Genomic DNA, 144,179 nt, shown 5'->3' on the forward strand with positions numbered 1-144,179 from the left:
TAATTGGACCCACTTTCATTTATTTTAATATTTTAGGCCATATTGGGCCTAGAATGAAACAAAATATTTAAATGAACCTCATTTGGCCATAACTAACCTAATTAGCCCTAATGGGCCATAAAAATCATTACTTGATTTATTTTGGGCCAATAGTTATCTAAATTGGCTATGATTTGGACTTAGGCATTTAAGGGCCCAATTCCTTCCTTTTTCTCTCCAAATCTCATCCCAAGCCCAAGATAAAGGGAAGAGTTGTCTTCTTGCATGCCACATCATTTTTGTATGGGGGATAACTAGGCATTACACTTCAAACATCCATGCATTTCTCATCTTTCCATGCAAGCTCACTCTCTCTTCTTCTCCCTCTCTCCCTCTCGGCCAAATCCAAACAAACAAACACACACACACACACACACACTTCACTCACAAATTTCTCAAGAAAACTCTCTCCACTCCTCTCCATATTTTCGAGATTAAGGAAGCTTTCAAGGAGATTTAACCCATAAACACATCATCTAAGGTAAGCTAATGTTAGATCTATAATCTAGCTATTTCGTTTCATTCAAGAATCATCTCTTAATTCATTCAAGAAAGGTTGCTATGATCGAATTCTTCTTCATCTTTTCCTTCCAAAACCGAAACCACACCTAAGGTGAGTTTCATACCCCTTTCCTTTTCGGTTTTTATGAGTTTTATGGGGAAGAATACAAGAAAATGTGTAGATCTATGTGTAAATGTATGCTATGTGTGATTTGATGCATGTATGTGTGTGATATCATGTGTTTTGTGATGAATATGTTATCAAAAAGTGTGTAAAAACTGAGATCTAAGGCATGAGAAAGGAAATAAACATATCTTAAGTTATTAGACACTAATCAAGTCAACAAAAATAGTTTATGAGGTTAGGATGAACATATCCTAACATAAAACACACTTTAGGGCTTAAAATGTCAAAAATACAAAACTTAGGATACAAAATGACAAATTTATAGTTTCTGGAGGGTCAAAAGGTTCCAAACAGTTTCTATAATATTTTTTCTGAACAACAACATTTTTAAGGGACTTAAAGTGTAAATTTTGAACCTAATGTGCTGGATTTGGGCTTTTCGGCCCAATAAGCCTCAAAATGCGAGATTTCTAAGTTTGACGGGCTGAAAATGCAATTTTCTATAAAACAAGGGATTTGAAGTGTATTAAAACTATTTCAAATGTCAAAAATGCTTTTCAAATTCAAAAAGGATCAAAAATGTAAAAATTTTCTATTTTGGGCCAAAACTGTAAAAGTTGCGAAACTGAGGGTTTTATCCGAGAAAACATCATTCTGGAAGGGCTAAAGTTGTTTACAAAATAAATTTGGGTTAAAAATGTCTTTTCAACAAGTTTATAATACAAAAGTGTCAAAATAATGTTTTAAGGACTAAAATGAAATTCTTTTATATAAAGGACTAAAAGTGCTATTTTTATAAAAGAAAGGTTGTGAAAAGGTAAAAATCTTACTTTTAAACAAATTAATTCACTAAGACAAAATACAAGATCCACGAATACCGACTGTAACACCGAGAATTTCAACATAATTTTTCACAAATTATAAAAACATTTTTCATTTAAATTTCATAAAACATCAAGTTTAAATCTCTAATTCACATCATACAAAATCCCAAGATCACATATAAAAAAAAATCCCATGCTTGTGTACAGATAAAGCCGACGCCTTCCCACAGTCATCACTAGTACCTGAAACAAACAACACTAACACTGTAAGCACCAAGCTCAGTGAGTTCCCCAAAATACCACATATAAGCCACTCGAGGCTATAACTCTGTGGGTCCGTGCACCCAAACTCTGTGAACCCTCAGGTTCTAACTCTGGGAACCTTCCGGTTCCAACTCTATAAACATGCACAGCATAAATCACATAGACATCATGCAATACAACACATATCATACATATAGCATACACATACTCTATCACATGACTCTGATTACCTACTCAAGGTAAAGTATAGTGAGAAGACTCACCTCGTATATCTCGATAACTCACGAATCCTGGAAATCACTCGTGCTCAATCCTCCGAGCTATAATCCTCCTATAACATCATATATCTCTAATTAACACTTTTACCACTAAGGTTGACTACCCTTAACAAGTCAACTCTGGTCAACAATCAACGGTCAACTTTGACCGGACTCGGCGAGTGCACTTAAGCGACTCGGTGAGTCTAAGCGTTTTCACCAACTCCCTAGGATTCCCCTTTGGACACGTCGAGTACTCCCATGACTCGACGAGTTCCACCTGGCATGAATCGTGGGGCCACCACGACTCAACTCGCCGAGTCTCAAGAACAACTCGGTGAGTTCCAGCTCGACTCAGTCCACCTGTCAACCCTCTCTAACTCGCCCTGACTCACTGAGTCAACCCATAACTCGGCAGAACTACTCGCTGAGTGGTTAAGGGCAATCTTCATGCTACTCGCCGAGTCTGTTCTTCAGACTCGGCGAGTCCATGCCATGCATTAACTCAAACTAGCTTCTGAGGTCAGATCCGCTCCATCCATTCATAGATCTGGCCCTATTAAGCTCATTCATCACGTAAAGTTCATATCTTGGTTACCATGCAACACTTACAAGGCTCTATTTGGAGAAATGACCTCTAAGATGGCAACCCTAGTCTCCAACCCAAAAGGAAGGACATAAAGCATGACATTAGGGACTCTCTGGACCTACTAAGGTCCAGATCTAAGCACCATATCCCCATGGGACCTCTCACACTTCAAATACAAAGAAATTAAGGCATGAAGAAACCCTAGATTTAACCATATCAACAAAAACACGAGAATAAGCTCTGAATGATACCTGAAGAAGCCTCCTGTGATGAAATGAAAGTAGATCCAAGCTCCCCAACTCTTCTAGCTTGACTTTCCTCTTCCTTTCTTGCAAAAACACACAAATTTGGTGAACAATGGCCTCTTAGCTCACTCACAAGAACCCTTATCTGCTTTGGTGCTCTCAAGATAAAGGTAGCTGCAATGAAGGGCCATAAGGTCCTTTAAATAGGGCTTAGGACCGGGAAATTAGGGTTTCATTAAACAGCGAGGACTCGCCGAGTCCATTCCTTAGACTCGCCGAGTCCAGGCGCGAACCCGCGTCCTGAATCGCAATCCTACTCGGCGAGTTTGAGCTCCAAATCGCCGAGTCCCCTCACAAAATTCCAATAATATAAGCAAAAAAGATACCTGGAAATCCGGGCTGTTACAATTCTCCCCCACTAGAACTAGACTTCGCCCTCGAAGTCTCGCTCTGCAAAAAGCTCCAGATGCTGCTCACGGATCTCACGCTCCGGCTCCCAGGTCATCTCCGATCCCTTTCGATGCTGCCACTGAACCAACACCAGGGGTACCTCCTTGTTCCTCAAAACCTTGATCTTCCGATCTCTGATGGACACTGGTCTCTCGGCATAATTCAGGCTCGCATCCACCTGAATATTCTCTAATGGAACCACTGCCGACTTGTTGGCAATACACCTCAGCTGCGACACATGAAAAGTGTCGTGAATCTGCCCCAACTCTGCTGGCAAATCCAAGCGATAGGCTACCCGGCCTACCCTCGCGGTCACACGGAAAGGACCAATATATCGGGGTCCCAACTTGCCCCTCTTCCTGAATCGAATCACTCCCTTCCAAGGAGAGACCTTCAGGAGTACAAGATCGCCAACCTGAAACTCAAGCTCGGACCGGCGTCTGTCTGCATAACTCTTCTGTCGGCTCTGAGCGATCATCAACCTCTGTCTGACCTGTTGAATCTGCTCTGTCGTACGCAGCACGATCTCTGTACTGCCCATCACCCTCTGACCAACCTCTCCCCAACAAATGGGGGTTCGACACCTCCTCCCATACGGTGGCATACCAATGCTCGAATGATGGCTGTTGTTGTAGGAAAACTCTGCCAAGGGCAAATATGCATCCCAACTACCCCTGAAATCCAACACACATGCTCGGAGCATGTCCTCGAGCTTCTGAATCGTCCGCTCACTCTGACCGTCTGTCTGGGGATGATATGCAGTACTAAAATGCAGTCTAGTACCTAACTCCTCATGAAACTTCTTCCAGAATCTGGAAGTGAAGCGCACATCACGGTCTGAAACAATCGAGATCGGCACCCCATGCCGAGATACCACTTCCCTCACATACACCTCCGCCAATTTCTCTACTGAAGAACTCTCACTGATGGCAAGGAAGTGAGCGCTCTTCGTCAATCTGTCCACAATCACCCAAATTGCATCAACTCCCCTGGCAGTCCTTGGCAATTTGGTGATGAAATCCATAGTGATCTGTTCCCACTTCCATTCGGGAACCTCCAATGGCTGCAACATACCATGCGGCCTCTAGTGCTCGGCCTTAAGCCTACGGCAGGTCAAGCACCTCTCAACAAACCACGCAACATCCCTCTTCATACAGGGCCACCAATACTCCTTCCTCATATCCAAATACATCTTAGTGGCCCCCGGATGGATCGAAAATTTCGACTGATGAGCCTCCTCCATCAAAATGGTACGCGTTCCTCCCACAAACGGCACCCAGATATGCCCCTGAAATGTCATAAGCCCCCGACCATCGGTAACGAACTCTGAAACCAAACCAACAACTCGCTCCCTCTTCTGCATCTCGGGTTGCACAGCCTCGGTCTGTGCCCCACGAATGGCGTCCAACACTGGAGCTATCATGGTCAGTCTCAAACATACATCCCGCAACGGGGCACTCTCCGCCCTACGGCTCAATGCATCGGCTACCACATTAGCCTTGCCTGGGTGGTACAGGATCTCACAATCATAATCCTTGACCACATCCAACCACCTTCTCTAGACGCATATTTAGGTTGGGCTGATCCATCAAATACTTCAAACTCTTATGGTCCGTGTATATCGTACACCGAACCCCATACAAGTAGTGACGCCAAATCTTGAGGGCGAACACCACTGCCCCCAACTCTAAATCATGGGTGGGATATCTCGTCTCATGAGGCTTCAACTGCCTCGATGCATATGCTATCACATGCCCTCTCTGCATCAGCACCGCTCCCAACCCCAAGATCGATGCATCACAGTATACCACAAAGTCCTCCATCCCTTCCGGGAGAGCTAACACCGGGGCTTCGCACAACCTTTGGCGAAGTGTCTCAAAGGAGGCCTGCTGCTCGGGGCCCCATGAAAAAAAAACACCCTTCCGGGTCAATCTGGTGAATGGCACTGCGATCTTAGAGAAATCCCTGATAAACCTCCGATAATACCCTGCCAATCCTAGGAAACTCCTGATCTCGGAGGGTGACTTCGGCACCTCCCAACTCATCACCGCCTCAACCTTGGCCGGATCGACCAATATCCCTTCCTGGTTAACGAGATGTCCTAAGAACTGGACCTCCCGCAACCAGAAATCACACTTGGAGAATTTGGCATAAAGCCTCTCCGATCTCAGAACTCCGAGAACCTCTCTCAAATGCTCCTCATGCTGCTCTCTAGATCTCGAATATACCAGAATGTCATCGATAAATACAATCACCAACCGATCCAGCATCGGCCTACACACTCGGTTCATGAGATCCATGAATACTGTCGGGGCATTGGTGAGCCCGAAAGGCATCACCATAAACTCGTAATGCCCATAACGCGTCCTGAACGCTGTCTTCTGGACGTCCTCATCCCGCACCCTCACCTAATGATATCTAGACCTCAAATCGATCTTGGAGAACCAAGATGCTCCCTGCAACTGATCGAACAAATCGTCGATCCTCGGCAACGGGTAACGGTTCTTGACCGTCAGCTTATTCAACTCCCGGTAATCAATGCACATCCGGTGTGAACCATCCTTCTTCTTGACGAACAGGATAGGCGCTCCCACGGCGAGCTGATCGGCCGAATAAACCCCTTCCCCAGTAGCTCCTGAAGTTGTGAGGATAACTCTTGCATCTCTGGAGGTGCAAGGCGATAAGGCACCTTAGCGATAGGCGCGGCCCCCGGAACCAAATCGATACTGAACTCAACTTGCCTCACAGGAGGCACTCCCGGAAACTCCTCGGGAAATACATCCGGGAACTCACGCACCACCGGAACCTCCTCAACTGAACTCGGCCTCTCGGAAACCACCCGTGTATCCATCACATACGCCACAAAACCCTTACAGCCCTGCTGTAGACACTGCCTCGCCCTAGCAGCCGAACAAAATGTTGATCCTGAACGTGTACCCTCGCCGTACACCGAAAGAACTCCCCCACTAGGGTCTCGTATGGTCACCAGCTGACGCTCGCAGTCGATAACCGCACCGAATCTGCTCAACCAGTCCATGCCCACAATGACACAGACATCACCTATCGCAATAGGAACCAGATAAATCGGGAACTCAACACCGAAAATCTCGACTACGCAACCTGGGAGAACCTCCATGGCATATATCACCCTCTCATCAGCTATGGAAACTCTCAGATGCCGACTCAAACTCCTCACGACTAACACTGATACGCTGACTAAAAGCCAAAGATACAAAAGACCGACTCGCACCCGAGTCAAATAACACCAAGGCAGGTACAAACTTCACAAGAAAAGTACCTACGCATAACATAACATAAGCATAATATCTCAACATCAAAATAAATACATGAAAGAATACATACCAGCCACGACATCGGGCGCTGCGCGGACCTCCTCCGCGGTCAGTTGAAAAGCTCTCCCTCGTGCCCTCGGCGCCTCAGCCTTCACTGGCCGACTCTCTGTAGCTCTGATGGAGGCAGGGGCGGATCCCTGAGGTGCTCCCTGAGCTGATCCCCACAACTGCGGACACTACGCCTTCCGGTGTCCGGTCTGGTTGCAGTGAAAACACACCGCAAACCCCTTGGGGCAGTCCTTGGCCATATGCCCCTCCTTGCCACACTTGTAGCAAGATCCCGCTCTGTTGACTCCATCATGACCCTTGCCACACTTCCTATAAGTGCGGCCCTTCTGGCTCCCTGGTTTGGGATCAGCGGGTTTGGCCCGCTTGGCTGCCGGCTGAGACTGTGCCGGTCGCCGATCCCTCCCCTGAGACTCCGCGTCCTCCCTGGCCTGAGTCTCTAGCTAAATCTCCCTCTTCCGGGCATTTGCCTGAAGCTCAGCAAATGTCCGGTACGAGGAGTTCGCCGCGAACTCCCGAATATCTCGCCTCAAAATTCCCAAATATCGGCTCATACGTGTCTGCTCAGTGGACACGTGCTCAGGGCAGAACATCACCCTCTCATGGAACATCCTGGTGATCGCTGTAGCTGACTTAGTACCCTGCTTGAGGGTCAGAAACTCCTGGGCCAAACGCTCCCTCTCCACCTGGGGAACGTACTCATCTCGGAACATGGCAGTGAACCTCTCCCAGGTCATTGCCGCAAGCTCAACAGGCGTAAAATGCGCCGTCACAAACTTCCACCAGTCCTTCGCTCCCAAGCGAAGCTGGTTCAGCGTGAACCGAACCTTCAAATGCTCAGGAGATGAGCAAGTGAAGAAACACCCCTCTATATCAGAAATCCACCTCATAGATGCCACCGGATCCTGGGTCCCATCAAACTCTGGTGGTTTTGTGTTGCTGAACTCCCGGAACAGCAACGCATCACCACCTTGCGGCCTCGTGGCAGCAATAGCCGCGGTGGCCGCTGCAACAGCAGCCTCAGAAAGAGCGGTATAACGCTCGTCAAAGGTCTCAATCAGCGTGGTCTTAATAGACCCGAACATCTCTGGTATCTCTGCCCTGATGGCCGCAGCCACCTCCTCATGGATGATCTAGCGGATCTCCTCATCACTGGTATAACTACTCTCAGGCATCAAACGTGTCCTCACCATGATCTACCTCTGAAATACAACATACGATTAATTAGAACCCATTCGAGCATACTCACACTCGACAACTCATTCCTCCTTGATCCTTGGTATTCCAAAGATTCTTACTTGGGCTGTACACCGCTCCGGTGCTTTCAGTAGTACGGGCCCAATACTACTGTCTGCACCGTATCAGAATACACCCCAAGTCCTCCTCTTCGGATCCCAAATTCCAAGTACTCTATCATGCATAGACCACTCTCTAATAGATCTCTCATAATCCCTTCACTGCTACCTACTCACTCTCAAGCATCTCATAGCAGCTCACCTCTTCCTAGGCTAAGGCATCACAAATCAGGCCACTCTAGTCCTAATAGGAATACCTAGCCTACTCTAGCATGCAAATACATCATATCAGTAACAATATCACATAACATGAGGGTATTTTGGGAAATCACCGTTCGGGCGCGGACTGATCGTACACACAACTCTGCTCTGCGTTTTTCAAAAATCTTTTATTCTTTTTGAAAATACTTCTCAAATCCTCAGTTTGAGTTCAAATACGCCCGAAGGTGTACTCGAATCCCTCAAACCAAGGCTCTGATACCAAATTGTAACACCGAGAATTTCAACATAATTTTTCACAAATTATAAAAACATTTTTCATTTAAATTTCATAAAATATCAAGTTTAAATCTCCAATTCACATCATACAAAATCCCAAGATCACATATAAAAAAAATCCAATGCGTGTGTACAGATCAAGCCGGCGCCTTCCCACGGTCATCACTAGTACCTGAAACAAACAACACTAACACTGTAAGCACAAAGCATAGTGAGTTCCCCAAAATACCAAATATAACACATATAAGCCACTCGAGGCTATAACTCTGTGGGTCCGTGCACCCAAACTCTGTGAACCCTCAGGTTCTAACTCTGGGAACCTTCCGGTTCCAACTCTATAAACATGCACAGCATAAATCACATAGACATCATGCAGTACAACACATATCATACATATAGCATACACATACTCTATCACATGACTCTGATTACCTACTCAAGGTAAAGTATAGTGAGAAGACTCACCTCGTATATCTCGATAACTCACGAATCCTGGAAATCACTCGTGCTCAATCCTCCGAGCTATAATCCTCCTATAACATCATATATCTCTAATTAACACTTTTACCAGTAAGGTTGACTACCCTTAACAAGTCAACTTTGGTCAACGGTCAACGATCAACGGTCAACGGTCAACTTTGACCGGACTCGGTGAGTGCACTTAAGCGACTCGGCGAGTCTAAGCGTTTTCACCAACTCCCTAGGATTCCCCTTTGGACACTTCGAGTACTCCCATGACTCGACGAGTTCCACCTGGCATGAATCGCGGGGCCACCACGACTCAACTCGCCGAGTCTCAAGAACAACTCGGTGAGTTCCAGCTCGACTCAGTCCACCTGTCAACCCTCTCTAACTCGCCGTGACTCACTGAGTCAACCCATAACTTGGCAGAACCACTCGCTGAGTGGTTAAGGGCAATCTTCATGCTACTCGCCGAGTCTGTTCTTCAGACTCGGCGAGTCCATTTCATGCATCAACTCAAACTAGCTTCTGATGTCAGATCCGCTCCATCCATTCATAGATCTGGCCCTCCTAAGCTCATTCATCATGTAAAGTTCATATCTTGGTTACCATGCAACACTTACAAGGCTCTATTTGGAGAAATGACCTCTAAGATGGCAACCCTAGTCTCCAACCCAAAAGGAAGGACATAAAGCATGACATTAGGGACTCTCTGGACCTACTAAGGTCCAGATCTAAGCACCATATCCCCATGGGACCTCTCACACTTCAAATACAAAGCAATTAAGGCATGAAGAAACCCTAGATTTAACCATATCAACAAAAACACAAGAATAAGCTCTGAATGATACCTCAAGAAGCCTCCTCTAATGAAATGAAAGTAGATCCAAGCTCCCCAACTCTTCTAGCTTGACTTTCCTCTTCCTTTCTTGCAAAAACACACAAATTTGGTGAACAATGGCCTCTTAGCTCACTCACAAGAACCCTCAGCTGCTTTGGTGCTCTCAAGATCAAGGTAGCCGCAATGAAGGGCCATAAGGTCCTTTAAATAGGGCTTAGGACCGGGAAATTAGGGTTTCATTAAACAACGAGGACTTGCCGAGTCCATTCCTTGGACTCGCCGAGTCCAGGCGCGAACCCGCGTCCTGAATCGCGATCCTACTCAGCGAGTTTGAGCTCCAACTCGCCGAGTCCCCTCACAAAATTTCAATAATATAAGCATAAAAGATACCTGGAAATCCGGGCTGTTACACCGACGAAACGGAAAAACAAATACACTCTCAACAACAAATATCGTTACAAAACGAATTGATTCAGTCTCGAATCAATAACAAAACAAAAATCAATAAACCAAAGTATTTCAATAAACACGCGATAACTATGATGAGTCAACATTCAAACTTTGGGCTTGAAAGTTTCAAATCATGCTTGTTGGGCCTTGCTAGCCCAATAACATGATCTTTGGGCCCGAAGGGAACGCGCTTACATGTTAATGGGCCTTCTATGACCCAATTCCATGTAAAAGGACTTTCAATAGCTCTATTGTGCTATTGGGCCCTAATGGACCATTAGTACTGCTAGTGAGGTCGAGAAGTCAAATGCGAGTTGGGCCAAGTGCCTTTCGCATTCCCGATAGCCTTGAATAACTTATGGTAATAAAGGGGGGCTTTGTACCCTCCTTTCTCCTCGATTGACCGGCTTATGAGAATTCAAGTAAACAGATTCGTGGCGTTAATCAAGAGAAGTCAGGGTAGTTGGATTATGTGAGTAGTACGGACGACGCCTTAAGATCATTCGTAACCTGTAGTTATAAACTAATCATTTTCATTAATGCGTGATTGTAACAACTCACAAACCCTAGTTAATCCAATTTCACCTAGGTAATCAAAAACATTCGTCGTATCGGTATAACAATAAACAAGTCATGTAATTTGCGTATTGGGAAAACATCGGGTTTTCCCGGAAAGTTTAACATTTTCACCTAAGTGATGTATACAAAGTTCAACAATTATACATGTTTTCAAAATCGACAAGCATATTTACGGATCTTCACACTTTTTATAAACAAATACTCTTTTCAGAAAATATCGGATTTTCGGAGTTTTTCAAACTTCACAAAAATCATTTCTCCATAACATTACTTATGAACTCACCAACATTTCATATGTTGACGTTTTTCCAAAATAACTTGTATTCTCAGGTAACAGGTAAGCCGAAGAATAAGTATCAGGAAATGTCATGGTGTTTTGCATGAATTATCTATCAGACAGTCTATGTTATGGAATTGTAATGTTTAAAACAATGTATTGAATGTAAACAATATCAGTTGTAATATTCCAATGCATGGTGATGATTTGTGTTATGATTCATGTATATTCATTGTGATGGTATTCAATTTGAGTCAGAAGAGCCCTCGGATGTTTCCGTCGTTCGATTTGGGGGTGTGACAGATATCATTCCTAGAAATTTGGCCCTTAAATGGGAAGGCCATATCTCATAGATTCTGAAGCTAGAAAAAGGGCATACTAACTCCCCACAATGGAATGAGGCATTCTTCCAAGATCTTGTAATGCAATCCACCTCAAGATCTACCTCATGTAAATCTATAACTATAACCTGATCAACCCAAAGGAAAAGGTACACATCCCTTTACTCTTATTAATCAATGTATTTTTATTCAATAAAACATCGTATTAATTTAAGCATCCGAGAGGCGTTGGCTAAGTCAACGTCCACCTCTCACAAAATTTCCATTTTATAGAAAATTAAATCTAGATTTTTCGACTGGTCACATATCTTATGGTTAAGGTATCAAAATCCCTTCTAAGGTTTACATTTTCTTCTGAATTGAGTTTAAACACCTTGCTTGAACGCACGTTGTCTAAGAATGGATATAGAATGAATGGACCAATATTTTGAAAGGTGTATTGAAAATCTTCTTGTGATTAGCCATATCCTAGATCTAAGAATAACTTCAATGGCATAACATTTTCATGTTATATACCCGTTTGGGCATGACCCTAGTAAATTTTGGAAAAATCCCTAGAGAATGTCGAAAATATCCCCCGCAAATCTTGGGAAGAACTACAATGAATCCTATAAATATTCTCAGTAAATTTTGGGAATATCAACAGAAGACCTTATATAATTTCCTGAGAAATTTTATGGGGAACATTTACTCTCTTTGCAAGACTGTGGGAACTATTACGACTATTCGTAGAATATTGATCAAATCCTCAAAGAATTTTAACGAACTTCGAGAAAGCTTCAAGATTTGATTGAAGATCCAAGTAGGGTTACAAAAAGAATCTAAAGAGAAAAGCATATGAAAATCATGACAAGAATCAACGACTAATATTTTTTTAGGATTCGATCGAAAATCCAATCAGGTTCTATCTATCCAAAGCTTATTATGATTCTGTCCCATATGATCATTCCTTAATATCCATACTGTATGATGTTACTTGCTTGTTGGTTTTTTAAACCAAATATCTCTCAAATAACTAAACTCATTCATAAAGTCTATCTAAATTCCTTATCAAAACTTATAATAATGGTTTTAAAATTTTCCCGATCTAAAAGAAATTATTAAACCATAATGCACTATGAAATCATAAGATTATCTAAGAATCTTTAACAAATTTTTCCTTCATCCATTCTTGTTATTAAAATCTTATATTAATTTAAGAAGTTAGACAAAATATATATCTAAAACATCATCTCCCCTCCCCCCCCCCCCCCCCCCCCCCCCCGGATTTATCTTACAACTAATACCAAAACTTTGTTAAATCCTTGTTTAGTTTGTTAAAAGTGTTTTTACCATTAAGATTCTCAAAATCTTTAGCCAAATTTTATCAAAATTCCTGAGATCTATGATGTGTATTACTTAACGCATTAGGCTTTTATTTATAATTCCTAGTTTATCGCATCTAAACCACACCTTTCATGCAGTGAATACGATCGAGTATAGTATAGTTTTGATAAACAATAATGTCAAACTCAAGGGGAACGGTGGTGAATTAATTTGGAGTTTTTGATTATAGGTTACACTAAACACACAAAAAACAGTAAAAAGGGGTTTTATGAAATTAAATCTTAAATAAAAAAGTTAAACATCAATTTTCGATAAACTGATCGAAGATAAATCTCTTTAGGTACTTTGATTTAGACTGGATTTCATCTCAAAATATTGGCTAACTACTAAGTGCAATGGATATTTATTCATTATTCAGCGATTCCTAATATGACTAGTGTCATGATTAGACTACTAATCCTTTGATTTCAACACAACTATTAATTCATTGATCAAGTGAACAAACAATCATGTAAATCAATATTTGATTCGTATTAAGCAACCTTTGATCTTTATTAACCCTAATGATCATAGGATTTAAATCATGCATAAAATGATCATCTACTCATGCACATACATTTAAGTTTATCACTTTATTTCTTAACCCTAAGTTTTGGTCCAACACTAGTCATAATTACCAATGGTCATGGACAACTATGATTCAAACTAACACAATCCAAATGATCATCTAAACTCTATTAATTCATCAATAGGGAATAAAGTAAAAAACTTTAACATATATGGATCTTTCAGTTTAGTATGACAAAATAAATTAAATAAGAATAAATAATCCAAAAAGCAATTAATCTGTAATCTCAAAATTCATGAAATCATAAACATAAGGCAACGGGTATAACAACTAAATCAGAAAGTAAACACATATGCAATCACATTGGAATGATAACCATGATCATAACAACAAACCAAATGATATACGTCATGAATCTACTCTCGAATCCTTCATATCTTCGTTCCATATCAGCTTAACGACCCTCCAGCCGCATTCTAGACCCTCAAAACAGCTTCTAGGGGGTTTATAATCATAGGGAACGAATTAGGGCTGAATATGTGCCATTAGGGGTAATTTTAGGTTCTATTTATAGCTTTTAACATCGCCACGACGTGGTGAAATAGTTGCCACACTATGGTAGATTGTTTCTTCCCATCCATGAAATTTTTCCAAATTGACACGTCATGGTAAGCTTTGCCACACTATGGTCACTGAGAATCAGCATTTTCTAAAAATATGAAAGTTATCATAGATTTTGTCTAGTTTTCAAAACCTTTTAAATCTCATAAATCGGAGGTGCGAGTCATGAGATATGGTCAAAACACTAACGAGGGTCAAGCTGTCCAACAATATCATTTTTGCTTCTTTTAGCTCTTTCTCCCCCTTTCGCTCTAGCAACATGTTATATCTGTAAAATATAATTCAAATCATTATAAGTACCTTTTAGTTCTAAATAGCATAAAAAAATAGTATAAAACAATAAGAAAATGCCATAAATATATGTATAAAATAGATGTGAAAACTTGTTGTGTATATTTAAAATAGTCATTGTAGTATTGTGGTAAGTATTCCCGCCTGTCATGCGGGTTACCCTGCTTCAATCGTTGGCAATGACGCCAAAAACTAGATGTGTGTATTTAATGCACTAGTTTTTTTAGTTATAATTCTTAGTTTATCGCATTTAAACCACACCTTACAGGCAGTGAACCCGATCGAGTATAGTATAGTTTCGATAAGCAATGGTGTTGAACTCATGGGGAACAATGGTGAATTAATTTGGAGCTTTTTTATTATAGTTTACGCTAAACACATGAAAATAGTAAAAATGGATTTTGGAATTAAATCTCAAATAAACAATTAAACTATAAAATCTTGATAAACTGTTTGAAAACAAATATATTTACATACTTTGGTTTACACTAGAATTCATCTCAAAATACTGGCTAACTACTACGTGTAATGGATATTTATTCATTATTCACCAATTCCTAATATGACTAGCATCACGATTAGACTACTAATCCTTTGACTTTAACAGAACTCTTAATTCAGTGATCAAGTGAACAAATAATCATGTAAATCCCTATTTGAGTAAAAATGTTATATTTTAAGATAAAAGATACATAATATATTTTGATAATGGTATAAAATATATAGCTAAATATGGTCATATCAAACTACTTTCAAAATCCTTAATTAAATTCCTATTTAGATTTTTAAGCATTGTTAGCAATGATATAAAACATTTTTAATCTACTACATATAAACATATAACAAGTGCATAAATATCTAAATCATCATCACATTAAGCCTAAACCAGGCACCGAAACATTAAACAAAATAAAATGTCTTATGCTCTAATGCCATAAACCATAAACAAAAGACTAAAAATGTTTCAAAACGAAACCCACTAGAGGTAAAATATCAAACATAAACATGTTTTAAACTTTCTCCACTAGTTGCTTCACCATTATCACCCTTTTCCACCATATTCTCCTAAACCTCTTTACCACATCCACACTCACATTCTCCATAATTTTTGGTACATCCTCTTATCTTTTCTTCTTCTCTACCTTCTTTATCTTTGTCTTTTTGTCAACCTTTTCCAAATAAATACCTTCTCTTGTATCTTCAACAAGATTTTCCAGAGATTCCTATCATACCTCCACATCCCAATCTTTTTACTTCCCTGGCTCAAGGTCTTCCACCATTTTAAGGCTAGCTTGGAGAATAGATATTACAACAGACACCTTATCTGCATAAGGATTTCCCTTTGCTTCTTCCTCGAATCATGCCTCATAGTCAGCAAATTCCTTGCTCGGTCTAGCCACCTCCACCCATAATTTTGTTTTTCAAACTGTAACGTCCAAAATTTCAAACCAAATTACTTGATAAGAGTAAAATATTCAATTGTTTTGAAAAAAATAAATCAAAGTATTAAGATTATAATGTATAACATCTTGAAAACATAACAACAGATGCGATGTAATCACATCATGCTCTTTTAGTATTGCCAAAAGATCTATAACATTTAAACTTAAAAGCTTATAGCACATACTGAGTCCCCCAAGATACCACATACCATGCGTATCCACATACTTTACAATACGACCTATTTCAGCAAACGAGTCTGTTTCAACCCATGTGAATGCTATGGTCCTCCCATAGTATTACAATCACTCTTGTTTCTATAGTCCTCCTTTAGTCTTTCCTGAGATGGTCTTCCCTTAGTATTTCATAAAATTGTCAAGGTCCTCTCATGTTCTTTCATGAAACTGTTATGGTCCCTCCATGGTCTTTCACACAGCTCCCATGGTCCCCCCGTGGTCTTTCATACAATTGCCATGGTCATCCCATTGTCATTCATATAATTTCCATTGCCCCCATGGTCTTTCATAAAATTCCATGATCCCCCCATGGTCTTTCATGCAAGAGTCATAAGGACAATCTAGCATACTACGTAGTATAGTTAGAAGACTCACTTTAACTTACAACAAAAGCTCAACATCGATCTCGAAAACAGAAAAAGTTAACATAAGTTACCTAATGTCAAACTGAGACCAATCCTAAGTCATAGACTCAACTCCACCTAAGTTGGAAAAAAAGTCAAAATGGTCAAAAGTCAATGGTTAATGGTTAAAGTCAACCCTATAGACCACTACGTCGTGGGAAGACCCTGCCACATCATGGTCTGGCTCAAAATAAATGTGATGGATCCACCTATCGCACCATGGTTAGCACTTGGCCACACCATGGTCAAGTTGACATATTTAAAACTTTATTAAGCTCTTAATCTGTTAAGTCTACTACTACTACTTTCCAGAAAGCTTCATGGCACCCTAATTCTCCATAAAAAATGTAAATTTATGGACATGCATGTCCCAAACTAGTCTAAAATGGTGTGAAATAGAATCAAAACCCAATGCATGGCACTAAAACTACATGGGAGTCCACATATGAAAAATACAATAATCTTAGGACCTCAAAGATCAGTAATGTTGCAAACTTATTTACAACCACTCACTCAAAACCCATCAAATGAACCAAACTAGCTTGAACTCTAGATCTACAAGATTTGAACCACAAAGATTCAGCCTTGAAGACTTACAATGGTCCAAGAGATGCTCAAAAGGAATTTATTACACTTACAAGATGGTCCCTTTCACCATAGATGCCGTCATTTTCCCTTTAATGTACACCAAGAAGCAAAATGAGCTCAAGACTAATAAGGTGACACCAGGGTTTGGTTTAATGAACTTGGAGGTGATAGAGGCTGGGGGTGGAAGTAACCCTAACCATCACATCCCTTAAATAGGGCCCAAGGCTCAAGATCTAGGGTTGAACATTGGCTGCCATCGTGTCACGATGAGGGGTTGACCAAACTGTGGTCATTAAATGATGTGTCCTATGTTGTCGTCCATGTTCTACAACTTCATATGTGACATCCCCCATTTTTCAGAACCAACTAAAACATTTTTCTTTACACTTTGTAAATTTAGATGTAGAATTTCCAAGTTAAATAAAACATTTTAAAATAACGAAAGTTATTTTATAAAAACCTTGAGGCTGTTATTTGTTCATATCCAAACATACATTACAATGTAAAATATAAAAGATCATGATGCTTGTTACAGACACATCTCTTTATTCTATTTAACATCCTAACTAGACTACGACGACCTTGGTTCCACTACTTATGATGCATAAAAATTAGTGGGTCAGGTTTCAGAAAAACTTGTTGAGATACACAGGGTTTTTCATGCCCATAATAAGTTAATGATAAATAATATCATTCTTGTAACTAATGATATAAAATTATATATATATATATATATATTAAATCTTGACCTAAGACCAACTGAACAACCCAAACGATCCTCAAAGATCCTAATTTGACAATCATCTGGAAGAATCACCTTAACTGATGAATTATCTAAGTATCTGATTGACTACACAACTAGGAGTGTCCTTGGCTAGTGTAAGTAATTTGAAGGCAACCAATGTTCATAGACTTGATAAATATGGTATCCTATTTTGTCTACATGCATGGGTTATAAGTCCATGCTAGCAACACAATTCACTAGACTTCCTAAAAAAGTCAAGTGTTGTCGTCTACGCTAGTCGATGACCCAGACATACTTGCCAGTTGTCTGATCTGGACCCACCATTTCTGGTCATCCAAGAAAGAGGAGGACTTCACTCCATTCTGATCTCACATTTTATCCCAACTATGAGAACTAATCGGTATCAAGCTTAATCTGATGTAAGCAACCTTTACAATTCTTATTCGTAAACCTACTACGAGACTTATAACTAAATGCAATGAATTCCTAATACAATGTCTAATCTAATTATCATGTTTATAAAAATCGCACATAACACAGATAATACATGTAAACATTTAAATATAATTGATAGTTTTAATGATTTTTAAATTAAGATAATGTTCTTAATAATAACTACGCAGTCACCTGACAAAGTGTCTCGTGATTTGCGAATCGGGTAGAGCTTCACGTTACACCTTTTCCAAAAGACCTAGATGTACATAATGCTAAGTTTTAGTCTAATTTCATACTTTATGAAAATATTATCCTACGGGTTTAGATTCCTTAATACACTCAAAGTCTACTTCAAGATCTATCAAGTAAGGAGCAGCCACACAGGACAGTTGGGAGGCAGGACCATTTCAGCATATAACTTTTATGAAATTCAACAACCAAACTGATGTGAATACTTAATGCACTAGTTTTTTATTTATAACTCCTAATTTATCGCATCTAAACCACACCTTACAGGCAGTGAACCCGATCGAGTATAGTATAGCTTTGATAAGCAAGGGTGTCGAACACAAGGGGAACGGTAGTAAATTAATTTAAAATATTTGATTATAGCTTACACAAGGCACATAAAAGCAGTAAACAAATGGTTTATTAAATCTCAAACGAACAACTAATTAACAAATCTCGATAAACTAACAGGGAAACAAATATCTTTAGGTACTTTGGTTTAGATAAATTACACCTTAAAAGCATACACAAATTCATTTATTCATGTTCACCGATTCCTAAAATGATTAGATTCACGTTCACTATTACTAATCCTTTAGCAAACAAGTCAATTCAAACAGTGATCAGTTGATTAAACTAACATGCTTCCTAGTGTTCAGTTCGTATCAAGCAAGACTTGTAATAATAGCTAATCAAATTGGCCGTTCAATTAACCTCTTGTTGATGGTCATCAAACATGGCTCACACGTTAACTTACTTATTTCCATGTTAATCCTAGTTTCACATTCGTTATTCCTAGACTTATAATCTTGATGGTCATCAAAGTCATAAGATACAAGCAATCAAGCAAATGTTCATACAACTTAATTTACTTGACAATAACAGCAAATAATTATCATTAACACATAAGGATCTTTTAACAAGCTTGGCAAGATAAATTAAACATAAACAAACAATTTAATCTAGCAATTAATCTATAAATCAAGGTTTCATTCAATCATAAACACAAAGTAAAAGGTTTTTCACCTAAATCAGAAACTAAACACATAATAGTATCACAGTGGAATGCTAAACATGGTCACATTAACAACCCACATATTACCGACATGTATCCGCTCTCCAATTCTTCCGATCTCTGCTCCCGTTAGCTTAACGGCCTTCCGGCCACCTTCTAGACCCTCAAAATGGCTTAACAGAAGTTAATTATCGACTAAATTAGGTTAGAAGTTGAATCCCCCCTCCTGGCTGGTGAACAATCGCTTTTTATAACCTTTGGGACCGACTTACATACATTGGGCGTAGTTAGAATTGTATCGCGATAAGGAAGTCCGGATGCAAGCCGTTAAGCTGGGCGTAACCATAAACTACGTTGGGCGTAATTGCACTTTTCAACATTTATTATTTTTTTTAGCTTCAAAACCCGATTTCCGCTCCAGTCTTTTCTTTTCCGCTCTAACGACAACTAATAGCTGCAAATCATAATTTAAAGCAATATGAGTACCTTTTAGTTCTAAAAGAGAATAATAAAGGCTAAAATATTAAGATATAATGTATAAAAATGTATATAAAAATACACATATGACAAGCCGACATGACCTTTCTGGGCACTTCTCCCGTAAGTAGATCGATCAGTATAATGAACGGGTATCATTGATAAATCATACTTATAAGTTCTTTGTAACAACTTATAACTATAATTATAAATTACAAGGTAGTAGAGTAAGCGTAGCTTACTTATAAAGTACTATTGATGAGAACCAAGATCTAAGCGGGAAGAATATTGGCTCAGGATCTCCTACTTGAAGGCTATTACTAAGATGAGTACTCAGGGTGTCGCAGGGCTTCTCCGCATAATAAAAAGGAAGGAAGAAGGGGTGAGAACAGGGTAAAAGTCAAGAGAATCAGCTATAGGGGATAGGAAATGGCAGGAGGTACTGACTGGTATTTATAGGAAGAGTTCTTGGGATACACTTCATGCACCATTGTGGGACGCCACACAGTATGATGGTGTCGGTCCTCATGCCTATAGACACGTAACACGAATTGGGTGGGGCTGCGTGGCAGCTTGTAGAACCTTCTGCACGCTACGCATGTACGTGGCAAAATGGTGGGTCAAAATCAAACAACTGGCAAGCTCTTGACGAGATCTACAACTTTCATTTAAACCCTATTTGCTAATTTGAATTTATATTTTTCATATAGGCTTAGACAATTGAAACCCATATAAAAAGCATAATTCTCTCATCTGGTGTCCGTTTTCGACAGAATTTATATCTATGGACTCCAATTGATGAGATCCTTAACTCTCATTTAGATTATTTTGGCTAAAAATTGATCGATCTAAAATTTGATTTCTTAACTGAATACTATATGCTGAATCTTAGAAAAATCATAATTTCCTCTCACGAATTCAGATTTGGATGTCCTCTATATGCACACTCTCGGATTAACGACTACTACAACTTTCTTTTAGATCACTTTTGTCTAAAACTTAATTTATCAAAATTTTGTTTTTTACGATACGCAGAGTCGTGCTGGTTTCCTCATAAAACTTTGAAGAAGCATGACTTGTTCGTATGAAGTCGGATTCGAACGCTCCTTATATCTCTAGAATCCTTATAACGTATAATACAACTAGGTTGATATTATTTGTCCTAAGTAATAGTTTATCTTCAATTTGTATTTTAATCTTATTTATTACTTATTTATTACATGATTAAATACCTATACAATTGCATAAGGTATCGAGTAAAACACATAAGCATATAAGTATACAAATAATCCTTTCTTATTCATTCATATAAAGGTTACATTAGTTGACCAAAGTGATTAGAGACTATGAATAATCTAGTAGGAAACACAGGCATTACAATTATCTTCCCCTTAGCAGCAAAGAAATGATGATAGCGACTCTTCATTTCGCTCTCTGTTTCCCAGGTAAGGTTCGGCCCTATCGTGTGTTTCTATCGCCCTAGCTCCAAGTTAATCATCTTATGTTGTAATTTCTTCCTCTTATGGTCAATGATTTCTTAAGGCTCTTCAACCAGCCTTCTATCTTCATCAATCCTTAAATCTAAACGTGGGAGCATATCAACTTCATCTCCCAAGTACTTCCTTAAAAAATGTGAAAGGTATTATGGGCACTTTATAGTTAGTTGCGTAATTCAAGTTTGCATGCTTGATTCACTATCCTTTGAAGTAATTTCAATGGTCCTATAAAACAAGGACTCAACTTTCCACACTGTAACAACCCGTTATTTTTCTAGTTAATAAAAGTCAAACATTTTAAATAAAATTTCAAATTTGATTTATTTCTTGAGTTCATAAGGGTTAGAAAATGTTTTAAATTATATAAATAATGTTTATATATGTATTTTATTCTAGGGATAAAAATACATTTAAAAATCAAAAACTTGTCTTTTGGAACCGAGAACCCTCGGACCGAAAACCTCCCACATCGAAATCAGATCTCGGACTGCAAACCCTTCTTCGGCCGAGAACCTTCCTTTCCAACCGAAAACCCAACCGATATAACGGGTTTCACTCGAAAAATAAGTAATTTTCTCACTTCTTCACTCGAAATTACCCCCATTTCTCTCTCAAGTATCATACAAGGATCTTTATATCTTCAAGAAAAATACTTTAAACCTTCATAATTTACACTAAGAACAATCTTCAAATCTTCAAGCTGGCCGAAAACACCTTGGACCAAGAACTCGTTTCTGATCGAGAACACTTTAGGACTGAGAACCTGGTTCTCGGTTGAGGATTTAAGACATAAATCAAGGATTTAAGTGTTATCTAACACTTTAATTAATTGTCTCATTAATTTAAATACAATAACGTGTTTAAATAGTTCTAGGATACCATTCTTTCCACATACTCTAGCCCGATGATCATCTATCCAGTTTCGCTATCCAACTCGAATACGCACTAGAGGTGAGTTCATACCCCTACATTTCCACTGTTTTAATGTTTTTAGGGGGTGGATACAATGTCACACCCCGAAACCGATGGCGGAAACGTTTCGAGGCGGAGGACATCATGTATAGTATCACAACCAATGAATAACAACAATCATAGCAACACAACCATTACAGTGAATATTCGAATGAAAACGTTTACATCTGTTTGAAACTCAGTTTGAATTACATTCATTAGTTTTGCAAAATAAAAACTTAAAAACTCTAAATGCTTCGGTTCCTCGAAAAATCCAGCAAGTACTTGTCTACTGATTTCCTAAGAATACAAGCAGTTTGAAAAATATCAGCATACAGCTGGTGAGTTCATAAGCAGTAATTTGTAATGAAAACTTATTGATGAGCGAACCAAAATGATTATGTAGTTTCAAGAAAATCCGATATTTTCTTTAGTGAAAAACGTAGTGTGATCGATTTCGTATACAACCATGAATGTTCGTTTCTGAAAATCGTAGAGATATGCAAAATACTACTTCATGTGACTAGCTAAAGCTAATCATGAAGTATACGTATTTAAATGTAAAACCGTAGCATAAATGATTCGGTTTAGAAAACCCTGGCTTGGCCAGTATGCATAATGTGTTTAGTTCTATTTGGTATAAATAGAACTACTGAAGAAAACCAGGTTGGTAAACTATCGGTGATTTATACATAATGTGAGTCGTATAACCATGCTTGATATGACTAGTGACCTTTCCAACGTTCTTCAGGCGTTGATGTTAAATGACATTTGTATATCTCAGGCATGCCCGCCTAACTGTAGCTAGCAGTCCAGATGTGTGTGACATCCCCAATTTCACGGCCAGAAAAGACCGGTTTGTTTATGCTTTGTTTTAAAATCAGAGTTATCTTTTAAAGAAAACAGTTGCGGAATTTGTCCCAAAAACAAAATATGATAACCATTTATCAAAGCATTTCTTTTAAGAAATGTATTTTCATTAAATAACAAATTCTCGGGATGTCATGTTCCGATACAAACCAAAAGCATAAACAGTATAAAATAGACCTTGCAACAGTTCTTTATAACTACTGATCTATAATCCAAAACCTCTCGTCAAGTCCCCCAACTTATACTCTTGTGCCATTACCTGTAATGCAAAGAAAACTGAGTGGGTCAGGCTTGGGAGCCTGGTGATCATATAGGGTTTTCAACCCACAATAATATAATTATTATATTTAATCATCAAACAATCAACCCAATTACCTATCCCCGTTATCTTCTTTATTTCTTAAGGTTTTACCCTAAGAATCACCTATCCTTCATTCATTCATTCCTAAAGATTGACTTTAAGGAATAGACACAAATTCCACTGTTACTTAAGGCGCATCTACCAACTTTTTCATTTAAGCGCCTCTGCTAGGATTACAACATTCACTATTAGGCGCATCTGCCAACATTACGCTTTAAGCGCATCTACCAGGATTACGACATTCACTATTTGGCGCATCTGCCGACCTTATCCTATAAGTGCATCTGCCAGGATTATCCTATAAGCGCATCTGCTAGTATTATGACATTCTCTATTTGACGCATCTTCCGACATTATGCTTAAGCGTATCTGCTAGCATTATGACATTCTCTATTTGGCGCATCTGCCGACATTATCATACAAGTGCATCTACCAAGATTACGACATTCACTACTTGGTGCATCAACCGATATTATTCTTAAGCGCATCTGCTAGTATTATGACATTCTCTAATTGGTGCATCTGCCAATATCATTCTTAATCATCTTTCATACCTCATCATTTTATCACATACCAACTATCTCACCTACCCATGTTCTACCCAACATATTTGTAGATATAAAATACATATACAATTTAACTCATTTAAAAACTATATAAAACATCCTTTCCACACTCATCTCAAATAAGAAAACAATGTATAAACACATAGCACGTATTTCATAGCAAATACTTAATATTTATGTGTTAGAAGAAAGTAACCACACACTCACCCAAAACATACACTTAATACATTCAAACAATACTTGTATTAAAATTGTGTTTATGAAAGGGACTATACACTCACTTGATTAGACAATGCTCAGACATCACTACGGCTCTTCAAGTGGATATTCTTCAGTGAAACCGGGATATCTTCACACACCAGGTTTCTCGCGGACAGAGCTTCGGCTCGGAAACTCTTTTCTTCTAGGGATCTTCGGGTTTCGGGGTTGATATCGGGGCTTCGGGGGGTACTTCTTTGCACGTAAATCGATGCAATACATGTGAGAGATAAGAGAATGAGCAACCAAACTCGGCTGGACATTCAAATCTATTTATAGGGCAAAATCTGCCTTTGCCACATCGTGGCACCTTTTTCCACGTTGTGGGCTTGGTCGTCACTGCATGCGTCATTGCAAGTTGCATCCGCGGGACTCCCGGAGGTGTCAGAAGACTGGCCACGTCGTGGCACTGCTTGCCACGTCAAGGTATCTGACAGTTTTGGGGTTTCGCGCCCCAAACTTCAGAAATTCATAACTTTCGCATACGAACTCCGTTTTCGATGTTTGTTATATCGAAGCGAAGGTAAGATTATGCTCTATAACTCTCTTTTAGACTCTATTGGCTACTTTTGAATTTATTTTTATTATATTATAATTATATTACTTATATATTATTTTTAGTAGGCCGGGATAGGAAAACACCGTTATAAACTCATAACTCCATCGTCTGACGTCCGTTTTCGTCCGCCTTTCCGTCGTTGCACAACTATCGATGAGATCTTAAATTCTCATTTAGATTGTTTTGGATAAATATATCTCTAACGTAAATTAACTATTTACGTCGCGCTGTGTCGTGCCAATTCTGTCGCGAAACTTCGATAGGTCATTACTTCTTCGTTATAACTTGGATTTCGACGTTCTTTATATATTTGAAAACCTCGTAACATAAACTACATCTTAGTTAAGATTACTCCTTCTAAATAATATTTCCCAAAAAAGTCATTTTTGATGCTTATTGTCTCTAAATTGACTAGCCATGATCTACGGGCGTTACAATGTTGGATTGTCAGTCCCGAATAGATCTATTCACAAATCTCACGCTCTCCCTACAAGAGACTCTGGTTATATAGTGGTAGGATTTTTCCATGTACACCTAAGGGTACAGTATTGAAGTAGCGCCTCACAGTATCGTACAATCTAGTTTACAAGTGATGTAGTAGCGTTCTACCGTAGTGAGAATCCAAATGTATACCGCGTATAGTGATAAATTACAGTTATGAAAATCATGATTAAACAGTGATATAAACTGGAACCGGTTTCTGTTCCAGTGCATATGTTTAGAAGAGAAGTTCCTATGCTTGATAAGTTTTTATAGAAATCCCAAACTATACCAATTATAGTTTGCATCTATAACGTAGTGAATAGCGTATCCGTTAAAACTATGCAATTTTTGTAAAAACGTCCCTTATGCTCGACATAGTACGAAAGGGAAATAAACTATGAAATCTTGCAAAAGTTTTATGTCTATTTCAGAAAACATTTATGTTTAGCTTATAAGAAAAACATTTACGTTTAGCTTGTATCCCCCCTAAAAACCTTAAAAATACGGAAAAATGTAGGGGTATGAACTCAAAGTTGTTGCGTGGGGTTGTTGATTGAAAAGAAGATTCATGAGTTGTTGCACGCGACACTTAACGAAATCTTATTATCAAATAAATACGTATATGTATCTAAATTAGCAATTTCGATAAAAAAAAAGTGTCAGAAAACACTTGAACTTGGTTGAGGAATGTTACCGAGACTTGCTTGAATCGAAGAAATGGATTTTTCAGCCAACAACACCACCAAAAGGTGTTTACGGCCGTGAACAAGGGTTTACGGTTTCTAAATGTTGCCGAGTTTACGGTCTTTGAAGGTTGGACCGTAAAATCGGAAAATGATGTTTGGATGCTGATTTCGATGGGGATAAGTGTTTCCAGACGTTCCAAAGTGCTCCAAATGGTGTTTTTCGACGTTTCCTGAAGTTTAAATGCGTTTTTGAGTGTTTACGATTTATGTTTCTTAGAGAGAGGAGGAGAGAATGTGGCCAGAAACATCCTAATGAAGTCGGAGGCATCGTATTTATAGGGTGAAAGTGGGGTCCATTCGTCCTTGACCGTAACAGGGTTTACGGTCGTAAACGAGTTTACGGCCGTAAACACGTTTACAGTCGTAATCCCATTTATACCAAAAATGTTGTTTTCTCGAGATTTTCGGGTTTCCAAGCGATTTTTGGTTCCAATTCGAAAGTAATTTAATTAAATATAACTAGATTATTTTTATTAAACCAAAATTTTGATGGAAAAGTTAACGGATCTGAAATTTCATTAACGGAAATCACGTAACAGAAATGGACAAAGTTTCGGGTTGTCACATCATCCCCCCGTTAGAGGGAATTTCGTCCCGAAATTCGAACCTAGAATTCAAATCATGGATTAGGAAAGAGATGCGGATATGTCTGTTTCATCTGGTCCTCGCGTTCCCAAGTGAATTTAGGTCCCTGCTTGACATTCCAGCGAACCTTCACTATCGGGATGCGACTTTGTTTCGTTCTTTTGACTTCCCGATCCATGATTTCGACAGGTTCTTCCACGAAGTTGAGGTTCTCGTTGATTTCAGTCTCGTCAAGAGGAATCACAAGTATCTCATTGGACAGACACTTCTTTAGGTTCGATACGTGGAAAACAGGATGAATGTTGCTGAGTTATCGCGGTAATAGGAGCTTGTATGCTACGAGACCGATCCTAGAAAGGATCTCGAATGGTCCGATGTACCTTGGGTTTAGCTTTCCACGCTTTCTGAAGTGTATCATGCCTTTCTAGGGTGAGACCTTCAGAAGGGCGCGGTCACCAACCTGGAACTCCAAGGGTTTTCGCCTCTTATCGGTGTAGCTCTTTTGTCTGTCTCGTGAAGCTTTCAGTCGTTCTCGGATTTGTACAATCTTCTCTGTTGTCTCTCGGATGATTTCAGGACCGGTGAGAGTACTGTCGGGGATTTGACCCTTGGCTAGCTGCGTGTCGCCCACCTTAGCCCAACACAGAGGGGATATGCACTTACGGCCATAGAGGGCTTCAAACGGCGCAGCCTTGATGCTGGTATGGTAGTTGTTCTTGTAGGAAAAATCAACCAAAGGAAGATGAGTGTCCCATGACGCGCTGAAGTCAATGACGCAGGCTCTCAACATATCTTCCAATGTCTGAATTGTTCTCTCACTCTGTCCATCAGTTTGCGGATGATAAGTCGTGCTCATATCCAATTTAGTTCCTAGAGCCTTTTGCAAAGACTGCCAGAACATCGACGTAAACCTGCTATCTCGATCGGAGATAATGGATGCAGGTACACCATGAAGGCGAACTATCTCTTGAAGGTAGATCCGTGTGAGTCTCTCCATCTTGAAGCTTTCTTTGATTGGTAGGAAGTGGGCGGACTTCGTTAACCGATCGAAAATTACCTAGATGGCATCATGCCCACTCGGAGACCTGGGTATTTCTGGTTGTTGAATTAAACCTGAGGGTTTTTGATATTCAACCTTCACCTTGGCGCAAGTCAAGCACTTTCCCACGAAGGTAGCAATCTCTGCTTTCATGTTTGGCCACCAATAGAGTTGTTTGAGATCCAGGTACATCTTATCCAAACCTGGGTGAACAGAGTATTTAGTCTTGTGCGCCTCATTCATGACAACCTCTCTGTAACCACCGAACTTTGGGGTCCATATTCAGTTCATGAAATATTACACTCCGTCTCCTTTGACCTCTAAGTTCTTGTCCATTCCCCTCAAAACTTCATCCGTCACGTTCTCGGGTTTTAAGGCTTCCCGTTGAGCCTCCTTGATTTATGCGGATAGATGGGAATGGATGGTCATTGTTAGTGCCTTCACCTTACGCCCTGAATACTCCTTTCGACTGAGGGCGTCTGCTACCACGTTGGCCTTGTCGGGATGGTAGCGAATTCCGCACTCGTAGTCACTAAGTAGCTCGACCCATCATCGCTATCTCATGTTCAACTCCTTCTGCTTAAAGATGTGCTGCAAACTCTTATGGCCGGTGAAGATAGTGCACTTGGTTCCGTAAAGATAATGTCTCCAGATCTTTAGCGCAAAGACCACTGCTCCCAAATCTAAATCATGAGTTGTGTAATTGACTTCGTGTGTTTTCAATTGTCTTGAGGCATAGGCGATAACCTTTCTTCTTTGCATGAGAACACATCTTGGGCCCTGATTGGATGCATCGCAGTAGACAACGAAGTCTTCTGTCCCTTCGGGCAGGGACAAGATAGGTGCGCTGCATAGGCCCTGCTTCAATGTTTGAAATGCAGTGTCTTGCTTGACTCCCCAACTGAAGGTTACACCCTTCTGTGTCAGGGTAGTTAAAGGCTTAGCGATTCTGGAGAAGTTCTGGATGAACCTGCGATAATAGCCCGCGAGACCCATGAATTGTCAGATTTTTGTAGGTGTCTTTGGTACAGACCAATTCTCAATTGCTTTGATCTTGGAAGGGTCCATGTGTATTCCTTCCTTGCTAACCACGTGACCAAGGAAATTCACCCTCCTGATCTAGAACTCACATTTCGAAAATTTTACGTATAGCTTTTCCGCCCTTAATGTTTCCAACACCTGCCTCAAGTGTTGTTTATGATCATCTTCACTCCGCGAATAGACAAGTATATCGTCGATGAACACAATCACGAACTTGTCTAAGAAAGGGAGGCACACACGATTCATCAGGTCCATGAATGCTGTCGGTGCATTAGTTAGACCGAAGGGCATTACTAAGAACTTGTAGTGTCCATAGCGAGTTCAGAATGCTGTTTTGGGCACATCATTCTCGTGAACTCGCAACTGATGGTACCCTAATCTTAGATCGATCTTTGAGAAATAACTGGCTCCCAGAAGTTGGTTGAAGAGATCGTCAATTCTGGGTAAGGGATATCGGTTCTTGATCGTCAGCTTATTCAACGCTCGGTAGTCAATGCACATCCGAAAGGATCCATTTTTCTTTTTCACGAATAAGATCGGAGCTCCCCAGGGTGAGGAACTTGGCCTTATGAATCCTTTGCTGATCAGCTCATTGAGCTGACTGGATAATTCCTACATCTCTGCTGGCGCTAGACGGTATGGAGATTTAGCTACAGGAGTAGCTCCGGGGATCAAGTCGATACGGAACTTGACTTAGCGTTCGGGAGGGATTCCTGGGAGATCTTCAGGGAAGACGTCAGGAAAGTTGCAGACTTCGAGGATGCTCTTGAGGTCCTTAAATTTTTGCGTTTCGACGACAACATGAGCTAGGAATGCATGACACTCCTTCCGTAGATACTTCTGAGCTTTGATGCACGAAATTATACGGAGGTTCGAACTGAGCTTATCACCATAAATCATAAGGGTTTCTCCAGAAGGAAGATTGAGACGGACAACCCTCTCGAAGCAAAGAATATCAGCATGATTGGAGCTTAACCAGTCCATCCATGCCGATAATGACATCGAAGCTCTTGATGGACACAGGTATAAGATCGATAGGAAAAGAATAATTGTCTAGAGTAAGAGTGCAGCCTATGAATATGTTGTTAGTGCTCTCCTTCTTTCCGTTAGCCATCTTGATGGTAAATGTTTCGGTTAGAGGTTGGGATTTACATTTGATTATATGTTTGAATGAATGACTAACAAAACTCCTCTCCGCACCAGAATCGAAGAGAATGCATGCATAAAAGTTTTCAAGGAGGTATGTACCCGTAACAACGGTAGGATCAGCAACTACTTCATTCTGGACCATAGCCAAAACTCTCCCTGTATTGCTACCAGTTGTTGCCTTGGGGCAGTTTCTCCTATAGTGCCCCGCCTCTCCACATCCATAACAAGTTTGATCAGCGTCCGCTCCCGGAGCCTGGTTGGTTGGTTGGGTCGGTGTCCTGCAGTATCAAACTGTGTGTCCCTTCTTCCCACAGTTTTTGCAGATCAACTCACGGCAGGGCCCGTGATGATGGAAGTTTCATTTGTTGAATAGGGGTAGTTTTCCAGCATAACCACCTGTAGGGGATTGGGTGGTTAGAACAGCAGTGGGAGCAGCAGCAGGAACAGTAACGACATGAACTGCCACTATCTGTTGTTTCTTAGAGGGCTCCTGCGAAGATTGACCCTTTCGCTTGTTGCAGACTTCTTCTTCTTCCCACCGCTATCCTTTTGGGATTCAAGGACAGTTGCCACTTCATCCAGATCGATTCCATGATCGATCAAAGTCTGTGCTAGATCCTTGGCGCTTTTAAATGTAGTCGGCCTAGCAGCCAATACATTTCCTTTGGTGGGTTGCGTCAGTCCCCAGATGTACCTCTCGATTTTCTTGCTTTCTGGGGTGACCATTCCCGGACAGAGAAGCGCCAGATCACAGAATCTAGTAGTGTAAGCAGAGATGTCGGAACCCTTCATTTTCAAGTTCCAGAGTTCGTGCTCCAACTTTTGCACTTCGCCCCTTGGGCAGTACTCCGGTAGCATGAGCTCCTTAAGCCTTTCCGAACCCATGACATTAGCCACTGGTAGGGTTAGGGTTTTGACTCGTCCATTCCACCAGGTCAAGGCTCTGTCGGTGAAGGGGCAAGCGGCAAACTTCACCTTGTTTGCTTCAGAACAGACGTAGATTTCGAAGATGGATTCAATCTTCTCGAACCATCGAGTCAGGGAGATGACACCTCCATTTCCATCGAAGGACTTGGGTTCTGCAGTCATGAATTCTTTGTAGGAACACTCTTTCTGTTGTCCCTGACTTCCATGTTGTCTCCGGGGGTCGATTCCACCTCCAGCTCCACCAACGTTCACTTGTGCTATTGTCGTAGTCACGACAACGGTAACTGCTGCCTGGAACATGACAGGGTCGAACTGAGGAGGTGGTGGTGGCGGCGGAGTGTTGTTGTTCCTTCTGATGGGTCTTGGTCGGGGAGGCATCTTGTTCTAGAAACAATCAGGAGGAAGAGGATGGTAAGTCCTCGATATATATATATATATATATATATATATATATATATATATATATGTGTGTGTGTGTGTGTGTGTGACAATAGTCAAAATCGGGTCAAGTCCAAGCCGGACAAGGTCAACGAGTCAAACCGGTCAACTCAATTAAAACCTTGTACGATAGGGTTTATGTTATGTAATTACTGTATAACTCACTATTTTAATGAGAAAACACCACTTGGAAAGTTCATGTATTTAAAAAAAAAAATTCCTTAACATTAGTGCTAAACAATGAACAAAAAACAATAAAACAATGTTGCATACTCATAGGGAGTGCGTAAGATCCTAAAACATGGCACAACGGGGTCTAAGGACCTTGCATTGCGAAGCCGGACACTCGCATTCATCACACACGAAAACACTCTCAATCGTTTTCACTCTATCTCCCTGTATGTGAAATCTCTCCAAGTATGTCAAATCTCTCCCAAATCTCTCCAAGTATGTCAAATCTCTCCCAAATCTCTCCAGGTATGTCAAATCTCTCCCAAATCTCCCTAAGTATGTGAAATCTCTCTCACATATCTCTTTGTATGTGAAATCTCTCCAAGTATGTCAAATCTCTCCCAAATCTCTCTAAGTATGTGAAACCTCTCTCACATATCTCTTTGTATGTGAAATCTCTCCAAGTATGTCAAATCTCTCCCAAATCTCTCCAAGTATGTCAAATCTCTCCCAAATCTCTCTAAGTATGTGAAATCTCTCTCACATATCTCTTTGTATGTGAAATCTCTCCAAGTATGTCAAATCTCTCCAAGTATTTCAAATCTCTCCCAAATCTCTCCAAGTATGTCAAATCTCTCCCAAATCTCTCTAAGTATGTGAAATCTCTCTCACATATCTCTTTGTATGTAAAATCTCTTCAAGTATGTCAAATCTCTCCCAAATCTCTCCAAGTATGTCAAATCTCTCCCAAATCTCTCCAAGTATGTCAAATCTCTCCCAAATCTCTCTCTAAGTATGTGAAATCTCTCTTACGTATCTCTTCGTATGTGAAATCTCTCCAAGTACGTCAAATCTCTCCCAAATCTCCAAGTATGTCAAATCTCTCCCAAATCTCTCCAAGTATGTCAAATCTCTCCCAAATCTCTCCAAGTATGTCAAATCTCTCCAAGTATGTCAAATCTCTCCCAAATCTCTCTAAGTATGTGAAATCTCTCTCACGTATCTCTTCGTATGTGAAATCTCTCCAAGTACGTCAAATCTCTCCCAAATCTCTCTGAGAACGAGGAATCTCTCTCAAATCTCTCTCGAAATCTCTCCCAACTTTCTATAATCACTCGGGGCATCCCGACCCTCGAATTTGGCGAAAAATAGCCCAAGAACGGAAGTCTACGCGAAAAACGGACTTAAGGAAACGAACCCTCCGAACCGAAAGTACTATTCATGAACCGAACCGAAAGCACTATTCATGAGGGTCCGAACCGAAAGTACTGTTCATGAGCTGGACCGAAGTTACTGTTCATCCGAACCGAACCCGGCATTGAAGGAGATCCGAACCGAACCTCACATGGAAGGAAGGTCCGAACCGAAGTTACTGTTCACTACTGTTCACTACAGTTCCTTCGGTTCTGGCTTCCCTTCGGACCGAACCAACCGCCTTCACTTCTCGCCTTCGCTTCAGACAGCTACTTCTCGGACCGAGCTTCGCTTTCGCCTCCTGCCTTCTGACTCAGTCTAGCGCGTCCGAACCAAGCACCATCCGACCGAACTTCGGCCCAGAGACCGAGCCTCGGCCGAGATCTGAAGGGTCTCGCTGGGCAGCTCGGATTTCGCCCATTTTTGCATATTTTCGCGTTTTAAACCCATTTTTAATTATTTTAACATAGGATTTTCACCCGAAACTTTATTTTTAATTATAAGACCCCTAAATTAATGATTTAATCACATTTTAAGGATAAAATCTTATTTAAAAAGGAGTTGGTAGAGTACAAAAAGAAGAGTGTTGACCTTACCTTAGTTATGACGCAAGCAACCCCCACACCCACTCCATGACAACCCACACTCCTCTCCACCATACCTTGTACTTTTACTCCCTTTCACAAGTAACCCCCACAATCTAAGGGCTGATCATACACCCTCTCTCCTCATTCTCTTCAATCACTCTCAAAATTCACCAAGAATGAACTCCAACTCTTTCTCTCCAACTTCTCTCTCTAACTCACGATTTCAAGGCTAATCATCAAGTGTTCTTCCACTCTTGGTAAGTGTAATCCACCCTCCTTGTGATTCTCACACTTCATTCTACTCAAATCATTGATAGCTCATACAAACTCCATAACTATCATGCTAGATTCTCAAAATCTTCAAGACATTCCAAGTGTCCTTGAGTTAAGCACCTCCATTCTTCGTCAATCATCTACTGAAAACACTTAAGGTGAGTTCATACCCCTACCTTTTCATGTTTTCTCAAGTTTTTAGGGGGGGAATACAAGTCAAAACACCAAAAACATATCTAAATTCTTCTAACAGCTTTCATCAGAAAAGTTGGACTCCATTCACGGACTGTTTTGGACACCTTAAACATTTTAGTTTTTAAAACTGTTTTAGGTGGATGTAGTTCCACTTCTTAGCTTTAAAATGACTACTTGCACATCTCCATACGATTTTTCTACAATTTATGGTGATTTTTACAAAACTGCCTATCACTTCAAGCACCAATCCGGACCAGTCTGTGATTTTGGACTTTTTCACCTAAGTTGCAGGTCATTAAAAATCATAATAAAAATTATGAGTAAACTAGACAAATTTTGGGAACTCCCAAAATTTACGGATTTAGTTTTCGACTTCGTATGATTTTTCTATGAATTTTCAAAAACAGTGTGGAAAGGCTGAAAATTTGTTAACAGCTTGTAATTTACATAACACTTTGTATTATGTCGAGCAAAGTGTATAATGTCAAGTTCTAAGTATTGGATGTGATACGTTGTAAATTTTATCATCATAAACTGAAAATATGTCATTCATGATAAGATTATTCATCTATTTAGAGCACACATATATATAAACTATAATAAGCATAGTTTAAGGGATTTCATAATCCTAACGCTTTTTCATGAAAGAGTTCTTACATATTTCAAACATTTTGAATAAACTATAATAGGTATAGTTTATGATACATCACATGACACACACACGTACGAAAAAGGTACATTCATACAGAAAGATTTTACACACCCGCATACAACTTGTAAACTTGTTAACCTAAATTGTGAGACATTCTCTTTCCGTACGTCCGAGTGCGGAATATAAAATCATGTTCGTTATAATCAGAGTCTCCTAGAGGGAGAACGTGATAGTTGTATATAGATCTATATTGGGTTTGACACCCCACACCTTGCTGCTAGCTACAGTTGGACCTGCAGGTCTACGGGTGACAAATGTCATTTCAGTTTTTATTCGACGCCTGAGAAACGTCGTGGCAGGTTCATTTAGTCTTAAGTATGATTATAGCGGCTCACATAAGGATATAACAATACATAAAGTTTATGGGATTTTTATAAAACTAAAACGAGTTTTATGACGATTTTGAAATCACTTTTATCTCAATAAGTACGGGTATTACTGTACGTTTTCGGTTTTGGTATTTACGACTACACATCATGTGATACCACGTTTATAACTTTAAGTATGGACAATACTTGTTACTTTCTTGGTCCTAAGATTTAGGACTACACGCACAGAAAATATTAACAAATTTAAGAAATTTCGAGAGTTTCACTAATATCATAAGCGTTTAAATTGAAATAAACATACATTATTTTCCGTAAATAAGGAAGATTACTCATACATTACAGCCTTTGGATACAAGACTACATTATTCATTTTAAGAAAAATATCGGATTTTCTGGAAGAACTAGGCCATTACTTGACGAGCTTTTTCACAAAGATATACAAAAACTTATAAACTCACCAACCATTGTGTTGACACTTTTTCAAACTGCTTGTATTCTCAGGAAATCACTAAACAGGTAACAAAGTACTTTTGAGGATGGGACGTCGAGGCGTCAAACTTATTACATTTTGTCAACATATTGTAATTGAATTTGAAACATGTAATTCATACAATGATGTAACTTTTTCAATTATATATATGTTGGTTGTGTTTACTTTCCTCACTATTACCATTGTTGTTATGATACTACACATGAAGTCCTCCATCCCTGGACGTTTCCGCCATCCTTGGTTTAGGGGTGTGACAATATATATATATATATATATATATATATATATATATATATATATATATATATATATATATATATAAAGGAACAAAATATATCTTATCCTGATAATGAAAGTATTCTACCGAGCAATAATCATAGAAAGGTTACTAACACAAGTAAGTTATCGCTTAAGGAAGAAGAGGTAGCCATACTTAGAGTGAATTAGTGTACTAAGTTTGGCTCTAGCGAAAATACTCCTATAGTATTTTATGTGTGATGATTCTGGTAAGTTTTAGTGTTACTGTAGCACCACAGTCACCCCCAAACACATGTTGGTCATGTCTCAGCTGAATATAGTTGACCATGCTATATTCACCCTAGACATGATTACATAACTGCCCAGGCTTAACGGCAGCATCCCAGCATCAAAATACTTTTGTTCTGCTCTACTAGTGATACAAATTCTGTTATGTACGCATGCCCGTATACTTCTTATAAAAATACTTATATTTTGAAAGTATACTTTTAGCGTAGAGCACTTAGGCCCCTTGGTGTTTATAGTTGTATACCATGTAAGGTTCGGTATACTAGTTCGCTATAAACATGGGCTCTGATACCAATCTATCACACCCCGAAACAGATGGCGGAAATGTTCCGGGGCAGAGGACGTCATTTATAGTATCACAACTATTGAATAACAACAATCATAGCAACACAACCATTACAGTGAGTATTCGAATGAAAACGTTTACATCTGTTTGAAACTCAGTTTGAATTACATTCATTAGTTTTGCAAAATAAAAACTTATAAATGCATTGGTTCCTCGAAAAATCCAGCAAGTACCTGTCTACTGATTTCCTGAGAGTACAAGTAGTTTAAAAAATATCAGCATAAAGCTGGTGAGTTCATAAGCAGTAACTTGTAATGAAAACTTGTTGATGAGCGAGCCAAAATGATTATGTAGTTTCAAGAAAATCTAATATTTTATTTAGTGAAAAACATAGTGTGATCGATTTCGTATACAACCATGAATGTTCGTTTCTAAAAATTGTAGAGATATGCAAAATACTACTTCATGTGACTAGCTAAAGCTAATCATGAAGTATACGTATTTAAATGTAAAACCGTAGCATAAATGATTCGATTTTGAAAACCCTGGCTTAGCCAGTATGCATAATGTGTTTAGTACTATTTGGTATAAATAAAACTACTGAAGAAAACCAGGTTGGTAAACTATCGGTGATTTATACATAATGTGAGTCGTATAACCATGCTTGATCTGACTAGTGACCTTTCCAATGTTCTTCAGGCGTTGATATTAAATGACATTTGTACATCTCAGGCGTGCCCGCCTAACTGTAGCTCGCAGTCCAGATGTGGGATTGTTAGTCCCGAATTGATCTATTCACAAATATCAAGTCTCCCTCCAGGAGACTCTTGTTATACAGTGGTAGGATTTATCCCTGTACACCTAAGGGTACAGTAGTGAAGTAGCGCCTCACAGTATCGTACAATTTAGTTTACAAGTGATGCAGTAGCGTTCTACCGTAGTGAGAATCCGAATGTATACCGCGTATAGTGATAAATTACAGTTATGAAAATCACGATTAAACAGTGATATAAACTGGAACTGGTTTCTGTTCCAGTGCATATGTTTAGAAGAGAAGTTCCTATGCTTAATAAGTTTTTAGAGTAATCCCAAACTATACCGATTATAGTTTGCATGTATAATATAGTGAATAGCGTATCCATAAAAACTATGCAATTTTTGTGAAAACGTCCCTTATGCTCGACATAGTACGAAAGGGAAATAAAGTATGAAATCTTGCATAAGTTTTATGTCTATTTCAGAAAACATTTATGTTTAGCTTATAATAAAAACATTTATGTTTAGCTTGTATCCCCCCCCCCCCATGAAAACCTTAAAAATACGGAAAAATGTAGGGGTATGAACTCACAGTTGTTGCGTGGGGTTGTTGATTGAAAAGAAGATTCATGAGTTGTTGCATGTGACACTTAACGAAATTCTATTATCAAATAAATACGTATATGTATCTAAATTAGCAATTTCGATAAATAAACTGTCAGAAAACACTTGAATTTGGTTGAGGAATGTTACCGAGACTTGATTGAATCGAACAAATGGGTTTTTCAACCAACAGCACCACCAAAAGGTGTTTACGGTCGTGAACAAGGGTTTATGGTTTCTGAAGGTTGTCGAGTTTACGGCCGTAAACTCAAGAACTGAGTTTACGGTCTTTGAAGGTTGGACCGTAAACTCGTAAAATGATGTTTGGATGCTGATTTCGATGGGGATAAGTGATTCCAGACGTTCCAAAGTGCTCCAAACGGTGTTTTTCTACGTTTCCCGAAGTTTAAATGCGTTTTTGAGTGTTTACGGTTTATGTTTCTTAGAGAGAGGAGGAGAGAATGTGGCCAGAAACGTCCTAATGAAGTCCGAGGCAACGTATTTATAGGGTGAAAGTGGGGTCCATTCGTCCTTGACTGTAAACAGGGTTTACGGTCGTAAACTAGTTTACGATCGTAATCCCATTTAGACCAAAAATGTTGTTTTCTCGAGATTTTTGGGTTTCCGCACGATTTTTGGTTCCGAATCGAAAATAATTTAATTAAATATAACTAGATTATTTTTATTAAACCAAAATTTTGATGGAAAAGTTAACGGATCTGAAATTTCATTAACGGAAATCACGTAACAGAAACAGACAAAGTTTCGGGTTGTCACATACAAGTAAAACACAAGGACTCTTGTGTTAATATTCTAACATTTTCAAAACCATTTGCAATGTATTTAAACCGATATATCACTACGTTTTTATAAAAATATATAATTTTATATATTTTTAACACTTTTGTAACATGTCGAGCAAAAAGGGTGTTCATCAGGGATTTCTTACTACTACTTTATACACAGTTAAATTGCAAGGTTTTCAGTACATTACAGAACATTACATTTAAAGTGTAATTAGTATAGTTTGTGAACTACTACACTATTCAACTAAGTAAAAGAACCGATACAAGAACATACATTCAAACTATAATAGGCATAGTTTGGGAAACATTACTCTATTTTACAAATTCAAGAACACTATTCAGAAACAAGTATATAAACTATAGTTGGTATAGTTTATGGAATACTATTCTATACACTAATTCAACGATACACTACTAAATAATTATTTGAGCATAATTATTTTACATTACAAAGTACACTACTATGAGGTGATACATATAGTTTTCAAGTACAAGAGAACACTACAACACTACACGTAAACTAGTTAATACAGGGTTATGAGGCACTACTTCAATTGTACCCTTCTGGGTACAGGTCCAAATCCTATAAAGTATAACCAAAGTCTCTTGGAGGGAGAGTGTGAGTTTGTGTATAGATATATACACGGTTGACAACCCCGCACCTAAACTGTTAGCTACAGTTAGGCCGGCATGCCTGGGGTGACAAACGTCATAACATTTTGACGCATGAATAACGTTATAGAGATCACTAGTCATATTAGCATGGTTATATGAAACTCACAACAGTATAACTAAAACATTTGTTTACGGGATTAACACTACTTCAATGGTTTTACTTTAATTAATAAAACTACAGTACACTACTATACGTTACTACTGGTGTTATCCAGGGATTCATACAATGGTTTTCATACAATACGCTACTATACATTACTACTGGGGGTATCCAGGGTCCATACAAAGGTTTTCATACAGTACACTACTATACATTACTACTGGTGGTATCCAGGGATTCATATAAAGGTTTTCATACAGTACACTACTATACATTACTACTGGTGGAATCCAGGGATTCATACAAATGTTTTCATATAGTACACTACTATACATTAGTACTGGTGGTATCTAGGGATTCATGAAAAGTTTTTCATACAATACACTAGTATACATTACTACTGGTGGTATCCAGGGATTCATACAAACGTTTTCATACAATACACTACTATACATTACTACTGGTGGTATCCATGGATTCATACAAAGGTTTTCATACAGTACGCTACTATACATTACTACTGTTGGTATCCAGGGATTCATACAAATGCTTTCATACAGTACACTACTATAGAATACTACTGGTGGTATCCAGGTTTTTCATACAAAGGTTTCATAGCAAATACTACTACGATACACTATTTTCCTAGTATAGAGTACACTAGTACTACATACGATTTAGGGAAAACATACATGATATGGTCTTATTCATTAATAAGACTACATATACTATTACAGAATACAGTAACAAACATACATTTTGGACTTAAGGCCTGAGACTATTTTTCATTACTAAAGAAAATATTGGATTTTATGGAAGTACACTGTAACATTTTCAAGGAACAAAGACAATCCTTTCATCTCAAAAGCATACTTATCAACTCACCAACATAAATGTTGATACACTTTCAAAACCACTTGTATTCTCAGGGAACCGATAGGTAGGTACACCCACGGGTTTTGAGAAGACGGAGCTTTTAGAGTCGCGTGTTCTATACTTTTGTTATACACTTTTGATGTCATACAAACTATGTATCGAATAGATATAAATAATTACTTTATCAATGTAATGGTTGTGTTTGTTTGATTACTATTATACCATTGTTGTGATAGTGTACATGACGTCCTCCGCCCTCGAACGTTTCCGTCATTCTAGTTTAGGGGTGTGACACATGCTTTCCGAAGTTAATAAGTACCTTCCATGGCAATACTTTAAGTAACACTTGATTACCTACATAAGACGTTATTATTAATCTCTTGTTATCTGAGTATCTCTTTTGAAAACTTTGAGTAGTCTGATATACTAACTCAGGAACCACAAACTGTTTCTCTCCCACTTCAAAGAAACACAATGGCGTGCGACACTTCCTTCCATACAGAAATTTGTAAGGAGGCATCTTGATGATGGGGTGATAACTATTATTGTAGGTGAATTAGGCTCGTGATAGATGGTCACAACAGTTACCAGTAAACTCTAAGGCACATGCTCACAACATATTTTCCAAGGTTCGGATAGTTCTTGCACTCTGTATGTCCATTTATCGATGATAAGCAGTACTTAAGCCCAACTTCATGCCCATTGCTTCCTATAAACTCTTCCAGAATCTGGAAGTGAATTGGATGGCCCTATCTGACACACTAGATAAAGGTACACCATGTATTCTGACGATTTCCTCTACGTAGGTCTCAACCAACTTTTTCATAGATTAATTCTTCCGTGTCACTATGAAATGCACACTCTTCGTAAGTCGGTCTACTACAACCTAGATCACGTCGTGACCTCTCTTTGTCTGTGGCAACTTTTTTATAAAGTCCATGGTAACATCATCCTACTTCCCCATGGATGCCAGTAAGGGTTTGAAATTCCTATATGGCTTTTAATGTTTTTCCTTTACTCTTTCACATGTCACACACTCTACTACATAATTGCGCCGTCGATCTTCATTTCCAGCCACCAGTAATAGGGTTTTAGGTCTAAGTACATTTTGGTGTTGCATGGGTATATAGACTACATGGTCTTATGAGATTCTTCCATGAGAAGATCTTGTATACCACCCATATTTGCATCCAAATGCAATTCTTAAACATCTTCAACCCTTTCTTATCTTCTTTAAATACAAACATCTTTCCTAGACGTTTTTATTTCTTATCAACTTCTTCTAGAGCCCTTGTTTGAGCTTCCTTGATCTTTCCCACCTTCGTTGAGATTACTTCAATCTTCGAAGATCTAGTGCTTTTCCCTCTTGGAATCATCTTTCTACTGAAGGCTTCAGCTATGATATTTACTTTCACTATGTGGTAAAGTCTCTCACAAATGTAGTCCATGAGTAGTTCCGTCCATCGCCTTTGTCTCATGTTAACTTCTTTCTTAGAACAAATATATTGAAGGATTTAATGATCTGTATATAGTGTGTGTTTGGTTCCGTAAAGATAGTGTCTCCAACTCATTAGGGAAAAAACCACTGCAGCAAAGCTCTAGATCATGAGTGCGATAATTCTTCTCGTGGGGCTTCAATTGTCTCGAGGCATAATCTACTACATTGTTTCTTTGGGTAAGGACGCATCCCAATCCAATCTTATAAGCATCAAATGAAGACCACAAAGTCACTGCTTCCTTCTGGTAGGATGAGGAATGGTGCTTCATACAACCTTTTCTTCAATTCACCAAAAGCTTTTTCTTGCTTCTTGCTCCAAGTATAGGCAACTCCCTTTTTGGTCAGGGATGTCAATGGATCCACAATAGAAGAAAAGTTATGGATGAATATTCGATAGTAACCTGCCAGTACCAAAAAACTATGACTTTTAGTGGGACTCCTTAGTGTCTCCTATTTCATCACAGATTCTATCTTTTCTGGGTCGACTATAATGTCTTCCTGATTAATAATATGACCCAAGAATTGTATCTCACGTATCCAAAAGTGACACTTGGAGAACTTTTCATAAAACTTCTCCCTCTTAAGGACTTTTAGTACATCTTGGAGATGCTTACCATGATCTTGATTGTTCTTAAGGTAAATCAAAATATCATCAATGAACACTATTACTGATTTATCGAGAAAAGATTTATAAACTTGATGCATCAGATCCATGAATGTTGTTGGAGCATTTTTTAGTACAAATGACATAACAAGGAATTCATAGTTCCCATACCTTGTTCTAAAAGTTGTCTTCTTAATGTCTTGCTCTTAGTTCTTCAACTAGTGATAGCCTGACCTGAGATCAATCTAAGAGAAAATGGTTGCTCCCTGCAATTGATCGAACAAGTCATCTATCCTAGGTAAAGGATACCTATTTGTGATTGTATCTTTGTTTAACTCTATATAGTCAATGCACATTTTCATTGTATTGTCATTCTTATGTACGAACATTACTGGAGCTCCCAGGGTGATGAACTTGGTCTTATAAAACATTTGTCCAACAACTCTTGGATTTGTGTCATTAAATCCTTCATCTCTGTAGATGCTAAACGACACGGTGCTTTCGCAATTGGCACTGTGCCTAGTAGTAAGTATATCCTGAATTCTACCAGTCTCTCTGGGGGTAATCCTGGTAATTCATTTGGAAATACCTCAGGAAAATCCCGCACCATAGTTATATCAGTTATTGCCCTCTTCTCCTTCTTCACGTCTATCACGTATGCCAAGAATGTTGGACATCACATGAATAGGCATCTTCTAGCTTTCATTATTGTAATCAATCCAGATCTCACTCTAATCTTATCACTGTAAACCACAAATGGCTCTCTCCCAAGGGGATTAATACACACCAACTTTCTTCTATATAGGATGTTTGTGAAGTTTTCTCCTAACTAATCCATACTGAGAATTACATCGAACTCACTCAACTCAAAAGGAAATTGCTCTCGAATTTTTTTTTTCATTCAGGGTACTTTTACTAAGATACGATAACTTATCCTAAGTGGTGATAACTTATGTTTCCTACCAAATTCGTGTGAATGATCTGTTCTAGAATCGAATCATATCTTTGCAGGAATTTGATTAACTAAGAATGTACCTGAAGCAACATTGGTCTCTTCCTTTGCTTCATTGATGGTCATGTGATAGCTTCGGCCCTTGGATTTTGGTGGCATGATCCTTCGGGTATGTTTCTCAACCTTTGGGTACTCTGCCTTCATGTGCCCCTACTCTCCACAATTGAAACAATATTTTCCTTTGATTAGGAAATTTATAGAAATATGCATGGGCTTCTTGCACTTGAAGCAAATGACATAATCGCTTAAATGCTTCTTCTTTCACTGGTCACACTACTTCCCTTCCTGGATACTTTTAGATTTACTGCTTAACTTTGAGAACTTCTTCTTTTTATTGCCTCTATTGTTGTTGCTTACCTTAGCCATCTTCTTTTCATCAACCTCGGTCTAACGGGCAGCTCTCTTCTTCATCATACCTTCCACGGATTTTGCAGCACAGACGGCCACCTCAAAAGTAGGTGCCTACTTCACCGACACGATGTACTCCCATGAAAATCCTTTTTCACACCAATCAATTTTGGTCAGTTCGTCTAGAACAAATTGCAGGGCAAACTCCATTTTATCAGCGAAAGCATTGATGTACTCGTCCACTGAAATACTTTCCTTTGTCAAAGCCAAGGATTGATTCTCCAATTGCAGTATTTTCTCAGCTGAAAAGAACATCCTATTAAAATGGGTCAAGAATTTATCCTGTTTCAGCTATAGTGTCTTATTGGGGCTCACAATCTTCCCTAATGTTTTCCACCAACGAAGTGTTGTGCCCTTAAACTTCCTACAACATATGTGATTTGTAGCTTCGTCATGCAACGACATGTTATAAAATTTGAATCCATCTCCGATATCCAATCCGTGAATCCAATTAGATCCTCTTTTTCATTAAAGGATGATGTATTGCAAGTCGTAAAATCCTTGTACTTGAAAATGCCCTTGGTTAATCATTCCTTCGGATCTCTAATTCTACTGGAGGAAGAAGTGGTCCTTGATGACTTTCCGAGTCATCATTTCCTTCCTGGACCTTCTCTGGATGAGAAGGAATTGGCCCATTATTGGCTTGCATCATTACCCGAGCTTCATACATCAGGATTTGAATAACAGCTGCTCTGGCATTCTAAGGTGCTGGACCTCCTTTGTTGATGACGACTCTTCCGCTCCCAGTGATCGTTAGGTCGTTCTATAGACGTAGAGGTGAGAAGTTTTATGATATTGATGTATTACTTACTATTTATATATATATATATATATATATATATATATATATATATATATATATATATATATACACACATTTATCACATATTTGGCAATTAAGGCATCTTCCTATAATATACTAGTGCTAGTGTCTAAAGTAACTAAGGAATATATCCTAAAGTATTCTATCATACACCTCACCGATCATACTTAGCTTCTATGTTTAAGTCTATAATTTTCCTAAATTTCTATTTTGCTTAAACTTATGATCTGATACCAACTGTGACATCCCTTATTTTCAAAACCAATTAAAACATTTTTCTTTACGCTTTATAAACTGAGATGCGGAATTTCCCAGTTAAATAAAACATTTTAAACTAACAAAAGCTATTCTATTAAATTGTTGAGGATGTCATTCGTTCATATCTAAATATACATTACAACATAAAATATAAAGGTCCTAAAACTATTTATCACAAGCACATCTCTTTATTCCACTCATCATCGTAACTAGAAAACTGTAGCCTTGGTTCAAATTCTTGAGATGCATCAAAATGAGTTTGTCAAGTTTGGGAAAAAACTAGTGAGATACGTAGGGTTGTTCAAGCCCATAAAAATTTAATGATAAATAATATCATTCCTATAACCAATGATACCAAATTATGTATATTAAATCTTTACCAAAGAAAAACTACCCAACCTAACCGATCCTCAGAGACCCTAATTCGACAATCATCTGGAAAGATCACCTTACCTAATGAATTGTCTACGTTTTTGATTGACTACATAGTTAGGGATGTCCTTGGCCTATGTAAGTAATTTACAGGCAACCAATATTCATGGAATTGATAAATATTGTATCCCATTTTGTCTACGTCCATGGGTTACAAATCCATGCTAGTAACGTAATTCACTAGAGTTCCTAGAATAGACAAGTGTTGTCATCTACTCTGGTCGATGACCCAGACATGCTTGCCAGTTGTTTGATCTAGACCCTCCAATTTTTGTTATCCTAGAAAGAGGAGGACTTCAGTCTATTCGGATGTCACATTCTATCCTAACTATGAGACCTAATTGATATCAAGCTTAATCTGAACTAAGCAACCTTTACAAGTTTTATACTTAAACTTGATGTGAGACTTATAACTAAAGGCAATAAATTCCCAATACAATGTCTAATTCGATTATCATGTTTGTATAAATAGAACATATCATAGATAATACATGTAAACATTAAATATACTTGATAGTATTTATACTTTTTAAATTAAGATTATGTTCTTAATAATAACTACGTACTCTCCTAACAAAGTGTCTCGTGATTGGTGAATCGGGCAGAGCTTTGTCGTACACCTTTTCCAAAAGACCTAGATGTATATAATGCTAAGTGTTAGTCTAATTTCATAATTCATGGAAATACTATCCTACGGTTTTAGATTCCTCAATAATATCAAAGTCTACTCCATGATCTATCAAGTAAGGAGTAGACAGGCAGGATAGTCGGGAGGCAGGGCCATTTCAACATATAGTTTTTCTGAAATCGAACAAGCAAGCCGACATGACCATTCTAGGAACCTCTCCTGTAAGTAGATTACTTAATATAATCACTTTAGATCATTGATAAATCATAATTATAAGTTCCTAGTAACGACTTACAATTATAATTATAAATTACACGGAGGTAGAGTAAGCATAGCTCACTTCTAGAGTAATATTGATGAGAACTGGGATATAACCATATAACCATGCGTAATACTGACTCGGCATCTCCTACTTGAAGGCTACTACTAAGATGAGTATGCAGGGGTATCACAGGGCTTCACTAAAAGAAAATAATTGAAGGAAGAATGGGGTTAAAACAAGGCAAAACTTGAGAGAATCGGCTGTAGGGGTGAGGAAATGGCAAGAGGGTTTATAGGAGAAGTTATTGGGATGCATGCCATGCACCATTGCGGCTCACCATGTACTATGATGGATTGGCTCCTCAAGCCTGCAGATACGTGGCACAAATTGGGTGGGGCTGTGTGGCAGCTTCTAGAACCTTTTGTGCATCACGCATGCGCATGTCGAATTTTAGATTTTCAAAATTGCATAACTTGTTCATACGATCTTCATTTTTGACGATCTTTATATCCTCAGAAAGCTCTCAATGAGATCGAAAACTTTCATTTAGACTCCGTCGACTAATTTGACTTTATATTTATCACACAGGGTTAGATTGTTAAAGCCCGTACAAAAAGCATAACTTTCTCAACCAGTGTTCGTTTACGATAGATTTTATATCGTTGGACTCCTATTGAAGATATTTTTAACTCTAGTTTAGATTATTTTGGCCAAAAATCGACCGATCTAAAATTTAATTTACGAGTTGAATACTGTTATGTTGAATCTTAGAAAAATCATAAGTTCCTCTCACGAAATAAGATTTGGATGGTCTTTATATGCACGCTCACGGCTTAGCGACTACTACGACTTTTGTTTAGATCACTTAGGCTAAAAAGTAATATCTCAAAATTTTAAATTTTACGATACGCAGAGTCGTACGGTTTTGTAACATCCCAAAATTTAAGACCAAAAATGTATTTTTAATTAAGTAATAATAAAACTAGTAGTATAAAAACATCCATAGTGTCAACCTATAGCAAAAACCAATGTATCAATAATCAAACATGTCATAATGAAACAACATTAGAGTATAACTCCCAAAGATTTCATGTGCGGAAATCATGGTGTGATTTGCTACAATCATGCCGACTCCTTTCTTTTTGAAGAAGAGGTACCTAAAACCAATAATGAAAACGTAAGCACAAAGCTTAGTGAGTTCCCCTATCATACCACAGACCATACAATAACATATTGTCAGGCATATATGGGTGCTCGACCTACCCTGCTGAGCATATATGGGTGCTCAACCTACCCGTGTCAGGTATACCTGTGTGCCCGACCTACCCCTATCAAACATACCGGGGTGTCCGACCTACCCTTGTCAGGCATATCTAGGTGCCCAACCTACCCTGCCAGGCATGTATGGGTGCCCGACCTACCCTCCAGTTTATTTCAATTAGTTACGGGGACTATTTCGCCCCTACCACTACCACATAATAACACAACATAAACATATTGTTAGACATATTTGGGTGCCCGACCTACCCTCTGGTTTATTCCAACTGATTACAGGGTCTAATCCAGCCCTCCTACCACTATCATATAATATCATAACATACTAGCACATAAAGCATAACGAATAGTGGCATACCATAAAATTATCACAAAGACAATCATCTCTACTATAATCAACTACAAGTGTGTTGGCATTGGTGCCTTCAACCCACTTCTATAGGAAGGTAACTCACCTCGAATGTTGTAAAGTGGCTAAGAAATCTCCGGCTCTGAAATAACCCAAGTCAGTCCCTACACATGAAAGATTTCCCTAATTCCCCTTTCATACTCATAACCACGTAAGGGTCAACTTTGGTCAAAGTCAAAGTCAACATCCTAGTCAAATTCAACATTCCGAGTTGACTCAAATCATCGAGTTCCATAAATCATAAAACTATGAAACCGCGATCCAACTCATCAAGTTCTTTCATGAACCCACCGAGTTCCTCCTTATCAACATATTTGGGACTTCTCAAATCAACCCGTCAAGTCCATCCTTAAACTCATCGAGTTCTTCCATCTACAGTTGCGGGACACTTCGACCCAACTCATGGAGTTCCTCTATGAACTCCTCGATATCTTCAATTTGTTAGGCTTTCTTAATGTATTAAGCTTCTTCGAATCTAAGTCCCATATTCCAGATCTGGGTTGAATACACATCTAAGAGGGTAAAGTTTCTGACTTTACCCATTAAGACCCATCCTAGAAGAAATGAGCTCTAACCATAACTTAAAATGGCTTGGATCCAACTTCAAAAACCATCAAAACTTCAAAATAAGTCATAGGGTCACAAATTTGGACTCTAGGGACGATTTAGTCATGTAAAGTTCCAATTTTTACTTGCATGCATGACCTACTTGGCTCAAAATACCAAAAAGATGGTCTAAAAGTTGCATGGGACTTCCATGGCTATAAATTCGGCACCTTTATGCCATGAAGTCCCCTCAAGACCTTAGATCTGAAGGGTTTTCCCAAATTAGATGTCTATATCCAAAAAACCAACATACTTAGACCAAAACATGAAGGAATCATCCTAAAACTATATCTAAGCATGTTATATACAAGTTAAGATCTTTATACCTTAGATGAATCAAAAATGAAACCCAACTTTTGGATCTACTCTCCTCCTACACCTCCTTGCTCCTTCTTCAAGTACCTTTTTCTTCAAAATCACCAATAAGGCACAAAAGTTGCCTCAAACTCTCAAAATGAATTAGGGTTTCGTGGCTAGGGTATGGGGAAATGGAGGCTGGAAAAGATGCCAACTTATGGGGGTGTTTAAATAGGGTGCAAAACCCTAAAAATTAGGGTTTCATGAGGCTTCTCAAATTGTCGAGTAGACTTCTTAACCTGCGTCCAAATTTCGTCTCTACTCGATGAGTGTGGGGCCTCCAACTCGTTGAGTTTCTATATGAAAATGAATAATTATGAATTAAATACATACTAGGAAACAAGCGTTACTAATCTCCCCCACTTATCTGAGACTTCGTCCTCGAAGCCTGTTGCGGATGGAAATAGCTCTGGGTAGTGCTGCCTCGTCTCATCCTCCGGCCCCCACGACTATTCCAAGCCCTTGCGGTGTTGCCACTACACCTTCACTAACTCTACCCTCTTGTTCCTCAGATCCTTCGTCTTTCTTCCGATAGTGGCTACCAGTCTCTCGATGTAGTTCAAGCTGTCATCCACCTGAATATCCTCTAAAGGCACAACTACAGAGTCATCCACTAAGCACTTCCGTAGCTGCGAGACGTGAAAAGTGTTTTGGATCTGACTAAGCTCAGTCGGAAGATCCAACCTATACGCCACCTTGTCGACCCGGGCTATAACTCTGAAAGGACCGATATACCTGGGCCCATCTTGCCCCGACATCTAAAGCAGATGGAACCTTTCCAAGGTGACACCTTCAGAAGGACTATATCCCCGACCTGAAACTCCATGTCTGATCGGCGTCTGTCAGCGTAGCTCTTCTACTGACTCTAAGCCGTCTGGAGTCTACTCCAGACCTGTTGGATCTTCTCCGTTGTCTTGAGTACCAATTCGGTACTCCCCATGACCATATGACCAACCTCACACCAACATATTGGGGTTTAGCATTTCCTCCCATACAGCATCTCGAAGGGAGATCGGTCCATACTGGCGTGATAACTATTATTATAGGAAAACTCTGTCAAGGGAAGGTACATATCCCAGCTACCACCAAAGTCTAGAACGCACGCCCACAGCATATCCTCCAAAGTCTGAATGGTACACTCGCTCTGACCATCCGTCTGTGGGTGGAAAGTCATGTTGAAGTGCAGACGAGTATCCAGCTCATGATGAAATTTCTTCCAAAATCTAGAAGTGAACCGCACATCCCTGTCTGAAATCATAGAAACCAACACCCCATGCCGAGCTACTACCTCCCTAATGTAGATGTCATCCAGCTTCTCGGCTGAAATACTCTCCTGAATCGGTATGAAATGAGCGCTCTTGGTCAATCCATCCACGATGAACCATATCACGTCAACTCCGTGCGCCGTCTGAGGTAACTTCACAATGAAGTCCATGGTAATATCCTCCCATTTCCACATGGGAATATCTAACTACTGAGTCTTTCCATGTGGTCTCTGGTGTTCGGCCTTTACCTTCCTGGAGGTCAAGCACCTCTCGACGTAACAGGCTACATCCCGCTTTACACTGGGCCACCAATAATCAGGACGAAGATCTGTATACGTCTTTGTCGCCCCGGGATGGATGGAAAATATGGATTTGTGCACCTCCTCCATAAGAACCTAGCGCACTCCACCCCAGTAAGGAACCCAGACCCTCTGATGCAGGGTCAACAACCCATGGCTATCATAATTAAATGAGGCGACTTAGCTTATGATCCGCTCGCACTTACGGTGCTCCTCCTTCATAACCTCGACCTGCTTCTCTCAGATCTTCTCCATCAATGGAGTAATCATTCTCATCCTCAGACATATGTCCCTAACCAAGACGCGAATAGCTCCTATTACTACTCTCTTCCTAGGCTTGCCCTAGGGTTATCTCTGACCCACTCTCCACCATCAGCTTCATAAGAAGTCCCTTCTATGTTTCCTTAACTAGCTCGCAAATACCATTACATATTACTAAGACCAGATAATTCTTCAAATGAGAAGTCCTACCCTACAACGGTTGGATTCAAACGAGAGCTGCGAAATAAGACTAGACCTAACCTTCTAAAATTATTTAGTCCTTGTAATATGTAACTTAAGGTATTCATTTATTAGTTAATTATAGATAACTATAAATCCTAAAGGCACAAAGAAAGAAGCATCCGAGCATTGAGTAACCCAAACCAAGCATATCCTAATCAGGCCATCATACCACTGGCTAATCAGTACTAGCATGCAGTTCAACAAGCACATACAGTAGGCATACAAGGCATCCTTCCTATATCCTTAGCCCTAATCTAGCATGTAGTTCAAATATTCACACTTCATATCATAATATAACATGTATAGGTATCTTGGGGGAAACCTTACTTGAGCTTAGTTGATTACACGCATCACACTCCTTGTTCTTTCTAAAAAATTCCTACTTTTAATTTTAGAAAAATTATTTTTCTTGTAAAAATCTCTCAAACCCTTGATTTGAGTCCAGACATACCCAAGAGTGTGTCTGAAACTCTCAAACCAGGGCTCTGATACCAACATGTAACATCCCAAAATTTAAGACCAAAAATTTTATTTTTAATTAAGTAATAAGAAAACTAGTAGTATAAAAACATCCATAGTGTCAACCCATATCAAAAACCAATGTATCAATAATCAAACATGTCATAATGAAACAACATTAGAGTATAACTCATAAAGATCTCATGTGCGGAAATCATGGTGTGATGCACTGTGACCATGCAGGCTCCTTTCCTTTTGAAGAAGAGGCACCTTAAACCAATACTGAAAACCGTAAGCATAAAGCTTAGTGAGTTCCCCCGTCATACCACATACCATACAACAACATACTGTCAGGCATATCTGGGCGCTGGACCTGTTAGATTTTAGTATACTACAACATCCTATGGTGCACATACAACCCTAAATACCTTGGATCTATGTTTTCTCTATTATACATGCAAATATGAAGTTTCCAAGATATTACCCTATACTAGCATACAAATATCATATACTTGGGTAATAAAATAGATAGAATACATACCTTTTTTTATGTAACTTGTCTTCATGAAGATTAAGTGCCTAGTGGCCCAAGTGTGACTCCTCAAATGGTTCACACAACACCATGAACACTTGGAATAACCTTGAGAATAAGGATACTTTGGTTCTCTCTAGTGAAATCGGCATTGCCCTTTTGTGTACACACACTAGTGCCAATTTCACCAACCAAGGACATCTTTATATAGTGTGGAAATTAGGTTTAAACCCATGACCTTTCATTTCATATGATCCATGGGTTAAACACTCCATGGACTATCCATGAAGCTTAGCCCAACCTAAATGAACATGGCCCACCACACATATATCTAAGAGTCCATACTTAATTAGTTCCTTTTGATCACTTAATTAATTATAAATTTATTCTTGATCAATACTAATTGAATAATATGATTATATATCAATATATTAGAACTTATAATATATTAATATAAATCACTAGTATCCTTTTTCCTCATCTTGTCAATCCAATTGTCCCGATGCCATGCAACCTAAATGGCCCATGTCGGGTCGGGTCAAGTCTTACCAATTACAGTTATGGACTTAGACATTAATCCAATAAGACCTACCATGCTGAGCTTATTTGCATGCTCAACCTACCTGTGTCAGGTATACTAGGGTGCCCTACCTACCCCTGTCAGACATACCGGGCGTCCGACCTACCCGTGGCAGGCATATCTAGGTGCCCAACCTACCCTGCCAGGCATATCAGGGTGCCTAACCTACCCTCTGGTTTATTTCAACTAGTTACGGGGACTATTTTACCCCTTACCACTACCTCATAATAACATAGCATAAACATACTCCCAGACATATCTAGGTGCCCGACCTACCCTCCAGTTTATTCCAACCGGTTACGGGGTCTAATTCACCCCTCCTACCACTATCACATAATATCATAGCATACTAGCACATAAAGCATAACATATAGTGGCATAACAGATAATTATCAAAAAGACAATCATCTCTACTATAATCAACTACAAGTGTGCTAGCATTGGTGCCTTCAACCCACTTCTACAGGAAGGTAACTCACCTCGAATGTTGTAAAGTGGATGAGAAATCTTCGGGTCTGAAATCAACCCAACTCAATCCCTACACATGAAAGATTTCCTTAATTCCCCTTTCATACTCATAACCCCGTAAGGGTCAACTTTGGTCAAAGTCAAAGTCAACATCCTGGTCAAAGTCAACATTCCGAGTTGACTCAACTCGTCGAGTTCAATTAATCATAAAACTCTGAAATTGCGATCCAACTCATCAAGTTCTTTCATGAAATCGTCGATTTCTTCCCTATCAATAGACTCTGGACTTCTCAAATGAACCCATCAAGTCCATCCTTGAACTCATCGAGTTCTTCCTTCTATAGAATCGGGACACTTCGACCTAACTCGTCGAGTTCCTCTATGAACTCGTCGAATACACATCTAGGAGGGTAAAGTTTCCGACTTTACCCATTAAGAGCAATCCTAGAAGAAATAAGCTGTAACCTTAACTCAAAATGGCTTGGATCCAACTCCAAAATCCATCAAAACTTTAAAATAAGCCATGGGGTCACAGATCTGGACTCTAGGGACAATTTGGTCATGTAAAGTTCCTATCTTTACTTGCATGCATGACCTATTTGGCCCAAAAGACCAAAAACACGGTCTAAAAGTTGCATGGGACTCCCATGGCCATAAAGTTGGCACCTTTGTGCCATTAAGTCCCCTCAAGACCTTACATCTAAAGGGTTTTACCACATATGACGTCCAAATCCCAAAGACCAACACACTTGGACCAAAACATGAAGGAAGCATCCTAAACTATATCTAAGCATTCTATAGACAAGGTAGGAGCTTTATACCTCAGATGAGCTAGAAATGAAACCCAATTTCTAGATTTACTCTCCTCCTACACATCCTTGCTCCTTCTTCAAGTACCTTCTTCCTCAAAATCACCAAGAATGCACAAAGGTTAGCTCAAACTCTCAAAAATGAATTAGGGTTTTGTGGCTAGGGTTTGGGGCAATGGAGGCTGGAAATGAGGCCAACTTATGAGGGTTAAGGTGTTTAAATAGGGTGTAAAACCCTCAAATTTAGGGTTTCATTCTGCCAACCTACTTGTCGAGTTGAGGCTTCTCAACTTGTCGAGTAGCCTTCTTAATCCGCGTCCAAATCCGTCTCTACTCGACGAGTTTGAGGCCTCCAACTCGTCGAGTTTCAATATAAAAATGAATAACTATGAATTAAATACATAGCAAGAACTAGGCGTTACAGGTATAATTGCGAAACTTTGAAGAAGCATAACTTCTTGATATTAAGTTGGATTTGAATGCTCCATATGTGTAACGTCCATAAAATTTCAACCAATTTTAACTTTTCGAAAACAACCCATTTTTATAATGTTATTACAAAAAGGTTTTCAATACAATTATTATCAGATTCTTCCCAGAACCACATCATAAACATAATCATGAGGAGCGGTACGATCACGCCTTTGCCTTGCCACAGTCTCCTGAAGAACCTGAAAAATATTAAACCACAACTGTAAGCCCGAAAGCTTAGTGAGATACCCCCAAAATACCAACCACATATACCTTACACGCACAACATGCCATATCATATCAGAACACAGAACAACCATGCACTTCGGGTCTACTGTGTGACTGGTCCGCCGCACCGGCCAACAGTCCACCTGGTCCACCCTCCGAGTCTAGCCATATACATCGAGTTTATAGTGTGACTGGTCCGCCCGCACCGGGCCTTCAGTCGGTCTGGTCCACTTTCCGAGCCTCGACACGTCTGGTCCGCCCTCTCGGGGCTTGCAGCCTATCCGGACCGCTCGCTGGGCCTTCGGGACAACCGGTCCGCCCTGGGTATGTTGGCCTACAGCACAAAGCAAGACCTGCCTCAACCCAACCCCAGTCCAACAAACATGTGCACATAAACATTCAATCATATAACAATTCACATTTAACCAAGTAGATCTAGCAGCACATAACATATCATCATCCTAACCAGGATACCGACCTAACCGGTCACTAGCATAGCATCATCCTATATACTAGGATACCGACCTTAACCAGGTCTCTAACATATACCATCCTAACTACGGGGATGCACACATAGCAAGCAATAACATAACAACGATACCCGGATCTCGATCCAATAAAGGGCCAGCCTTGGTGCCTTAGACCCTGTTGATATAGTGAAGATAACTCACCTCGCAACTGCCGACTGAACCGATAAACCCAAGCTACTCCGACCACTGATGCGACCTCCACCACTGATCAACACCACAACACTAAACTCAAAACAAAAGCCAACAATTACCAAAATGCCCCTTGAATCAACTGGTCAACCCTAGGTCAAAGTCAAAGTCAAAGTCATCCCCTGACTGACTCTACTCGCCGAGTCAACCCGATGACTTGCCGAGTCCCCATGCACAGAACTTCCCCAATCCGCGACTCAACTCGTTGAGTTCCACAACCCTAAGTCCTTTCACACTCGACTCACCGAGTCATCCCTTGACTCACCGATTCGCAGCTCAACCAGAAAAAAGGTTAGGGCCTCACGACCAGACTCGTCGAGTCCAAGGCTATCTTCATCCAACTCGCCGAGTTGTTCTTTCAACTCGTCTAGTTCTAGCCTATCTTCAAGCAACTCGCCGAGTACACCCTTGTGACTCGCCGAGTACCCTTAGATCTGAAACCATACAGAGGCTTTCTAAGCCATGCAGAAGCTCTAAACCATAGATCTACCCTTCTATAAGCCATTCATCACGTAAAGTGGCAAACTTTACGTGAATCCAAGGAGATCCAGGAATTTTACACTCTAGGGCTAGGGTTTGGGACAAGATGACTTCACCAAACACTCAAGAACAAGGACTTTAATGCACTCTAGACCTTCTTCATTCCAGATCTAAGGTAGCAACCTCAGATCTAACCTTCTAACTCGAAATACCACAAGCCAAACTTTCCACACACTCCAAAATGATGATTCTAGATGAAAAACAGCCCAAGCAACGAAGTAATACCTCAAAAGGAAGCCCCAACAGAAGACAAATCCGAATCTTAGCAAGCCCTTTGCTCCAAGCCTATTAAGTCTCCAAGATTTCTTCCAAAATCTCTTCTCCAAGGTTCAAATGCACTCAAATCCCTCACAGACGCGTCTTAGGGTTTTCTGGACTTCAAGAGAGGGTAAAGAGGCTGGGGAGAGGGTATAATGTCCTTTATATAGGGCTCATCCTCCGAAATTAGGGTTTTCTCCACTCAGCGCCTACTCGCCGAGTCCATACTGCGACTTGCCGAGTTGGCCACTTAACACGCGACCAGAGTCGCGACCCTACTCGCCGAGTCCACCCATGGACTCGTCGAGTTACCCTTTCACATTTACACTTTAAACCCTGAACTTGCACTCCTGAACTCGGGGTGTTACAATATGTATATCTGAAATGCTTATAATGTATACTAAAACTAGGTTAAGATTATTTTTCATAAATAATGTTTTATCTTTGACACGTACTTTAATCTTATTTATTATTTATTAAATACTTATACAATTGCATAAAGTATCGAATAAAGCACATAAGCATATAAGTATATGGATAATCCGTTCTTATTCATTCATATAAACGTTACATTAGTTAACCAAAGTGATTGCAGAATATGACTAATCTAGCAGGAAAAACGGACGTTACACCGTGGTGTTGAGGAAACCCCAAAATCACAACATGCAAAAACAAAAGACTTACTCCTGGAATTCGGATGTTACACACACCCATAACTCTCTCCTTCTTTATAGAATTTTTACTAACCTTCATTTCTTCCTCAACACTGCTCATAAAGTGAGATGTAAGATCCAAGTGAATAAGAAAATGGTGAATAAGAAAGAAAAATCAATTTAAGAACAATTTAAAATAAAAAAAAAAAGTATACTTACTGATAACATCATTGCATCTGCCTTCTTCTTCACCTCACTAGGCTCCATACCATCCTAAATCTCAATGTCGATCACCTCTGTATCTACTTTCCTTTTTCCTCCTCTGAGAACCAACTAACTTGAAACATCCTTCTTTATCATGTCACCCCTTGCCTTCTTTCTTGATCATTAGAAGATCATCCACATCCTACATTTGGAAGTGTGTATTGGATCTTATAGATTTGGAAATTGTAAAATAATCATCTAAAGATCTGGGTAAAGTGAAGGATAATCGAAACTAGAGTCCTATTAACATCAAAAACACAAATCGTACTAGTTGACATCCTATTGGTGATTGAAGCTGAAGGTTTGTATCGATTGGATACACTTCAAGTATGAAAAACAACGTAAAACTAATCTAAGCAAAATAATAAACAGGAAGTAAATAATATAGAAGTTCTCCAAACTATTCTTTCACCAAGAAAGAGTTTTTCCTTCACCAAGAAGATGGGTTTGTCACAAATATGATTGACACAAAGCCACAATCACAACATTAGGGTTTTCCCTAATGTTGTTTATATACTAATCTATACATGTATATCCCTTGATTGAAGGGATGTATCTAATCTATACAAAGAACCAATCTTATCAAAAAGATATCAGATCTAATATCTATTCTAAACTTATATATATCCTTACGTAATATACAAAAGATTACAATTGGATAACTTGTAACACCCATAAATTTTACGCCAAAATTTAAACTTTTCAAGCATAAATAAAACTCAAATAGTAATTGTTTACAAAAGTGTTTTCAATTCATTATTCAATCAGAGTGTCCCAAAAGTCAGATCATAAGGATGAGGAGCGGTACGGTCACGCCTTCGCCTTGCCATGAACTCCTGAGGTACCTGAAACAATAAACTAAAAATTGTAAGCCCGAGGGCTTAGTGAGCTACCCCTAAAATACCAATACCACACTGATAAGACCATATATGTAATAACCAATTAATCAACATGTATACTGGGCCATCAGCCTGACTGGACTGCCCTACAGGGCCTACAGTCTAACTGGATCTACATCGAGCCTTCGACATGACTGGACCGCCATATGGGCCGACAGTCTTCCCGGACCGCTCCTAGGGTGTGTTGGCCTTCAGCAAAAAGCAGGACCGCCTCAACCCAACCCCCAATCAACAAACATGTGCACATACATGTCATATGCTAGCATATATAACAGTCAACCAATCTAACAAATCAAATAATATAGCAACATCCAATAACCAGGATACCGACCTAACCGGTCACTAACATAGCATCATCCTATATTCTAGGATATCGACCTAACCAGGTCACTAAGCATATCACCATCCTAACTACCAGGATGTAAATCAATAACCATAACATGCAATAAACCCGGATACCAATCCAATAAGGGTCGGCATTGGTGCCTTAGACCCTGCTGATATAGTGAGGAGAACTCACCTTGTAGATGTCGACTCAGAAGATTAGCTCCAACTCTCGGTTCACTTGACACAAGCTCCACCACCTATTACCATAGTACAATATACTCATAAGTCCTTAACCTTATACGGTACTCCATAACCCGCTAGTAAACCCCTGGCCAAGGTCAAAGTCCTCCGTCAAGGTCAACAGTCCATGTTGACCTTAACTCGCCGAGCACCCTCGGCTACTCGCCGAGTTCCTTGAAGCACTATCCAACTCGTCGAGTCATCGAGGTGACTAGTCGAGTTCCTCCGATTCTTGATTACAATTTTAAGCCACCCATCGAGTTTCCTTCATGCAACTCGACGGATACACACGCATACATATCCTGGAGAAAACTCATTCGACTTGCCGAGTTGTTCATACTACTCATCGAGTCTATGACAATCTTCATCGGACTTGCCGAGTTGCTCATCCAACTCGTCGAGTTCAAGGCCATCTTCATACGACTCGTCGAGTCAACCTTGCGAATCGCCGAGTTCCTTCAGCCCTTAAGCCATACAGACTCATTTAAGCCATGCAATGGCTCCAAATTACAGATCCAAGCTTCTAGAACATGCTTTTCACGTAAACTTGCAAACTTTATGTGTATGCATGGCTAAAAAGGCTCTTAATGGCAATTCTAAGCTCTTAATGGGGTTTCATGCACAAGGAGGGTTTCAATCACCCCCATACCCACAACTTTATGACTCTAGGACATATGAAGGGTCCAGATCTGAAGTTACAACTTCAGATCTAGCCCATAGCTCCCCATATCAACTCAAAATCAATAAAACCCTAAAACTCACCCAAAAGAAAAGAGATCTAAAAGGAAATGGAAGTAAAGATTGCAACTTGATACCTCCAAAAGATGCTAGTTGAGGTAAGTTCTGCTCCCCATAGCTCCCCACACCTTCCTTGCTTCAACTCCTTTGCTCTTCAAGCTTTTCCCTCCTAGCCAACCTTCTTTCCAAGGCTTAAATCACACCAAGAAGAGTACCACACGAATTAGGGTTTCACTGAGCTTCTCAAAGACTGTAAAGAGACCAAAGAAGGTTGAGGCTCCTTTAAATAGGGTGCGAAACCCCGGGATTTAGGGTTTCATCTGCCAGCTCCTACTCGTCGACTGCCTTCATGGACTCGATGAGTAGGTCACTAAACATGTATATCAAACCCGTTGCTACTCGACGAGTAGGGCAACCAACTCGTCGAGTAAGCCTTGAAACCAATTAAATTCATATTTAAACGATACTTGGGAATCGGGGCGTTACATAACTGAATTGTAAGCTAACGTTGATAAGTTGCATATGTTGGCGTTATAGAGGAAGTAGACGCTAACGCTGATCTATCAGTGTGTCGTGTGTTTGACTCATTAGATCATAAGGTATTATAAACATCAATATGACTGTTGAGAGTCCTCTCAGCGACCAAAATCCTTAGAATCTCCTCGATCTTGGCCTCGAAACTTATCGCAACAAGGAAGATGACCTTGAACTTAACTACAACAAAGAAATAAATAATAAATTTAATTCAATATCTTAAAATATATAAAACATAAAATCCTACTCCTCGTAACCAACTCTTGAGGAATTTATTCAAAATCTAGAAGAGAATCCTTCTTAGTTCTTAATCAAGAAGAGCATATATTTCCATTCAGTATCATGACGGGTAGCTTTAGGAATCAAATAATCTTGTTTTGGTTTGATTTGAAATAATACTCGATGAGAACCGAATTGTAAGTGGTATACAGAGGCAATTTCAAAGAGACCCCAAAACCCTAAAGAACTTAGAAATCAAAGTAAGGAAAGGATACGTCAAACCTAAGGCAAAGGGGGAATTCTAGGAAACAAAAGTGTACAAAATCAGACCTCAAACGAGGATTGAATTCCCCAGAAATAGTAGATGATGCAAAATGCTTGTTTGATCTAAGTTGAGAAATGTTATGATTGGAGAAGGTTGAAACCTTATCCTTGGGTTTTACTAGAAAATCCTCATCGACAAAGTTATTGACCACAACTGCCTTGAACGAGTATTATTGTTCACCATTTTTTTTTGTAGAAAAGGAACAAAATAAAAAATATTACAAGAAAACTTACCTAAAAGGCTTGTATAATTTGTTTAAAGAAGACTAGTTTTCTTTTGTAACGAGATCATATCTCCTATCTATAGTCGATAATCCTCCCAAATCCAAGAAGAAAAATGTTGCAAACCACATCATTTTTAATATGAAAATAAGGGCCACGTCGCATCAGTATCCCACAAGCCATATTTTTCAAAGTTTGACTTTAAATTTAAAATCCGACTTTATCTTTAAATCCATATTTTAAGCGGTAACTGTTATGGGTGTAAATTCTCACTGAAATCTTATGTAGGATTTGGAGCAACATGCTAACTAGGATCTTGACCAACATCTCTATCAATATACTAGAGATTATTAATCCTAAGGAAGGTTCACACAGGATATGCATTAACTACCGGGAGTTAAATAATCAAATTGTAAATAAGCATTACCCACTCCCAAGGATTGGCGATTTATTTGACTAGCTCCAGAACAACACGAGGAGAATTTGCGAGAGGTGTTAGAGACTCTAAGGAGGGAGATTCTATATTACAAGTTCTCCAAATGTGTGTTTTTGTTGCGCGAGGTGCAGTTCTTGGGGCACATCGTCAACCAAAAGGGAATATTGGTTGACTCGGCCAAGATAGATGCCATGATGTGATGGGAGGTTCCTAGGACCCCATTTGAGATTCAGAGCTTCCTAGGTCTCATAGGGTGTTATTGGAAATTTATCCAGGACTTCTCTAATATTGCAGCGCCTTTGACCATCTTGATGAAGAGGAATGTTACTTTTTGGTGGGGGTCAGATCAGTAATTATCTTTTGAGTCTCTGAGGCAGAGATTGTGCGAGGCCCATATTCTCACACTTCCAAAGGGTTTGGATGATTTTTTGGTTTATTATGATGCCTCTATTTCAGGTTTGGGAGTTGCTCTTATGAAGAAGGGTCACATGATTGCTTACGCATCAAGGCAGTTGAAGACTCATAGGGGGAATTACCCTACGCATGATTTGGAGTTGGGGGTTGTGGTTTTTGCCCTCAAGATTTGGAAGAATTATCTATATAGTGTTAGTTGTACTATTTACACTGACCACATGAGTTTGAGGTACCTGATGGATCAGCTGAATATGAATATGCAGCAACGAAGATGGTCGGATATGGTAAAGGACTATGATTGTGAGATCCTATACCACCTTGGAAGGCTAATGTGGTGGTTAATGCGTTTATCTGTAAGGCAGTGAGTACTTATATTAAGGATATTTGTTTGAGGATGGTTATTACTTCTCCTTTGTTGGATATGATCAAAAACGCTCAGGTGGATGGATTTAAAAAGGAGAATAGGAAGGTTGAGCGAATTAGGGGCAAATTCCTTTATTTTTCAGAGATAGTCAGGGGTTGTTGACCCAGTGTGCTAGAGTTTGGGTTCCAATTACTAGTGGAGTGAGACAAGTAGTTATGGAGGAGGCTCATTAGTCAAAATTCATAATCCATCTAGGGGACACAAAGATGTATAGGGATCTAAAGTTGAGTTATTGGTGGTCCTGTATGAAAAGGGATATAGCATAGTTTGTCGAGCGGTGTCTGACTAGTAGAAAACTCAAGGCCGAACATTAGAGACCCCATGGCAAGATGCAACGTTACCCATTCCTATGTGGAAATGGGATGAGATCACTATGGATTTTTTCACAAAGCTGCCAAGGACGAAAAGTGCAGTTGATTCTCTACGTAATTATTGATAGATTGACCAAGAGTGCACATTTCATATCGATTATCGAAAGTATATCTGCTGAGAAGTTAGTTGACATTTAGATTCAGTACGTGGTGGTTTGGCACAGGGTGCCAATTTCGGTGGTTTTAGACCAGGATGTTTGTTTCACCCCCAAGTATTGGAGGAAGTTTCATGAGGACTTGGGTACTCAGCTACATTTTAGTATAGCATATCACCCCCAGACCAATGGTCAGAGTGAGCAAATAATTCAAACGCTTGAAGATATGCTCCAGGAATGTGTATTAGATTTTTAAGGGAGTTGATATACTTCGTTCCATTGGTCAAATTCTCCTACAACAATATTTATCATGCCAGTATTGACCGGCCACCTTTTGAGATGTTATATGGGAGGAGGTGTACGACCCCGATTTACTAGGTGGATATTGGGGATCTAGTCATGGGGAGTATTGAGGTTGTACTCAAGACCACTGAGCTGATTTAGCATGTGCACGATAGGTTGCGAGCCGTGAAAAAGCCGAAAAAAGAGTTATACAAACCGAAGACGTTCCGGCCTTGAGTTTTAAGTGGGGGACTTGGTGCTTCTAAAGGTGTCACCTTGGAAAGGTGTCATCCAATATCGGAAGTGGGGAAAGCTAGGCCCTAAATTTATTGGTTCCTTCAAGATTTATGCCCGGGTTGGCAAGGTTACAGACCAGCTGGATTTTACTGCCAAGCTTAGTCAAATCCACAAAACCTTTCATGTTTCTCAGCTTCGGAAGTGTGTGGCGGATGATTCTTCGGCTGTCACATTTGATGATATTTAGGTTAATGATCATCTTAATTATATGGAGAGACAGATGGCGATCTTAGATAGGAATATGAAAGCCTTACGCAACAAAGTGGTGTAATTGGTCAAGGTCTAGTGGCAGCATCAGAGGGGTTCCGAATACACGTAGGAGCCCGAGGTGGAGATGCGAGAGCACTATCCTGATTTATTTGCGGCAAGAGACTTCAAGGACGAAACCTATTTAAAGTGGGGGAGAGTTGTAACATCTTCAATTTCCAGGTATTCCATTTTGACCCTTGGTTTGAAAAGTGTTTGCAAAATTAGTCCCGAGTGGCATTTTTCAATTTTGAGGCATGCATGTGTACGCTGGGCGTACGATGCATTCATACGGCATATATGGCCAGGGTGCAAACCCTAATTTTTAGGTTTTGGACCCTATTTAAGAATCATTATATCCCTATACCCTTTCTTAACTCCATCCCCCATCCCTCTTAGCCCCCATTTCGAAACCATAAAGTGTCTGAGTGTGTTTTCAAGCTTTGGAGTGTCATTTTGGTGCTCTTGGTAGTGAAGGAAGACTCTTGGTGTGGTGATGTTTCCCTCAAGCATTTGGATCTAACAACTACCCTCCCTTGTGCATCTTCTAGAGGTATAAAGCTCCAACCTTGATGAGTATTGCTTCAGATCTTGTTCTAGATTAAAAGTTGCACCTTTTGTCCCAAATATTGATCCTTGTGAGTATGGAATACTCCAAGACCTTTGAGTTGTCCTTTTAGATGTTTTAGGGTGTGATAAGTCAAAAAAATATGATATTGGGCATTAGTTTCCTTCTATGCATGATCTAGATTGTCTTAAAGAGTTAAGAAGTTAGGGTTTTTAGATTTGGGCACCTAAATGGACATGCTAAATCATAAACTTGGAAACTTTATGATTAAGGACATCATTTGAGGATTGTGTAGACAAAAGGGCTTAAGGGATTAAGCTCTTAATAGAAATGAGGGTTGGTAGACGCGTATGTTGGGTGTACTAAAGGGTACACTACATGTACCTGCTCAACTCTGTGATCCTTGGTCAAACGTGCAGGATGCCCCGTGTATAGTTTGAGTACGCCTAACATACTCACTGAGTTGACCCGGTTGACTTTGACTTCGATGTGGATTTTGACCAAACTTAATCTAGGGGTATTTTGGGTATTTTGAGTTATAGTTTGCGTTTTGGTCACTGTTGTTTGTAAAGGTGACCGATAGAGTTGGTTTTTGGAGCAATGTGTTGTTCAACTTTTTCATCTGAATGTCAGGTGAGTTTTCTCACAGTATCCATGGGTCGAAAGCACCAATGTCGGCCCATTATTGTGTTATGTAGGATGATAAATTTTATGTGGCTTATCTGTATTTACATGTTCTGGTTGAAACAAACCCTAGGGCGGGGACATTATCATATGTTCATGTTGAAATAAACCTCATGGTGGGGCCAACTATTTTATGATTAGGTTGAAATATACCCAGTGCAGAGACCCAGGGTAGGGCCGATATGTGTTTATCGTATTGAAATACATCCCAGGACGGGGCCCTAGGGTTAGGCCCATGTATGTGTATTGGATTGGAACACACCCCAGATTGAGCCCAACTATATGACTAGTATGTGGCACTTTACAGAACTTACTAAGATTTGGGATTACAATTTATGTTTATGGTTTCAGGAACTTCCAGTTTGAAAGGTAAGGGCCCGGCGTGATGGCACAACATCCTCCCCTCATGATTTCTGCATATTGAATAATTATAATTTGATGTTTTGATATTATACTTGCCGATGATTTTTGAAACAATTAATGAATGAAATTGTTGTTCTTTCAAATGGAAAAAAAATTGTCACTATTTTGGGTTGTTACAAATTCACAGCACTATCCATGTTTCTCAGCTTTAGAAGTGTATGGTTGATAATTCGGTACTACTTCCTTTGGATGACATTCAGGTTACCTGAATTATGTGGAGAGACCGATAACGATTCTATATAGGAAGACAAAGGCCTTATGCAACAAGTTGTTACCTTTTGTCATGGTCCAGTCACACCATCAGAATGGTTCCGAGTGGACTTGGGAACCCAAGGCGAATATGCGTACTTTAGCTAGATTTATTCACAACGTCGGACTTCGAGGATGAAGTCTGATTCAAGTGGGGGAGAATTGTAACACCCGATCCTTGCGGGTATGCCTCATTTCATTTTATTTAAAATTCTTAGGAATTGCGTGTTTTGGTCCTACGTGGGGCGTACATAGCCTTTGACGCAACGCGTAGGAGGAGTGATGGATAGGGGACTATTTTTCAGGGTTCTAAGCCCTAATTAAGGTCTCTAACCCCTTGAGGGTCATCATATCAATAGGCTCCACCCCTTGTTGCATACACCTCAAAAACGTAATTCAGTTGAGTGATATTTGAGGTCCTTGTGTGATATTTTGGTGCACTTTATAGAAGGAAGACCACAACATTGAATATTTAGAGTGCTCAAACTTGTGGATCTAGGACCTTTTGAGACTCATCCATCTGCAAAATGTATAAAGTTTGTACCTTATACTTCCTTTGTTAGGTCTAGCTAGGTTGTTAAAGTTAATGCCCTTGTTGGTCCCATTGTCTTTGTACTTTTGAGTAAGAGCTACTCTAGACATTGTAGATTGATTTTCTAGACATATTTTAGGTTGTTAAGTCATAAGAATAGGATCTTGGCCACTTCTAACTATCAATGCATGAGTTCTTGGTCCTTAGAAGTTGTCATGAGACTAGGGTCTATTTTTAAGCATTGGAAAGCCATGTAAATGCACTTAATGGGAAGTTTTGGCCTCAAAATAGTTACGCATGGCATAACTAAGGCCACGCAGCGCGTAGCCCAAAAATTTCTTATTTTTTCATTTTAGGTTCTACACAAGGCGTAGAGCTATTACACATGGCATACTTCAGCTGAATGTTGGCTTTGACTTTTTTACCGTTGACCTGTTATCGTTGTCTTCGACCAAGTTAAACTCTAGGTCATTTAGGGTATTGTGAGTAGTGGATTGAGACTTGGTCTTTATTTGTTGTATAGGTGACCTGTAGAGTCGGTGTTTGGATCAGTGATAAGTTGAGTCATCTTTTGAGCCTTGAGGTGAGTTTTCCTCACTATAATCGTGGGTCGAAGGCACCAATGTCGGCCCACTAGGTAGTGTTATGTATCCTCGTATTTAATATGTTTCCATTTCATAGTGATCTGTTATATTGGTAGAGCTGTATGATTGTTGATTATATGTTTTTCTGTTGCATAGGTCAACATAGTGCGGTTGGGTTGAGGCGACGCTACTTTGTTCAGAGGCCAACAAACTTGGGGGCAATCCAAACGTAAGTTAAAGGCCGAGAGGGAAATTTAGACTTTTACTGTGGGCTCATGGGTAATCTAATCTAATGACTGTGAACCCAATATGCATGATTTTGTATCTTTGTGTGGGTTGATTTGGGGGAAATTCACTAAGATTTTGCTTAGAATTTGCTTTCCGGTTCTTGTATATCAGATGATCGGGGCAAGGCGAAGACGTGATTGTGCACATTATCCTTGGATATTTTTTTGATAGACGATTATTGGGTACTCTAATTTATGATTATGGATTTTCAGAAACAATGTTTTGTATGACTTATGGGTTATTAAATGGTTTTGAAAATGAAAATTTTTTACTACAATTTTTGGGATGTTAAAGGCGGCCATGATTAGTAAAAGAAAATTCTTTGTTGAGTTGAAATAATGGTGCGTATTATTGATGCATGATTACCAGTAAGGATAATGTCATCGACATATACCAATAAATAAAGGATATAGGAACCACGTTTAAAGAAAAATAAGGAGGTGTCATCATGATTGTATGTGAAACCAAGGGAAATGAGAAAGGTGTTGAGATGTTAAAACCATGCAAGTAGAGCTTGCTTGAGTCCATATAACGCCTTTTTAAGATGAAACACATGACTTGGAAGCGAGGATCAAGAAAACCAGGAGGTTGTTCCAAAAACGCTGTGTTGGTCAGGTTACTATTTAAGTAGGTATTTTTAACGTCTAGCTGATGAATTTACCATTTGTTATGCATAGCAAGGGAATGAACAATATGAATTGTTGATGCTTTGACAACCGGACTGAAAGTAGCAGAATAATCAATACCGGGTCTTGAGTGAAACCTTGCGATACAAGATGTGTCTTAAACTAATCAATTGTACATCAATATGAAATTTGGTGCGAAAAACCCCTTTTATATAACATCATTAACATTTTTGGGATTGGGAACAAGTTCCCAAGTTGCATTTTAGTGTAACTTAGCCATCTCTTCAGCCATCGCATCAAATCACTTTGGATTTTTGGCTGCTGATTTGTATCAATATGGTTCTTTTTTAGAAAATAATTCTTGATGAATGGGAAATTATCAGAGGTGGGACAAATTAGCAAAGTGACGTGGTTTAAAGATGTCATGTTACAACCTAGTGATCATTATATGAATGGAAGAAGAAGAAGAAGGAGGCTGTTTTGGGGTTGATGGCATCGTCGACGATGGTGGCGGAGCGTCATGGGTGAAAATCGGTTGTACCGAAGGGGACACATGTTCAGAGCAAAGTGACACGAAGTCGGGTGAGCCTAAGTAGGCTGAGGTGACAATGGCGTCGCTGTAGCAGGGGGTGATGAAAAAGTTACAACTTGTCTCTATCCATAATTTCTGGGGTTGTGAGCCCTACTTAAGGTCTCTAACCCCTTGAGAGCCTTCTTATCATCATCCTCCACCCTTTGTTACATACCTCTCGAAAACCTAATTCCCTTAAGTGATATTTGAGGTCCCCATGTTATATTTTGGTGCACTTTATAGAAGGAAAACCCCATTGTTGAAGATTTCGAGTGCTCAAGCTTGAAGATTTAGGACCTTTTGTCTCTCATCCATCTATAGAAGGTAGAAAGTTTTTACCTTTATGCTTCCTTTTGCTAGATCTAGCTAGGTTGTTGAAGTTTATGCCCTTTTTGGTCCCATTGTTTTGGTCATTTTGAGAAGAGCTACTCTAGACCTTGTATATTGCTTTTCCAATGATGTTTGAGGTTGTTAGGTCATAAAAATGGTATCTTGTCCACTTGACCCTATCTATGCATGAGTTTTCGGTCCTTTGGATTTGTCAAGAAATTAGGGTTTGGCTTTAAGCCTTGGAAAGTCGTGCAAATACACTTAATGGGAAGTTTTGGCATCAGCGTAGTTATGCATGGGGTAACTTAGGCCACGCAACGTGTAGCCATATAAATGCTCATTTTTTCTTCTTCAGGTTCTACACAAGGCGTAGAGCTATTACCCATGGTGTAATTTAGCTTAATGTTGACTTCGGTCTTTTTGACCGTTGACCTGTTATCGTTGATTTCAACCAATTTTGACTTTAGGTCATTTGGGGTATTGTGAGTAGTAGATTGAGACTTGGTCCCTGTTTGTTGTAAAGGTGACCTGTATAGTCGGTGTTTAGAGCAATGATCAGTTCAGTCGTCTTTTGAGCTTTGGGGTAAGTTTTCCTCACTATACTCGTGGGTCAAAGTCACCAATATCAGCCCACTAAGTTCTGTTATGTATCGTGGTATATATTATGCTTCCATTTGAAAACGATTTGTTAGATTGGTAGATCTGTATGATTATATGTACTTGTTGGTTATATGTTTATTTGTTGCCAATGTCAAAATAGTATGGTTGGGTTGAGTCAATGCTGCTTTGTGCGGAGGCCAACAAACTTGGGAGCAATCCAGACATAAGCTGGGGGGGCGGAGGGCAATCCAGACTTATTTTATGGTCTCGGGAGCAATCTAGACATAAGTTGTGGGTCGAGAGGGAAATCCAGACTTTTGATGTGGGCTCATGGGTAATCTAGTCCGCTGACAATGAACCCAGTTTGCATGCTTTTATATCTTTGTGTGGGGGTGTTTTGGGGAAACTCACTAAGATTTTGCTTATAATTTGATTTCATGGTTTCTGGTACGTTAGATAATCGGGGCAAGACGAAGACGTGATTTGGTCCATTATCCTTGGATATTTTATTGATAGATGATTTTGGGATACTCTGATTTATGATTATGGCTTTTCGGAAACAATGTTTTGAATGACTTATGGGTTATTAAATGGTTTTGAAAATGAAAATTTTTTACTATGGTTTTTTGGGATGTTAAAGGCGACCAAGATTAGTAAATGAAAATTCTTTGTTAAGTTGAAAAATAAAGGTGCATCTTGTTGACGCATGATTGCCAACAATGATAATGTCATTGGCATATACCTGTAAATAAAGGACACATGAACCACATTTAAAGACAAATAAGGACGTGTCAGCACGATTGCATGTGAAACCAAGGGAAATAAGAAAGGTGTTGAGGCATGGAAACCATGCAAGTAGAGCTTGCTTCAGTCCATATAACGCCTTTTTGAGATGACACGCATGATTTGGTAAGCGAGTATCAAGAAAACCAGGAGATTGTTCCAAAAACACGGTGTTTGTCAAGTTGCTATTTAAGAAAGCATTTTTAACATCTAGTTAATGAATTTCCCATTTGTTAAGCATGGCAAGGGAATGAACAATACAAACTGTTGATGGTTTTACAATCGGACTGAAAGTAGCAGAATAATAAATACCCAGTATTGAGTGAAACCTTGTGTAACAAGGTGTGTCTTAAACCGAGCAAATATACCATCAACATGAAATTTGGTGCGAAAAACATATTTTTATTTAACATTAATAACATTTTTAGGATTGGGAACAAGTTCCCAAGTTGCATTTTGGTGTAACGTGGCCATCTCTTCAGTCATGGAATCAAACCACTTTGGATTTTTGGCTACTGATTTGTATCCACGTGGTTCTTTATTAGTAAATAATGCTTGATGAATGGGCCATGATGAGAGGTGGAACAAATCAACAAAGTGGTGTAGTTTAAAGACGTCATCTTCTGACCTAGTGATCGTTAGATGACTTGAATAAGAAGGATGTTGTGTTAGGGTTGATGGCACCTTCGGCGATGGTGGCGGAGCGTTAGGGGTGACAGTTAGTTGTACCAAAGGGGACACATATTCTGGGCAAAGTGACATGGAGCATGGTGAGCCTGTGTAGGCTGAGATGAGAATGGTGTCATTGCAGAAGAGGGTAATGAAGAAGTGATAATTGGTGGTTGTAAAGTAGTGATGTGTGTTCTTGGTTACATATAACATATTTGTACATCAGATATTTACTCATAAACTCTTATGGACACATGCAATCTAAGGATCTATGGCATTTTCACATTATAGCAATATACCATGAAAAACTAATATAATGTAGTTATAATCAAAAATACTAGATTAAAATACAAACCTTTTAGTATAATCAAATATACTAAGGATACGAGATGAAAATCAAATTTGTAAATGTCTCTAGAGTAAATTACATGAATGGTTCCTATGGTTTATGATAATTTACGCGTTTGGTCCCTAACTTATTATTTTAACTCGGAGGGTCCCTGTTGTTTGTTTTTATTACACGCTTGGTCCCTGTCTTACCTAAAAAGACTATTTTGTCCTTGACTTTTTAATTTATTTAAATAAATACGCCCACAACCCCATTCCCTCACCTTACCTTACCTACCCCATCATTTTTTTCTTTTTAAATAATAGCCTTTTTAGGTAAGATAGGGACCAAGTGCATAATGAAAACAAATAGTAGGGACCAAGCGCGTGATAAAAACAAACATTAGGGACCTTCCGAGTTAAAAAAAATAAGTTAGGGACCAAACGCACAAATTACCCCAAACCATAGGGACTATTAGTGTAATTTACTCATGTCTCTAATCATTCACATGTAACCTAAGGATCTATGGCATTTTCTCCATGGAAAGCTAACATCCAATATTGTAAATGTCTTTGATCGTTCACATCCAAAACCCTAGAGCACTAGAACTTGATATATATATATATATATATATATATATATATATATATATATATATATATATATATATATATATATATATATATATATAGAGAGAGAGAGAGAGAGAGAGAGGATACAAGATGAAAATCAAATTTGATCTTCCTTGCAGGCAGAGGAACGAAAATTGCATGCCAAGGGGTCCTATATATAGTTTAGGTAACTTGAAAATAAATCTAGATTTGAACAATTAATTATTAAATTTAATCCCCAGTTCAAATCCTTTCCTAATCAGCTACCAGGAGGCTTCTAGAAACCCTTTTCAAAACCATCCATGCTTGGATGGTTCTAGAATTGCTCCAATGATTCAACTATTGAACACTTACAATTCACCCATTGGACCTTTAATTAATTCCAATTAATTTCAGATTAATTCTAACTAATAGTTAATCAATTCTAACAATTTCTAATTAATTTATTAATCATATAATAAATTAACAAATCATTTTATCTCTATCCTAAATTTCTTTCTAGCTATTTCTACCTTCCGAGGGCAACCTAAAAATGGACTTTACTTTCATTCACTAAGATTATAGCAATTTAGTTAAGACCTTAGACACCTTAATCCCACAAGTAGAATCATCACAATAAATAGAGAACACTAGTTGTGCAGAATAGAGGTTGTGGAAACACCCGCATAAGGAAAACAACTTTCCTCAAATTGAGCATGACATGTGGTATAAATATTTCATGTGGATAGGTCCCAACATTTATAGCTTTCATATTGACTAGAATAGCCGATGAACACACAAGGAGAGTTGCGAGGTGCAAGTTTGTGAGCCAAATAGTCACGAAGGAAAGGGTAAACACAACTCCCAAGCATTTTGAAATTCCCATAATTTGGTGTAGATTAGAACAGTAGCTCATATGGAGATTTATTTTCCAGAAGTTTAGTTTGTAAGTGATTTATGATATAAGCTGCCAAACTAAAGGCATGAGTCCACATGACAACATGAATGTGAGCCTTAAACATCATTGTCAAGCTGGTTTTTGTAATATATCTATGTTTCCTATCAACTCATCTATTTTGCTAATGTGAGTAAAGACAAGATAAATGATGATGTATACCATTTTCCACAAATATATACATACCTAGTTATTTACAAACTCGGTTCCTCCATTAGATTGTAAAATCTTGATTTTAAATGAAAATTAAGTTTGAACCAGGTTGACAAAGGCTTGAGGAAGCACATAAAAAATTGGATTTAGCTTTTAATGGGTAAAACCATGAAAATCTTGAGAAGTCATCCATAAAAATAAGATAATAACAACACCCATTCGTGGAATCAATAAAAGAAAGGCCCCATAAATCACAATGTATCATATCTAAAACGTGTAATGAGCGCTTGGAGTTAAGATCAAATGGTAAATGTTTACTTTTAGATAAATGGCATGAAGCACAAATTTGTAGGTTCGATAAACAGAAGTAACGCTTAAACAACCAAATCTATTAAGCAAATAAATAATGTCAAAAGAAGCATGTCCTAAACGACTATGCCAAATTTCATAAGGTGCTCGTTACCGCCTCGAGGAAACATTTGCCAAGAAAGCTTGTTGTCCTGGTTGTGGCACATATAACCCATCATTACTTTTTGCCTAAGCTAGTGCCTCCTTTGAAATCGATTCTGAATTGTAAATACACCATTAGAGAATAAAACATCAACATGGTTATCATTGGTAAGTTTGTTGATGGATAGACGCTTCTTGGTGAGTTGTGGTACCACGAGTTGTCACACCCCAAAACCAAGAACGGCGGAAACGTTCTGGGGCGGAGGACGTCATGTAAAGTATCACAACACAGGAAATGTAAATAAGCAAACAACATCATCCATTGCATTAAATATATAATTTTAATACAAGCGTGTTATGTACAGTTATAGACACCAAAAATAATGTAAATCAAAATAATAAGATGAGTCTTGGATGCGCTCCATCTTCTCAAAAGCTGGCCTCGGTACCTGTCTACTGATGACCTGAGAATACAAGTTATTTTGAAAGAGTTTATCAGCATTAAGCTGGTGAGTTCATAAGTATTTTAGTGTCGGTGTTTGTTATCAAAAACGTTTGAACCTGTCTCAAGTATAAGTTTGTAAAATGTAAGCAAATGATTGTAAGTGTTTGTAAAAGTTTGAATTTCTTAGAAAAACCTATATTTTCTATTAAAGTAGCCTTCTACCAAGGCTTAACTGTTTTGTATGCTCGTTTGTTGTAAAAGTGTGTAATTTCCCAAATGTAACTATCTTTTAACAAAATATAGTTTGTACATTAATGTTTAAGTGAAATAATCACCAACTATATGTAATGGGTAAATCATTGTAGTACTGTAGTGTTGTATTATAGGAACTACTGCTGTACTAACTACCTTAAACCGGATTTATATTAAGGTATTATGTGATAAATTGCACCATACTATCGACTGGTAACAACGACATACGAATGGCCGTAATAACGGAATGACGTTTGGCACCCACAGACCTGCAGGTCCGGCTGTAGCTAGCAGCAAGGTGTAGGATAGTCAATCCAATATAGATCTATACACAAACTCACGCTCTCCCTCCAAGAGAATTCTGGCTACAACTCGGGCCATGACATTTAAGGCATGCTCCGATACAGTGGATCACAATTGTTAACGTATTCTTGTATATCTAATGTAATGTTTCTCGTTCTAGTGTAGTTGTATATGTTCTCTTTCTAGTATAGTTGTATATGTTCTCATAGTAATGTAATGTATATGTTCTCATAGTAATGTAATGTATAGACTCATGAATGAACTGACTCATTGATCTAGAAATTGTAGTAGTATGATCCTGTGTTACCCCGATGGTAACTTACTAATGATGTGTCTAATACGTATGAATATGGAAGTACTTTTATGTCTATTTATGTATATTTTATATATAATTAATATTGAAACGACCTTCGGATGGTTACCCGAAATCCCACCAGACCACATCCAAATCGAGAAAAAGGAAATAGGGCGGATGGCCTTCCTAAGCCCTTTAAACATTACTTATATATCTATACATATATGGGCATGCAATTTATAAGAAGTAAAACAAAGTTTAATAAAAGCATTTGATAAGTAAAAGAGTTTCTAAAACATTTTGAAGTAAAATAGTTTGATAAACAGTTTGAACAGTGATATAATCATTGGTTTTCTAGTTATTAATCACATGTGATTGATGCAATAACTATAAGTATTTAACTTGTATTCCCCCCCCCCCCATAAAAGTATTTAAAACATTTAAAAGTATTTCAAAGGTTAATTAAAGGGGTATGAACTCACTTGCGGTGAGTGGATTGGATTGTAGTGTCGGATACTGTGCTAGGTGGCAAACGGAGACTTGTTCACACGCACGAGCCTAGTTATCATATAATGAGCATATATATAACTAATTAGCCAAATAATAACTTAATGAAATAAGTTGGGACACTTAGGAACATGTAAACACTTTGTATAAGTGTTAAAGGTCCTAAGGGTAGCTTCTAGGTTGTCATGGGACAAGGCTAAAGGGGTTTAATCTACCAAAGGGCCTTATATAAGAGTTTACTACCCAATAAACCCCACACTAGGAGTTTACGATCGTAAACCCTTGAGTTCACGGCCGTGAACTCCAATCTTGGTGGTAATAGGTGTTTTAAAGTGCTAAATGATTTCTAGAATAAGCCTAGCTTGGTGGTTTAATCCTATGGGTAGTTTAGGGCATAGATAATACTCCTTTGAGGAGTTTACGGCCAAAAGGCCATATCCCTTAGAGTTTAAGGTCGTAAACTCTCATGGGATGGGTGTTTTAATTCTTTCAAGTCCCAAACACAAGTAGGATAAATTCTAAGCATTTGTTTAAGGCTAAGGAGGACACTAGGCGCACTTTGGTGCCCTTATTTGGTGTTTACGGCCTATGAGCATTCTCTTGGCCGTAAACTCCCTTTAAGGGGTGTTTTTGATGTGTTAAAGTCTCCAAATTAGCTAGAAGTAATTGAGGGTTAAAGTCTAAAGCCTTTAGGAGTGATTAGGGCACATTTAAGCCCTTGAATTTGCTGTTCACGGTCCAAGAAACTCTTGGGCCGTAAACACCTAAAGCTGTGTGTTCTTGATTGTTTTCTAGTCTCAAATGATCATACATATTATCCTAAGCTAGTTACCTAACAAAGAAATGGGACTAGACGGCCTTTAAGCTTCATTTTGGAGTTTACTCCCCAAGAACGTTCTTGGGCAGTAAACTCCCAAATCTCATATATTTGACATACAATCTATGATATTAAGCATAAAACAAGCATTATAACATAACTAGAGAAGTGTACTCACGATTTGGGATGAAAACCCGAAGATCTGTGAGAGAGAAAATGGCTTTTCTCTAGTTGGAAATGTGAATAATGAATGATTTTAGTTCAGAAATCTATTTATAGTCCAAAAATATTTTTGGCAGAAAATATTTTTATTCCGGAATTGGACTCTAACATTATGAAGTTTTGAAATGCTCAAGTTTCACAAACCCATGAGCATCCACTCTCCTGATATCTCCTTAAACGTAAACCCTAATGTACACAAACTTATTCGTAAAAGTCTGAAATTCATTGAAACTGGACTAGCTTCTATTGAATAGATACTGTTCATACAAAATGGAAATTTCGAGTTGTCACATCATCCCCCTGTTAGAAGGAATTTCGTCCCGAAATTAGAATTTAAGCAAATAAGAATTTACAAACAATTAAGCGAAAAGATGAGGGTATTTCAGTTTCATCTGATCCTCGCGTTCCCAAGTGAATTCCGGTCCTCGCTTAGCGTTCCAGCGAACCTTCACGATAGGGATACGGCTTTGCTTCGTCTGCTTGACCTCACGGTCCATGATCTCTACCGGTTCTTCCATGAAGTTGAGGCTCTCGTTGATCTCGATCTCGTCGAGTGGGATTACAAGAGTCTCGTCGGACAGACACTTTTTCAAGTTAGATACGTGGAATGTAGAATGTACGTTACGAAGTGCATCGGGTAGGTCGAGTTTGTAAGCTACGGGGCCGACTCTTGCAAGAATCTCGAAAGGCCCTATGTACCTCGGATTAAGCTTCCCACGCTTTCCGAAGCGTATCAAGCCCTTCCAGGGTGAGACTTTGAGAAGGACTCGGTCTCCCACCTAAAATTCCAAAGGTTTTCTTCGTTTATCAGCGTAGCTCTTCTGTCGGTCTTTAGAGGCTTTCAATCGTTCACGGATCTGAACGATTTTCTCTGTCGTTTCCCGAATGATCTCCGGACCGGTGAGAGTACTGTCGGAAGCTTGCCCCTAGCCAATTGGGTATCACCCACCTCAGCCCAGCACAGAGGGGATCTGCACTTTCGGCCGTAGAGGGCTTCAAATGGAGCAGCCTTGATGCTTGTGTGATAACTATTATTATAGGAAAACTCGACAAGGGGTAAATGAGTATCCCATGCCTTCCCAAAGTCAATCACACAGGCTCGCAACATATCTTCCAGTGTTTGGATAGTCCTCTCACTCTGTCCGTCGGTCTGTGGATGATAGGTTGTACTCATGTCCAGCCTTGTTCCTAGGGAACATTGTAGTGACTGCCAGAATCTTGAGGTGAACCTAATATCTCTATCGGAGATAATGGACATAGGTACACCATGTAGCCGTACGATTTCCCTAATGTATGTTCTCGTAAGTTTCTCCATCTTGTCAGTTTCTTTGATAGGCAGGAAGTGTGCAGACTTGGTCAATCTATCGACGATGACCCATATGGTATCAAGTCCACCCGTTGTCTTGGGCAACTTGGTTATGAAATTCATAGTGATCCGCTCCCACTTCCATTCTGGAATCTCTGGTTGTTGGAGTAAACCAGAGGGCTTCTGGTACTCGACCTTAACCTTTGCGCAAGTAAGGCATTTACTTACGAAGGTAGCAATCTCTGCTTTCATATTAGGCCACCAGTATAGCTTTTTAAGATCCAGATACATCTTATATGAACCTGGGTGGACGGAATACCGAGTGTTGTGCGCCTCAGTCATGACCAAGTCTCGGAAACCACCGTGTTTCGATGTCCAGATCCGGTTCATGAAATATAAGGCTCCGTCACCCTTCGCTTCTAAATTCTTGTCCATTCCTCTAAGGGATTCACTCGTCACATTTTCAGGTTTCATGGCTTCAAGTTGAGTTTCCTGAATTTGCTTAGACAAGTGTGAATGGATGGTTATTGATAATGACTTGACTTTGCGACCAGAATATTCCTTCCGACTTAGGGCGTCTGCTACTATATTGGCTTTACCCGGATGATAACGAATATCGCATTTGTAGTCACTGAGTAGCTCGACCCACCGTCGTTGTCTCATGTTGATCTCCTTCTGATCGAAAATGTCTTGTAAACTCTTGTGGTCGGTAAAAATAGTGCTTTTCGTTCCGTACAAGTAATGTCTCCAGATCTTCAGAGCAAACACCACTGCTCCTAGTTCAAGATCGTGGGTCGTGTAGTTAACTTCGTGTGTCTTCAACTGTCTCGAGGCGTAGGCGATGACTTTACCTCGCTGCATCAGAACACACCCGAGCCCTTGATTTGATGCATCGCAATAGACTACGAAGTCTTCTATCCCTTCGGGGAGGGATAGTATTGACGCGGTGCACAAGGCTTGCTTGAGCGTTTGGAACGCTCTCTCTTGTTTCTCTTCCCAGTCAAAGCCACGCCTTTCTGGGTCAGGGTTGTAAGAGGTTTCGCTATTCGGGAGAAGTTCTGTATGAACCTGCGGTAGTAGCTAGCGAGACCTAGAAATTGACGAATTTCTGTAGGCGTCTTCGGTGCTGACCAGTTCTCAATGGCTTTAATTTTGGATGGGTCCACGTGGATTCCCTCTTCACTTACCACGTGTCCTAAGAATTCGACTCTTCGGATCCAAAATTCACATTTCGAGAACTTCGCATAAAGTTTCTCCTTTCGTAATATCCCTAGAACTTGACGCAGGTGATCACCATGTTCTTCCTTACTTCGGGAGTAGATCAGGATGTCATCAATGAAAACGATGACGAACTGATCCAAGTAAGGTCGGCATACTCTATTCATCAGATCCATGAAGACTGCGGGCACATTGGTCAATCCGAATGGCATCACCACGAACTTGTAGTGTCCGTAACGAGTTTGGAAGGCTGTCTTCGGCACATCCTCCTCTAGTACCCATAACTGGTGATATCCGGATCTCAGATCAATTTTGGAAAAATAGTTCGCCCCATGCAGTTGGTCAAATAGATCGTCTATGCGAGGCAGAGGGTAACGATTCTTGACCGTCAATTTGTTGAGTTCTCTGTAGTCGATACACATACGAAATGATCCGTCTTTCTTCTTAACGAACAAGATCGATGCTCCCCAAGGTGAGAAACTTGGTCTTATAAAGCCCTTGCTGAGCAGTTCATTAAGTTGACCAGAGAGTTCCTGCATCTCAGCTGGTGCTAAACGGTAGGGCGACTTGGCTACTGGGGTAGCTCCTGGGACTAAGTCGATTCTGAACTTGACCTGTCGTTGCTGAGGTAATCCAGGTAGCTCTTCTGGGAAAATGTCGGGGAAGTCGCTCGCTATTGGGATGTTCTTTAGTTCTTTCGTTTCGAGGCTCATATCAACGACGTGAGCAAGGAATGCATGGTATTCTTTACGCAGATACTTATGTGCTTGAATACTTGATATAATACGAAGACTTGCACCAGGTTTGTCGCCGTAGACTATAAGAGTTTCGTTAGACGGGAGGTTTAGACGGACTGCTTTCTCATAGCACATGATGTCGGCGCGATGAAGACTTAACCAATCCATGCCAATGATAACGTCGAAGCTTTTTATTGAGACCGGCATGAGGTCGATTGGGAATGAATGGTTATCCAGAGTTAGGGTACAACCTAAGTATATGCTATTCGTACTTTCAGTTTTCCCATTAGCCATTTCTATTGTGAATTATTCCTTAAGTGTGTGTGGTTGTTGTTTAAGCATGCGAGCAAATTTATGGTTTACGAAGCTTCGCTCCGCTCCACTATCGAACAGAATGCATGCATAGGAGTTATCGAGGAGGAACGTACCAGTCACCATTGTCGGGTCAGCAACTGCTTCCCCGTGGCCTATAGCTAGTACCCTCCCTGCTCCTCCAACATTCTTCACTTTGGGGCAGTCCCTCTTAAAGTGGCCTGCCTCGCCACATCCATAGTAGATCGGGCTCGCACCAGAGCCGGGGACTTGGGTGATTGGTTGTGTCGGGAACTTACAGAAACGGACGGTGTGTCCTTTCCTGTTGCAGTTAGAGCACTGCATCTCACGGCAGGGGCCGTTGTGGTGGAAGTTGCATTTGTTGCACTTGGGCAAACTTCCAGCGTACTGCTTCCCCGGAGCAGTAGCAGCAGCAGGGGTTACCGCGGCATGCACAGCCACAATTTGCTGCTTTTTAGCAGCTCGCTGTTTCTTCTTGTCTTCCCAGAACTTCCGCTTGGTGTCAGCGGGTTTGGAGGGTTCCGGGATGGCTAGGGTGGTTGTTGTTGCAAGGGTTTTGACTCCATGGTCAATGAGTCGCTGTGCCAGTCGCTTGGCACTGTCGAAGGTAGCGGGGTTTGATGCTAGGACATTCCCCTGATACGGAGGCACTAGCCCCCATATGTACCTTTCGATCTTTTTCCCTTCAGTGGGAACCATATTGGGGCAGAGGGCCACCAGTTCGCTGAATCGGGCAGTATAAGCGACCACGTTGGTGCCCTTCATAGTCAAGTTCCAAAGTTCCTGCTCCAATTTCTGGACTTCGCCCCTCGGGCAGTATTCCTCCATCATGAGGTCTTTCATCATTTCCCATCCCATGTCGTTGGCTACGATGAGGGTTAGAGCTTTAACGTGGTTGTTCCACCACGTCAGGGCCTTTCCCTCAAAGGTGCATGCGGCATATTTGACTTTGCTCGCAGCAGGGCATGAACAGATTTCGAAGACTGATTCAGTCTTCTCGAACCATTGCGAGAGGGCAATGACTCCGCCGGTTCCATGGAAAGACTTCGGCTTGCAATTGGTGAAATCCTTGTAGGAGCACTCTCTCGAGCGCACAGGGGTTTCAACCCGAATTGATTCAACAGAGGTTCCACCTCTGCTGGCATCAGATGAGTGATAATGAGCCATGGCAGTTGCCACTGCTGCAGCTACGACAGCATTCAGGGCTGCAGTATCGATGACCGGAGGCGGAGGAGGCGATGGAGGTGTAGGGTTATTCCGGGGAGATTTGCGAGGAGGCATCTTTCAGCTATAAGTTTATAAAGATAAGAAAAATGGTAAGAATCAATTTGTAAGCAACGTGAGAGTGACACATGGACTAACTAACCATAGCCCAACAGTTGAATGAGGGTTTGAGATCGCAACAAGGAATATTAGTAGGAAAACACAAGTGTACAGATTTTTCCCACAGATTAGATAGATGTCAATAATACTGGTATTACTGATGTAACAAGTTCAGGGAAAATCGACCTAACAGTAGGTCTTACATCATACCATACAAAAAAGTTTGACAGTTCTTAGATTCCTAATTAGAGTACTGAAAGTTAGGAATATTTTACAGACAAGTGCTACTTAGAGCACAGATGTTAAAGGCTATTCCTTAACCAAAAGACATAGATGTACTAGACATCATCTAACAGCAATGGGAATTCCTCGGGCGAGCCCTGAGGTCTAACACTTGACGAAACACCTCTTGAAGGTGTCGCTCCTGAGCCCTCTGGCGGGCTCGAAGTTCCAAGACTTCAGCTCGGGAGGCAGCCAGCTGTTGCTGCAGGGTTTCATTGGTTCTCCGGGTCCGTTCCATGTCTTCTTCAAGATGGCGGATGCGGACTGTGTTGACACCTGAGTTGTCATCAATCTCCATGACCCGTTCGATGGCTACTCGACCTTGCTCAACATTACGAGCTATTCTGTGGATAATGACGGGCAGAGCTCGGTCAGCAGAACCACCTTCACTGACGTTGTAAAAGCTTCGGTCCCCAAAGTATGGTAAGGGTTGACCCTGTTCGTCACTCCAGCGATTCAATTTAATTGCTCACAAGGGAGTAGGGCCTGGAAAAGCTGGTCGGGGGTTGTTGTTCGGGGCTAGACCTACTAGCGGTAGCTTGTTGACTTCAGGCTCGGAGTCAGATCCATCAGAAAAGCCTTCTGCGAGGTGATCATCCAAAGGGATTGGATGCTCATCTTCGGGCTCTTCTTCGATCCACCCGACATTGCCTTCATTTGGAAAGTACGGGTCGTCGTTATGGAATCCAGCCATTTAAATCTACGCGAGAAGAGAGGTATAAGAATATAGTATACATGTAACTAGTAGTACAAAATACACCTATAGTATTTTAAGTTTAAGTTCTACTGATCTTCTTGTGGTAATGTTGGTAAGTTTTTAGACTTGTTAAGACATCACAACCATTCTAGGGCATATGCTAATCACTCCTAGGACCAGCATAGTTGATCAGGCTATGTCATTCGCAGGACTGACCATACATCCCCGAGCTCACTTGTGATATTTAACAATCGTAATACTTTTGTTCTTGTCATTGCGACACTGATTTTAGTATGAATGCAGACTAGTATACTTAATTAAATATTTTAATATTTAAAGTATATACTCTTGGTCAGAGTGCTTTAATCCCTAATGGGTTTATAGTTTAGTATATCTTTTATGGGTTGATATACTTGATTCACTATAAACAATGCTCTGATACCAATCTGTCACACCCCAAAACCAAGAACGGCGGAAACGTTCTGGGGCGGAGGACGTCATGTAAAGTATCACAACACAGGAAATGTAAATAAGCAAACAACATCATCCATTGCATTAAATATATAATTTTAATACAAGCGTGTTATGTACAGTTATAGACACCAAAAATAATGTAAATCAAAATAATAAGATGAGTCTTGGATGCGCTCCATCTTCTCAAAAGCTGGCCTCGGTACCTGTCTACTGATGACCTGAGAATACAAGTTATTTTGAAAGAGTTTATCAGCATTAAGCTGGTGAGTTCATAAGTATTTTAGTGTCGGTGTTTGTTATCAAAAACGTTTGAACCTGTCTCAAGTATAAGTTTGTAAAACGTAAGCAAATGATTGTAAGTGTTTGTAAAAGTTTGAATTTCTCAGAAAAACCTATATTTTCTATTAAAGTAGCCTTCTACCAAGGCTTAACTGTTTTGTATGCTTGTTTGTTGTAAAAGTGTGTAATTTCCCAAATGTAACTATCTTTTAACAAAATATAGTTTGTACATTAATGTTTAAGTGAAATAATCACCAAATATATGTAATGGGTAAATCATTGTAGTACTGTAGTGTTGTATTATAGGAACTACTGTTGTACTAACTACCTTAAACCGGATTTATATTAAGGTATTATGTGATAAATTGCACCATACTATCGACCGGTAACAACGACATACGAATGGCCGTAATAACGGAATGACGTTTGGCACCCGCAGACCTGCAGGTCCGGCTGTAGCTAGCAGCAAGGTGTAGGATAGTCAATCCAGTATAGATCTATACACAAACTCACGCTCTCCCTCCAAGAGAATTCTGGCTACAACTCGGGCCATGACATTTAAGGCATGCTCCGATACAGTGGATCACAATTGTTAACGTATTCTTGTATATGTAATGTAATGTTTCTCGTTCTAGTATAGTTGTATATGTTCTCTTTCTAGTATAGTTGTATATGTTCTCATAGTAATGTAATGTATATGTTCTCATAGTAATGTAATGTATAGACTCATGAATGAACTGACTCATTGATCTAGAAGTTGTAGTAGTATGATCCTGTGTTACCCCAATGGTAACTTACTAATGATGTGTCTAATACGTATGAATATGGAAGTACTTTTATGTCTATATATGTATATTTGATATATAATTAATATTGAAACGACCTTCGGATGGTTACCCGAAATCCCACCAGACCACATCCAAATCGAGAAAAAGGAAATAGGGAGGATGGCCTTCCTAAGCCCTTTAAACATTACTTATATATCTATACATATATGGGCATGCAATTTATAAGAAGTAAAACAAAGTTTAATAAAAGCATTTGATAAGTAAAAGAGTTTGTAAAACATTTTGATAAACAGTTTGAACAGTGATAAAATCATTGGTTTTCTAGTTATTAATCACATGTGATTGATACAATAACTATAAGTATTTAACTTGTATTCCCGCCCCCCCCCCCCCCCCCCATAAAAGTATTTAAAACATTTAAAATTATTTCAAAGGTTAATTAAAGGGGTATGAACTCACTTGCGGTGAGTGGATTGGATTGTAGTGTCGGATACCGTGCTAGGTGGCAAACGGAGACTTGTTCACACGCACGAGCCTAGTTATCATATAATGAGCATATATATAACTAATTAGCCAAATAATAACTTAATGAAATAAGTTGGGACACTTAGGAACATGTAAACACTTTGTATAAGTGTTAAAGGTCCTAAGGGTTGCTTCTAGGTTGTTATGGGACAAGGCTAAAGGGGTTTAATCTACCAAAGGGCCTTATATAAGAGTTTACTACCCAATAAACCCCACACAAGGAGTTTACGGTCGTAAACCCTTGAGTTTACGGCCGTGAACTCCAATCTTGGTGGTAATAGGTGTTTTAAAGTGCTAAATGATTTCTAGAATAAGCCTAGCTTGGTGGTTTAATCCTTTGGGTAGTTTAGGGCATAGATAATACTCCTTTGAGGAGTTTACGGCCAAAAGGCCATATCCCTTAGAGTTTACGGCCATAAACTCTCATGGGATGGGTGTTTTAAATCTTTCAAGTCCCAAACACAAGTAGGATAAATTCTAAGCATTTGTTTAAGGCTAAGGAGGACCCTAGGCACACTTTGGTGCCCTTATTTGGTGTTTACGGCCTATGAGCATTCTCTTGGCCGTAAACTCCCTTTAAGGGGTGTTTTTGATGTGTTAAAGTCTCCAAATTAGCTAGAAGTAATTGAGGGTTAAAGTCTAAAGCCTTTAGGAGTGATTAGGGCACATTTAAGCCCTTGAATTTGCTGTTCACGGTCCAAGAAACTCTTGGACCGTAAACACCTAAAGCTATGTGTTCTTGATTGTTTTCTAGTCTCAAATGATCATACATATTATCCTAAGCTAGTTACCTAACAAGGAAATGGGACTAGATGGCCTTTAAGCTTCATTTTGGAGTTTACTCCCCAAGAACGTTCTTGGGCGATAAACTCCCGAATCTCATATATTTGACATACAATCTATGTTCTTAAGCATAAAACAAGCATTATAACATAACTAGAGAAGTGTACTCACGATTTGGGATGAAAAACCCAAAGATCCGTGAGAGAGAAAATGGCTTTTCTCTAGTTGGAAATGTGAATAATGAATGATTTTAGTTCAGAAATCTATTTATAGTCCAAAAATATTTTTGGCAGAAAATATTTTTATTCCGGAATTGGACTCTAACATTATGAAGTTTTGAAATGCTCAAGTTTCACAAACCCATGAGCATCCACTCTCCTGATATCTCCTTAAACGTAAACCCTAATGTACACAAACTTATTCGTAAAAGTCTGAAATTCATTGAAACTGGACTAGCTTCTATTGAATAGATATTGTTCGTACAAAATGGAAATTTCGAGTTATCACACGAGTACATCAAGAAAAATAATAGTAGGAGATATTGTGGATGTACCAATAAAGAAGAAAAATCACCATTACTAAAGACGACCCTCTCATTACCAGAATAGGTAGAGACCGAATCAAAATGTCAAGGAGAAGAGTTCATGTGAGTATATGTGCTAGAATCCACAAACCAGTTAGGTGTGCTATTTGAACATGAAAGGCTTGCGATAAATTTACATTGTGAGATGAAGGGTGACTGGTAAAGGAGTGAAAAAAGGACATTGATTTGCATAATGTCCGTCTTTAAGACATAGTTAACAGTAGGGAGGTTGTCGAGAAGAGCCACCACAACAACAACCTCTTGAAGAGCCACAATACGAAGATTCACATCCTCGATTGGTGGTGGAATAACCATGAACAAAAGACGCAACAGTGAAAGTAACATGAGTAGGGTTCTTGTTGGTCACGATGGATAAAAATAATTCGTGACTCTCAACTTGAGAAAGAAGATCACAAAACCAGGGATGAGGATGGATCAAGCATTGTATGGTTAAGAACATTTCAAATGATGAACCAATACCATATAGAAACCAATGAATCTTATTGGATCCCTCAAAGGGATGACTGATAGCATTAAGTTGATCACATACAACTTTAAATTTCTGACTATAATCAACAACATTAGATTATCCCTTTTGAAGATAAAGAAGACAATAACGAAGAGTTTGTACCGGTTCAACATAGTCATGATTTTAGGTGTTTTCCAAAGCTTCTAACATCATGAGTTGTATCATGACCAAAGGTCTAGGCCATAGCTTCCTTGGATAAAGACTGGATGAGAATAATGCTCATTGATCAGCAGCGAGCCATGAGGCCTATATAAGATTTCGAGAAGAGACATTGTTGCTAAAAGTGGTGGCTGGATGAGCATGAATAGACCCATTAATGTATCCGGTAAATTCATGATAGCCAAGAAGAGGCAACATTTTACGTTTCCATAATAGATAGTTAGAAGGGGAAAGCTTAATGGTAAGCATGTGAAGAATTGCAGCAAGAGGAAGAGGAGAGTCGGAAGACTCGGTTTCGGTGGCCATGAAGATTAGTGAAGATGAAGAAGAAAGAGGAGGCTAGGAAGAAATTAGGTTGATATCGTATTAGGGTCTTATAGAGATGAGTATATTGATATTAATTTATACTACAAAAATACACTAAAATAAGGAAATACAAAACTACTTTCCAAAGATGCAATATCCTAAGAATCGGTTTTATCACTCGCAATCTATTGGTTATTTTAGTGAACACTTCTTAAAACAATAAATTTCTTATTTTGATTATATAAATCTGAGTTCAATAATTAGTTTCACAAGAACAAAACAAATTATTCTAAGGCTACATTAAAAGTATTTATTTACACTTTCAAATAATAAGAAATCTCAAATACTTACATAACACATTTATTTCTTAATATGAACACTAAACGTGCGTCCAAATGCTATCTTATACAATATGTTTTGTCAGGATGTCAAAAAGTCTTATAGGACTCCAAACCCGTATGAGGAATATTTGTTAAAAGTATCGGATGCAAGGGAAAGGTTAACTCTCGTTTTAATTTTTGGGACAGATGCAGGGGTGGACAGTCCCGTCTCTAGCCCCCAATGGAGTCTCATTAGTGTGTGTGTGTGTGTGTGTGTGTGTATATATATATATATATGTGTGTGTGTGTGTGTGTATATATATATATATATAAAATAGCAATGATTTTAAACTTCCAAAATTCAACTAAATATCATGTTTATAAGTTGTTAGTATAACGTTTTTTAGATGTTATAACATTTTTGTTTTTAACATGTAAATTATGTTATAACAACTACTTATTTACTCAAAAAATAGCTTCTTTTAACACTCCAACCCCCCCCCCCCCCCCCCCCCACACACACACACACACACACACACACACACACACACCAAAAAACAATACTTATTTTAACCCAAAAATTTTTCTTTAGCAAGCGGGGTAACATGGAAAGGGACAAGGGTAATCTATGAAATTGGAGTCGGAGGCGAGGGTGGGGAGGCTGAAGATTTCGGCGGAAGGTAACGAGGGAATTTCAGGGGTGGGGTGGGGGATGACACCCTGTACTGTTTACCCCGTTGACATCCCTAATATTTTGTTAGAATTGATTATCCTATAAAACATATAATAAGCACTCTTTACATCCAAAATAATCCAAAAGGTATTTAGTATCACTGTAATCCTATTCATATTTTATATTCATATTTGATACTTTATATGAAATGCAATGTTATTTTTTTGACAAAACTTTCGATTAGCATAAATTTTATTTAATACAATTCCTAAGAAAAATTGTACAAGCCTTGGATTTCTATTATGAATCTGCTTCTTTTTATATCGTAAATTACTAAAATGTGGGTGATATCAATAGCGTTGACTATTGAAGCACCAACTCCAACGACCAAAGGAGATATCTACATGTGGCCACCTTCCAAAAATACCTTAAAAGATTGTTAGGTATCCAGAAAAAATATATATATATATATATTTGATTTGTCATATATATATTTTACAGATTACATATAAAAAGAAGTGGTTCTATTTGATATTTTTAATAATTGTATTTATAAAATCAATCTTGAAGTGTTCCTAAGAGGGGTCCGATTAGTAAAGGTCAAAACTCTAAATGATTTTTTTTAACGACATATATATATATATATATATATATATATATATATATATATATATATATATATATATATATATATATATATATATATATATATATATATATATATATATATATATATATATATATATATATATATATATATATATATATATATATATATAAAGCCCACTATTGAGATGATAAAGAAAATTACATAGAAATACATATTATAATGAAAAAAAAAAAAAAAACAATCAACGATTCCAAGATAATATATATTTCCAACGTCAATTACTAATCCAAAAATTAGGAAAAAGAACGAATCAAAAATTTCATCTATTCTAGTCTTTAACGTTCCAAAAACTAGGTTATTATGAAAACGCCAAATATAACTGTAAGTAAAAGTTTAAGGAGTTTCCCCAAAGTACCACATACCAAACATAAATAAGTTAGTGTTATGGGCCAAACCATAGTCTTACAAGTAATCTCCTGCTGAGAGATAAATTCCGCTCTTTCATATAGTTACCAGGTGCGAGATCCTCGTGTTTCATACAGATGTCAATGGTCATATCTTGGTCTTTCATACAGTTGTCAGGGGCCAAATTCTAGTCTTTCATACAATATCACAAATATAGCTAACACCCTATAATAGTGTGCCGGTCTTGATGCCTTCGACCATTTGATACAGTGAGAAAACTCACCTCTGTCGACTAATAAATAACGAAAGGCACGGCTACCGAAATGGAAGATCCCAGACTAAACACAAACAAATCACCCTAATCAGGAATAGGTTATAAACCATAACCATGGGCCTAATTCCCAAATCCAGACCTCTTAAGATAAAAGCCCATTTTACCCTTCCCGTAATAGACCTAACCAAACTTGGCCTAATACACAATAATTGATCCTAAGGCCCAAAAAGGCCCAACTCAAGGAACTTAAGGCCTACTAACGAAATCCTAAGACCCACTCATGCATCAAACAATCCAAGGCCCAAAACCTAACTAAGCCCAAAAGTCCAAAGTCCAACAGAAGACTAAAAGCCTAAGGAAAAGCTTTTGTGAGGTGTACGCTCGACATACACATTGTATGTTGGGCGTACTAGACCACCCACTAGTACGCAGAGTGTACCCATCAAACAGTCCAGGGCCCAAAACCTAACTAAGGCCCAAAAGTCCAAAGTCCAACGAAAGACTAAAAGCCCAAGGAAAAGCTTATGTGAGGTGTACGCTCGACATACACATTGTATGTTGGGCGTACTGGACCACCCACCAGTACGCAGAGCGTACCCCTTGGTACACCCGACATACTGGCATGGTTGCCCCCTTAAGAAAATAAGTGCTTAATATGTTCCACCATTAAGTTCAACTTTCAGATCTCGTCCATTTTACGGTTGTAATATATAAAGTTGGCAACTTTAACTCTTAACATGTCTTAATGGAGCCCAACATCCATTTTTATCCATCAAAGCTCATATTAAGAATTTTATACCTTCTATAGCTCGTAAAGTTGATGAAGACTCTGGATCTAGAAGCTCAACCTCAATAAATGATTGGACTTCAAATTCCTTCTTCTTGAATACACACCAAAAATGCCACAAAGTCACTTCAAAGCTCATGAACACTCAAAAGGATGAACTAGGGTTAAATGGGACGTAATGAACTGTGGTGGCTGAGGAGGGTAAGTGTCCAAAGGCCATAATGATGTTTAAATAGGGCTCATGCCATAAAAATTAAGGTTTGGTCTTGGCTGTCGTTTGCCCCGCGTACACCATGTACGCCCAGCGTACGTGGTTAAGTTCTCCAACCCCAAACGGGTATGTACACTAAGCGTACCTAACGTATGCCCAACGTACGAAGGACCATTTCGCATATATTTTCAAACTTAAGGGACCAAACAAGAACATACTTGGAATTGAATGTTACAAATCTTCCCCACTTGAATTAGACATTGTCCTTAAAGTCTGTTGATGCATAAAAGTCTCGGTAGTGCTCCTGCATCTTGCCTTCTGGCTCCCACTTCTACTCAGATCCCTTTCGATGCTACAATTGCATCATCACCAGATTCACCAACGTATTGTGCAAAGTGTTAGTTTTCTTGTAGAGAATCACAATCAGTCTTTCCATGTAATTCAGGCGCTCATCCACCGGAGCATCATCCAACGCAATCACTGTTGAATCATCGACACTACTAGAAAACAACCATTTAATGACGCGCAAACAATGACACTCGCTGATAGAGGACGCACATTTGTGAGTGCCCTAAAAAATAATGTCAGTTTTGCAAAATTTGAAGGATAGAGGACACGCATTTGTGCGCGCCCTAAAATTAGTGTCGGGAAAGAAAAAAAAGAAATGGGGAGGGCGCCTTTCATAAAATGTGTGTCATGTAAATGTGTCACTTTATAATTTTTAAGTGAAACACGCGTTTTAGGCGAGAAATGAAATCGACGAAAATTACCCCCGCCGATTGGATCCCAAAAAATAATCCACCCCCTCCCCCCCCCCCCCCCTCCGCCTCTTTTACTTAGCAAGAAAAAGCCCTAGGGCCTTCATCTTCGTCTTCAACGGTGGGAATACCTAGGTTGATTTTTCAGGGTTCAACAACAGATTTGTAAACAGCAAACGTATATGATTCTGGATCTCGGCATGATTATGGCGCTTTCGAGCCGGCGACGTGAACATCATTCGTGAGAAAAGTTCATACTCAAGAATTTCTATGGTGTCGATCATTGAGTGAGGTATAGGGAGGTGTAATTGTTTTGCACTCTTTACTAATTGAGTTGAAATTGAATCCTAAAAACTCTATCCACACTTCGAACTTCTCTGATTCTCTCTTCTTCCGCTCCCCAATCTCCACCATGGCGCTCTTTCCATTTCCATTTCCAACCTCAAACCACCGCTAAATGGAACCCAACAATTCAATCAATCAAATCTACAATCACATCGACAATGATGGTGCTCAGAACTCATTTCCAATCGATTCAACACAAGTAATCACACCAATCGATTCAACACAACTAAACCCTCTTTCCAAATCATCAGTTCTTGGGCTTGTTCTCCTTGCTCATACATTCTCATACGATATTCAAAACCTCACTGAGTCTCTCCTTTTCAAAATCCTCTCAAGATTGCCCCTGAAATCAATTTTTAGGTTCAAATGTGTTTCCTAACACTGGCTAGACCTAATTCCTCAGCCTTCATTTGCCCATTTTCTATTGCTTGCGTATGCTCACAGCCAGCGCATCGTCATCATCCTTACTGTTGGGTGCATTTCATGTACCCATTTTGTAGCTTTATTTCATAAAAGTACATTACATATAGGCTTAAACTCAAGCATTTTGCATGTTTTTCGGAATTTTTCATGAGGCAATGTCATTCACATACTTTTGTGATATTTCAGGGACTTTTGGAGGTAGGATCTTGTTGGAGGAGGTAAATAAGAGTCACGGACAAAATTTTGGGACTTGCAGAGCACCAAGGAGCAAGATATCAAATAAATGAAGATTTTGGCTTTACAGAGATTTACACGGCCGTGTAAATGCAAGCCTTGCGTTTACACGGGCCGTGTAAACGTAGATTTCTGTGTAGTATATTTTTGCGTTTACGCGGGCCATGTAAATGACAGTGTTAATTTACGCGGGCCGTGTAAACGTAAACATGAGTTTTAAAGCAGTTTTTCATATTTCTTAAAGGGGGGAACTGGTTCCAAAGCAAAGGGGGTCGACTTTTGGAGTAGAGAAGGCGATTTTCAGAGCTTTTGGAAGTAGATTAACACTTGGGCATATTTGATTTCATTTTGTAAGAACTTTAATTTCATTTTCTAGATTTCTGATCTTGTTCTAGTCATGAGTGGCTAGAACCCTAGATTCTCCAACTTTATGTCTTGACTTCTAGTTGTGATTTCAATCATATGACTTGATGTTTTCTATCAGTTTTCTATCTAGTGAATTTGATTTTGTTTCATTCGAATGTTTGATTCTAATTGTGATTCTTATTGTCCATTTGAATTAGGGTTGGATCATTCAAGTTATCTAATTGCAAAATCCATAATTGTTTTGTAAATTGGACTAGGTAACAAGCACTAAACTAATTTCTATTGAATGAATTTAGTGTAAATCTTATTCACACATTCTTATGCTCCCGAGCTTATGAGGAGTATTGAGTGTTGTTGGGAACATTCACATAAAGTTTAATGCAATCTTTCAACCTAATTTTAAGAGCTTGTTTAGATTAGATTGGTAAAGTTAGGATTAAACAAAGAGATTATTTTGGTTAATCAATGTGGTGAGTGGGAGGTGCTAGATCTTGTTAGCATTTCCATGTACCAATTTAGATAGAATTGAACAAATACCATTTCATCCTTGGAATCACATTGCTAATTTGTCTTGCATGGAGTTGGATTCCTTACAAATCTTGAATCTACTTCATTAAATCAATCATTTACTTATTGCTTTATTCTATAGTTTAAATCATTGCTTATAAATTCCCCCCATTCTGTGACCATTTTTGTACCTTATGCAAAAAGGTATAAACACTTGTCCCGTGTCTCTGTGGATCGACCCTATTTACCTTGTACTACATTATTAGTGCATAGTAGTAGTGTTTAAGGAGTCATTTGTACCCTTTATTTGTTGGGTTTGACACGCCTTAACAAATTGGCGCCGTTGTTAGGGACACGGTGTTGCTAATTGTTTATGCCAAGCAATTTGTAAGTAGGTGCTTTCAAAAGCAAAAAGTCAGGTAGAATATAAGTTTTCAATTGAAGGAAGTGGCGAGAAGGTTAATGTGTTGTAAAGGCCCACCTACTTAGAACAAAGCACATTCAAGGGCCAATTCGAGCAACCGACTTAAACAAGGGCAGCTAACCGGGAGGCAACCCGGGGTTATTTTTTTTCCTTTCATTTAAAACTTTTTAGTCTTTGGTAAATTTCAAGTTTTTTATGTCCCAGTTGGTTTTAACTTATTTTTTATGCCTAGAAAATGAATCTCCGGCTTCAAAAATTCTTCACGGATAGCTTGGGGAGGATGAAGAGGAGGTTTACACCATAATTGCGAGGCTCCAAGAACGATTTGGTAAATTCTTTCCATATCTTTAATCGTTCATATTTTGCTTAAAAATTCAATTGGTATGCATTTGTGACTGTTTTGGACCCATTCCCAACCCAGCTACCATGCTCCACGATCCGGCCCTCAATAGGTCGACTATGCCTCTCTCTAAGCATCGATGACGATGCTATATTTTAAGCTTAGGGAGGGGCATCCATCCATGCATAAATCCCGTTGCATGTAGGTTGCATGAAGTTTTGTACATATTGCATTAATTTTCATTTCATTTTCTTTTTCATTTTTTTTTTCTGCATGAAAATTTTTTCAAAAACCAAAAAGATTATCTTTCTATTCTAATTTTTATTATTTTCTTTGCATTCTGTTTACATCTAAATTTTTGCATTGCATTCATTGCATAAAAAAAACGATCCAATCCTAAGGAACCGAATCTTTTCAAAACAGTTGAGCTGGTATGTCACACCCCAAAACCGGAACGGCGGAAACGTTCTGGGGTGGATGACGTCATGTCAAGTATCACAACACATGCATTATAGTAATCAAAGTACAACAAAACATTGCATTAATAGTAATAATTTTATATGGTTTACATCACAAAGTATTAAGTAATACAGGCAAATATATATAAAGTACAGCAAGGTACTAAGCCATCTTCATCAACAGCTCCTGGGATGTACCTGTCTAATGCTGACCTGAGAATACAAGTTATTTGAAAAGCGAGTATCAGCATTTTTACAAATGCTGGTGAGTTCATAAGCATTTAGTGACGTTTTTATTCAAATAACTTTAATAAAAGTAGTAGTTTAAGTGTTTACTGTGTATTAGAGTTCTTTCCAGAAAATCCTATATTTTCTTTAATAAAGCAGCCTTCTACCAAGACTGGTCAGTGTTATGTGGTAAAAAGTCATTTTCCCTAAATTGCTACCATTATCAAAATACCGAATTTGATTATTGAGGAAAGCAAACGACATCAGGGAATAACATATGCCTCAGCAGTGGGGACTGCTGACCAAGGCAAGGAATCATAGACTCCAGGAGAGTATCGAACTAATGACACGCCTGGTTCAGTCTAACAAGTAGAGACTCAGACCCCAGAAGGTACCAAATGAAAGGTACAGCTGGTAAGGTCTAAAACAGTGAAAGACAGACCTCAGACAGTATCAAATGAAAGATACGTCTTGTAAGGTCAAAACAAAGAAACCAAACCCCAGACAGTATCAAATGAAAGATACGTCTTGTAAGGTCAAAACAGTGTGACTCTGAAGATGAATTACCAGCATACAGTGTAAATTGCCGGTGGAATACCGTTACCTTAAGGCCAATGAATTATAAGGTAACCCGAGATACTCGTAACCGTACTGACTAGAGTACCAGACGCCCTACAAGCGTCCGAAATATGACATTTGTCACCCGTTGGCTTGGTAGGTCGGGACTATAGCTAGCAGTTTGGGTGCGGGGTTTTTAATCCCGTATAGATCTATACACACAATGTCCGCTCTCCCTACAGGAGATTTTGGTTACCATCTAGACGACGGAGAAGGCCGTGTCCTGAAGATGCATCCCAAATAGTGGGTAGAGACTTTCAAATAGTGGGTAGTGTGTAAGTGCTGAACTAGAGGTAGAGACTTCCAAATAGTGGGTAGTGTGTTTCTAATGTAAGTGTAGACTAGAGGTAGAGACTCTTAACTGAACTGACTAGAGAATTCCTGTATTTCCATACTCATATACATAATATATAACTAATGAATCGAAAGACCTTCGGATGGCCATCCGATCGCACCAGACCACATCTCAACGAAGAAAAGGAAATAAGGTGGACGAGCCTTCCTAAGTCTTTCAATCATTACTTATATGTACCTATATAAGCACAGACATACATCTAACTACGACTGAGTGTGTATCAAGTAGAAGTGATTCTTGTGAAGTAGGAGTGTCTAACAAGTGAAGTAGGAGCGGTCGCAAGTGAAGTAGGAGTGTCGAACAAGTATAAGCGTATCACGAAGTAGAGACGACAATAAGTGAAGTAAGAGCGTCTATCAGGTATAAGCGACTACAAGTATAAGTGAAATAGAGGCAATAACAGGTATAAGCGTATCACGAAGAGAAAGCATTATCAAGTAGGAGTTTAAAATACATGAAAGCGAAGCAGTAGCAACTAACAAGTAAGAATATACGTCGTAAAAGGGAACTTTGAGGAAAAGCCTTTATACTCGGGGAAAAATCATAATTTGTATTCTTTTGTAAAATATGTTTGAAAACCTTTGGAAATCTTTCATAAACCAGTTTAAAATGAATTTAGATAAAACAGTATAAGTAAGAGTTTTGATACAAATGAAAACCTTTTAGAAAACCATTAGAGTGTCCTACTCGGTAAAACAGTGTACAGTGTCGTAAAATCTTGTACATGCGGGTTATCAATCACATGTGATTGATATGATAACTGGCATGTTTAACTTGTATTCCCCCCTATAAAACATGTAAAAACATTTAAAAGGTTCATTCAGGGGTATGAACTCACCTGGTGTAAGTAGGTCCGACGAGGGTGCCGGTTTGGCGTTCGGTGTCACGTAACGACTCGAACACACTCAATGACCTATTTAACATATGATAACATATGTTCACATACAATTAGTATATTTAATACTAATTAAACAAATATACGCACTCAAAGGAGCGGAAAACACTTTGGTTAAGTGTTTGGGTGTCCCGGGTAGCGTCTAAAGGTGTGTATGGCTTAGGAATGGAGTTTACTCTCCGCGAGTAACCTCTTATTACTTAGTTTACAGCCCAGGGACTACTCACCATGATTTTACGGCTGTAAACTCATGGTGAGGGTATCTAGTGTGTTTTAAGGCTTCTAACTTGTTCATGGAATTAGTCTAGGTCCAAAACTATATAGTATGAGTAGGTTTAAGGTCTTTAAGGGCATCTTAATGGAGTTTACGGCCCAGGGACAACTCCTAAGGGAGTTTACAACTGTAAACTCTCATTCCTTGAGTTTTGTGAAGTTTCAAGCCCTTATATCACTTCTAGTAATTTATGATGGAGTGTGACGCCATTTGGGGGAACAAAAGCCATCATCTTGGCACATTTAGGGGTGTTTACGGCCTTGATACATACCTGGGCCGTAAACTCCTTTTTCCCCTTCATTTCATTGTGTTTAAATGGTTTAAACCCAAAATGTTAAGCCCTTAATTTATGTATTAAGTCCAAGGGTGGTTTGGGAGTGTTTTTGGGGCTTTTTGACATGTTTAAGAGGTGTTTACGGCCTTGGCATATGCTTGGGCCGTAAACTCTCTTTTACCCCATAAAATCATGTGTTTTAATGTTTAAACACTCCTAGGCTAAATCCCCAATTTATTTCCAAGCTTTTAGGGACATTTTGGGATCATTTTGGCCTCTTTTAAGGTGTTTATGGCCTTAGGAGGAGCTTAGGCCGTAAACTCCTTTTCAACATCTTCTAAGTCTAATTTTTGGGCTATAAACACGAATCATAATGTTTAGAATAAGCTAGGGTAAGCGGACTTACAATTTGGAAGCGTTTGGTTGCGGATTCGGGTCGAAAACAAGTCTAGAGAGAGAGTATAGAGAGAGAGAGAGGGTAAAAAGTCTCCAAATGGAGTTTACTCCCCTTTATATATGGGTGGGAGTTGGAGCTCAGTGGAATTCTACCCGATACTGCTGTTAAACGGGGCTTTTGGTCGCACCCGATTTAGTGGTCGTAATAATAAAACATAACATTTTTCAAATAAATGGAAATGTGTGTTATGTGTTTTTATTCCCTTTTATCACGACTTAACCGCATATTAAATGTAAACAAATGGAACGTTTATTAAATTGACAACCTCCAATTAACGGAACTTTTATAAAGTGGAATATTCCGTTAACGGTAACGGGGAAATGTAACGGAACAACTTGGGTTGTCACATGGTAAATGAGTTATGTGCCTTGAAATTGGCTTGCTCTTTTTATTGAAAAATCTAAAAGCAAGTTAATCACACACGAACACACTTCCCAAAGCTACTTGTGCAAAACAGAAAGTGAGAAGATTGTCAACATTGGAGCATAAAAGCAGGTATGAGTCAATTCTTTGGGACATATGACTCGTTTTATGAGTAGTAAATGCTCAATTGAACTTAAAATGCCAAATTCAAAAGTTCATAAAAAGAATACAAAATCTCAATGTTTCGAGCATTCCAGCGCTCTAAAAAGTCATTTCTACTCATTCCCTTTTATATAACGTGCTTGGGGACATAGCTTCCAACTATACCTACAGGTCTTTGCATGTTGACTTCAGTCCCCCGAAAAATGTCTAGAAATCTCTCACAGTAATAAACCGTGAGATGTCCCACAATAGAAAAATCAAGGACAAAAATATAAAGAAATAAGCCAAATAAATAAATTTATAAGAGTGTGATGTGTTATTTTAGTTAGATATATATATATATATATATATATATATATATATATATATATAAATAAATAAATAAATAATAAAAAAATAAAAAAAATAATAAAAAAATATATATATTTATTAAGTTAATCTGTGACCTTTGGGGCTCGAACAAGTAAACTCTGAGGGGTGTTCTAGACCTAATCGCCTAAAGCTAAATTGTTTGGGACTGATTGGGTTGAAAGTTTGCTACACGGGTTCCATAGAAAGTCATGAACTTAATAATAACAAATAAAGGTAATCTGTGGCCTTTGAGGTTCGGGAAAGTAAACCCGAGGGATCTTTTTAAATCTAACACACTAAGGTCATTTGATTTGGATGTGTTGGTTGAAAACCCGTTACACAGATTTCAAAGAAAGCCATGAGGTTTATTTGTAGGAAAATATAATTAGGAAGTTTGTACATATTTGTGTTTATAGTTAATTGTATAATATGTTTAGGAAAAATATTTGGCTACCAAAAGATTCCCTTGGACTTGGATTTGAACTTATGACATTGGGACTGAATGTTAATTACTTTGACTGGAGTAAGTGGTTTGAAATTTGTAACCAATTTGGGTAAATATTAGGGAATTTTTAGAAAAGATTTTTCAAAAAAAGATTGTTGTTGACCAACAAATAGCTGGAATCGGTCATTGGTATATTTTGTGAAACAAAGATGATTGAGCATTTTTGTCACATATAATTTCATGAGAGTAAGACCATAATTTGTTCCATGAATTGACTTGATGATATTGAGAGGGAACAAGTGTTGTGATCTTTGATTCTGTTGAGTTGCATTAGGGAGTGGCTAAAGTCTTATGTTTATTGTTATATAATATTTTGAGACTAAAACTAAGTTGACTCAAGGCACGACAGGTACATTCTCAACTATGGTACAAAAGTAGGGTTAATTGGGTTGGATTTGTATTATGTTTGTTTTAAATTCTTGCATTAAGTTTCAAAAAAATTTGGATTTGATTTTCTTTTGTTATCTTTTATTATATTTTCTCCGATTTAAATTTTCTTGTTCTTTCTTGAGGACAAGAAAGGTTTAAGTTTGGGGAGATTTGTTGGGTGCATTTCATGTACCCATTTTGTAGCTTTATTTCATAAAAGTACATTGCATATAGGCTTAAACTCAAGCATTTTGCATGTTTTTCGGGATTTTTCATGAGGCAATTTCATTCACATACTTTTGTGATATTTCAGGGACTTTTGGAGGTAGGATCTTGTTGGAGGAGGTAAATAAGAGTCGCGGACATAATTTTGGGACTTACAGAGCACCGAGGAGCAAGATATCAAATAAATGAATATTTTGGCTTTACAGAGATTTACACGGCCATGTAAATGCAAGCCTTGCATTTACACGGGCCGTGTAAACGTAGATTTCGACGGAGTATATTTTTGCATTTACGCGGGCCGTGTAAATGATAGTGTTAGTTTACGCGGGCCGTGTAAACGTAAATGTGAGTTTTAAAGCAGTTTTTTATCTTTCTTAAAGGGGGGAACCGGTTCCAAAGCAAAGGGGGTCGACTTTTGGAGTAGAGAAGTCGATTTTCAGAGCTTTTGGAAGTAGATTAACACTTGGTCATATTTGATTTCATTTTGTAAGAACTTTAATTTCATTTTCTAGATTTCTGATCTTGTTCTAGTCATGAGTGGCTAGAACCCTAGATTCTCCAACTTTATGTCTTGACTTCTAGTTGTGATTTCAATCATATGACTTGATGTTTTCTTTCAGTTTTCTATCTAGTGAATTTGATTTTGTTTCATTCGAATGTTTGATTCTAATTGTGATTCTTATTGGCCATTTGAATTAGGGTTGGATCATTCAAGTTATCTAATTGCAAAATCCGTAATTGTTTTGTAAATTGGACTAGGTAACAAGCACTAAACTAATTTCTATTGAATGAATTTAGTGTAAATCTTATTCACACATTCTTATGCTCCCGAGCTTATGAGGAGTATTGAGTGTTGTTGGGAACATTCACATAAAGTTTAATGCAATATTTCAACCTAATTTTAAGAGCTTGTTTAGATTAGATTGGTAAGGTTAGGATTAATCAAAGAGCTTATTTTGGTTAATCAATGTGGTGAATGGGAGGTACTAGATCTTGTTAGCATTTCCATGTACCAATTTAGATAGAATTGAACAAATATCATTTCATCCTTGGAATCACATTGCTAATTTGTCTTGCATGGAGTTGGATTCCTTACAAATCTTAAATCTACTTCATTAAATAAATCATTTACTTATTGCTTTATTCTATAGTTTAAATAATTGCTTATAAATTCCCCCCATTTTGTGACCATTTTTGTACCTTACGCAAAAAGGTATAAACACTTGTCCCGCGTCTTTGTGGATCGACCCTATGTACCTTGTACTACATTATTAGTGCATAGTAGTAGTGTTTAAGGAGTCATTTGTACCCTTTATTTGTTGGGTTTGACATGCCTTAACAAATTGGCGCCATTTTCGGGGACACGGTGTTGCTAATTGTTTATGCCAAGCATTTTGTAAGCAGGTGCTTTCAAAAACAAAAAGTCAGGTAGAAGATAAGTTTTCAATTGAAGGAAGTGGCGAGAAGGTTAATGTGTTGTAAAGGCCCACCTACTTAGAACAAAGCACATTCAGGGGCCAATTCGAGCCTACGACTTAAACAAGGGCAGCTAACCGGGAGGCAACCCGGGGTTCTTTTTTTCCTTTCTTTTAAAACTTTTTAGTCTTTGGTAAATTTCAATTTTTTTTTATGTCCCAATTGGTTTTAACTTGTTTTTTATGCCTAGAAAATGAATCTCCGGCTCCAAAAATACTTCACGGATAGCTTGGGGAGGATGAAGAGGAGGTTCACACCATAATTGCGAGGCTCCAAGAACGATTTGGTAAATTCTTTCCATATCTTTAATCGTTCATATTTTGCTTAAAAATTCAATTAGTATGCATTTGTGACTGTTTTGGACCCATTCCCAACCCAGCTACCATCCTCCACCATCTGGCCCTCAATAGGCCGACTATGCCTCTCTCCAAGCATCGAGGACGATGCTATATTTTAAGCTTAGGGAGGGGCATCCATCCATGCATAAATCCCGTTGCATGTAGGTTGCATGAAGTTTTGTACATATTGCATTAATTTTCATTTCATTTTCTTTTTCATTTTTTTTTCTGCATGAAAATTTTTTCAAAAACCAAAAAGATTTTCTTTCTATTCTAATTTTTATTATTTTCTTTGCATTTTGTTTGCATCTAAATTTTTGCATTGCATTCATTGCATAAAAAAAACGATCCAATCCCAAGCAACCGAATCTTTTCAAAACAATTGAGCTTGTAAATGAGTCATGTGCCTTGAAATTGGCTTGCTCTCTTTATTGAAAAATCTAAAAGCACGTTAATCACACACGAACACACTTCCCAAAGCTACTTGTGCAAAATAGAAAGTGAGAAGATTGTCAACATTGGAGTATAAAAGCAGGTATGAGTCAATTCTTTGGGACATATGACTCGTCTTATGAGTAGTAAATGCTCAATTGAACTTAAAATGCCAAATTCAAAAGTTCATAAAAAGAATACAAAATGTCAATGTTCCGAGCATTCCAGCGCTCTAAAAAGTCATTTCTACTCATTCCCTTTTATATACCGTGCTTGGGGACATAGCTTCCAACTATACCTACGGGTCTTTTCATGTTGACTTCAGTCCCCCGAAAAATGTCTAGAAATCTCTCACGGTAATAGACCGTGAGATGTCCCATAATAAAAAAATCAAGGACAAAAATATAAAGAAATAAGCCAAATAAATAAATTAACAAGAGTGTGATGTGTTATCTTAGTTAGATATAAATAAATAAATAAATAATAAAAAATATATATTTATTAAGTTAATCTGTGACCTTTGGGGCTCGAACAAGTAAACTCTGAGGGGTTGATGAGTTGAAAAACTCTTTGATCGTTTAGATCTAACACAAGTTAATCAGAATAATGCAAACAGAATAACAAACAAGAGAATGAATCAAAATAAGCTGAATGATTCAATAGATTCACGCCTCAGCAGAGCTCGATAAAGAACTTCCACTGTAGAGGCTTTTAGGGTTACAATCGATAAAACTATATTTGTTGTGAATGATTGACTGAAAAGCTACGTACAAAGATGCATGCAAGCATCTATAAATACTAAACCCTAATAAATAAATCACGGATGGACATGCCCAATCCGGATACAAAATTGGACTAAGGACCGAGCCCAAGACGCAACACATAATGGACCCTACAATCTCCCCATTTGCATCAATTGGAGCGAGACTCTACTTTTGCTTGCTGGATCTTGCTGCAGTAACTTTCTTCGTGGTATCGAACAGACAAGGAATGATGTCAAGAATAGTTTTTCTGAAACGAATATACCAGTGGATCATGTCATTGAAGTACTTCTTATCATCTTCAAAATTTTTCTTACACCGATTGATGATCCCCAGAACATGCTCCAAACTCGAAGTGGTATAAAGATGTTTGTCAGCCAAGGCGAACAAACATTTTTGGCCTTCATTCCTGGTGAACATAACTGAGTTTCGCTTTGGATCGATCCTCCCCATCTGCATTTTATTTAGATCACTTGCAAAACCGACTGGGGAGATGGTGGGCTTCTTCCTGAATACGTTAGCAATTTCCTGATCCATCTTAGCAACCTCCATGATATAACAAACTAACATCCTTTTGAAGTGATCTATGATCGGCCCATATTCAGCTTCATTGGTGAGGAGGATGTTATGCAGGATAATCTAATCGTGAGGATTCAGGTTAGGAAGATCAGCGAGAGAAATGGCATGTTCAGCTTTATCTAACCCCCTCAATACTTTGAACCTGACGTTCGTGAAGTTACCCTCCCGAAAGGGTTTGAGGACCCAAACGTTAACGATCTTCTATGCACTCCACGTCTGATATTGAGGCTGAGCAAACCTCAGATAGAAGTCAATAAGTTCCCTATCGACCTTCGGGTGAGGATGAGGGACTTCAGCAATGTGGGGAAATGCATGAAATATAAAAGCCTTTCGGGTCAAGGGCATGTCGAACTGAGAGTCAACAGAATTAACCTTGTCCAAAGAGATCACAGGTTCAACCCAGAGGATGTTGGGGGACTTGATAGCTTCTTTGATAAGCTTCTCAAGAGTGCATGGAGGGAATAGGGTTTTTCGACTTTCAAGGAGATCATGAGCCTCCTTCATCCTCCTTTCATTTGCTCTGGCCTCTCTAGCGATCCGAGCACTCATGTCTGGATCCTTATCCCCGGCCTGTTTCTTCAAGATATCAGCAATGGTTTCTTTGTCATCGTCGCCGTCATTGTCATCAAGAACCTTTTTCCCTTTGTCTTGAGCACCCGAACCTGAAGCATGACTAGTTGTTGGTGGTTCGGTTGCTTTAGTTGAAGCTGATGTAGAAGTAGGAGGCGGTTGACATTGATTATTGCCCTTTGAAGCTCCTTCTCCCCCTTATTTCGGATGGACCACGTGCCCAGGAAGCCCCTCAATTTTGTTGAGCAAGGCAAGGGCAAGAGCAAGTTTCTCAGCAAGAGTTTGCCTCACTAAGTAGTTGAGAATCGGGTCATGCGCTTCAATAGTGTTTGAGAGGGCTCCGTGGACATCCGAAACACAACTTGAAATGACAGCTCGCTCGGATCGAAGAGAATTAACCTCCTTTTCAGATTGGGAAAGCTAAAGACTCTTGATCTTTAGGGCAGTTGTTTTGTGTGCAAGCGCATCTTGTTGGATTAATGACTAAGTCCATAACTATATTTGGTATGTACTTGACCCGACCCGGCATGGTCCATTTGGGTTGCACTTCACCGACACAATTTATATGGATAATCTTTTGAGAATAGTATGTTTATGATTAATATTAATATATTATAAGTTCTAATATATTAATATGGAATCATATTATTTAATTAGTATTGATCAAGAATTAATTTATAATTAATTAAGTGATCAAAAGGAACTAATTAAATATGGACTCTTATATATATGGAATGGGCCAAGTTCATTTAGGTTGGGCTAAGCTTTCATGGATATTCCATGGAGTGTTTAACCCATGGATCCTAGGAAATGAAAGGTCATGTGTATTAGGGTTTAACCCTAATCCTCCATACTATATAAAGATGTCCTTGGTTGGTGAAATTGGCACTAGTGTGTGGTACACTAAGAAGGGCTAGCCAATTTCACTAGAGAGAACCTAGTATCCATATTCTCTAAAGTCTTCTAAGGTGTTTTGGTGATTTGTGATTCCATTTGAGGCTTCCACACTATTGGGGCTAAGCTCTTAAAGCTTGAAGACATCAAGCTACATCAAAAGGTATGTCATCTAACTAGTACTTTGTAGTATAAGAACTTCATAATATGCTAGTTAGGATTAAAGCCTTGGAAAATTCTTATTTGCATGTATTATAGAGAAAACATAGATCCAAGGTTTATAGGGTTGCATGTACACCATAGGAGTGTTAGAATGCTCAAAACCCAACAGTGGTATCAGAGCCAGGTTGTTTTCTGTTATATTGATGCAAATATTTTATTTTCAAAGTTGAAAAAAAAAAAAAAACTAATTATTTGTAAAATTTGAATAATTTGCTTTATGAGTTGAATTAGGTCAAATTTAATAAAAGATAAAATGATATGATTATTTTATTAGTTTTAAAAGTTTGATCTAAGGAGTTTTATTTTTTGAAACCTCCATAAGTTATGGATATGAAAAGGTTTTAAAAAAAATTGATTCAAAGTTTTTATGGAGTTACAAAATTTGGTGTTAATGTTTTAAAGGATTTCATAACTTAAGAATAAGTTATGGATCACCAAAAGTTTTTTGTGTTACCTTGTTTTATGAGTGAATTTAGATTAATGAATAAAATTATGTGATAGTTGGTTTTAATCCAAATTAATCTAAAAGAAGTTCATCAAATGTGTTTATGTAACTTATAAGTCACATTTATGAATCTTAAAACTCATAAAAGTTGTCATAGGTTACAAAATGAAGAGTCTTTTTCCTCATTAAATTGTTTTATGACTCCATAACTTGCCCTCAAGTTATGGATGACCAAGAGTCTCTTCATTAAATAATAAATTAAAAAAAAGTGTAACCTTAATTAATTCCATAAGTTATAAAATAAAGAAAAGTTAATTCTTTTATTAGTTTAAAGTCTTCCATAACTTGTCCTCAAGTTATGGAACTTGAAGAGTTTTTGGATTAAAACTACTTTAAACACATAAGTTATGGAATTAATTAGTTTTGAATAGTTTCAAAACTTGCCCTCAAGTTTTGGAATTTGAAAAGTTTTCACTTATGAATACTTTAATTCTAAGTTAGCCCTTAGAATTTTAAATAATTAAAATTCAACCCTTATACTTTATAATATTATAAGTTAATAATATATATATATATATATATATATATATATATATATATATATATAAGAGTAAAGTCAGTCTTACCGCTAGTAGGCCTCATTCACGAAGCCGGTCTATAAGGTGGGTATAAGGTTGTTGCCTATAAAATGACAACTTAATGGGTGTCCACTCTCACCCACCGCTTGCTTGACTGGTGGAGGGTCGTTAGCCGAACGGGTTTGACAGGACTATAATTCTCCCTTCATTAAAAGTATTAATGATAAATACTAAGTAACTAAACTCTTATAAATACCCAATCTTAGTTACTTAGGAAAATGTGAATAAGGTGCTAATCCATGAAATTACACTTTGCTCTTTGTTTAAGTCGGTTAGTGGAGCGTGTGTGGTTAACCGGCACACTAACTCGTATTTAACAAGGTAGGCAAAGGGTAACTTAATGTTTATCATAGTATCGGTGGAGCGTGTGTGGTTAACCGATACATCGATTGAGGGGTAAACACTTAAGGGTACCAAGTAATTTGCATGGTTACTTCACACCTTGTTTTGTGATCCTCGGCATCCCAGTCACAAAACCTGAAGGGCACACTCGAGATTGAAACATGCCATTGAACAGTTCAATGAATCTCAATAGATCTAGGAGTTTCAAAACCAATTAAAACCTAATAATACATTTCATTTATCTTGGTGGAAATTGGTGAATCGTCATTCACCTACCTTCAAATATTTTATAGCTTGGATTACGGCATCCCTCTTCTAAGTTATAAAATAGTTTGTTGGATCCTAGCCTTAATATTTCATATTGGGTGTTATATTAAGGACTTAAGATCAACTATCTTGAATATCTCCCAAAAGATGTCTGGTTTAGACATTTATGATCTTCCTAAATCTCTTGAAACAAGCTTTCCTAAATGAAGATGATGTCCCATGGAAATCATACTTCTTTCACCTCCTCCAATTATTCTCCCTAACCCACAAGTTCAAGGTCACTCAAGCCCTATTGGCAAGGCAAGGTCTAGGTGTGATCACATCTTGCAAATGTAGTCACATATTGATAAGCTGGGAGAGTTGGGTGTCAAAGTCTTGAGAAAGTTGGTGGTTCAATCACTTTCTAAGTCATGTAGTGAGTTCCTTTGGGACACATATGAAACATACTATGACAATACCCTTAATGATCTTATCTATTTGTTAAGATCAACTTCCTTAAAACTTGATGGACATTGACAATAGTGACACAGGAAATCCAGAAAAGCATTCTCTTCCCAATGGTAAAGGGATCGGCCATAGTCAACTCGGTTGACCAAATGGTAAAGAGAAAACCTAAGTCTGTGATAGTCCCTTGTACCATTATCAAAGGGTCCATATGTTTGTATTGCCAAAGGAAGGGGCATTGGTTGCGAAGCTGCCAAATTTACCTAAGGATGTTAAAGTCAATAAGTTTGACTCTACTTCAGGTAAATTCCACTATCTAACTCTGCTAAGTTTCTATTCTGAGATTCCTGATACATGATGTGACTGGGTCACATGGTGATGTTTTAAGAATCAAAGAAAAGTGAAGAAACTTAAAGAAAGAATATGCTGAATCTGATGGCGTAGATGGATTTCTATCGCATAGTTTGAAGATCGGATTCTTGAGCTACTTCTTAGGAGTTATGAGATATTTCTTAGGAATAGATAACAACAAGTTTTCATATGGATTGTAAGGACAAGTTCTTCTGCAAAGTTTTTAAAATAAAAGGAAAATTTTTGATTTTATTTATTTTAAAATATCCTTACAATCGCATCTGTGGAAATTTTTGTTGCTTATAAGATTCCATTAATAGCAAGAGTGGAAGTATGAAATTGATTCTTTCATTAGTGGTAATGTCTAAATTTACAAAATAAGGAAAGATTCTCATCACCCAAGTTTCAATTGGACCGGAACTTGGAATCATGCAAGTTGTATAGCATGATGAATGAGAACTTTCAAGTATTGGAAAATTAAGACTAATTACTTGTTCACATGGATGTGTGAGTCAAGTGAAGGACTAAGGGATCGAGTACACAGTCTTGTGCACTGATTAAGTCCACCACAAAAGATCGATAAGATTATTCGTCATAATTTACTATAGCTCAGTAAATATGGTTATACTTACAAGCTTAAGTGTAATTCTGAGACATTGGAAAAGGTTCCAATGTATGGCAGAGCGAATAAGAAGAATCAAATTAGGTAGAAGGATAAAAGTTTTTCAAATCTGAAAAGATGGGAGAGAGTACTTTCGTATCAGTTTGTGATCATCTTAATGATTTAGAGACCTTATCACAATTCATCCTCTAAGAGCCTTCTTATAGCTAAGAAGAGGAACTTGAATTGTTGAAGTGGTTAAATCAAGAAGATGATTCATACTTCGTTCCAAAAACAATTCTTAGAGTTATACTCTAAGATTGTAACTTGAGTGACATGTCTTAAAGAGGTTTAAAACTCTTGTACATTTGAAATTGGTAAGTTGTGATGTTTTGGATAAAACAAAGACCAACTAAGGCCAATTGTGTGAAGTGTTTGTCTTGATTAGAATCCGCACTATCTCTTGGATGTTTGACAAGGGCGTCTTATATGTCAAGAGGACAGTGGGAGTCTTAAAGGTCTTAAAAGTCTCAAGAACTAATCAAGAATAAACCTGAACTTCTTCACTAGCACACGACTTGAGGTTTATAACCTATCATGTTGACATATTTTGTGCCCATTCCAGTTAAAGTTGGCTTTGCATATGAGTTCTTAGAGTTCTCAATTTGTTGCACAACTACTTGGAAGCAATGGCAGGCCCTTGAGCTGCCAGGTGGCAAGAAATTAAGATTGAGTTCAGTCCATATGAGTTTGTATTTGTCATTATCCTTGTCTTGTGTCTATGGTTTTGACAATTCACATGGATAAGAACACATACACCATTAAATCTAAGTGTCATAAGGTTTCTCTCCGATTCATGAAAATGATGGTGAGGAAACACTTTCACTAAGTAGATTTTAGCTAGATAGCAATTGTGATATTTGCATTCTCAAAGTCGTCAGTGGAGCGTGTGTGGTTTACCGACACACTAACCTGGACTTGTGAGAAGTGGCAAAAAGGTCTAACCATTATGATTACGGCATCCCTCTTCATAATTGTTTAGACACACAAGTGTGCTATCTAAGGGAAGGTGTATGATTTTGATAAAGTTTTATCAATCTAGTATCATAAATTTGAACTTTGGTAAGAAAGTCAGCTGATTTCTGAGTACATATCAAAGCTAGTGGGAGCATAAGTGTTATGCTAATAATCATCATGTTAGTGGGAGCATGATAATTATGATAAAGTATTGCAAGTTAGCAATGTTAATTATAGAAAACAAAAGGTTTCAATTGGGAAAGAGTTGTTTTGCTATAATTAAGGTAGAGGAAATTATACTTCATCTCAAATCTATAAGCTTAGATCGTGAGGTTTTAATCATTTAGTCAAGGATATATATATATATATATATATATATATATATATATATATATATATATATATATATGAATTTCATGTTGGAATGGCTCAACATAAGGAAATTATGTATATGGGTCCATTATTTGCGTTCTAAAATTCGATTATGATTACGACATCCCTTTTCATAATCTGAATTATGAGAACTTGGCAAATTGAAATGGAAATGTTATAGCAAAAGACTGGTTTAGTCTTTATGTGAGACATCATGAATCGATTCCCATATACTTCGGATATAGGATCGATTACATGTGCTATATTCATCCTTTCTAAAATTTTCCAAATGCCTGGGGCATTAAGAAGGGAAAAGGTTTAGAACTGGATATGACTAAAAGGATTAAACAATTGTCGAGGACAATCTAAGGTTTACCAAAGATTGGGTGCTCAAGGACAGTTGGAAGTATAGTGATAATTTTGAAAGGACCATATTGACATAATCTGTAAGGAGGCAACTCCTGTTCAGAAGTGATAGTCAAAATGGAATATGGAAATGTTTCAAAGTTAGAAATTATTCAATCTGTGTAAGATTAGGAAACTTAATGCAAGAATGATGTTTCCAAGGAGCTGATCTCCTTTGGAATACTCTGTAATGATTGTTGTCAAGTCTTTCTGACTTTGTGCATAATCATTACAAGAGGATCAATGCATATAAGTTTAGAATCTAACATATTTCAGTAAATGGCATGAATTTGGAATTCTTGCATTTGCAGTAAGGATTTGGGGGTGTGAAAAGAGAATCATTGGAGTTATGTTCAATTGATTTATATCACAAAGTAAAGATCATAGACAAACATAGTATGCATACTTGGTGTGTGGCATGACTAGTGTTTAGAAAACATAGTGTACATGCTTGGAGCATGGGACTACTATTGTTTTAAATTCAAGAATAAAGTTGATAGCTGAAACAGTATACATGAATAATGTGTAATCATATGGTGATAAATAAAAGATATTTTATTTATGTTCATAGGTTTTGATACCATATTGGATTCAATTATTCTTGTGTTTCATTTTACATGTTTTGACTTCCCGAATAAACTAGGTTATTCTTCCAGAATGACTAAGTTATTCAAACCATTCGCAGTCGGTCATATGTTGGAAGTAGATATGAATTAAGACTGTCATGGGTTGGCTTGTAGAGGTCTAAGGTGTTGGACAAAGGGCTACAACACTCATGAGTCCTCATAAGTTCTGAGTATTGGATTCAACCCGTTCTCATTGGAATCACTTCATGGATTTTGTCACGAGTGATCATGAGACGATAATATCTTATATTCTTCAAACCTAGAGATATGAGTTGTTACTATGAGTTGGTTGTACATTGATTGCACGAAAACGCATTTGGTAACTCGGTGCTATAAAACGTGCCTTTGTGTATGATTCAAATAGTAGTAGAACAATCCATATGAGTCGAAGTTTATCCATTCCTTTTACCTTCGGGGTAAAAGCGATATCTGTGTTTCCCTCGATGATTTGATGATGACAAATGGAAGTGCTCGGCCGGGCCAGGACTATTTGATTTGTTCAATTAGTCAGTCGTCATAAATTGGAAATCGGGAAACAACAAATGGACAGAGAGAATGATTTTAATCCATGTCTCAGTCCATATGATATCTAGAATGGAGGAATATATGATCCCTTATCTAATGGACAAGTTCGTTGACAAGATCAGAGTTTGACAGCGGCTTTAAGAGCTACGATTGCCAGTTAGGTTTGAAGTCATACGCAATAATAGTTTTAGACTTATCCAAGTGGGAGACTGTTGGATTAATTTCTAAGTCCATAACTATATTTGGTATGTACTTGACCCGACCCGGCATGGTCCATTTGGGTTGCACTTCACCGACACAATTTATATGGATAATCTTTTGAGAATAGTATGTTTATAATTAATATTAATATATTATAAGTTCTAATATATTAATATGGAATCATATTATTTAATTAGTATTGATCAAGAATTAATTTATAATTAATTAAGTGATCAAAAGGAACTAATTAAATATGGACTCTTATATATATGGAATGGGCCAAGTTCATTTAGGTTGGGCTAAGCTTTCATGGATATTCCATGGAGTGTTTAACCCATGGATCCTAAGAAATGAAAGGTCATGGGTATTAGGGTTTAACCCTAATCCTCCATACTATATAAAGATGTCCTTGGTTGGTGAAATTGGCACTAGTGTGTGGTACACTAAGAAGGGCTAGCCAATTTCACTAGAGAGAACCTAGTATCCATATTCTCTAAAGTCTTCCAAGGTGTTTTGGTGATTTGTGATTCCATTTGAGGCTTCCACACTATTGGGGCTAAGCTCTTAAAGCTTGAAGACATCAAGCTACATCAAAAGGTATGTCATCTAACTAGTACTTTGTAGTATAAGAACTTCATAATATGCTAGTTAGGATTAAAGCCTTGGAAAGTTCTTATTTGCATGTATTATAGAGAAAACATAGATCCAAGGTTTATAGGGTTGCATGTACACCATAGGAGTGTTAGAATGCTCAAAACCAAACACATATATCACCGAGTTTTCTGAGGCAAGGACTTCTTGGAGCTTGGTCAAGTGACCCTCAACGGCTGCCTGGAAAGATTTGTTGTCAGCTTCAAGGGTCTAACGAAGACTGGCAAAGTGATGCTTTTCTGTTTCAAAAGAAGTAGCCAGCTTCTCAACAACCGAATCAACCTTCGCTGCAGTAGATTCAGCTGCCCCTGTAAAGACTCCAAAAAGGTGTTAGCATCACGAAATAGTTTTTTGACTTTTTCGGTTGCAGCAGCACATGCCTTTGTGGATGCATCTATAGCAATAGTGGCAGAGTTGATAGAGGCTTCGTGTGGCTTGGTGAAAGTATCAACCATCCCCTGAATGGCAGCTTCTGTGATATGGGACCGAGAGGAGGAGGTGGAAGCGACGAGACTATCAATTTTCTCATGAAGTTCCTTGATGTGCTTTTTGGTGACAGGAGCATCATCCTCATCATCGCTTTGAACCCGGTAGGGACTGTAGTAAACAGAATCGAAGGTCATATCTTCCCCTCCTAGAAATGTCTCGGTTTCGGCTGAGTGATTGGGAGATGAAGGCGAAGGTGGGGGTTCGGCTGTGGGAGTAGGTTCGGGTATGGAAGTATGTTTGGTTGCAAGTGTGTGTTCGGGTGCTGAAGTACGAGCCCCCGTATCAGATACATTGGTTGGAACTCCAGTGGTTGTTGTTGTGGTAGCGTCTGAGAAAATAGGAGGTGGTACAGGGATAGAAGTGGGTGGAATATAAGTGGTGGAAGTTATGGGGGAATGGAAATAGAGACAGTGATAGGAGGAGAAGAGACAGGTTTGGTTGTAACTGTGTGAAGGCGAACGGGGAGGAGAGTCGCCATGAAACGACTCCTCTGAGTCTGAACTTTCATCCTCTGATTCACTTGAAGAAGAAGCAAGAATGAGTTTGCGTTTAGGCTGGGTTTTCCTCTTCTTCGGTGGAGGTGATTGGGCTGCCTTCGTTGGTTTTATCTTTTTAGGAGAAGGGCCTTTCGCCCCTTTGACCAATTTCTTGTCTTTCCCTTTTTCTGGTTTCTTGCCCCTGGGAGCAGGTTTGTCGGCATCGTTAATGGACTGAAGCATCTCTGGAGTCAGCTCTCTGGGACCCGAAGGAAGAAACTCCTTGTAGGTCTTGATGATGCGGCTCTCCCCTGATACACAAGCATACATTGACTCAGGAATTGAGCCAACAAATAGAAACTTGGAAGGATCAGTAACGATGATCTTTGTGGTGTGGAAGATGCCAATCGAGGAGAGTGGAGAAGTGGCCACAATGGGGACATGATACTTGTCCATTGCCCATTTGGTGACGAGCATCTAGAACCTGGCATAGGAGATTTCAGAGTGTCGAGAAGTAGAGGCGAGGCTTTGGATCAACTGCTGCCATAGAACAAAGCCATAGTCGAGGTTTATCCCATTGTACAACCCATAAAGAATCGTCATGAACAGACGACTGGCCCCATCAGAACCTGCACTCCTCTCTGATAAACCTTTGAACAGTATCGTGAAAAAGCCATTCCATTGAGGAGGAAGACACGACTTCTTGAACTTCGTGACAGTGGTAAGGATTTCAGTGTAACCCATGTTGTAAAACATGGAGAATAATTGACCCACAGAGATTGAATCAGGGTTAACCCTCGACTCATCAGGTTCAAACCCTAAAAGCAAGCAAAACCGCTGTTTTGAGATGGAGGTTTTGGTATCAAGGATGTCGAAGTAGATGCGATCAACAGATTTATCATAGTGAGCTGTGGAGAAAATCTGGGACAGACACTCCATAGGCACAGTTTCGACCTTGGTCAGTGCGAGAACCAGTGGAGAGTATTTGAGACACACCACTATGGGATACATGAAGGCATCATAGGAAACTGGGGTGAGATCAATAACCAAGATTTGATGGGGTCTGATTGGGAGAATGTGGGAAGTTTCATGAACATAGGAGGAATCCGCCATTGTTGAGTGCTTCAAAGAAGAAGATGAACAGTGGGAGAAAAGCGTCTTTGTTTGCTCTCAGAAATTTGGGTGCAGTAAAGAGGTAAAACGACTAGGGTTTAACCCTTTATACCGTGTATAGAGGTGAGAGAAAAATTGGCCCCCAAATCTTCTTGAAACGCGAATCGGTTCCTGAGTTGATTGAAGCGTGATAGTTGGCAACTCCGATTATTACGCATGAGAGAGAAAAACGGTTCCATTTAGCACGCCTTCCCATCAAATACCTTTTTGAATTCTTGAAACCTTTAGTCTCCCGGCTGGGTCATCATCTTATCTTTAAAATGAGTTGTCATCATTAAAGAAAAACATACACTTAGATAAACCGCAGCATCCCCTTGTGAATATAGCATTAAGAACCGGAGCAACATAAAGAAAAGTAGCTTGTAGTGAACCAAACCAGACTTTTGGAAAATCAAAAAGATTTTCGTGCATAGAGTGTCAAAGATGAGGAAATAAAGCAACATCTATGTGGGAATTTGTGATGTCAATATAGACACGAAAGAGTGGATCCCGGGCACGAATCTCTTCCTTCAAAGTCAAGAGAGACTTTAAAGTGTCTGTTTGGATTCCCGTTGAATTACGATCATGCACTTGTTAAGAAGTGTTGAAAGGCATCTTTTGATGAGGCTTAGAAGGGTGGCTTTCGCTTCAGTTTAGAATTCCAGATCTTGACATAAGATAGAAACCGAATGAAGTACTTGTGAGACCAATGTGGTCTGTTGAACAAGTAGGTTTGGACAATATTTAGTGACTTGTAGGAAATGTTTGGTGTGAAATCTCAAAAACAATTTAAAACTGGATTCTATGGGAAGAAATGTTATGGTGTTTAACAATTTCATAAGAATCACACAAAAAGAAAAAATAGAGATTTCATGGTACTACCACTTGGGTGGATTCGTTAATTCATGGGTGAAATCTAGAGCAAATTTAATTGTTCACCGTCAATGCATAGTGGGTATTGAATTTTGGGTTTCACTTAGCACGTAGTGACACGAAGCTAAGATCATAAACTCAGAGATTGTGTAACCATAAACCTCAGTGGTTATTTCTGAGAGTCTCAAGGGTTACATTTATGAACCGAAATATGATGGAGAAGATTGTTTGAGGTGTTGTAAAGACACCAAAGTACCTCTGCTATAAAATGAATGACGAAGCAGAAAACTCTTAACTCATATGAGAAAAGAGTAAGGTAGCTCATGATTAGAATAAATTTAGCAGCCTAATTGGGAAGACGAGGTTTGTTTATACCCGGTCAATAAGGCTTTATTCAAAATCAGTTGAGGCTTTGGACAACATGCAGCAGCATGCTTCTAGGGACACTTAGCTAGTATAAAGTGAGAGAATGATACCTGCCCCATTGATATTCCAGAGACTGTGAACATAAGCAGAAGTAGAGACAAAAGAAAGAAAATATTTTTGGAATTTTGATATTTTTGTAAAGAGAAAAACAAAACAAACCAAACAAAAAAAAATATTTTGAACCGAACCAGAAAAAAAAAATTTGAACCGAACCAGAAAAAAAAAATTGAACCGAACCAGAAATGGACCGAACGCTCGGTTCATTTCGGTTCCTAAAAAAATTATTTTTGGATTTTTGAAAAACAATTATACAAAAGTATACAACCAAAGATATAACCTTTTGAGATAAGCGAAAACAAGTGCAGTGGGACCGAACCCGAAATAAACCGAGAGTTCGGTTCATTTCGGTTCCCGTGTGAACCGAGCCCGAAATAGACCGAGCGTTCAGTTCATTTCGCTTCCAACTTTTAGTTTTGAGAAGGTGTTTTTTGTACTGACTCCGATTCCATCATACCTACGCCTTGTAGGATTTTATTGAAACTTGCTTCAGGAAGGGCCTTGGTGAAGATGTCGGACAGTTAATCAGTGGTTCGAACAAAGTGAATTTCGACATTTCCATCTTCCACATGATCCTTAATAAAGTGATACCTCAGTGCTATATGCTTGGTCTTGGAATGTTGCACTGGGTTATAACAGATCCTAATTGCACTTTCTGAGTCGCAATATAGTGGGATCTTTTTCATATTGAGTCCATAATCTGTTAGGGTGCAAAGTCATGCTTGGATGTAATGTTTTAGGCTTTCCTCTTTGTATGTGTAAATGGGTTGATTCTTTTCCTATAAATAGGAAGTGAGTGACTCCCATTATGTAAGAGTCCATTTTGGAGTGTTAGACTAGAGAGAGAAATTGTATACAAACCCATTTGTATAATCTTTCTAGATCTAATAAGAGCTTACAAAGATTTATTTACTCCTCGTGTTCTTAAATTTGTATGATGAATTACTAGATCTTTCTAATTCCGCACATTCCATCATAATCAACACCACTACAATTGGTATCAGAGTGGGTGTTCTTGATTTCATCAAGAATTGATCCTTGATGGCGATTTTTGATTTGGTGATTCTTCATGTTCTTATGGATCTTCGTGATTAGAGTGTTTTTGTGGTCTTGAAGTCGAATTTTTCCTTAATTTGATCCATAATTCGACTTTCTCTCTCTAGAATACTTGTTTGTACCACTTTCTCTCACTAGAATTTGGTTCATATTCACTTTCTCTCTCTAGAGATCTCCTTGATTTACACTTTCTCTCTCTAGAAAACTCAAGTTCATAACATTTTATTCAAAAGAAAAGAAGCAATTATGGAGCAATGGTTGGTTCGGAATGAAAGTTTTCTATATGTATACACTTCTTTTGAATGCATTCTTTATCAATTGATTGTTGGATTGCAAAGTGAAGATCCACTTATGTCAAATGGAGAAAGGGATAGAAAGGGAGATTACATTGGTTATCCAATTTATCAAAACAAAGATTTGTTTGATCGATTGATTACAACATATCAAGAAAGACGAAGAAATAAGAGGAATGGTGAAGTCATAAAAGGAATTCCTCTTGCTAATTGTAAACCGGGAAGAAATAGACTTGAATATTATGCAAATTGTCGTGAAGCTCAAGAACATGTTCTTGATGATGTTCATCGTGTTCATGATGTTCAAGGAAAAGAAGTTCAAAACAATGGAGTTCAATGTGATGTTCTTGATGTTCAATAAAAAGGAGTTTAAGTTGATTCTCAAGATGAAAAAGTTTTTTGCTCAATTGGAGTTCAAACCGATGATATTTTGTGTTCTTGTGATTCGTTTGAAGGAATGATTCCTTATCGGAAGCCGGTGGTTCAAGAAATTCATAAATATCAAACTCCAAAAGATTTGATTCAAACACAAAATGTTCATATTGTTGAAAGTGGGTTTGTTCATGAAGTCAAGTCTTCAAGATGCAAAAAGATGAGAAAGAAAAAGAAGAAGAAGATGAATCGGAAGAATAAGCGGGTTACTCACAAAAATCGTCATATGTTGTGAAGCCAAAATCCATGAAGCAAATTTGGGTTCCAAAGCAACAATCTCCAAAGGTTGCATTGAATTTGAAGTCGATCAAAACCCAAAAGTGTTAATGGTTCTTTTGAAGATGTTCTTGGATCGACGAAGAACACGAAGAATGAGTTGTACATCTCACATGGTGGGTGGTACAATGTTCAATTTGGAGATTTTCTCATTCCGACAAAAGAACCAAGATCTTCCAAATTTGATTCGTTTGTTGAAAACGGAACTCGATTCGTCAAAAAGGTATCTCAAATTCTCAAATGGATTCCAAAACGTCCATGATTTTGATTCGTGCTTTGCGTTTTTCAATTTTTGATCGTTTGACTCGTTGGACATATTTTCTTTGAAAAATCCATTTGTAGTGATCCAATAATTCTTTTGTTGATCAAAATCCGATCCAATCTCATATTTGTTCGTTTGATTGGATTCTCAAATTGTGGTTGTTCATTCATTTTATGTCAAGATTCGTTGTGATTTCAAATCGGTTACTGTTCATAGTAATTTTGAGCTCACAATTCATTTCAATCCATATCAATTATTTAGTACTATTCATCTTTGAATGTTGAGCCCAAACGAACATAATTTCAAGTACTGTTCATCTATATGTTAAGCCCAATATGAAATCACATATTGTCTGGAATGTGTTTATCTCAAGTCCATTAAAAATGTATTGATCCGATATCATTTTTGGTTGTTGATAAGTCAATCAGTACGCATGTGCTTTATCTAGTTGTACATTTCATTCCAATTTTGTTCCAGTTCTTCATCGGAAATTCTTTCATAGATTACTCTTTAAACATGTATTCTTGAGTTTTGATTTCTTCCATTCAGTTCTAATAATCATTTGGTATTGATTGATAATCTAAATCTAGAATTCGATTTCAGATGATTAGTTTTTGATGAAATCGGGTTTGGTTGTACCTAGACTTTGAAATTGGAATGTGATTTTAAGATCTTATGAATATTGTCAAAGACACTTGAGTGTTATGAAGAACAAGTTGAAGATTCTTTATTTGATCTGAAAATTGGAGATAGAATCGTGAATTTGGTGTTTCTTGTCCTTTGATTTTGAAAAGTCAAACACAGCAGAAAGTCAAAGTCGAAATTTATGGGTTAATTTAATGAATTAGATGTCAAAATCAGTTGATACAAGTTTAACAGAGGCTATGAATGTTGAATTCTTACTCGATTTGGAATTTAATTTCGCAATTAGTTGGGTTCATAAACGTGATGATTGAACACGGTCCGTTGTTCATGTTCGCATCTTGAAACTGAATAGAAATCGAATTAGATTATGCTGATTATGTTTGGATTGCGAAGGTCTTGTAATGAATTGTTGAAATCTCGCATCTGGAAGTCGATTTAGGAAGAGGGATGATTGAAATCGCTTGGATTCAATGTTGGAGTCCATGTTAATTTCGACATCTAGGTTCAAATCGAGAGGAGTTGATTTTGATCTGCTAGGGATTGAACGTGTTTTTGGGATTTGAAAGTTCGACTGGAATGATTTGGTACTTGGGTTGTAGGCCGACTGATTGTTGATGAAATCGATTCTATGGTCTGCCAAAATCAAAATCGAAATCGATTCTATGATTGAAATTGGATGTTTGATGTTTGCTTGGTCGAAGACAGATAAAAGGATTGAACAAAATGAACTGGGAACGAAGAACAGATGACGAAAAATCAAGAAATGAAGGGTATATGGTGAGTTTTTGGAGTCGAGGATCTATAGATTGTGTTCGCATCTATAGAATGCGAAGGAGAAAATGTTCGCACGAATTGTGTTTGTTCAAATGATTTGAGAATTGGTTTGATTTTGAGTTCACATATGAATCTTGTTTAGGTTCGCATCTGCAATGTTGGTTCAGTTCGCATTTGGAGTCAAAATGCGAAGTCATCTCATTTATGATTCGCATTTGGTGTGAATGCGGTTTGCATTTGGTGTTTAGATCGTCGGTTTTTGAGAATCATCGAGAAAATGTGCGAAGGGTCAAAATGCGAAATCAACAAGTAAGGAACGTGCGAAATCTTTTACAGTTAAATGAGTGGGGAAGAAAGCAAAAAGTTTCAGATTTGACCCCTTATATTTTTGCGAAATGCCACAAGTAGTCCAACTTCGCATGTTTGGAGAACAAAAGGGAAGAAGATTCGAAAACAGTCCCTAGAGTTTCGCATTTTTGGAAATAAATACCCAACTTCGCAAATGACAATAAAAGCTGAGAAAATGCAGAATTTTCAGTTTTGGTCCCTGCAGTTTGTGCGAATTTACGCTTTATGCCCGGTTTTGCAAATGGGCTAGACTTTCGCATATTTCACTGTTTTAGGCGCAACGGGTCCCTGCAAGTTTAAGAAAGTGACAATATCTACCCGATTTTTGATAAATCTTGCAACTTTCACTCAAAAAGTCAAAAAATTTCATAAATTGGAATTTTTTGTGGCTTTTTCGTGATTGTTTTTCCATGCAAGATTTTTGGTGATTCATTTTTGGTACACATCAAGGGGGAGTATCGTGAAGTTTATTCTTCGGGCGCTTCTCATCCTTAGTGGGTTTTATAATCATTTTTTGATTATAAAAAGGGAGAGAATGATGGGTATTCAAAGCTTCTCGGGTTTTTCGAATATTCATTTGCGGATTTGAAGACCGGTGTTACTTCGAGGGGGAGTTTGGTCTTGATCGCGCTAGCTTGTTGGAGATTAAAGCTGGACATCCAATCCTAACTTTGAGGGGGAGAATGTTAGGGTGCGAAGTCATGCTTGGATGTAATGCTTTAGGCTTTCCTCTTTGTATGTGTAAATGGGTTGAGTCTTTTCCTATAAATAGGAAGTGAGTGACTCCCATTATGTAAGAGTCCATTTTGGAGTGTTAGACTAGAGAGAGAAATTGTATACAAACCCATTTGTATAATCTTTCTAGATCTAATAAGAGCTTACAAAGATTTATTTACTCCTTGTGTTCTTAAATTTGTATGATGAATTACTAGATCTTTCTAATTCCGCACATGCCATCATAATCAACACCACTACATAATCCCAGAGTTGCCTTTGGATCCAAATCACTTGTGATGTGCAGGAGGCGGCTGCAATGTACTCTGCTTCGGCTGTAGATAGAGAAACACATGTTTGTTTCTTCGATTGCCAGCTAACCAACTTCCCGTCTAGGAATTGGCAGCCTCCTGTGGTGCTTTTTCGGTCTAGACCACATCCTCCTAAGTCTGCATCTGAGTAGGCTTGAATAAAGAAACCTGAGTTTGAGGGATACCTGAGACCGAGAGAGGTGATTTGCTTCAAATAACGGAATATATTCTTCACTTCCAGCATGTGTGGTTCACGAGGATTTGCTTGAAACCTGGCACAATAGCATACTGAAAACATTATATCGGGCCTGCTAGCTATGAGGTACATCATTGAACCAATCATTTGGCGATATAGCGTTATGTCGACTGCTGGTTTTTCCAAAGATGGTGTGAGCTTGGTGCGGAACGCCATAGGGACTTTGACCTTTGAGTCTCCCATCATGCCAAATTTGGCAAGGAGAGTCTTTGTGTATGCTTCCTGGTTGATAAAGATACCTTTGGGTCCCTCTCTTATATTTAAACCAAGGAAAAAGTTAATCGGACCCATTGAGCTCATTTCAAATTTAGTCTCCATCAACTTCCTGAATTCAGCTGTTAGGCTAGGATTCGTGGAGCCGAAGATGATATCATCGACATAGATTTGAACGATCATAAGGTGGTTACCTTCCTTTTTACGAAAGAAGGTTGGGTCAACCGAACCTTGTTTGAATTTAGACATCTTTAAAAACTTGGTTAATGTTTCATACCATGCCCTAGGTGCTTGTTTCAGACCATAAACTGCCTTATCCAAGATATAGCAGTGATTTGGATGCTTTTCATTTACAAAACCAGGAGGTTGCTCCACGTACACGGTTTCTTCAAGTTCCCCATTCAGAAATGCACACTTCACATCCATCTGGTAGACCTCGAAATTCTTGTGTGCAGCATAGGCAAGAAATATTCGAATGGATTCCAGCCTTGCAACCGGATCGAATGTCTCTTCGTAATTGATTCCTTCTTCTTGGCAATATCCTTTCACTACTAGCCAAGCCTTATTTCGGATCACATTTCCCTCCTTGTCCATTTTGTTTCTGAACACCCATTTGAGACCGACAACCGAGGCATCTTTTGGTGTTGGAATGAGTCTCCAGACCTTATTTCTTTCAAACTCATTGAGTTCATCTTGCATTGCCTGAACCCAATCAGAATGATCGAGAGCAATATTGACGGTCTTCGACTCTATTTTGGAGATGAATGAATTAAACATGTAGAATTCTACTTTGGAGAATAGAGCAGTTTGCTTCGCCTTTAGTTGTGATCGAGTTAGGACCTTTTCTGATACATCACCCACTATTTGAGATACAGGATGATCTCTGGTCCATTTGGTGAGAGGAGGATAATTTGGATCATAGGATGGATCCAATTCAGCATTTACCATTTCTTCCAATTCTGATTGAGTATCATCATCATAGTTCATATTGGAATTCTCCCCCTCGACAGATGATGAATTATTTGGATGTGAACCAAAAAATCTTTCTTCGACTGGGCTTTCGGGCTGATCCAGGCTTTCGGTTGCTACAGGACTTTCGGGTTGTTCCGTACTTTCGGTTGCTACAGGACTTTCGGGTTGTTCCGGACTTTCGGTTCTGACAAAGATTGGATTCTTCCCCTTGCCATGAGTATTATCATCGATTGAAACTGATGACCCTCCCCATGGAAATGTGAGTCCTGTCGATATGAAGAGAATTGATTCTCCCCCTCAACCGAAGTATTGCTCTGAGGAGGTTCGTTTCGAACTGGTTCTTCTTCTCCCATTTGTTTGGCTGCGTCTTTGACAATCTTCTTAAGGTGATCCATCTTGTTGTCTGCTGCCGTGGCCTCAGAGTGAGTAGCTTTCTCAAGTTCATCAAATAAATCCATGAACTGGTCAAATAAATTGGCGATTGAGGCTGTGACTTGACCTGTTTGAGAGAAAATCTCTCCAATTGCTTCTTCGGTAGACTTCAAACTCTTGACGTAATTGTCATCGAAGGTTATATAATAGGTTTCTTCAATTCGTTTAGAACGCTTATTCAAAACCCTATACACCTTTGAAGTAAGAGAATATCCCAAAAAGATGCCTTCATCGACTTTGACATCAAATTTGTTGCGATGCTCTTTGGAGTTGAAAATGAAGCACCTCAAACCGAACACATGAAAGAACTTGACATTCGGCTTCCTATTGTTAATAATCTCATAGGGGGTGAGAGAGAAATGCTTGTTGAGATAAGATATGTTTTGAGTGAAACAAGTTGCAGCAATGGCACCTACCCAGAAATATAGAGGAAGGGAGGCAAAACTCAGCATGGTTCGTGCCGCCTCACACAGGGATCAGTTTTGCCTTTCGACAATTCCGTTCTGTTGAGGTGTATAGGGGGCTGAGAAATTGTGACTGGTGCCTTTTTCTGCTAAGAAATCTTCAAATTCTTTGTTCTTGAATTCCAGTCCATTGTCGCTTCTAATTTTTCGAACGACTTTTCTCAGTTGCACTTCGACCTGCTTGATAAAGATCTTCAGTTTGGGAGTCGCCTCAGATTTGTGCTTTAGAAAGAATACCCAAGTAAATCATGAGAAGTCATCAACAATAACAAGGATGTACTTGTTACCGTCAATGCTCTCGATTGATGATGGACCACATAAGTCGATGTAAAGCAACTCAAGTGGTTCAACAACTTTGGTGTTTATGATTGTTGGGTGACTTTGACGACATTGTTTCCCCATTTCACATGCAGCACATAAGTGTTCTTGATCGAACTTAAGCAGTGGAAGTCCCCGAACATGACCACCGATGACTAGCTTGTTGATGTCTTTGAAGTTGAGGTGAGAGATCCTTCTGTGCCACAACCAACTTTCATCTGAATGGGCTTTGGACAATAGACATATGGCTGGATTCTCTTTGATTGGTTTGAGATTCAGAGGGAACATTTCACCTTTTCGTTCTGACTTGAGAATGACTTTGTTGGATTTCTTCTCTATTATCTCTGAACCTTCGTCATCGAACGAGACTTTGAGACCTGTACCTCCCACCAGTTGAGACACACTGATGAGGTTATGCTGCAACCCCTCTACATACGCCACCTTCCTGATTGTAAAGTCTCCATTGGTTATCATCCCATAACCCTTTATCGTTCCGTAGGAGTTGTTATTAAACTTAACGTTACCACCGTTTTGAAGGGACCGAAACTCCCTTAACTCTTCCTTCCTTCCTGTCATATGACGTGAGCAGCCACTATCTATGTACCATTCTTCATCGAACTGCTCATCACTTATAACCTGCAAAAATTAAGCAGATTTAGGAACCCAAATTTTCTTGGGTCCTCGTGAGCCTTTTATAGAAACAGGAATAGTAATAGAAACATCAACAAGATAAGTTTGTTTTATTAAGGTTGTTTCATCTTTCCTCTTAATAGTAAACACTTTGATTTTATTGGTGTTAGATGCAGGTATTTTGGATTTAGGTTCGGGAGTTTGGACTTTAGCTTGCTTTCGGTCTTCATCTGCTGAGGAAATCTTACTTTTTCCTTTCAAATCCTTCTTCGAGTGTGAGCTTGGTGTAGGACGAGAATTAGGCTTTGAAGGAGGATGAGGACGAGAAGAATTAGAGGAATAGAAATTAGAATGAGAATCTTTCCTGACTTGAGGTTCGAAATGATCCTTTCGGTTGTGATCATTTGAGGGACCAAACCTGGACCTTCGGTTGCTATCTGTTGATGGATCGAAACTGGCTTTTCGGTTGTTGTGGGTTGCTGAACTGAAACTGGGCCTTCTGATGTAAAAGCTTGATGGACTGAACTCTTGTCTTTGTATGTTGTTGTTTGGTGGACCGAAACTAGGCTTTCGGTTGTTGTTACTTTCGGGACCGAACTTATCTTTCTGGTTTTGTTCTTTCTGTGGCCCGAAAGTCTTCCTCTGATTCTTTTCATCCAATGGACCGAAGCTCCTTTTACTCTTATTTTCTTCTCCTTTTGGCTTGGAGTTTCTATCAAAGTGAGTATAGTGAGGATTTTGGGAGCGCCAGAATTGCTTTCGCTCTGATAGATTTTTCTTATATCTCAGATTTCTCTGCTGCTTTTGATTTTTCACCTGTTTCGGTGCCCTGTGAATATTTGCTTTTTGGTTCGGCTTCTGAATAACTGGTTCACTTTCCATGGAAGAGGTTTCGCTTGTTGAGAAGACGCATTCTACTGGAACCTCTTTTATGCCACTGGAACTGGGCACGTCAAAGTTGGTAGGTTTATTGAGTGGTTCCGCCACATATCTACCTTTGACCTTCCATGATGTTCGCTCCGGTAAACCAACTGTTTCATCTGCGTTGTCTATCGGTGCAGACCAGAAAAACTCATCACAACCATCTGCATTATCTTCATTTACCAATGCAGGGAGTTCGGTTGTCTGATGTTCGGTTACTCTAGTGACCTTATAAACCTGATTGGGAGTGGTTCTTACCTTTTGGTAGACAACGGCCTTCTCTTTAAGGATTGGGGACTTATTTTTGGACAGACGAGCGAATTCCACAGAATTTTCAGAAATCAGGTTTTTGTGGTTTTCAGGCAAAATCATGCGATGTATCTTCTGGCCTATTTTGACAGTCTAAATGCAGCTGGGTAATGTTAGTATAAAGTCTTTTTGCAATCAAACAAAAAACATTTCTCAGTTTTAACAATTTAAGATTGTCTCTTTGCAAATAGATATTTTCATCCCTATATTTAAGCAGCTCCAACTCCTTCTGCTCAATCCACATTCTTCGCTCCTCACTCTTGGATGATACCCTACTTATTTGGTCAGTTATATTAGAATTTGTGACACGTGTTTGAGTTAAAAAACTATCTAGATTTGAAATTCTTGAATTCAAGTTATTTAATTCTTTTTCATATGATGTTTGTGGAATTTTAAACGAAACAAAAATGGATTGTACCTTCTTGATCAATTCATCTAGTTCACTGATCTGCACACTGAGAGACTTCGTTGTAAAGCACACGTCCTCTCGCTCCTTAGCCACTTCGTTTCCACCATCAGTGTTGTATCCCCTCATCTGGGATACATCTGTCACCATCAAACATCTTCCACCAGCATCACCACTCTTCGCCACATAAGCCTTTCCATGAGAAGGCTTTCTCACTTCATCATCTTCTGAGTCGGTTGACCACACCTGTACACCACCGAACTCATCATCATCTACCAAATCTTGCACAACAAGAGCATTCATAGAGGGATTAGCAGTAGCTTTCTTCCTTTTAATCTCCTCCAGTCTTTTCAGGAGACTTGCTTCTTCATCCTTCTCCTCATCTTTCTCTTCCATTTTCTTCAACACGCAATCTTTTGCGTAGTGATTTATCCCTCCACAGTAAAAACAGCTAACACCAGAATCAGCTTCACCCTTCGCTTCTTTCTTTGGTTCTTCAGTCTTCGGCTCCTCTTTCACTTTTTCAGAGCTGTAGCTTTCCTGCCAATTTCGGTTCTTGTTGGTAGGGAACTTCTTCTTGATGAACCTCCTGGGATTTGACACCATCATTGCATAGTCTTCAGATGTCAGATCGTAGTCTCCCAGATTCAGATCTTCTTCTTCTGCTGCTGCATTTTTACCTTTAGACAGAAGGGCCAAAGACCCCAAGTTTGAAACCACGCTCTTCTCTTGTAGCACAATCTTTTCCTGGGATTTCAAAATCCCCACCAGTTTCGCCAAAGAATATGATTTGAACTGCTCATGCGCTTTAACCATCGACACAATCGCCCTCCATTCGGGTCTTAGGCCATTTAAGAAAGTGACCTTCTGTTCGATGAGCTTTCTTTCTATGTCATGTTTGATCATCTTACTGAGAAGATGATTGAAACGATCGAATGTTTGTGTAACAACCTCCTCTGGCTTCTGCTTGAACTCTCCAAATTCAGAGAGAAGTAGGGTCTGAATCGAGTGCTCCAGATCTTCATCTGTGGAATACAGCTCTCGCAGCCGATCCCGGATTTCCTTTGCTGTACCACAAGAACTTACTAACCGAAATGTGTCAGATTGAAGGGCGAATCGAATTAGTCTCAATGCCTTAATGTTGCATTGGAACTTCTCCTTTTCGTCCTGAGCGACATCCTTCACATCTTTTAATAGATCGTTGTACTCCTTCTAAGTTTTAATAATTCTTGAAGTGCTTGAGTGAGCGAAGGGGCCAGCTGTGATAGCTTCCCATATCAGATACCCGTCATCTTCCGATCCAATAACATAATCTTCAAAATGGTGCGTCCACACTTCATAGTCGTAGAGGATTGGGATCTTAGTTGTTGATCCAATGTTGTTAGAGATGTTGATGGGATTGGATTGAGAATCGTCCATGCTTGATCGTTTAACCTGTTATAAGATCAGACTTTGTAATACGTAATATTAGGGCAAGATGAATAATTAATGAGATACGTCAATTATGGAGTGATGGCTCAATAAATATCAATGAATGCGGAATGAACCCTAATCACTTCTTTCACAGAAGAGATGTGTATGAATTACACAGTCTCCTGCTTTGATACCAATTGATGAGTTGAAAAACTCTTTGATCGTTTAGATCTCACACAGGTTAATCAGAATAATGCAAACAGAATAACAAACAAGAGAATGAATCAAAATAAGTTGAATGATTCAATAGATTCACGCCTCAGCAGAGCTCGATAAAGAACTTCTACTGTAGAGGCTTTTAGGGTTACAATCGATAAAACTATATTTGCTGTGAATGATTGACTGAAAACCTACGTACAAAGATGCATGCAAGCATCTATAAATACTAAACCCTAATAAATAAATCACGGATGGACAGGCCCAATCCGGATACAAAATTGGACTAAGGACCGAGCCCAAGACGCAACACATAATGGACGCTACAAGGGTGTTCTACACCTAATCGCCTAAACCTAAATTGTTTGGGACTGATTGGGTTGAAAGTTCGCTACACGGGTTCCATAGAAAGTCATGAACTTAATAATAACAAATAAAGGTAATCTGTGGCCTTTGAGGTTCGGGCAACTAAACCCGAGGGATCTTTTTAAATCTAACACACTAAGGTCATTTGATTTGGATGTGTTGGTTGAAAACCCATTACATGGATTTCAAAGAAAGCCATGAGCTTTATTTGTAGGAAAATGTAATTAGGAAGTTTGTACATATTTGTGTTTATAGTTAATTGTATAATATGTTTAGGAAAAATATTTGGCTGCCAAAAGATTCCCTTGGGGATTTGAACTTATGACATTGGGACTGAATGTTAATTACTTTGACTGTAGTAAGTGGTTTGAAAATTGTAACCAATTTGGGTAAATATTAGGGAATTTTTAGAAAAGATTTTTCAAAAAAAGATTGTTGTTGACCAACAAATAGCTGGAATCGGTCATTGGTATATTTTGTGAAACAAAGATTATTGAGCATTTTTGTCACATATAATTTCACGAGAGTAAGACCATAATTTGTTCCATGAATTGACTTGATGATATTGAGAGGGAACAAGTGTTGTGATCTTTGATTCTGTTGAGTTGCATTAGGGAGTGGCTAAAGTCTTATGTTTATTGTTATATAATATTTTGAGACTAAAACTAAGTTGACTTAAGGCACGACAGGTACATTCTCAACTATGGTACAAAAGTAGGGTTAACTGGGTTGGATCTGTATTATGTTTGTTTTAATTTCTTGCATTCAGTTTCAAAAAAATTTGGATTTGATTTTCTTTTGTTATCTTTTATTATATTTTCTCCGATTTAAATTTTCTTGTTCTTTCTTGAGGACAAGAAAGGTTTAAGTTTGGGGAGATTTGTTGGGTGCATTTCATGTACCCATTTTGTAGCTTTATTTCATAAAAGTACATTGCATATAGGCTTAAACTCAAGCATTTTGCATGTTTTTCGGGATTTTTCATGAGGCAATTTCATTCACATACTTTTGTGATATTTCAGGGACTTTTGGAGGTAGGATCTTGTTGGAAGAGGTAAATAAGAGTCACGGACATAATTTTGGGACTTGCGGAGCACCGAGGAGCAAGATATCAAATAAATGAATATTTTGGCTTTACAGAGATTTACACGGCCGTGTAAATGCAAGCCTTGCGTTTACACTGGCCGTGTAAACGTAGATTTCTACGCAGTATATTTTTGTATTTACGCGGGTCGTGTAAATGACAGTGTTAGTTTACGCGGGCCGTGTAAACGTAAATGTGAGTTTTAAAGCAGTTTTTCATCTTTCTTAAAGGGGGGAACCAGTTCCAAAGCAAAGGGGGTCAACTTTTGGAGTAAAGAAGTCGATTTTCAGAGCTTTTTGAAGTAGATTAACACTTGGGAATATTTGATTTTATTTTGTAAGAACTTTAATTTCATTTTCTAGATTTGTGATCTTGTTCTAGTCATGAGTGGCTAGAACCCTAGATTCTCTAACTTTATGTCTTGACTTCTAGTTGTGATTTCAATCATATGACTTGATGTTTTTTTTTCAGTTTTCTATCTAGTGAATTTGATTTTGTTTCATTCGAATGTTTGATTCTAATTGTGATTCTTATTGGCCATTTGAATTAGGGTTGGATCATTCAAGTTATCTAATTGCAAAATCCGTAATTGTTTTGTAAATTGGACTAGGTAATAAGCACTAAACTAATTTCTATTGAATGAATTTAGTGTAAATCTTATTCACACATTCTTATGCTCCCGAGCTTATGAGGAGTATTGAGTGTTGTTGGGAAAATTCACATAAAGTTTAATGCAATATTTCAACCTAATTTTAAGAGCTTGTTTAGATTAGATTGGTAAGGTTAGGATTAATCAAAGAGCTTATTTTGTTTAATCAATGTGGTGAATGGGAGGTGCTAGATCTTGTTAGCATTTCCATGTACCAATTTAGATAGAATTGAACAAATATCATTTCATCCTTGGAATCACATTGCTAATTTGTCTTGCATGGGGTTGGAGTCCTTACAAATCTTGAATCTACTTCATTAAATCAATCAATTACTTATTTATTCTATAGTTTAAATCATTTCTTATAAATTCCCCCCATTTTGTGACCATTTTTGTACCTTACGCAAAAAGGTATAAACACTTGTCCCGCGTCTCTGTGGATCGACCCTATTTACCTTGTACTACATTATTAGTGCATACTAGTAGTGTTTAAGGAGTCATTTGTACCCTTTATTTGTTGGGTTTGACACGCCTTAACACTTACCTTTCAGAATTTTGTATAGGTACATTTATGTGTCGAAATTCACAGACGTTCTTAATCGATTCCATCCCGATGCTTACAATTCCTCAAAATTCTCGGTGCTTTGCTCTTTCAAAAAAAAGCAGGTATTTTTCTATGTTCTTGTGGTCTCTTTACTTTATGCTTGTATTGTTAATATTGAACATATATTTTGAGAATATAATATTAAACCCTAGATTCTGGGAACTTGTAGATGTGGTAGATCAATCCTCAGATGGTCATTCTGGGTTCTAAGCCAGACCCATGGACTCGGGTTTAGGCTTTTACAAATCCGTATACAAGATTGAAATTGCAAGATTGGGGTTCGAACTTTGAAGTTAGGGGGCCTTTTGGCAGGGTGATGATGATGTCATGTTATGATTTTCATTATCCTCCACCTTTCCAGTAGCATCATCTTATTCGTATCTGTTCTGTTGCAGAAATTTTGTTATGGGAGTAGTGGGATTTGCTTTACAAAGGCTTTGCTTTTGGATATCAGTTCACTTGTCTACAAAAGCCGGTTTTTTTTACAGTATATTATATTGCCACTTGTTATATATACATATAATAATTATTATTACATTTCAGGTCTAATACCACCAATAGCTCACGTGCCACTTCATCTTTCTTTATCTAAGTTTTGCCTTGACTTGCATGTGCATTTTGTTACTGATTGTCCATGTTGTCAGTACCATGAAAGATTTGTTTTCCTCTTTTTTCTTTCCCCATTCCATTGTTTTCTTTAACAATTTATTTTTATATATGTGAACGAATCATAGGTGCTCTAGATTTGGTTAAATAATCCTATATTTCTTGCCCTAGAATCACATAAATAAATTGAGTTACAGTTATAGTATATAGCAACACAAGTCTATTAGTAGTTTAGGGCGTGTTTGGCTCGTGGATTCAATGGCAATCTCAAGTCAAAAAGAAGCATGCACTTAATCATGGAAGCTATATGTAGATATTTCTTTCAGGCTGCTGCCAAGATTATGATGAAAAAGAAAAAGGTAGTTTCACTCCTATCAAGTGTATGTTACTATAAACTTTTTGTTTTCAACTTTTTTAAAAATATTAAAATTCAAAATTACAATTTTAGGGGACAGCTATGGCTTCATTGATGTATGTGAAGAAAATTATATCAAACAGAGTGCAACATTTTCCAACTCTTGAGAAAGCTGTAAAATCAGCCTTTTGACTTCACTTATTTCATATATCTATAAGAATGTACAAAACTGTTAATTTTTTTTATAAAATTTGAATTGTAATTTGTAAATACTTACAGATTGAGTGGAATGTGAGATCAGGCTCTTTAAGAAACATCTATTCATCTCTAATATCGATTCCCGAGACTGTAAAGTATGATGACTCCCAGCAGTGGTATGTTTTTAGGTTTTTTATTTTTTAAAAACTAATTTCTTTTTTCTTTTGTCATTCCTAATTTTTATACAACATATTGATTCTTGTCAATTATTTGTTGGAATTTAGAAACAAAAGTTAACAAATTAGTAATTCAACTCCCTTGTAAATATTTTTTACAAATTTATTGAATTGCTTTTGTGCAAATTGACTGATCTTGTTGTTGTATGCACACCTATCGGCACAGAGCATGGTTGGAGGAAACGGAACAATATTGGAGAGGATGGTAAAAATTCACTCTTTTATATTTGTAGTCATTGAAGGAATTTTTTATTATGTTTAACTTTCTATTGTTGTAAATAAAAAAATTCAGGTATGAAGGCCTCTCGGAAAATTGTCATCTCCTGTCCCAAAGTTGTTGTTGTTGGCTGGAACAGATAGACTTGACGGGTTCTTTCTTTTTCTTCCGATTCAGTGTTGTTTAGATAAATGATGTTTAAAATTTAATTAAGAATATGACTACACCAGGGCCCTCATAATATAATATATAATAATTGTTAAATAAAAAGTCAATATTATTTCTTGGTGGAAGGGTAATATGGTAATTTTCTGTACCAGGGCTCTCACGATAGGACAAATGCAGGGAAAGTTTCAAATGGTGGTTATACGACATATTGGCCATGCAATACAAGTGAGAATTTAGTCTTTTTAAATAAACCTTTTTTTATGATAAATTTAAACAGACAAACTCGGCCATCACCCTTATCTCCTGATGTCATGGATTTTCTTAAAGAATATAATATGTTTGATATTCTACTTATAATTGTTTTGCTTATTAGGACATTATACTCTAAATTTTTTACCTAATTAAGTAGTGAAGTCACTTTGTATTTGTAATACATTTGCTAAAATTGGGTAGATTTCTGAAAGTAGAATGTTGTAATAAGACGAAAGGAAAGTAGGATGATGTATAATAGATGTTTATGGGCCTTTCATGTTAATAACAAACTACCACACTATGGAAAACAATTAAGGATTGTTTAAGCATATCACTTGTTTATGGGTCTTCTTAGGATATGACCTAATATAAATACTCCCAAGTTTCTATCTGTTTCAATATAATTTTGTATAAAATTGTCCATATAATTTGTGAGACTTAATTTTTTTTCTTACATTTCCTTTATATGTAGGACAAGGAGGAATCTTCAAGGTCTCTTTCTAGAAATGAGTAACCCCCATTGTAAGAGAGCTTGCATGGTTGTCTAAATTCCAAATAACTAGATTTAGTAAGATGAGTAACCCCCATTGTGTATATATTTAAATTTTCTTGAAGAATTAACATGGTTTATTAGTTGTTTCTGATACGAACATGTTTATTGGCTGTCTGAAAGGGAGGTGACGCCTAGATTTGGGAATGGATTTCAAGTTACTCCAAACACTAGCACCACCAATCAGATTCACAAAGTTTATGGTAGCTCTGATCATTTTCCTTCTGCTCATACATGGTAAGATAATCATGTTTCTCTATCAAATTACCTTTTTTCCCCTGATCTATGTCACACTGCAAAAGAAGCATGCTACATTTTTCCATGTCAAATTACCTTTATTCCTCTGAGCTATCTGCAGGCACTGCCAAATCCTTCATGAAGTGTGAAAAATTTGGAGATTTCTAAGAAGCTCTGCTTCAACTTTTTCCAATGTTTTGGCTTTTGCAGCTGCATAGTTTCCAAACATCGCCACTGGAACCGGAACCACAAATATAAATTATTTATATTTACTTATTTACAATAAACAAAAAACTATTTAAATAACACAATTACCTTAATATTTGGTTCCTGTGTTGGAGAAGCAGAGGTGAAGTTCCTTGATTGTTGCAAAAAAAGCAATCCCCAAATTTACAATGTATCAAGTTGCACTCAATGTGTATGCCTTTAGTGACAAGTACACTGATATAGCTTCATAGGTATGTACTTACTAATATTGTTTTGTTCTGGTTTTTGTTTTATGAAAGCTTGGATAGTAATAAATTGATTCTCATAATTCTTTGCATTTATTTGACTCAGCTCGCATTCTGCGTGGGATTAGAATCCCTGCTCGTTTATGATTTCAATTTTCCAGAGAAACCTCTCATCATAATTAAAAAAGGGTTAAGGGTTGATTAAATGAGAGAAAAGAAAACACCAACACTCCATGGCTAATATGAATAAAAAAGTAAGGTTATGAGGCAAAAAAGGTAAAACAAACTCGTATGTATGAATATGATTTGTATGGTAATTAAATTTATAGTGTATGTATGTTTTGGTTTGCATGCAGTCTTTGTTTGGCAGCTTGGACAAACTTGTAGCACCTGATCGCCCATGCCCCACTCTTGGTAAAAACAAATTTATAGTGTACTTCTTCCATTCATGTTAGTAATTTCTCATTATGATGTGTTGTTTCTTGTGCAATTTTACTTTTAGGTGGTATTTTACTTTATTAAATGTTTAAAGTTACAGGACATGAGTATGGGCACATCATGGAACATTTTAGGGCAGTTGTTGGTCTTCGTCTTGGTGATCCATCAATGAAGTGGCCAACTTGCATCATGTAATAACATTTTGGGCAAAGATGTAGGTATATGTTTTTTAATGAATAATGAAATCATATGTATGAATATGAAATAAAGTTTGTTATTTAGTATGTGATAATCATGTATAGGGAGAAAACAACTTCTATTGATTTGTTTTATCTTTCCATGGATCGATTATTTGTATGACATTAAATTTTATGCAATGGATTGTATTTTTTGTATATGGTATTTTAGTTTTTATTATGAGACATTAAATGCAAATTAAATTTGAAAAATAGTAAATCTATAAATAATATTTTTTTTTTTAACATTTAAAATTACGATACGCAAAAATGTGTGTCATCTTCATTTATGACATGGCCTTTCTTGACAGGGGCTTCCTTGATAGGCTTTGTGTGTCATAAACATGCGCGTCGTAAGGTTACGACACGCAAATGTGTGTCGCCTTACTTTATTACAGGGCCTTCCTTGATATGCATTGCGTATCATAACTGTGCGTCGTAAATGTGTGTCATAAATGCGTGTCGTAAATGCGCATCGTAAATAGATGACGCGCAAAAGCGTGTTGTCTCTCATTATGACAGGGCCTTCCTTGACACACATTTGCGCGTCATCTGAGCGTTTTACGACATGCATTGCGCGTCGTAAAAGGCTGTTTTTCTAGTAGTGCGACTACAAGCCCAAAGCATATCCTCGAGCGTTTGGATTGTCCACTCGTTCCCGCCAATGGTTTAAGGGCGGCATACTGTGCTGAAATACAACTGAGTACCCAAATCCACATGAAACTTCCTCCAAAACCTGGAGGTGAAGCAAACATCCCGTTCCGAGACCACTAAAACTGGAACTCCGTGCCGAACTACCACCTCCCAGAAATAAATATAAGCTAGCTTCTCTGTAGATATGCTCTCGGAAATTGGGATAAATTGCACACTCTTGCTCAATTATTCCATAATGACCTAGATAGAATCAACACCATGTATCGTCCTAGGAAATTTTGTGATGAAATCTATAGTGATCTCCTCCCATTCTACATAGTAATTGGTAACAGGTGCACCCTGTCGTGGGGTCTCTGATGCTCGGACTTGACTTTCTTGCAAGTCAAGCATCGCTCAACAAACCAAGCAATCTCCTTTTTCATACATAGCCACCAATAGCTCAGCCTCAAATCCTTGTACATCTTTATGGCCCCTAGATGGATAGAAAACTTTGACTTATGTGCCTTCTTTAATACCGTCTTTTTCACCCCACCTGATGACAGGGCCCAAAATCTACCACACCGAGTCAACAATCCATGGCTGTCCTTGGAAAGCAAATGAATGTTTCCCCCTGATATGCTTGACCTTCCCATTCTTTGTTTTCAAACCCTCTACTTGAGCTTCCTTGATTAAATCTAAAGAGGTGAGCTGAGCACAATACTCCATCAAACATATTTGATAGGAGTACTCGCCATCTTGCATCTCAAAGCATCAGCCACCACATTGGCCTTCCCAAGGTGGTACAGGATCTCGTAATCGTAATCCTTTACCACATCCAACCATCTTTGCTTCCTCATATTCTAATTCGGTTGGTCCATCAAATATATCAACTCTTATGGTTGGTGTAGATAGTACACTGGACCCATACAATTAGTGCGTCCAGATATTGAGGGAAAAAACCACAGTGCCCAACTCAAATCATGTGTGGGGTAGTTCACCTTATGAGGCTTTAGTTGCCTCAAAGCGTACGCAATCACGTGACCCCTCTGCATAAAAACAGCTCCCAAACCGAAGATAGAGGCATCACAGTAAACCACAAACTCATCCAATGAGGAAGTGCAAGAATTAGGGACTTATACAATCTCTACCTTAGAGTCTCAAAAGCCAACTGTTGATCCTGCCCCCACCGAAAGGTCACATTCTTCTTTGTCAAACAGCTCAATCGCACCTCAATATTGGGGAGGTCCTGGATAAATATTCAATAATACCCTATGAGACCTAAGAAACTCTGAATCTCCGATGTAGTCCTCGGGACCTCCCAATGCATCATAGCCTCAATCTTGGCCGAGTCGGCCAAGATTCCTTCCTGGTTGACAATGTTCCCTAGAAACTGCACCTCACGCAACCAAAACACATATTTGGAGAATTTGGCATAAAGCCTCTCCCTCCTCAGGGTCTGCAACACCTCTCGTAAATGTTTCTCATGCTACTCCTTGGACTTGGAGTATACCTGGATATCATCAATGAAAATAATCACATACCAATCCAGCGTCGGCCTGCAGACCCAGTTCATGAGATCCATGAGCGCCGCTGGTGCATTGTTGAGCCTAAAAGGCATCACCACAAACTTGTAATGACCATAACGAGTCCTGAAGGCTGTCTTCTGCACATCCTCATCCCTGACTCTCATTTGGTGGTTAGCTGAGGATCCCTGCTCTTCACCATAAGAGCCTTCGCCTTGCCCTGACGGCCATCGATAATCCTCAAGGTAGCTGGCGCAGACACCATCGCTGCTCCCCCAGACAATGTTGAACAATCAGCCTTTTATGGCTGGTCTAACTGAAATGAAAGAAAATTAGAGCCCTCTTGGGGAAATCCCTGCTCATATGATCCAACTGGCCACAGCTGAAACATCCTGAACCTACTGATCGACAAGCTCCACTGTGCGGTTTGCCGCACTTGGCACAAAGGCCTTGACCCTGCTAGCCTCTGGAGTGGGTATTGGAGGTCTTGGGTTTCTTAGCGTGAACCACATCTATTTGAACCTGCTCCAGATTCCACTTTGTCTAGAGCTACAACTCAATCTCCTACTCGCGGGCCTTCTCGATCATATCATTTATGGTCTTACACACCAAGAAGCTCACGAACTCCATGATATCATCCCTCAACATATCATGATACCTAGTCTTCCTCAACTCCTCATCCACAGTGTAATACAGGACCAACAATGCACTCTCCCTAAATTTGGCAGTAATATCTGACAAGGTCTCTATAGTCTGGTGAAGGTCCTGAAACTCCCTCGCCAGTTATTGCACCTTGATAGCTGATGCAAACTCCCTCTGAACTCTCCGAACAAACTCCTACCATGTCATCATAACCATTATCGCCGTCCCTACCACTAAGGTAACCTCCTACAAATAGTCCCACTCTCTATGCCTCAGCAAGTTGGACGCGAATCTTACCTTTTCCGCTTCAGGGCAAAACCTCATACGCCGAGCATTCTCTATGTCAGCGATCCAGTGACAACTAGCGATGGAGTCCTTAATCCCACAGAGCTTAGGCACTCCATATGCCTTGAACTCCCGAAATGAGGGAGTTTGTGCCCTAATCTACCATGCAGCAATATCAGCTCAAAAAGACCTGAGTCGCTTCTCCATGAGCTCCAAAACCCCCCTCCTTGATGGTACCGAAGATTATGGGGTTAGCGTTAAGAATATTGTGAGTAACCTCAGCTATAATAAGCTCACACATCCTCTTATCAATCGGTTCTGAGCCAAATCCAGAACCAGAACTTGATCCAGATCTAGAATCAGTACCTCCTTATCCCAAACGAGTGACCACCATCCTTAAACTAAAACACAATATATAAACAATCAGCAAACCCTCGAGGGGAACTCATAACAGACAGGTACCCTTAGAATCCCTAGATCTACACTTGTCTCAGGTATATGTCATGTGTTTCTAGTATTACGGGCCAAATACTACCTTCCACACCTACTTGTACCTTCATCAAGGTCAAATCTGATTCGTCTAAGTTACCACACTAAAACCAAGAACGAACCTATGCTACACAACATACATATCCTAGACTCGTTTAGGAACTCTCAACCCTCACCACTAGAAGTACCAAGAACCTGAATCAACAATGTTGGTTTCTCTATGCATGCGAGTGTACACAAAATAGGATCACATAGACTATCGAATGAAGATTCTACGTTAAGTCCACAACCAAACAAGGAATAGAAAATGACGCTAAATCGATCATTCTAGCGCTATAAAATCCTAATCATATACAACTTTGAAAGCATACAACATAGCAAATAACTGTGTTGATATCAATTCCAAGTAATACATGGCATCAAGTTCTATCGAGCTACAAGGCATCACACAAATCCGTCAGTTCTATCATATGATTCCTAAAGATATCCTTAGCCCTAATCTAGCATGTAGTTCACATATCAAGCATACTAATCACAATACATTAGTATGGGTAACTTAGGAAACACTTACTTGAGCTCGACTAATTACACGCATTGCACTCCCCTTTTTCTTAAAATACACTTTTTCAAAAATAAAAATCCTATTTATTTTGTAAAGATTATCATTTTCTCAGTTTGAGTTCTGACACACCCGAAAGTGTGTTTGAATCCCTCAAACCAAGGCTCTGATACCAACTTGTAACGGCCCAAAAATCAGGATAAAGTTTTTCATTTTAAAGCAAGAGTTACAATCATTACATTGTTCCAAAACCATCACATAACAATAATGTCAAATCATCACAGTACAATAACAACAGTGCGAAAAATAGTGAGGAGAGAATGTTGTTTCATCACACCTGGCCCTTCCCTTTAGCACCGAAAGTACCTGAAACCACAAATATAAAACGTAAGCAAAATCTTAGTGAATTTTCCCAAAGTACAACATACCAAACATAAATAAGTTAGTGCTATGGGCCAAACCATAGTCATACAAGTAATCTCCTAACGAGGGCCAAATCTCGGTCTACACTTGCCAAGGGCCAGATCCAGGTCTTTCATACAAATGTCAGGGGCCATATCTTGGTCTTCCATACAGTTTCCAAGGGATAAATCCTGGTCTTTCATACAATATCACAAATATAGCTAACACCCTATATCATAAATAATGGGTCAGCCTTGGTGCCTTCGACCCATTGATACAGTGAGAAAACTCACCTCAATCTACTGATAAATAACTAAATGCTCGGCTATCGAACCGGAAGATCCCACACTCAACACAAACAAATCACCCTAATCAGAAATAGGTTATAAACTATAACTGTGGGCCTAAATCCCAAATCCATACCTCCTAAGATAAAAGCCCATTTTACCCTTCCCGTAATGGGCTTAACTAAACTTGGCCCAATACACAATAATGGACCCTAATGCCCAAAAAGGTGCAACTCAAGCAACTTAAGGCCTACTAATGAAGTCCTAAGGCCTACTCATGTGTCAAATAGTCAAAGGCCCAAAACCTAACTAAAGCCCAAAAGTCCAACATCCAACCAAAGACCAAAAGCCCAAGGAAAAGCCTCTGTGAGGCATACGCGTTGTGCACTTGGTGTACTCGACCACCCACCAGTATGTGTAGTGTACCCCTTGGTATGCCCGACGTACTGGGCTATTTGCCACCTTAAGCCAATAAGTGCTTAATCCGTTCAACCATTCAGTCCAACATAGGATGTCCTAATGGAACCCTACATCCATTTTTATCCACCAAAGCCCATATTAAGGACTCAAATTCATGCATGGACTCATATCAACCATCAAGATGACATTTTTATGCATCTATAACAAAAAAAGGACTAAGATCTAACACCTCTAACTCCTAGAGTTTCCTAAACTCACAAAGAAAATCCATGGGACGAAATAAAGCTCAGAAACAAGCGCTAAACCTGAACTATCAAATGAACAATCAAGGTAAGAAGTTTATACCCTCTGTAGCTCCTACAGTTAATGAAGACTCTAGATCTAGAAGCTCAACCTCAAAAAATGCTTGGTCTCCAAGTTCCTTCCTCTTGAATACACTCCCAAAATGCCACAAAGTCACTTCAAAGCGCAAGAACACTCAGAGAGATGAAGTAGGGTTAAATGGGACGTAATAAATAGTGGAGGATGATGAGGGTAAGTGTCTAAAGGCCATAATGATGTTTAAATAGGGCTCATACACTAAAAATTAGGGTTTTATCTTGGTTGTCATACCCCCGCATACACCACGTACACCCAACATACGTGGTTAAGTTCCCCGACTCCATATGCGCATGTATGCTAAGCGTACCAAACGTACGACCAGTGTACAAGGGACCATTTCTCAAAGATTCTCAAACTTAAAGGACCAAACAAGAACATACCTACAATTGAATGTTACACACACCAAATAAAGAACCAGATCAAGATCAATTCCTTTATTTTGAAGGCGTAAACGAGATAGAATCATATCCTTATCAATCATCCAAAGCAAGACATTCACTTTTCAAGGAAACTAAATTATTCCAACTATTAGAAATAAGAACAAATCCTAGAAACTAAAAATCCAAAAAAGTTATTGTAGAGGAAACCGAGAAACATCAATTAATCTCTAAATCCCAAATATAATGATCTGACACTTCCAAGAAAACCGCTTCTTTAAGCTTAGCACACAACTCATGCAATTGAGAAGTTGTGACCCTCATTCTCGACCCCCTCCCAAATGCCTCCAAAATCTTTTGTCTAGAATTCCTATCTATGATAAGAGCATCAGGAACACATTCTAACACAAAATCCTAAGGATTTGATCCTTAAGAGTAACCAAACCCAACCAAGTATCCAAACAAAATTGAGTTTTCAACCTGTCTCCCACTTTAAGATGACAATAATCTACCAAGTTAATGTCTTTCTCCTTCAGATGATCAAAATCTCTAGAAATATTGACCCAAGGTCTTAACCAACCAAAACGTTTCAGGGGCTAACCTCACCCACACTATCACCATGTATAGATGAGAGAACTCTAGATCATAAAAAGAATGGGATTTTGTAAAAAAAAAAAAAAAAACATCAAGTTCCATTTAAATAATAGAGCACAATTATAAGAAAACAAACTATCGATATCATAACCTCTAACTTCCATATAAGACAAAACACAATTCCAAGAAATCCAATGCACTTTTCCTGCACCAATATCTGCACCACAAAAAAATTGGCTCGTAAAGATTCCAATATCTAGATAACTACATTAGGATCTTTATAAATAGATATGTAATATATAGCCAAACTACCCATTATGTCCTTAATAAGGGTTAACCACCCTCTAATCCAAAGTAATTTTGCCATCTAAAACAAGATTTTCTCTACAAATCTAATAATCATCATTTTCAAAGAAGATATTATATTCATGTTAAGATACATAAAAAGATATTTAATAACATTACACCCAATCATATCAACAACCTCTTGGACATACAAAAACTGAACTCCAATGTCAATTAATTTACTTTTAAGTAAATTATTTTTATATCTGAGTCCAATTGGAAAACTTTGTGAATACGCATGATTCTATGCATATTCCCCACCTCCTAGTCACATAAAATAATGATATCATCAGCATAAAGGAAATGAAACACTTCAAAATATGAAGAACCAATTCTAACACCTCTAAAACGTCAGCTTTCTCATTTTTAACAGGCCTACATGAAATTCTTCCATGGCAAGAACAAACAAAAAAGGAAACAACGGATCCCGTAATGAAGCCCCTCTTACACATCAAACTCAATCATAGGATCCTCGGTAATGAGCATATAAGCTCTAGAGGAACTGAATTCAACTCTAATCCAAGAACATCATAAACGATTGAAGCACATTTTAATGATATAGAACTATTCTAAAAAACCCTAAATATACATCTTTGCCGACATAATGGCAAAAAACTACAAATAATACGCATTTATAATAATAACATGTCATTACATTCTCATAAATAATATAAGTTAGTTGAAACACGAACAATATGTTCGAAATTTGAAATTCAAAAAATATTTCCGATATCTCTATTTTAGAATATACAAAAGTGTCATATCGTTATATCAGGTTAGTCTCAATAAATAAAGCAAACAAATATGTAATTCTTTATGTAGGGCTGAGAAATATGTATCACGGAAAACCATCCAACATGTTACCAACCAAACCAAAAATGTTGGTAACCTATATGTTTAGTAGCCAACATGTTTGGTGCGTAGTACTATACTAATTGAGTAATCAAGTTACGATAGTGATACAAAGTTTTCAATACCACAACAATATCATACTAAACAATATAATTTTAATATATATTCTTTTGGTCAAAAATATGCTAAGTTAGTATCAACCAAATTAGTGAAGACTGTGGTTTTGTAATAAAAAACTAAACCAAGACTCTAACGTAAAAGACACAAGGATTATGAGCAAAGCTCTTGATCTTGAATAAGATCATTGGCATAAAACCTCAGGAGTCATAAATATTTGGGCTTCCTTGTTTATTTTATTAAATAATCAATCAGTTACAAAGTGTTGTGAGTTTCATTACAAAGTACCAATAAAAAGAGAGTGTATTCGTATGTGTTTTTATGATATTTATTGCTTATTTATACACGAAATTACTGAAGGCTATAAGTTAAATCCGTAGAATCCTGACATCTCCTTCACTTCCAGATTCTTGATGAACAATATTCTCTTACCTTGATTTCTGAGGTGACTAGGTCTTTTCTTCACATTTCTGACTTGACTCGGTCTTAGTTGACATATTCAAGACATGAATCAAATAAATTAAGAAATAAGTAGTATACGCAACTTCTTCATAAACAAGATCGATGCTCCCCAAGGTGAGCTACTCGTCCGAATAAATCCCTTGTCTAGAAGCTCCTAAATTTATATAGAAATCTCCTACATCCCTGGTGATGTCAAGCGATACGGTGCCTTGTATTTGGGGGCTGCTCCTTGAATCAATTCAATTTCGAACTTGACTTACCTCTCAGGAGGTATCCCGGGCAACTCCTTAGGAAACACATCAGGGAAATCTCGAATAATAGGCACCTCTCTCAATGTCTTCGTGCCCTCAACTTGAGTATCTTCCATATAAGCCAGGAACCCAAAACAACCATGTTGAAGATATCTCCTCGCCCTCATAGTTAAACAAAGAGTTGTCCATGCGAAGCTCTCCTGCTAGGAATAACCAGTTCTCCCCCAATTAGGTTTCAAACTCTTACTAGTTGGTGCTCACATTCAATCATGGCCCCCATTGGGCCCCAACCAATCCATCCTCAAAATAACATTCAATCCCTGGAGAGGAATCGGTTCCAAATCAATAGAGTATCTCTCGCTAAAAAAATTTAGGACACACCCATGATGAACCCTTGAAGCACTCATAAAACGGTCATCTGCAATCTCAACCTCCAATGGGTAATCCAAAATCCAGTGAGCATCACAAAACTTCTTGCTAAGAGCAATAGATACAAAGGATCGGGCAGCACCCGAATCAAACAAAACATGAGCATTCATACTGTAACACCGTGAATTTCAAAATAATTTTTCGCAATATAAAAACATTTCCCATTTAATTTCATAAAAACATTAAGTTTCAAATTCCAATCTGTATCATACAAATCTCAAGATCTCATAAATATATCAAAAGTCCCCTGCGTGTGTACAGATCAAGTCGGCGCCTTCCCACGGTCATCGCTAGTACCTGAAACAACAACACTAACACTGTAAGCATGAAGCTTAGTGAGTTCCCCAAAATACCACACATAAAACACATATTAGCCACTCGAGGCTATAACTCTATGGGTCCGTGCACCCAACTTTGTGAACCCTCAGGTTCTGACTCTAGGAACCTTCCGGTTCCAACTCTGTAATCATGCACAGCATAATTCACATAGAAATAATGCAGTATAACACATAGCATACACATAACATACATACACTAACACATAACTCTGATTACCTACTCAAGGTAAAGTATAGTGAGAAGACTCACCTCGCGAATATCAAAAGCTAGCAAATCCCGAAGTCACTCGTGCTCGATCCGCCGAGCTACAATCTCCCTATAACATCATACATCTCTTATTAACACTTTTATCTTCTAAGTTTGACTATCCCTAAGAAGTCAAACATAGGTCAACTCTGGTCAACGGTCAACTTGACCGGACTCGGCGAGTGCACAAGGGCAACTCGGCGAGTCTAGACGTATCCGCCGACTCCATAGGATTCCCTTCTTACTCGTCGAGTGCTTCCCCTGACTCGACGAGTTCCACCTGGGAGAGTCGCGGGGCCACCCCGACTCAACTCACCGAGTTTCAAGAACAACTCGGCGAGTCCCAGCTTGACTCGACCACCTGCCAAAACCTTTCCAACTCTCTGCGACTCACTGAGTCGCCCATAACTCGGTCAGGACTACACACTGGGTGTCCTCAAGGACAATCTTCAAGCGACTCGTCGAGTCTGTTCATCAGACTCGGCGAGTCCATGCCATGCACCAGCTAAAACTGGCCTTAGCGGTCAGATCCGTTCCATCCATTCATAGATCTGGCCTTCCCAAGCTTATTTGTCACGTAAAGTCTCAGTCTTGGTTGCCATGCAATGCGTACAAGGCTTATTTTGGGGAAACAACCTCTAATATGACCACCTTAGCTTCTAACTCAAAAGGATGGACATAAAGCTAGTCATATGGGGTCTCCTGGACCTGCTAAGGCCCAGATCTAGGTTCCATATCTCCATGGAACCTTTCATACTTCCAATTTAAGCCAAGAAATGCAAGAAGAAACCCTAGATTTGACACATCAACACAAAACACGAAGTTTGGCTCTGAAAGTTACCTCAAGAAGGCTCCCTTGATGAATTAGCAACAGATCCACGCTCCCCAACTCCTCAAGTTTGATCCTCTCCCTCCTTTCTTGCAATATCACACAAAATGGTGAACAAATGGCCTCCAAATACACTCACAAGGGCTCACAGTCGAATGGGGGCTCTTAGGGTTCAAGGTGGCCGCAAATGAGGGCCATAAGGTCCTTTAAATAGGGCTTAGGACCGGGAAATTAGGGTTTCATTAAACAGCGCAGACTCGCCGAGTCCATATCCTGGACTCGCCGAGTCCATATCCTGGACTCGCCGAGTCCAGACGAATCTCGCGTCCAAAAATCGCGACCCTACTCGGCGAGTCTGAGCTCCAACTCGCCGAGTCCCCTCTCAAAACACAAAATAATCAAATCAATAAAGATACCTGGAAATCCGGGCTATTACAACTCTCCCCCACTAGAACTAGACTTCGCCCTCGAAGTCTCGCTTTGAAAATAGCTCCGGATGCTGCTCCCGCATCTCGCGCTCCGGCACCCAGGTCATCTCCGATCCCTTCCGGTGTTGCCACTGAACTAACACCAGAGGTACCTCCTTGTTCCTCAGAACCTTGATCTTCCGATCCCTGATGGCCACAGGCCTCTCAGCATAATTCAGACTCGCATCCACATGAATATCCTTTAATGGAACCACTGCCGACTCATCGGCTATACACTTCCTCAATTGCGACACGTGAAAAGTGTCGTGGATCTGCCCCAACTCAGCTGGCAACTCCAAACGATAGGCTACCCGGCCTACCCTTGCAATCACACGAAATGGCCCAATATACCGGGGCCCCAACTTTCCCCTCTTCCTGAATCGAATCACTCCTTTCCAAGGAGAGACCTTCAGGAGAACGAAGTTGCCGACCTGAAACTCAAGCTCGGACCGGCGTCTGTCTGCATAACTCTTCTGTCGGCTCTGGGCGGTCAATAACCTCTGTCTGACCTGCTGAATCTGCTCTGTCGTCTGAAGCACGATCTTTGTACTGCCCATCACTCTCTGTCCAACCTCTCCCCAGCAAATGGGGGTCCGACACCTCCTACCATACAACAGCTCAAAGGGTGGCATACCAATGCTCGAATGATGGCTGTTGTTGTAGGAAAACTCTGCCAAGGGTAAATACGCATCCCAGCTACCCCCGAAATCCAACACACATGCTCGAAGCATGTCCTCAAGCGTCTGAATCGTCCGCTCACTCTGACCGTCTGTCTGGGGATGATATGCGGTACTAAAATGCAATCTAGTACCCAAATCCTCATGAAATTTCTTCCAGAATCTGGAATTGAAACGCACATCACGGTCCGAAACAATCGAGATCGGCACCCCATGCCGAGATACCACTTCTCTCACATATAACTCCGCCAACTTCTCCGCTGAAGAACTCTCACTGATGGCAAGGAAGTGAGCGCTCTTCGTCAACCTATCCACAATCACCCAAATTGCATCAACTCCTCTGGCAGTCCTTGGCAATTTGGTGATGAAATCCATAGTGATCTGTTCCCACTTCCATTCGGGAACCTCCAATGGCTGCAACTTGCCATGCGGTCTCTGGTGCTCGGCCTTAACCCTGCGGCAGGTCAAGCACCTCTCAACGAACCATGCGACATCCCTCTTCATACAGGGCCACCAATACTCTTTCCTCAAATCCAAATACATCTTCGTAGCCCCCGGATGGATCGAAAACTTCGACCGATGAGCCTCTTCCATCAAAGTAATACGCGTACCACCCACGAACGGTACCCAAATCCGCCCCTGAAACGTCATAAGCCCTCGTCCATCCGTAACGAACTCTGAAACCAAACCAACGACCCGCTCTCTCTTCTGCATCTCTGGTCGCACAGCCTCGGCCTGTGCCCCACGAATAGCATCCAATACTGGAGCTATCACAGTCAATCTCAAACATAGATCTCGCAGTGGAGTGCTCTCCGCCCTGCGGCTCAACGCATCGGCTACCACGTTAGCCTTGCCTGGGTGGTACAGGATCTCACAATCATAATCCTTGACCACATCCAACCACCTTCTCTGACGCATATTTAGGTTGGGCTGATCCATCAAATATTTCAAGCTCTTATGGTCCGTGTATATCGTACATCGAACCCCATACAAGTAGTGACTCCAAATCTTGAGAGCGAACACTACTGCCCCCAACTCTAAATCATGCGTGGGATATCTCGCCTCATGAGGCTTTAGCTGCCTCGACGCATAAGCTATCACATGACCCCTCTGCATCAACACTGCACCCAGCCCCAAAATTGATGCATCACAATAAACTACAAAATCCTCCATCTCTTCCGGGAGAGCTAATACCAGGGCTTCGCACAACCTTTGGCGAAGTGTCTCAAAGGAGGTCTGCTGCTCGGGACCCCATGAGAATGCGACACCCTTTCGGGTCAATCTGGTGAGCGGCACTGCGATCTTGGAAAAATCCTTAATAAATCTCCGATAATACCCTGCCAACCCA

Source organism: Lactuca sativa, chromosome 8 (assembly GCF_002870075.4).
Source record: "Lactuca sativa cultivar Salinas chromosome 8, Lsat_Salinas_v11, whole genome shotgun sequence".
In the NCBI taxonomy this organism is placed as follows: Eukaryota; Viridiplantae; Streptophyta; class Magnoliopsida; order Asterales; family Asteraceae; genus Lactuca; species Lactuca sativa.